Source organism: Salmo salar, chromosome 13 (assembly GCF_965601325.2).
Source record: "Salmo salar chromosome 13, fSalSal1, whole genome shotgun sequence".
Lineage (NCBI taxonomy): Eukaryota > Metazoa > Chordata > Actinopteri > Salmoniformes > Salmonidae > Salmo > Salmo salar.
This window is the reverse complement of record NC_138303.1, coordinates 53251775-53395953: the sequence shown is the minus strand read 5'-3', so window position 1 is coordinate 53395953 and position 144179 is coordinate 53251775. Positions and strand designations below refer to the sequence as shown.

At 41.8% G+C, this 144179-nt stretch overlaps 3 protein-coding genes and 2 long non-coding RNA genes across 7 annotated transcripts; 2 read left to right on the top strand and 3 right to left on the bottom strand.

The window, feature by feature from the left end:
- Positions 1–25520: 25520 nt before the first annotated feature.
- Positions 25521–38592, bottom strand: LOC106567391 (transmembrane protein 51). Its single transcript, XM_014136574.3, has 3 exons — positions 38281–38592; positions 31714–32142; positions 25521–28189 (listed from the first exon to the last, which is right to left on the bottom strand). Exons 2-3 carry the CDS (start codon positions 32100–32102, stop codon positions 27802–27804), a joined length of 777 nt encoding a protein of 258 aa, XP_013992049.1. The 5' UTR covers positions 32103–32142; positions 38281–38592; the 3' UTR covers positions 25521–27801.
- Positions 38593–38658: 66 nt separating this feature from the next.
- Positions 38659–40726, top strand: LOC106567392 (uncharacterized). 2 transcript variants are annotated; one of them, XR_014380104.1, is made up of 4 exons: positions 38659–38857; positions 39815–39882; positions 40082–40153; positions 40341–40726. It is a non-coding gene; the product is annotated as an uncharacterized LOC106567392 (long non-coding RNA). The 2 variants fall into 2 exon arrangements; XR_006758588.2 differs by lacking the exon at positions 39815–39882 and adding an exon at positions 39953–39989 and having other exon boundaries at positions 38663–38857.
- A 522-nt stretch (positions 40727–41248) lies between these two features.
- LOC145850332 (liprin-alpha-like) lies at positions 41249–61595 on the bottom strand. Of its 2 annotated transcripts, none has more exons than XR_014380103.1 (4): positions 61217–61595; positions 60722–60838; positions 53882–55091; positions 41249–47727 (listed from the first exon to the last, which is right to left on the bottom strand). XR_014380103.1 is itself a non-coding variant. In XM_082960194.1 (4 exons), the coding sequence occupies exons 2-4, from the start codon at positions 60817–60819 to the stop codon at positions 47559–47561; spliced, it is 444 nt and encodes a 147-aa protein (XP_082816320.1). In that variant the 5' UTR covers positions 60820–60838; positions 61217–61595; the 3' UTR covers positions 41249–47558. The 2 variants fall into 2 exon arrangements, 1 of the variants encoding a protein (XP_082816320.1); XM_082960194.1 differs by having other exon boundaries at positions 54915–55091.
- Positions 53964–79616, top strand: LOC145860045 (uncharacterized). Its single transcript, XR_014380105.1, has 2 exons — positions 53964–54171; positions 78822–79616. It is a non-coding gene; the product is annotated as an uncharacterized LOC145860045 (long non-coding RNA).
- A 3822-nt stretch (positions 79617–83438) lies between these two features.
- LOC106567389 (kazrin) lies at positions 83439–126814 on the bottom strand. Its single transcript, XM_082960193.1, has 6 exons — positions 126624–126814; positions 94334–94470; positions 91385–91555; positions 86067–86259; positions 85609–85745; positions 83439–85037 (listed from the first exon to the last, which is right to left on the bottom strand). The coding sequence occupies exons 1-6, from the start codon at positions 126757–126759 to the stop codon at positions 84870–84872; spliced, it is 942 nt and encodes a 313-aa protein (XP_082816319.1). The 5' UTR covers positions 126760–126814; the 3' UTR covers positions 83439–84869.
- Positions 126815–144179: the final 17365 nt, after the last annotated feature.

The following is a 144179-nucleotide window of genomic DNA, read 5'->3' as shown; positions in this document are numbered from 1 at the left end:
GGTCCATAACAAATGTAGTTTTGTTCGAAAAAGCTCATAATTTATGTCCAAAAAGCTCCGTGTTGTTAGCCCATGATCTATGCCAGCCGGACTTCTCGTCATGAACGAGGGGGAAAAAAATATTTACGTTCGTTCAAACATGTCAAACGTTGTATAGCATAAATCATTAGTGCCTTTTTTAACCAGAACATGAATAATATTCAAGGCGGACGTTTGCATTCTCTTTTAAAACGTTTTGGAACGAGAGTACCAAACATGAACCCGCGCGCCAGAGTCTAATCGGCCACCACCGTTCCAAGGCTCTTGTTCGTTCAGTTCTCACAGTATAAGACTCAAAACACTTTCTAAAGACTGGTGACATCTAGTGGAAGCCATAGAAAGTGCTCAAAAATTAATAAGCCCCTGTGTGTTTCAATGGCATAGGCTTAAAGGTAATTCAACACATCAGGTATCCACTTCCTGTCAAAATTTGTCTCAGGGTTTTGACTGCCATATGAGTTCTGTTATACTTACAGACACCATTCAAACAGTTTTAGAAAATTCAGAGTGTTTTCTATCCAAACCTGAACAATAATATGCATATTCTAGCTTCTGAGTTGGTGTAGGAGGCAGTTAAAAATGGGCACATATTTTTCAATACTGCCCCCTAGCCACAAGAGGTTGTGATATGCTTCATAGTTGTGTGGTAAAATATTTGTTATTTTGATTGTATGATTGACACTGGGGTTTACGCTACACTGGTATGAACGGACAAACATTGCGTGACTAAGGTCACTTGAGTTCCCTGAACTTGTTTACCGGACTGGACTCTTTTTAGGCCCGAGGTACAGGACATTTCTGGAGGAACCAGAGCTCATTATTTGTTATATTGTTATGTGTGTGATCATTTATGCTAGTAATACAACCCATGCAAAAGAATACAGTTGTTTTGTAAGTTCTTTCCAATGTTTTAAGGGTTTATGAAAAGTGTATTTCCATCCTGACTTTTACATGAGTCCTTTGTATTGGTGTAGACTTGACGGACCAGATGGGACTCATTCCCTCCCAAACCAAAAGGATAAACCAATATTTTCTCTGGTAGGCACAACCTACCTGGCACCCCTATAAATGATAACCTCAAGTCAAAACCGTTACAAATTGCAGACAGAAGTTGACAACAGGAACATAGCGCGCATGTCCCAAGTCATTTTATTAAGCCCGAAGTCGAGCCCTAATGATGTCACTGCATATGTCATTACCTTCTACTCATCAGACTAAGCCCATGCACACACAGCTATACAAACTTGCAAAAGAGATACAATAGTTCCAGTGTTTTCTAAGGGCTAAGCACTAAACTGTCCACTCCCCTAGTTGATTTATAGTGGAATGTCTGACTAGTATCTTATCTCTTACACTCCCCTGCAGAGTTCTGTCTCAGTCACACATTTCTCAGACCATTTCTTTATAAGAGGCAGAGAGACTAGAAAAAACTGTGGAACAATATTAAACCTCTATAATGAATACATATATTGTTAATATGTAGTCTAGAACTCTATACATGTAAGGAGGGAGGGGTCTTATAACCCCTCCCCTTCTATTAATACAAAATAAGCAGAATCAATTATTATAATACATCAAAAACATTTCGTACAGCCCCTATCACGACCCCTAGGTGATCCCCTGACAAATCAGTAATGTGTTGAAAATCCCAAATTGTTTGCATAGTGAACTTACGCACACACTTACCCCACCAGACATTCCACCAGGGGTCTTTTTCACCGTCCCCAAATGCAGAACAAATTGAAGAAAGCGTACAGTATTATATAGAGCCATTATTGCATGGAACTCCCATCTCAAAGAGCTCAAATAAACAGCAAACCTGGTTTAAAAAAAAAGATAAAGCAACACCTCACAGCACAACGCCTCTCCCCTATTTGACCTAGATAGTTTGTGTATGTATTGATATGTAGGCTACATGTGCCTTTACATTTTTTTTTATGTAGCTCTGTCCTTGAGCTGTTCTTGTCTATTAATGTTCTGTATAATGTCATGCTTCAAGTGGAGCCCAGGAAGAGTAGCTGCTGCTTTTGCAACAGCTAATGGGTATCCTAGTAAAAGACCAATACCAATGGTTAGAGGTTAGCATGTCTTGGGGGTATGATATTTGTGCGTCTGTAACTTTCTTACTCATCACTATTCACGATTCATTCAGGATTATTTGTAATCATGGTAGCATCCAAATTAATTTATTCATGTTTAGAAACATTCTATTCTTATTTACAATAAAAGTGACTCCGAAATTAAACACAACATTATTTTGTGCCCAATACAAATTAAAGATAAATAATCTGAAACACAACCAAAAAACAGCAAAAGCATCCAATAAACTTGTTGTAGTCATTGCGTGCTATGAATATGGAACCAAATACTCAACTTTGTATTACTTTAATACACATACATTTGGTGCCCTAAAATAGGGGCACTATATACAAAAAGAGCTGTGAATTCTAAACAGTTCACCCAATATCGATGAAACTACCCTTTAATTAAAGCTGACAGTCTGCACTTTAACCTCATAGTCATTGTTTGATTTCAAATCCAAACGTTTGGAGTATAGAGCCAAAAGAAAATGCAGTCATCTCGGTTTTTCTTTTTATTATTCGCTTGTTTGCAACAATTGCGAAAACATTGACAACTTTGTATTTGTAGTCAACTTTGTGCTGAAGTTATATTGGTGGTCACAGACAAACAGATAAACATCTCTATTCTACTGTAGAGATCTTCTATGCATAATGTGATGTGGAAGGGCAAAAAAGTATCTAATGGTGCACTTAGCTGTTCTACGAGTGGTTTGAGGCAGTCGGTAAATAATGACTGTTTTCAAGTGTAACTTTAGTAACAATGGTTGTGGGAAACATCTCAGAGATTCAACAATGTGCCTCCGAAGTTTCTAATGAAGGACTTAGCATTAAGATGCTTTTGGGAAACAGGGCCCTGAACAATAAATCATGTGAGACAAAACACAAATAATACTTTTGAAAGACATGTTTTGCATGTGGAAATGTTACTGAATGGTGTATAAAAAACATGGAAATTAAACACAAAATCTGTTTTAAGTAGGAAGTAAGCCTTGGTCTGAAGCTGACAAAGAAAGGAAATTCACATTAGCACCACAATGCTTACTGCACACATGCTCTACCAAGGTTTTCCAGCATACAGCTTTGACCTACCACAGTAACTATGTTGGTCTATTGCACTTCAAACAATATATAGACACGTTTCTTAGGATTCAAACCTTCTCAAACAACCTAATTCATACTTGTTAGAGAGATAATCTACTTCATAGTGTCCTGCTTTAAAGAATATGTATTATCTCATTAGGCTGTATGTTTTTAGGTCTTATTGTAAATTTGTTTATTTGTAGTATCCAGGGATGTAGTGGGGAATGAATGCAGTTTCTGCACATTTTCATTTGTGAAATAGCATTTACTCATCTTTCCATTTAGTTAATTATCGTTTCCCAATTTATTGAGTTCTAATCGCACCTGCCTCTTTGTGACGGAGTAGAATTATGATTCAGGTATGCTCGTTATGTTCACCTGTGCCCCCCTGATTTGCCTTGTTAGAAGTAACATTCATTCACAATGGCAAACTCCACCCACTCATGGCACAGGCCGAGACATCAGTCTTACCTCAGCCCAGACAAACGCTGGCAAGTGGCAAGTAGAAACACTGCTGACAGTGGGCATGCGAGATGCCGGACCTAAGGCATCTCGCCGTGTCAACAGACACATTTGTTTTTAAATCTTTCGAAATGAGAGTGGAGTGAGATGCAGAGGAGAGAGGAAAGACTGCAAAGCAGAAGGCAGAGGAGAGACACAGAGAGAAGAAACAAGCTGAGAGAGGGGTTCGTAGTACAGTGGGGTTGGGGACCCATGTGGGGTCCACAGAAATGTAACCCTTGGCTCGTACGAACACATGGGTGTGATCATTCTACAGAGGTCCCTGCAGCTGTCAGGTGTCACTGTGCAGCAGGTAGGACGGAGTCAGGCGCAGGACACAGGACTGAGTTTAAAACGTATTTTACTCGATAAACAACAAAAACGAATTCCACACAGGGAACAATACTCCAGCTCACAGAAATAGCGAACACTTAACCTGTTAGGGCTAGGGGGCAGTATTAGCACGGCTGGATAAAAAAAATGTACCCGATTTAATCTGGTTACTAATCCTACCCAGTAACTAGAATATGCATATACTTATTATATATGGATAGAAAACACTCTAAAGTTTCTAAAACTGTTTGAATGGTGTCTGTGTATAACAGAACTCATTTGGCAGGCAAAACCCTGAGACATTTTCTGACAGGAAGTGGATACCTGATGTGTTGTATTACCTTTAAACCTATGCCATTGAAAAACACAGGGGCTGAGGAATATTTTGGCACTTCCTATTGCTTCCACTAGATGTCACCAGCCTTTACAAAGTGTTTTGAGTCTTCTGGAGGGAGATCTGACCGAACAAGAGCCATGGAACGATGATGGCCCATTAGACACCTGGCGCGCGAGTTCATGTTGGGTACCCTCGTTCCAATACGTTATAAAAGAGAATGCATTCGTCCACCTTGAATATTATTCATGTTCTGGTTAAAAAAGGCCCTAATGATTTATGCTATACAACGTTTGACATGTTTGAACGAACGTAAATATATTTTTTCCCCTCGTTCATGACGAGAAGTCCGGCTGGCTTAGATCATGTGCTAACAAGACGGAGATTTTTGGACATAAATGATGAGCTTTTTTGAAAAAAACTACATTCGTTATGGACCTGTGATACCTGGAAGTGACATCTGATGAAGAGAATCAAAGGTAATGGATTATTTACATAGTATTTTCGATTTTAGATCTCCCCAACTTGACGTCTAGTCTGTATCGCAACGCGTATTTTTCTGGGCGCAGTGCTCAGATTATTGCAAAGTGTGATTTCCCAGTAAGGTTATTTTTAAATCTGGCAAGTTGATTGCGTTCAAGAGATGTAAATCTATAATTCTTTAAATGACAATATAATATTTTACCAATGTTTTCTAATTTAAATTATTTAATTTGTGGTACTGACTTGACTGCCGGTTATTGGAGGGAAACGATTTCCTCAACATCAATGCCATAGTAAAACGCTGTTTTTGGATATAAATATGAACTTGATAGAACTAAAAATGCATGCATTGTCTAACATAATGTCCTAGGAGTGTCATCTGATGGAGATTGTAAAAGGTTAGTGCATCATTTTAGCTGGTTTTATGGTTTTGGTGACCCTGTCTTTGAATTGACAAAACATTACACACAACTCTTGTAAATGTACTGTCCTAACATACTCTAAATTTATGCTTTCGCCGTAAAACCTTTTTGAAATCGTAAAACGTGGTTAGATTAAGGAGATGTTTATCTTTCAAAGGGTGTAAAATAGTTGTATGTTTGAAAAATTTGAATTTTGACATTTATTTGGATTCAAATTTGCCGCTCTTGAAATGCACCTGCTGTTGATGGAGTGCACCACGGGTGGCACGCTAGCGTCCCACCTAGCCCATAGAGGTTAACAACGAACAAACACGGACAAAACGATTTGGGAACCAGAGGGTTAAATAGGGAAATAAATAATAATGTAATGGAAAACAGGTGTGTACAATAGAGACAAAACAAATGGACAATGAAACTTAGATCGGTGGCGGCTAGAAAACCAGTGACGCCGCCCAAACAAGGAGAGGCACCAACTTCGGCGGAAGTCGTGACAGCAGCGTAAGTTCAAACACTTCATTAGAATCAAATCAAAGTTTATTTGTCACGTGCGCTGAATACAATAGGTGTAGACCTTACAGTGAAATGCTTAAACTGAGACTGCTCTTCTCTGTGTCACGGAGGCTCTCCGCACTACTAAAGCTAACTCTCTCTCCTCTGCTCTCATCCTTCTAGACCTATCTGCTGCCTTTGATACTGTGAACCATCAGATCCTCCTCTCCACCCTCTCCGAGTTGGGCATCTCCGGCGCAGCCCACGCTTGGATTGCGTCCTACCTGACACAGGTCACTCCTACCAGGTGGCGTGGCGAGAATCTGTCTCCGCACCATGCGCTCTCACCACTGGTGTCCCCCAGGGCTCTGTTCTAGGCCCTCTCCTATTCTCGCTATACACCAAGTCACTTGGCTCTGTCATATCCTCACATGGTCTCTCCTATCATTGCTATGCAGACGACACACAATTTATCTTCTCCTTTCCCCCTTCTGATAACCAGGCGGCGAATCGCATCTCTGCATGTCTGTCAGACATATCAGTGTGGATGACGGATCACCACCTCAAGCTGAACCTCGGCAAGACGGAGCTGCTCTTCCTCCCGGGGAAGGACTGCCCGTTCCATGATCTCGCCATCACAGTTGACAACTCCCTTGTGTCCTCCTCCCAGAGTGCTAAGAACCTTGGCGTGATCCTGGACAACACCCTGTCGTTCTCCACTAACATCAAGGCGGTGACCCGATCCTGTAGGTTCATGCTCTACAACATTCGCAGAGTACGACCCTGCCTCACACAGGAAGCGGCGCAGGTCCTAATCCAGGCACTTGTCATCTCCCGTCTGGATTACTGCAACTCGCTGTTGGCTGGGCTCCCTGCCTGTGCCATTAAACCCCTACAACTCATCCAGAACGCCGCAGCCCGTCTGGTGTTCAACCTTCCCAAGTTCTCTCACGTCACCCCGCTCCTCCGCTCTCTACACTGGCTTCCAGTTGAAGCTCGCATCCGCTACAAGACCATGGTGATTGCCTACGGAGCTGTGAAGGGAACAGCACCTCCATACCTTCAGGCTCTGATCAGGCCCTACACCCAAACAAGGGCACTGCGTTCATCCACCTCTGGCCTGCTGGCTAACCCCCCCCCCCCCTTAAAAGATTTAGATGCACTATTGTAAAGTGGTTGTTCCACTGGATATCATAAGGTGAATGCACCAATTTGTAAGTCGCTCTGGATAAGAGCGTCTGCTAAATGACTTAAATGTAATGTAATGTAAATGCTTACTTACAGGCTCTAACCAATAGTACAAAAAAGGCATTAGGTGAACAATAGGTAGGTAAAGAAATAAAACAACAGTAAAAAGACAGGCTATATACAGTAGCGAGGCTATAAAAGTAGCGAGGCTACATACAAACACTGGTTAGTCAGGCAGATTGAGGTAGTATGTACATGTAGATATGGTTAAAGTGACTATGCATATATGATGAACAGAGAGTAGCAGTAGCGTAAAAGAGGGGTTGGTTTCACAATGCAGATAGCCCAGTTAAAGGTCTTACTCACGTCGGCTACAGAGAGCGTGATCACACAGTCGTCCAGAACAGCTGATGCTCTCTTGCATGCCTCAGTGTTGCTTGCCTCGAAGCGAGCATAGAAGTGATTTAGCTCATCTGGTTGGCTCGTGTCACTGGGCAGCTCGCGGCTGTGCTTCCCTTTGTAGTCTGGAATAGTTTGCAAGCCCTGCCACATAAGACGAGCGTCGGAGTAGGTGTAGTATGATTCAAACTTAGCCCTGTATTGACGCTTTGCCTGTTTGATGGTTCGTCGCAGGGCATAGCAGGATTTCTTGTATGCTTTCGGGTTAGAGTCCTGCACCTTGAAAGCATCAGCTCTACCCTTTAGCTCAGTGCGAATGTTGCCTGTAATCCATGGCTTCTGGTTGGGTATGTACGTACAGTCACTGTGGGGACGACGTCCTCAATGCACTTATTGATAAAGCCAGTGACTGATGTGGCGTACTCCTCAATGCCATCGGAAGAATCCCAGAACATGTTCCAGTCTGTGATAGCAAAACAGTCCTGTAGTTTAGCATCTGCTTCATCTGACCACTTTTTTTATAGACCGAGTCACTGGTGCTTCCTGTTTACATTTTTGCTTGTAGGCAGGAATCAGGAGGATAGAGTTGTGGTCGGATTTACCAAATGGAGAATGTCTAGTTATGATTGACGCAACAGTCAGCGTTTGAGTTCAACAGTTTTTTCACAGAAACATTTTGCACAAACAAACAGTCTTTACAACGGTATGTCCTCAATGTGAGGAGTTTATTTTTGGATGCAATGGTCAGATACTCACAGAATTAGCAACAGCATATCACAAATCTCATCCAAATTGGAAAATGTAGGCTACATTAGTCCAAGCGCTAAATGAGTAAAGAGTGAGCTAACAGAAGCAGTCATATTTAGCCTCTTGAGGATACCCTAGGATAGGGGGCGCCACAGCGCATTTTGAAAAAAAATCGTTCCCATTTTCAACGGCCTACTAATCAAACTCAGAAGATAGGGCATGCATATACTTATTATATATGGATAGAAAACACTCTAAAGTTTCTAAAACTGTTTGAATGGTGTCTGTGAGTATAACAGAACTCATTTGGCAGGCAAAACCCTGAGACATTTTCTGACAGGAAGTGGATACCTGATGTGTTGTATTGAGTTTAAACCTATCCCATTGAAAAACACAGGGGTTTAGGAATATTTTGGCACTTCCTATTGCTTCCACTAGATGTCGCCAGTCCTTTCACAGTGGTTTGAGCCTTATAGAGTCAAAACTCAGTGAATGACAGGAGTTTGAAATTGGTCACAGGGGATGGGCCATCACCATTATGACGCCGGCGGCCATGTCTGCCCCCACCTTTGGAAACGGTTTTAAAGGCAATGAAATCATCCCCCTCGAATCTTATTGGCTCTCTTGGTGTTAGAGGCCCTGAACATTTATTTTATACAACGTTTGACATGTTTGAACGAACCTACATGCGCGAGGATTGCTTTCAGTATGAAGTGCAGAGCTGCGTTTGGAGAGAGCCATAGGACGCGCTACCAACATCAGGCTAATGGAACGTGAAGTATGGACTTTTTGACCGAAAATACATCTGTTGTGGACCTGGGATGCTTTCTGATGAAGACAACTAAAGGTAGGCGATTATTGACAATATTATTGAAGATGAGATGGTTCATACTGTTGCGTCCAAGATGGCGCCGAGCACTGTATATTAGCTGATTTTCTGAGTATCGCATCTCCTTTTATCGCAAAGTGTGATTACCCAGTAAAGTTAATTTAAAATCTGGTATGACGGGTGTTCTCAAGAGATATTCATCTATAAATGTTAGATTGACAATATACATTTAAAAAATCGTTATAGTATAGCAATTTATTGAAACGTAGCATTGTTTACCGGGACGCTTTTGAGGGGAAATTAGGTAGTCAACGTCAGACAGAGATGTAAAATGCTGTTTTTATATATAAATATGACCTTTATTGAACAAAAGAATGCATGCATTGTATAACATGATGTCCTAGGGGTGCCATCTGATGAAGTTTGTAAAAGGTTAGTGCTACATTTAGCTGTTTATTGATAATATGTGATGGAAGTGGTTGGTCGGAAAATGGCTATGAAGCTGCTTTTTACGATGGACTCATCTAATATAATCTAATGATTTGCTTTTCCTGTAAAACCTTTTTGAAATCGGACGACGTGGGTCGATTCAGGAGAGGTGTATCTATAAAAAAAAAAAAAAAAAAATTTTTATTTTTGTAAAAAATTATGCTAATTTTTTAATGCTAATTGGCGATATGATTTTTCGCTGGATTTTGATCCCGCTAACGGGATCAGATGCTCAAGAGGTTTTAACTAACTCTCAGCTGATAGAAACAATAATATGAATTAACTAATAGCAATTACTATTAAAATTGATCACACCATGGGTGAGCTCACCAGTGATCTAAATAATTGAGTAAAACACTTTCTAAAAGTCTAAAATAATCCGACGGTGGGTAGTTTGTGCGCGCTGTCATGTTTGTTTTTGTGTCAACCAAAGATAAGAAGAGGTGACAAGATGATTTTGGTTTGTTTGCAGTATGCATGTTGAAGGTGAAGTTGGTGTCATCTAACATCATTCACTTCCGGAAATGTACTTGAAAAGACAAGTGATCCATCTCTTCACCTCGTTTTGCATCATCTTTGGTCTAACAGACATTTACGTGACACCCAGAATGCATTGAATGATGACAACAAACATGGCTCCACACATAGCCGGCAAATAGACATTTACATTTACGTCATTTAGCAGGCGCTCTTATCCAGAGCGACTTACAAATTGGTGCATTCACCTTATGATATCCAGTGAAACAACCACTTTACAATAGTACATCTATATCTTTTTTTTTGGGGGGGGGGGGGTAGGGGGGAGGGGGAGTTAGAAGGATTACTTTATCCTATCCCAGGTATTCCTTAAAGAGGTGGGGTTTCAGGTGTCTCCGGAAGGTGGAGATTGACTCCGCTGTCCTGGCGTCATGAGGGAGCTTGTTCCACCATTGGGGTGCCAGAGCAGCGAACAGTTTTGACTGGGCTGAGCGGGAACTGTGCTTCCACAGAGGTAGGGAGGCGAGCAGGCCAGAGGTGGATGAACGCAGTGCCCTTCTTTGGGTGTAGGGACTGATCAGAGCCTGAAGGTACGGAGGTGCCGTTCCTCTCACAGCTCCGTAGGCAAGCACCATGGTCTTGTAGCAGATGCGAGCTTCAACTGGAAACCAGTGGAGTGTGTGGAGGAGCGGGGTGACATGAGAGAACTTGGGAAGGTTGAATACCAGACGGGCTGCGGCGTTCTGGGTGAGTTGAAGGGGTTTAATGGCACAGGCAGGGAGCCCCGCCAGCAGCGAGTTGCAGTAATCCAGACGGGAGATGACAAGTGCCTGGATTAGGACCTGCGCCGCTTCCTGTGTAAGGCAGGGTCGTACTCTGCGAATGTTGTAGAGCATGAACCTACAGGATCAGGTCACCACCTTGATGTTAGTGGATAACAACAGGGTGTTGTCCAGGGTCACGCCAAGGCTCTTAGCACTCTGGGAGGAGGACACAATGGAGTTGTCAACCGTGATGGCGAGATCATGGAACGGGCAGTCCTTCCCCGGGAGGAAGAGCAGCTCCATCTTGCCGAGGTTCAGCTTGAGGTGGTCATCCACACTGATATGTCTGCCAGACATGCAGAGATGCGATTCGCCACCTGAGCTAATAGCTTAGCATTAGCTCATCATTATCAGTACAACCTTCAAAAAAGTATTTTACACATATCATATGTTTCCATTACAATCAATGCAAAAATCGGAATGCATGACTTGCCACCAGTACTTGAAAATGTGAATAAAATAGTAAATAAAGAAATGATGACAACGCAAACCATTTGGCCCATGCCGGTGTTATGATGCCAATGATTTGTTGCCACAGATGGTTTGTTTACGCTTCTACCGTTGTAGCTAGATTGAATAGCTAGGCCCACAACAGTTCTATCTAGTTGTTGATAACTGCAGCAAAGCATAACCCTAACCCTTTTCCTATCCTTAACCTCATTCTCTTAACCTCCTACCTTAATTCACCTAACCTTCTGTGTTTGTTCTCCTAACCTGCCATGTTAATTATCCTAACCTGCTATTTAAACAAACCATCTGTGTAGACAAATCATTAGTATGATGAGTCCCAGTCTGGAGTGCAAAGCCCCTTGCCATCTCCCACTGAGGCAGAGTGCTTCAAACTGCCTCCACATGGTGGAGGAGACCAATTGCTATGCCTTGGAGCTAAAGGAGAAGAGAGAACCACAAGGAAGGTGGACCACCTGATGGGAGAAAACACAGGCTATGGTCATGATAAGGTCAACACAAGCTATACATCTGACGCCGTTAGCATTGTTTTACAGATTAAAAATGAATTAAATAGATTTGTTCTCACCCATTTAAACAAAATACAGCATAATGAAAAAGTGAAAACGTGTTTTTATACATCTTTGCAAATTTCTTAAATGAAATTCCATCCATTTTGAATTCAGGCTATAACACAAAAACATGTGGAATAAGTCAAGGGGTATGAATACTTTCTGAAGTGCGGTGTCCTAAGTAGAAACGACATGATTGCGTAATAAGGCACTTACTTTGACAGGAACGCATACATGTCCAAAGTTATTATTAGTAAGGAAAACAACAATGAAGACAATGTGGAAAATGTGCCAGGGGGAAAAACTTAACCTCCCTGAGCAAGGTGGGACGCTTGCAAAATACAAATACCTCATAAATGCTATAAATTCAATTTCTCAAACACATGACTATTTTACACCATTTTAACCTGTTAGGGCTAGGGGGCAGTATTGACACGGATGGATAAAAAACGTACCCGATTTAATCTGGTTACTACTCCTGCCCAGTAACTAGAATATGCATATAATTATTGGCTTTGGATAGAAAACACCCTAAAGTTTCTAAAACTGTTTGAATCGTGTCTGTGAGTATAACAGAACTCCTATGGCAGGCCAAAACCTGAGAAGATTTCAAGCAGGAAGTGGCCTGTCTGAGAAGTAGTGTTTCATCTTGGCTCTTTTTATTGAAGATCTGTGCAATAACGTGACACTTCCTACGTCTTCCATAGGGTTTCAGAGCCCGGGAAAAAGTTGAACGATATCGAGGCAGGCTCTGGCTGAAACACTTTATCGCTTTTGGCAAGTGGCCACTCAGAGTACTATGGGCTTAGGCGCGTGCCCGCTTCGACCGAATGCTTTGTTTTCCTTTGTCTGTTTATCTAAACGCAGATTCCCGGTCGGAATATTATCGCTTTTTTATGAGAAAAATGGCATAAAAATGTATTTTAAACAGCGGTTGACATGCTTCAAAGTACGGTAATGGAATATTTAGAATTCTTTTGACACGAATTGCGCCATGCTCGTCACCCTTATTTAGCCTTTAGGATAGTGTCTAGAACGCACGAACAAAACGCCGCTGTTTGGATATAACGATGGATTATTTTGGACCAAACCAACATTTGTTATTGAAGTAGAAGTCCTGGGAGTGCATTCTGACGAAGACAACAAAGGTAAGAACATTTTTCTTATAGTAAATCTGACTTTGATGAGTGCTAAACCTGCTGGGTGTCTAAATAGCTAGCCCTGTGATGCCGGGCTATCTACTGAGAATATTGCAAAATGTGCTTTCACCGAAAAGCTATTTTAAAATCGGACATATCGAGTGCATAGAGGAGTTCTGTATCTATAATTCTTAAAATAATTGTTATGCTTTTTTTGAACGTTTATCGTGAGTAATTTAGTAAATTCACCGGCAGTGTTCGGTGGGAATGCTAGTCACATGCTAGTCACATGCTAATGTAAAAAGCTGGTTTTTGATATAAATATGAACTTGATTGAACAAAACATGCATGTATTGTATAACATAATGTCCTAGGGTTGTCATCTGATGAAGATCATCAAAGGTTAGTGCTACATTTAGCATATCTAAGGATTTGAATAACGCGCCACAGGATTCAACTGGCTGTTGAGTAGGTGGGACGCAAGTCCCACCTAGCCCATAGAGGTTAAAGACAAGACTCTCGTTAATCTAACCACATTGTCCGATTTCAAAAAGGGTTTACAGCGAAAGCAAAACATTAGATTATGTCAGGAGAGTACCCTGCCGAAAATAATCACACAGCCATTTTCAAAGCAAGCATATGTCACAAAAACCAAAACCACAGCTAAATGCAGCACTAACCATTGATGATCTTCATCAGATGACACTCCTAGGACATTATGTTATACAATACATGCATGTTTTGTTCAATCAAGTTCATATGTATATCAAAAAACAGCTTTTTACATTAGCATGTGATGTTCAGAACTAGCATACCCACCGCAAACTTCCGGTGAATTTACTAAATTACTCACGATTAACGTTCACAAAATACATAACAATTATTTTAAGAATTATAGATACAGAACTCCTTTATGCAATCACGGTGTCAGATTTTAAAATAGCTTTTCGGCGAAAGCACATTTCGCAATATTCTGAGTACATAGCCCGGCCATCACGGCTAGCTAATTTGACACCCACCAAGTTTGGCCCTCACCAAACTCAGATTTACTATAAGAAAAATTGTATTACCTTTGCTGTTCTTCGTCAGAATGCACTCCCAGGACTTCTACTTCAACAACAAATGTTGTTTTGGTTCCAAATAATTCATAGTTATATCCAAATACCGCCGTTTTGTTCATGCGTTCAGGTAACTATCCGAAGGGTGACGCGCGAGCGCATTTCGTGACCAAAAATGTCAAAATATTACATTACCGTACTTTGAAGCATGTCAAACGCTGTTTAAAATCAAATTTTATGTGATTTTTCTCGTAAAATAGCGATAATATTCCAACCGGGCGACGTTGTATTCATTCAAAGACTGAAAGAAAAAAATGGACAATTCTCATGAACGCGCATCTCCAGTGTCACTGTCCCCAGCCTGACCAGTAACAAACAGAGCTGCTGTACTTCGCCCAGAGACTGCAGACATCTCATTCCACTTTCTGGCGCCTTCTGAGAGCCAATGGAAGCCTTAGAAAATGTCACGTTACAGCAGAGATGCTGTATTTTCGATAGAGATGCAACAGAAGGACAAGAAATGGTCAGACAGGCCACTTCCTGTAAGGAATCTTCTCAGGTTTTGGCCTGCCATATGAGTTATGTTATACTCACAGACACCATTCAAACAGTTTTAGAAACTTTAGAGTGTTTCCTATCCAAATCTACTAATTATATGCATATTCTCGTTTCTGGGCAAGAGTAGCAACCAGTTTAAATTGGGTATGTTTTTTATCCGGCCGTGCAAATACTGCCCCCTATACTTATTTCCCTCATTAAAATGCAAATCAATTCATAATATTTTTGACACACGTTTTTCAGAATTTTTTGTTGTTGTTATTCTGTCTCTCACTGTTCAAATAAACCTACCATTAAAATTATAGACTGATCATTTCTTTGTCAGTGGGCAAACGTACAAAATCAGCAGGGGATCAAATACTTTTTTCCCTCACTGTAGACACTCTGGCTTTACTCAAAGTCAGTGGCATGTCGTTAGTAAAAATTGAAAAAAGCAAGGGGCCTAAACAGCTACCCTGGGGAATTCCTGATTCTAACTGGATTATATTTGAGAGGCTTCCATTAAAGAACACCCTCTTTGTTCTGTTAGACAAGTAACTCTTTATTCACATTATAGTAGGGGGTGTAAAGCCATAACACATACGTTTTTCCAGCAGCAGACTATGATCAATAATGTCAAAAGCTGCACTGAAGTCTAACAAGACAGCCTCCACAATAATTGTATCATCAATGTGTCAGTCATTTGTGTAAGTGCTGTGCTTGTTGAGTGTCCTTCCCTATAAGCATACTGATATTCTGTTTTCAATTTGTTTACTGTGAAATAGCATTGTATCTGGTCAAACACAATTTTTTCCAGAAGTTTACTAAGGGTCGGTAACAGGCTGATTGGTCGGCTATTTGAGCCAGTAAAGGGGGCATTACTATTCTTGGGTAGCGGAATGACTTTTAGCTTCCCTCCAGGCCTGAGGGCACACGCTCTTTAGTAGGCTTTAATTGAAGATGTGGCAAATAGTAGTTGCAATATTGTCTGCTATTATCCTCAGTAATTTTCCATCTAGATTGTCAGACCCTGGTGGTTTGTCATTGTTGAAAGACAACAATATTTTTTTCACCTCTTCCACACTGACTTTACGGAATTCAAATTTTTGTCTTTCATAATTTGGTCTGAAATACTTGGATGTGTAGTGTCAATGTTTGTTGCTGGCATGTCATCCCTAAGTTTGCTTATCTTGCCAATGAAAAAGTAATTAAAGTTGTTTGCAATATCAGTGAGCTTTGTGATGAGCCATCTGATTCAATTAATGAAGGAGATGAGTTGGCTTTTTTCCCCCCAAAATGTCATTTAAGGTGCCCCAAAGCCTTTTACTATCATTCTTTATATAATGTATCTTTGTTTCATAGTGTAGTTTATTTTTCTTTTGTTTAGTCATGTAATTTCTTAATTTGCAGTAAGTTTGCCAATCAGTTGCCATACCTTTTACCTCATCCATCTCAACCATACAATTTTTCAATTCATCATCAATCCAAGGGGATTTAACAGTTTTACAGTCATTTTCTTAATGGGTGCGTGCTTATTAGTAACTGGAATAAGTAGTTTCATAAATGCGCCAAGTGCAGCGTCTGGTTGCTCCTCATTACACACCACAGACCTGCAAATATTTTTACATCATCAACATATGAATCACTGCAAAACTTCTTGTATGACCTCTTATACCCTATATTAGGCCCAGCCTTTGGAACTTTGTTTTTCCTAGATATGGCTATTATATTATGATCACTACATCCTATGGATTTGGATACTGCTTTAAAGCAAATATCTGCAGCATTAGTAAAGATGTGATCAATACATGTTGATGATTTAATTCCTGTGCTGTTTGTAACTACCCTGGTAGGTTGACTGACGTTCTGATCTAGGTTGCAGGCACTGGTTACAGTTAGAATTTTTTTCCTGATTGGGCAGCTTGATGATAGCCAGTCAATATTTAAAATCACCCAGAAAATATACTTCTCTGTTGATATCACATACATTATCAAGCATTTCACACATATTATCCAGATACTGACTTTTAGCACTTGGTGGTCTATAGCAGCTTCCCACAAGAATGGACTTTAGGTGAGGAAGATGAACCTGTAGCCATATTACTTGAACAGTATTTAACATTAGATCGTCTCTAAGCTTTATAGGAATGTGGTTCTGAATATAGATCGCAACACCGCCTCCGTTGGCATATCTGTCTTTTCGGTAGATGTTATAACCATGTATTGCTACCACTGTGTTCAGCGAAATAACAACACAATGTCAAATACAGGTAGCCTAGTCAAATAATTAACATCCAATCACATTAACTGTTACTCTCTCGCGGGAAACCTTCAGTCTTGCGCAGACATTTAGAAATGAAACATGACAATTTGAAAAATAAGCCACGGGAGTTTTTGGAGCGAGAATAAAGTCGACTTTTGAGTAGTAAGACATGTATAAAAGCAACAGATACCATTAATAAGAAGGGGCTAGAAGCGTCTTATATGCATAGCTACCGAGTGGTTAGGACAGGCAAGCCCCATATTATTGTGGAGGACTTAATTCTTCCTGCTACCGCGGATATGGCTGGGAGAATGCTGGGGGAAAAGGCCAAAAAAACTATACAGACAATTCCTTCATCAAACAACACTGTTTCACGACACATCAATGACATGGCAGGAGATGCTTTGAAACAATTACTGCTTTGCATACCTATAACACATGAATAAAAAAAATTGAAATTATTGTTTGTTCATTTATAATCATTAAAAAAAATATTCATGTGCTATTATCATTGTTTGTTCATTTATACTGATAACACACATTCACCGTGAGGTTTACAAACTCGGAGACTTATGGCCTCTGTTCTATGATCACACCATACCTAATTTTATTTCCATCTCTCATCACACAACAAAATGACATTCCAGCTGAATCTGCTATCTTGTTCTGTGTCAGCTAGAACGCTTTTTGTTTCACCACTTTCACCTTTTGGTTCCTAAGTGATAGCATAAGACTTAGAAAGCAACAAAAAGACACACAAACATAACAGTATTAACTTCTCTAGGGTAGGGGGCAGTATTTTGACGTCCGGATGAAAGGCGTGTCCGTAGTAAACTGTCTGCTACTCAGGCTCAGAAAGTAGGATATGCATATTATTAGTAGATTTGGATAGAAACCACTTTGAAGTTTCTAAAACTGTTTGAATGATGTCTGTGAGTATAACAGAACTCATATGGCAGGCAAAAACCTGAGAAAAATCCAACCAGGAAGTGTGGAAATCTGAGTTTTGTAGTTTTTCAAGTGATTGCCTATATAGTGACTTTGGGTTCATTTTGCACTTCCTAAAGCTTCCACTAGATGTCAACAGTCTTTAGAACGTTGTTTCATGCTTCTACTGTGAATGGGGAGAGAATAAGAGCTCCTGGAAATAGATGAGTGAGAAAATGACATGAGCTCAGTGGCGCGCACTCACTTGAGAGTTAGCTGTGTTCTTTTTCAAACATTTACATTTACATTTTAGTCATTTAGCAGATGCTCTTATCCAGAGCAACTTACAGTAGTGAATGCATACATTTTATACATTTTTTTTCTTCCCCGTACTGGTCCCCCGTGGGAAACGAACCCACAACCCTGGCGTTGCAAACACCATGCTCTACCAACTGAGCCACATGGGACCACAAAGGAATCGTCCGGTTGGAATATTATGGAAGATTTATGATAAAAACATCCTAAATATTGATTCTATACATCGTTTGACATGTTTCTACAAACTGTAGTATAACTTCTTTGACTTTTCATCTGGACTTAGTAAGCGCGTGCCTTACATTTGGAATAGTGAACCTAACGCATGAACCAAATGGAGGTATTTGGACATAAAGATGAACTTTATCGAACATTTATTCTGGAACTGGGATTCCTAGGAGTGCATTCTGATGAAGATCATCAAAGGTAAGTGAATATTTATAATGTAATTTTTGTCATTTCTGTTGACTCAAATGGCGGGTATCTGTATGGCTTGTTTTGATATCTGAGCGCTGTACTCAGATTATTGCAAAATTTGCTTTCGCCGTAAAGCTTTTTTGAAATCTGACACAGCGGTTGCATTAAGGAGAAGTGTATCTATAATTCTTTGAATAACTGTTGAATATTTTAACAACATTGATGATGAGTATTTCTGTAAATTGATGTGCTCATTCACCGGAAGTTTTGGGAGGCAAAACATTTCTGAACATTACACGCCAATGTAAAATGGGGTTTTTGGATATAAATATGAACTTTATCGAGCAAAACATACATGTATTGTGTAACATGAAGTCCTATGAGTGCCATCTGATGAAGATCATCAAAGGTTAGTGATTCATTTTAGCTGTACTTCTGGTTTTTGTGACGCCTCTCCTTGCTTTGAAAATGTCTGTGTGGTTTTTCTTGTCTCGGCGCTGTCCTAACATAATCTAATGTTATGCTTTCACCGTAAAGCCTTTTTGAAATCGGACAATGTGGTTGGATTAACGAGAAGTGTATCTTTAAAATGGGATATAATAGTTGTATGTTTGAGAAATTTGAATTATGAGATTTTTATTGTTTTGAATTTGCCGCCCTGCTATTTCACTGGCTGTTGAATAGTGTGTCCCGCTAGCGTCCCACATACCCCAGAGAGGTTAAAGTAGCTCCCAGACCCAACCCATCTGCATGTCTTATAGTGGAATCTAGTCTCTCTCTCTCTCTGCTTCCTCTGTCATGGTGTCTTCAAGCTCACCCATTATGCAGCTGGACCTCACTTCATGTGAGAACTATGCACCCCCCAAGGAGAGACATGACGATCTTTACCGCTGCAGGTTCATTAAGGAGTAGTGTCCCAACACCCCCGCCTGGTATCTCTTGATGTACACTCAATCTCCAGAATTCAGCCCATGCCCTTGGTTATCTCTGCTTTCACCTGAGGATACACACACTGGGTCATTTCTTGACAACATAGACTCTCCTCTTATGGCAAGATCACTAATTTGTGACATTTGAATAACAGCATCCACTGTACTCCCATCGGTCTCCCAGTTACCAATCTATGTGGCACGAGTCTCTCATAAACTGATATCCCAACAATGCTACTAAAGTAACCCCTGCTAGTACTAACATGGCCCATGACCATAGTCTCACAATACCACTCATTTGTCAATATAGCATCCTTTGCTACTGGTACTGCTTCTTCAGTTACTGTCCCTACCGTGACTGCCGTGATAATAACTCCTGCATGTAATCTGTCAAATGTTCGCCGGCTGTTAGAAATTGGGAAAAAGATTAATGCGTTGGGAAGAATATCCAACCTAACAAAACTCTGAGTCACGGGTTTCCTGAAAGTTTACCATAGTGTCTGAAATGCCACCACTATCTCTTATACTCTCACCATGATCTGGGTATGTGTAATGTTCCCCATATTGTGTACAGTTAGCTGTCATTACATCTAACCTATAACATACTAGTCACTATTCCTAATGGATTTCTACAGTTAGAAACATACACATTCTCAAATCAATTAGTCAATATACACCATTCCCTCCTCTGGAACAATGATCACCCTTATGTTCCACGAAACTTAAAAACATATTGACTTGAGAAAAAAAGTACATGTTTAATAACTTAACATTACAATTCTGAGTACATGGTAAAACAAAAGAGAACAAAAAACATTCATGATTGTCCCAAGAATTCATCCAGTGATTCCCCTAACAAACCACCTCCCTTCAGGATGACACTGAGAGATAAGGCTTCTGGAGACTCTCTCGGCCAAATAAATTTTAGCAGCACCCCCTCCCCTCGCTGTTCTGAAGCAACTCTCTCTCGCTGTATCAAAATCATAAATAAAACATTTTATAAATGATCAAACCCAAATTTAGAAAGACAGGCCTTAGTGCTTACTTTGTGTCTAGGACTCGAATTCCAGCTTCTCAATTTAGCACACGTCATCCCTGTTAGAAAATACATTTATAAACAACCTTTTATTACTGGTAATAACTCTTCTCATTACAGCCCCCCTTTGTCCCCGTTTTCCTGTCACGAGTGGACTGGTAATGAAAGATCAGTATCTTAATGTCTTAGTCTAAGCTGTTCCCCCCTCCCCGTCCTTCACCCGGCACTTATCATTCTAGCGTGTCATCTTCAGATATCGTTTACAGTTCATTTTCCCAACGGCACATGTAAAAGTCACTGTCTCTCATTGCACGCCTTTGCTAGGGAGGGTTTTGAGGTTTACACACTGTCTGTGGTCAAATTATTCCTACCATGCATTAAGACACAATCTGACGTCACTTTCCATGATAACCTCAAAAAAGTACAGATCATAACAGTTTAGTTCATTTCATTTCTGTTTCAGGAAATCCAGACAAACATTGATGATATGACGAATTATTACATTAATCTTTTCTTAATAACGTTATCTCTATGACAAATATAAAAAAGAATAACAACATACTGTTGCTGCTACAACCAATTTCAAAATTAGTCCATACTCCCTTACTCTACTGGCGACCTCTCAGAAGAGTTACCAGATCATGAAGTTAGCACCTAACCCCTCGCAGAATCCCACACTCCAGTATCCCAATCTGGTGAAATTCGTATCGAAACAAAAACACAAAATGAAATCAGCAATACATACAGTTGAAGTTGGAAGTTTACATACAATTAGGTTGGAGTCATTAAAACTTGTTTTTAAACAACTCCACAAATTTCTTGTTAACCTGTTATGGCTAGGGGGCAGTATTTTCACAGCTGGATAAAAAACGTACCCGATTTAATCTGGTTACTACTCCTGCCCAGTAACTAGAATATGCATATAATTATTGGCTTCGGATAGAAAACACTCCAAAGTTTCTAAAACTGTTTGAATGGTGTCTGTGAGTATAACAGAACTCAAATGGCAGGTCAAAACCTGAGAGATTCCTTTACAGGAAGTGGCCTGTCTGACCATTTCTTGAAATTCTTTGCCATCTCTATCTTTTACAAAGGATCTCTGCTCTAACGTGACACTTCCTACGTCTTCCATGGGCGCTCAGAGCCCGGGAAAAACCTGAATGTCGTCATCCCAGCCCCAGGCTGAAACACATTATCGCCTTTCTCAAGTGGCCGATCAAGGGACTGTGGGCTTAGGCGCGTGCCCTGGCCGCCCCCGTCTTTGTGATTTTTCCTCTGTTTGCCGAAAAGGAGATTCCCGGTCGGAATATTATCGCTTTTTTACGAGATAAATTGCATAAAAATTGATTTTAAACAGCGGTTGACATGCTTCGAAGTACGGTAATGGAATATTTAGACATTTTTTGTCACGAATTGCGCCATGCGCGCGACCCTGATTTACCATTTCGGATAGTTTCTGGAACGCACGAACAAAACGCCGCTATTCGGATATAACGATGGATTATTTTGGACCAAACCAACATTTGTCATTGAAGTAGCAGTCCTGGGAGTGCATTCTGACGAAGACAACAAAGGTAATAACATTTTTGTTATAGTAAATCTGATTTTGGTGAAGGCTAAACTTGCCGGGTGTCTAAATAGCTAGCCCGTGATGGCTGGGCTATGTACTTAGAATATTGCAAAATGTGCTTTCACCAAAAAGCTATTTTAAAATCGGACATATCGAGTGCATAGAGGAGTTCTGTATCTATAATTCTTAAAATAATTGTTATGCTTTTTGTGAACGTTTATCGTGAGTAATTTAGTAAATTGTTAGTAAATTCCCCGGAAGTTTGCGGGGGGTATGCTAGTTCTGAACGTCACATGCTAATGTAAAAAGCTGTTTTTTGATATAAATATGAACTTGATTGAACAAAACATGCATGTATTGTATAACATAATGTCCTAGGTGTTTCATCTGATGAAGATCATCAAAGGTTAGTGCTGCATTTAGCTGTCTTCTGGGTTTTTGTGACATTATATGCTAGCTTGAAAAATGGGTGTCTGATTATTTCTGGCTGGGTACTCTGCTGACATAATCTAATGTTTTGCTTTCGCTGTAAAGCCTTTTTGAAATCGGACAGTGTGGTTAGATAAAGGAGTCTTGTCTTTAAAATGCTGTGAAATAGTCATATGTTTGAAAAATTGAATTTTTTGTATTTTTGAGGAATTTGTAATTCGCGCCACGCCTATCATTGGATATTGGAGCAGGTGTTCCACTGCACTGTTGGAAGTAGCACTTTGCTACACTCGCAATGACCATGTGTATGTGACCAATAAAATGTGATGTTTCATGCACAGCCCCATGTTGCAAGTATCTGTACACAATTCCTGGAAGTTGAACATTTCACACAGCCATTGAAGAGGAGTGGGACAACGTTCCACAATCAACAGCCTGATCAACTCTATGCGAAGGAGATGTGTCGCACTGCATGAGGCAAATGGTGGTCAAACCAGCTTATGACTGGTTTTCTGATCCACACCCCTACCTTTTTTTTAAGGTATCTGTGACCAATACAGATCGATATCTGTATTCCCATTCATGTGAAATCCATAGATTAGGGCCTAATGAATTTATTTCAATTGACTGCTTTCCTTAAATGAACTGTAACTCGGTAAAATCTTTGAACTTGCTGCATGTTGCATTCATATTTCGTTCAGTGTAGTATGGTCTACAGCTACAGATGCCCATCAATCTTGCAACCTTACGGTTAACTAGTCCAACGCTCTAACCACCTGCTTTACATTGCACTCCACGAGGTTACTCGAATGCAGTAAGAAGCTAAGGTAAGTTGCTAGCTAGCATTAAACTTATCTTATAAATAACAATAAATCAATCATAATCACTAGTTAACTACACATGGTTGATGATATTACTAGTTTATCTAGCCTGTCCTGCGTTGCATATAATCACGTAGGTACACGTTGCTCCAACCATAAACATCAATGCCTTTCTTAAAATCAATACACAAGTATATATTTTTAAACCTGCATATTTAGTTAATATTGCCTGCTAACATGAATTTCTTTTAACTAGGGAAAATGTGTCACTTCTCTTGCAAACAGAGTCAGGTTATATGCAGCAGTTTGGGCCGCCTGGCTCGTTGCGAACTGTGTGAATACTATTTCTTCCTAACAGAGACAGCCGACTTCGCCAAACGGGGATGATTTAACAAAAGCGCATTTGCGAAAAAAGCACAGTTGTTGCACGACTGTACCTAACCATAAACATCAATGCCTTTCTTAAAATCAATACACAGAAGTATATATTTTTAAACCTGCATATTTAGCTAAATGAAATCCAGGTTAGCAGGCAATATTAACCAGGTGAAATTGTGTCATTTTGCGTTCATTGCACGCAGTCAGGGTATATGCAACACTGGGTAATTTGTCAGAATTTTACGTAATTATGACATAACACTGAAGGTTGTGCAATGTAACAGGAATAACGTTTTGTTTTCGAGATGATAGTTTCCGGATTCGACCATATTAATGACCTAAGGCTCGTGTTTCTGTGTGTTATTATGTTATAATTAAGTCTATGATTTGATAGAGCAGTCTGACTGAGCGATGGTAGGCAGCAGCAGGCTCGTAAGCATTCATTCAAAATAGCACTTTTGTGCGTTTTGCCAGCAGCTCTTCGCAATGCTTCAAGCATTGGGCTGTTTATGACTTCAAGCCTATCAACTCCCAAGATTAGGCTGGTGTAACCCATGTGAAATGGCTAGCTAGTTAGCCGGGTACGCGCTAATAGCGTTTCAAACGTCACTTGCTCTGAGACTTGGAGTAGTTTTTTCCCTTCCTCTACATGGGTAACGCTACTTCGAGGGTGGCTGTTGTCGATGTGTTCCTGGTTCGAGCCCAGGTAGGAGCGAGGAGAGGGACGGAAGCTATACTGTTACATTGGCAATACTAAAGTGCCTATAAGAACATCCAATAGTCAAAGGTATATGAAATACAAATCGTATAGAGAAATGGTCCTATAATTCCTATAATAACTACAACCTAAAACATCTTACCTGGGAATATTGAAGACTCATGTTTAAAGGAACCACCAGCTTTCATATGTTCTCATGTTCTGAGCAAGGAACTTAAAGTTAGCTTTTTTACATGGCACATATTGCACTTTTACTTTCTTCTCCAACACTTTGTTTTTACATTATTTAAACCAAATTGAACATGTTTCATTATTTATTTGAGGCTAAATAGATTTTATTGATGTATTATATTAAGTTAAAATAAGTGTTCATTCAGTATTGTTGTAATTGTCATTATTACAAATAAATACATGTAAAAAAAATATATATAAGAAAAAATAATAATTTGTCCGATTAATCGGTATCGGCCTTTTTTGGTCCGCCAATAAATCGGTATCGGCGTTGAAAAATCATAAATCGTCAACCTCTAATGTACACAGTAGTAATGGTTTACATTTCAAGAGCTTAATACATTTTCTAAATGAATGTGTCAAAATGGTAAAAGGATGCCAATAGGGATAGGAGGACACTACCTGATCAGGGAATACTATGGTCACTAGTTATCAAATGTATTGGAAAAGTTACAGTACTCTACCACTAGAGGGAAGCAAGGTCAAAATGTACATGTTCAAGCCAAAACAGAAATCCTTATCAGAGTTAAAGCCTTTCAGACACCAAAGTTGTTCACATAACAGCGTTTAAATACAGTAATGTCTAACGCAGGGTTTTATGGAACTTTTTAAAAGGAAGTGCATTGAAGGTAGATGTATTTTCCTCACAGAAAATGACCTTGAGGCTACAACAAAGATTCAATACTTTAGAGAAAAAGCGCACACTCATGCTATGTTTCCTCTTCATTCAGCTTTACAGTAACCAAGGCGAGGTGAATAGTATAGTGGAAAAGTACAGATATCTCCTAGCCTGGTCCCAGATCTGTTTTACCTGTCTGGCCAACTCCTAATTACCATAGGAGTTGGCAAGACAGCACAAACAGATCTGGGGCCAGGCTAGATATCACCTACATCATCTCAACAATATAGAATTACAGGAAGTGTGGCATTGGAATGATTTAAGCTTTCCTAGAAACACATGTTAGTGTGCTTACTGAAAATGTGTAACAAGTCACAGGAACTATTTGCAACACAACTATTTGCGTGGTCAGAATACAAACATTTACTTTTATTTCTCACAATTTTCAGACTCAGCTCCTTTAGTGTCCACAACAAGAATGCATCATTCTGAACCCCTCTTGAAGTTAACAAAAACACTAGACAGAATTCATCTCTTACAAAAACATACTTTCACGATACATACAAAAGGGTATTAGTTATATAAGCCATCATGTAGTTTCCAGTACAAATAATGGTCTTTGACATTATCATAATAAAAGTCACACACACACACACACACACACACACACCTGGTTGCGAGAAAACTCCATTGAACTAATGAACAGTCTGACCATGTTTATGTTCCACATAAGAATATCCTTAAAGGGACATTACACTCCAAATTCAAAGTTGTGAGGTGTTTTTCTACCTCAAAAGAAGTCTAATGTGAAGATGGATCCATGTCCAACACCATTGATTGTGTAGATACAGATATCGTCCCCAAATGAATGGAAAAGTCCAGATCACAACCCATAATTGTTCATTCATAAATGGATCAACCCATCATCTGTTTATTAATTAAGCTCCATGGTGCTCGTCTTGGTGCTGATCCGTTTATGAATGGAAAAGTTTAGCACCATCGGCACCATTTCCATTCATAAACATCTTGGGTTATCATATTTTCCATTCACTTGAGGTTGTGACATATCCTTGGATCTATGAAACCCATGGTGTGGGACGTAGACTTCTTTCAACATAAGACCACTTTTGAGGTTTGAAAACATCTGACAAACGTTCCTTTTAGAGTGTAGTGTCCCTTAGAGTACAGAAAATGGTAGTAATAAGCGACTGATTCCGGACAGTAAAAAATGGTCCCACATACACAGAGGTACAAAAAGCATTGCATAGGCATGACAACTACAGAGTATCAACAATATTGAAAGAACAGACTGTACTCAGAGCCTTTAGAAAATCTATATAAAACTAAAATGTACATGAGGTGCATGCTATTTTACATTTAGAAACTAGTAATTCAGCATTAAAAGTTTCCTCTTCAAAAAAAAATATTATTCTGTGTGCATAGGTATGCATATGCTAGTTTAGCAACTGTTTACTTATGCCAAGAAGTATACTGTTGTGTACTGTTTGAGTTCCCACCTACAGTAAATGTAGTGAGTAGTTGCTGGACAGGGTCATCAACATAACATCAAATCAGAAAATAGCATCCATATGATAAGATAACATTCTGGAAATTCCGATTATTGCATGGATTTGCTAATTTCCATAGTCTGATAAGCATGAAACAAATAGACTAGAGAGACAAAAGTCACTAACGTCTTCTTGCTTCACTAAACAAAATGGGGTCAAACCTTGGACACCACAACAACTTAATCCTCTGAATACTCCTAATGAAAACAGTGCTGGCAGTCAAGGAGCTGGTATTGCTGTATAGTTCAAGAGTGATGAGTGAGTGAGCAATGGGTGCCATTATCCCAGCTGCTCAGGGAAAGAGCACCTTGTGTCCTCTATTGAGCATAAAACAGCAAATGAAAAGAGCTGGACTACACTACTGCCTTCAGAGCCCAAACCCATTTCACCGTGGCTACAGGGCAAAGGCTTCCAACTATCAATGAGTCTCAGTCTCTTTCTCAATTATCCTGTATTGACAAGCAACACAGGGAGCAACGCACAAACACTGTCTGTGCAAAGCCATTAATTCAGTCGCCAAATAACACCTCTTTCAAAATTCCAAGGAGCAGCTGTCTAAGTAGCTGTACAGAATACAAAAACTTGAACATGAATAATAATACATTTAGCGCACCATGATGGCTGACTTGACTGAGGATGAAGATGGAACTTGAAATTAAATCATTTGGAGTATAAAAAAATATGGTCAGCTGCATACAAATGAGATTTGGAACAGGGCTCATTGTAAAGTAATCAAAAGGCATCTAAGACATTGAGCGAGTATTTTTCCCAATCATATTGATCCTTTGAACCGAGCTTCAATGACCTTGTAAGATTCAATGTCCTTGTAATCACAGTCTGAAATCAGAAGTGTGCTCTCTGTCCAGCAACAGTGTTGTTCCAATCAAATCCCAGTGCCCCACGTTTGGAACTGTGCTCTCTGCTCACTCCCTTGAGTGTCAGGTCTTAAAAAAACCAGGTAAGCATGACAAGTGCCATCAAGATAATTTAGCCACAGATGCATGACAAGGGGCCATCTGATTACATCTATTGTAGCACTGCACATCCAGTCCACCCATAGCGGGCCTCAGAGGATGCAGTACCCTGCTTTGATACCTAGAGGGCACCAAGTCTCAGAGCTGGGGCACTTTAACCTCATACATTGGTGGTGGAGTGAGCGGCTCAATACTTATCCCTCCCGGTGGCTGAGAGTTATCAGTGTTCTTCATATGGATCTTCTCTGATTTAATCCTCTGAATTTTAAGGGGAAGGAGATTGAGGCCCGTTCGCCTAGTGCGGTGGTAAGGCGCAGCAGCAGAGGCGGCAGGGTTAGCGGAAGTGGCTGTCATCTGGGTGACCTCTGACCCTTCGACCTCCACCTGCACACCGTCCACCAGGTCGTCGTAGGAGGGAAGCTGGGAGGAGCTGTGGTGCAGGTGGCTCTGGTGTATGGGGTACTGGCCGCTGCCCACTGCCTCCTCGTAGCTGGGCACGGTGTACCTCTGGGATCGCTCCTCGGCCCTGTCAACATTCATACACGGACATGAATAATTGCGCTTTCAGAATGGATTCTGTTTATCTTTTACATTATTGCTACTGTGTACTGTAGGCTATGCTGTGTGTACTATTAATTACAGTCCTGGTGGTTTTGCAACAGGTGTCCAAATAAATGTATGTTATGTGGAGTTTACGTCAGGGGGCTTTAAATGAAAAGTTACTAAAGAAAGCACTGTAGTAAGACTCAAAGCACTTAAACATGGGTAAGCAATCTTTTTAGCAAATGCCCAGTGTTGGTGCAGGCATCCGCTTCAGCCAAAGCAAAGTAATTCACATGATTGAACAAATCAACTAACTACTTGAATCAGCTGTACACGTGTTAGAGCTTTGGCTGGTGCAAAGTCTGCACACACACACACACACACACAAAGGGAAATTTCACCACTTTTCAACCACATATTCATCATCTCCAGCACCACCCCAAAATCAACATTTGTGAAACGGTGGGTTTCTATGTTTTGTAATAAACAAATATAGAAGATACAGTTGAAGTCGGAAGTTTACACACACCTTAGCCAACTACATTTAAACTCAGTTTTTCAAATTCCTGACATTTAACTAGGTAAAATTCAGTTAGTATCACCACTTTATTTGAAGAATGTGACATGTCAGAATAACAGTAGAGGGAATGATTCATTTCAGCTTTTATTTCTTTCATCACCTTCCCAGTGGGTCAGAAGTTTACATACACTCAATTAGTATTTGGTAGCATTGCCTTTAAAATGTTTAACTTGGGTCAAACATTTTGGATAGTCTTCCACAAGCTTCCCACAATAAGTTGGGTGAATTTTGGCCCATTCCTCCCAACAGAGCTGGTGTAACGGAGTCAGGTTTGTAGGCCTACTTGCTCGCACACGCCTTTTCAGTTTGGCCACAAAGTTTCTGTAGGATTGAGGTCAGGGCTTTGTGATGGCCACTCCAATACCTTGACTTTGTTGTCCTTAAGCCATTTTGATACAACTTTGGAAGTATGCTAGGGGTCATTGTCGATTTGGAAAACCCATTTGCAACCAACCTTTAACTTCCTGACTGATTTCTTGAGATGTTGCTTCAATATATCCACATAATTTTACTTCCTCATGATGCCATCTATTTTGTGAAGTGCACTAGATCCTCCTGCAACAAAGCACCCCCACAACATGATGCTGCCACCCACATGCTTCAAGGTTGGGATGGTGTTCTTCGGCTTGCAAGCATCCCCCTTTTCCCTCGAAACATAACGATGGTCATTATGGCCAAACAGTTCCATTTTTGTTTCATCAGACCAGAAGACATTTCTCCAAAAATTATAATCTTTGTCCCCATGTGCAGTTGCAAACCGTAGTCTGGCTTTTTTTATGGCGGTATTGGAGCAGTGGCTTATTCTTCTTTGCTAAGCGACCTTTCAGGTTATGTCGATATAGGACTCAATTTACTGTGGATATTGATACTTTTGTACTTGTTTCCACCAGCATCTTCACAAGGTCCTTTGCTGTTTTTCTGGGATTGATTTGCACTTTTCGCACCAAAGTACGTTCATCTCTAGGAGACTGAACGCATCTCCTTTCTGAGCGGTACAGTGAGGGAAAAAAGTATTTGATCCCCTGCTGATTTTGTACGTTTGCCCACTGACAAAGAAATGATCAGTCTATAATTTTAATGGTAGGTTTATTTGAACAGTGAGAGACAGAATAACAACAAAAAAATTCAGAAAAACGCATGTCAAAAATGTTATACAATTATTTGCATTTTAATGAGGGAAATAAGTATTTGACCCCTCGGCAAAATATGACCTGGTACTTGGTGTCAAAACCCTTGTTGGCAATCACAGAGGTCAGACATTTCTTGTAGTTGACCACCAGGTTTGCACACATCTCAGGAGGGATTTTGTCCCACTCCTCTTTGCAGATCTTCTCCAAGTCATTAAGGTTTTGAGGCTGACGTTTGGCAACTCGAACCTTCAGCTCCCTCCACAGATTTTCTATGGGATTAAGGTCTGGAGACTGGCTAGGCCACTCCAGGACCTTAATGTACTTCTTCTTGAGCCACTCCTTTGTTGCCTTGACCGTGTGTTTTGGGTGATTGTCATGCTGGAATACCCATCCACGACCCATTTTCAATGCCCTGGCTGAGGGAAGGAGGTTCTCACCCAAGATTTGACGGTACATGGCCCCGTCCATCGTCCCTTTGATGTGGTGAAGTTGTCCTGTCCCCTTAGCAGAAAAACACACCCAAAGCATAATGTTTCCTCCTCCATGTTTGACGGTGGAGATGGTGTTCTTGGGGTCATAGGCAGCATTCCTCCTCCTCCAAACACAGCGAGTTGAGTTGATGCCAAAGAGCTCCCTTTTGGTCTCATCTGACCACAACACTTTCACCCAGTTGTCCTCTGAATCATTCAGATGTTCATTGGCAAACTTCAGACGGGCATGTATATGTGCTTTCTTGAGCAGGGGGCCCTTGCGGGCGCCTCAGGATTTCAGTCCTTCACGGCGTAGTGTGTTACCAATTGTTTTCTTGGTTATTATAGTACCAGCTGCCTTGAGATCATTGACAAGATCCTCACGTGTAGTTCTGGGCTGATTCCTCACTGTTCTCATTATCATTGCAACTCCACGAGGTGAGATCTTGCATGGAGCCCCAGGCCGAGGGAGATTGACAGTTCTTTTGTGTTTCTTCCATTTGCGAATAATCGCACCAACTGTTGTCACCTTCTCACCAAGCTGCTTGGCGATGGTCTTGTAGCCCATTCCAGCATTGTGTAGGTCTACAATCTTGTCCCTGACATCCTTGGAGAGCTCTTTGGTCTTGGCCATGGTGGAGAGTTTGAAATCTGATTTATTGATTGCTTCTGTGGACAGGTGTCTTTTATACAGGTAACAAGCTGAGATTAGGAGCACTCCCTTTAAGAGTGTGCTCCTAATCTCAGCTCGTTACCTGTATAAAAGACACCTGGGAGCCAGAAATCTTTCTGATTGAGAGGGGGTCAAATACTTATTTAGCTCATTAAAATGCAAATCAATTTATAAAATGTTTGACATGCATTTTTCGGGATTTGTTTGTTGTTATTCTGCCTCTCACTGTTGAAATAAACCTACCATTAAAATTATAGACTGATCATTTCTCTGTCAGTGGGCAAACGTACAAAATCAGCAGGGGATCAAATACTTTTTTCCCTCACTGTATGACGGCTGTGTGGTCCCATGGTGTTTATACCTACGTACTATTGTTTGTACAGATGAACATGGTACCTTCAGGCATTTGGAAATTGCTCCCAAGGATGAACCAGACTTGTGGATGTCTACAATACATACAGTGCATGTAAACTTCTGACTTCAACTGTAAGCGTTTTCCGATGACAATATACGGAAACACTGACATCATGTGATGTTAAACATCTAGGAGCAGGCAAAGGTTAGTAAAGTAGTAAAGGGATTGCCCATCCCTGCAAACAAACCTGCTGAGGTCAGTAATTATTTCAGTTATTATTCAGTAACTATAGTACTCACATCTCTCCATCCTCCTCACTGGCAGCTACGTTGTCTGCCCCCAGAGTCTGGGCCTCTTGAAGCGCTTGCTGTTCCCGCTGCTTGTTCCTCATCCCCAGGCACAGGGACAGCATGAGCATGGCCACCCCAGCCCCGACCAGCACAAAGGCCACCAACGAAGCCCTGCCCCTGTTGTCTGGTTTGGGGTTCCCTCCTCCGGTGCCACCACTGTTGTTCCCGGCCGTGTCAGAGGGCACCACACTCCACACAATCATGACGATGCCCAGGGCCACCAGCCCCACCCCCAGGGCACACAAGGCATACTGGGAACCCGAGTTTCCAGGACTGTTGTTGTGGTTTCTGGCTACAGGGGGGTTCGGGGGCACCCCACTTGTGCCTGTACCGCGCATTTCCCCCAAAATGTAGGCCCTCCTGGTGTTCAGTCAAAGACTGAGGAGAAAGACAGTCGATTAGGGCACAGACAGAACACTGATACAGTAGAGAGGTTAATCTGTGGAGTTAACAATAGCCTTCCAATACATATCCAATATAACATGAATAATTGGGAAAACTGATTGCACTCAAACTATGATACAATTTAGATAAATAGAGAATCATTGTTCCAATAACTTCAATATAGGCCAATTAACTTCTATGGGCTACGTGGGACGCTAGCGTCCAACCTGCGGGACACAGCCAGTGAAATATCAGGGCGGCAAATTCAAAAACAACAAAATGTCATAATTCAACTTTCTCAAACATACACTTCTCCTTGATGTAACCACATTGTCCGATTTCAAACAAGCTTTACAGCGAAAGCAAAACATTAGATTATATTAGGAGAGTACATAGACAAAAATAATCACACAGCCATTTTCCAAGCAAGGACGTGTCAATAAAACCCAAAACACAGCTAAATGAAGCACTAACCTTTGACAATCTTCATCAGATGACACTCCTAGGACATTATGTTACACAATACATGTATGTTTTGTTTGATAAAGTTGATATTTATATCCAAAAACAGCATTTTACATTGGCACGTGATGTTCAGAAAATGTATTCCCACCAAAACTCCTGGTGAATGTGCACATCAATTTACAAAAATACTCATCATAAACGTTGACAAAATATATAACAATTATTTAAAGAATTATAGATAGACTACTCCTGGATGCAACCGCTTTGTCAGATTTTAAAATAGCTTTACGGAGAAAGCACATTTTTCAATATTCTGAGTACATAGCTCAGCCATCACAGAGAGCTATACAGACACCCGCCAAGTTCGGGGCAACCTAAACTCAGAATTAGTATTAGAAATATTCTCTTACCTTTGCTGATCTTCGTCAGAATGCACTCCCAGGACTGCTACTTCCACAAGAAATGTTGTTTTTGTTCCAAATAATCCATATTTATGTACAAATACCTCTGTTTTGTTCGTGCGTACAGATCACTTATCCAAAGGCATAACGCGCGAGTGCGGAACCAGAGACGAAAAGTCAAAATGTTCCATTACTGTACTTAGAAGCATGTCAAACGCTGTTTAAAATCAATCTTTATGGCATTTTTAACGTAAAATTGCGATAATTTTACAACCGGACAATAGCATATTCATTCAAGAAGAAAAAGAAGGAACGGCGCGTTCGCGTGTCCGCGCATATCCAATCCCTTTGTTGCCAGGCAGACCACTCAGTAACTGAGCTCCTATTATCTGCCCAGTAACAGGAGAATGCTCAAACCACTTTCTGAAGGCTTTTGACAGCCAATGGAAGCCTTAGGAAGTGCAACGTAACCCCACAGATACTGTAGTTTCGAAAGGGACTAGAAAGAAGAACTACAATTCTCAGATCCTCCACTTCCTGGTTGACTTTTTCTCAGGTTTTTGCCTGCCATATGAGTTCTGTTATACTCACAGACACCATTCAAACAGTTTTAGAAACTTCAGAGTGTTTTCTATCCAAATCTACTAATAATATGCATATTCTAGTTTCTGGGCCAGAGTAGTAACCTGTTTAAATTGGGTACATTTTTCATCCGGCCGTGAAAATACTGTCCCCTAGCCCAGACAGGTTAAAAACATGGAAATATACACACTACCCTAAGGGATGGGGCTGGAGAAATATAACCACTGTCAAATCCATAGACAAAGCTACAGATGCAAGGACTCACCATCCGTGAGATAAAAATGATAATTTTAGGAGTTAGCTAATCTTAACCCTTTAACCTAACATGCTAAGTAGTTGCAAAGTAGGTAAAAAGTAGTAAGTAGTTGCAAAGTTGCTATTGACTTAAAATGCTAAAGTTCTCTGTGATGAGATTTGAACACAACGTTTGGGTTGCTAGACGTTCGAGTTATACGCCGACCCATCCACCCCGACTAACCACCTACTTTCATTTTTTTGCTTAAGACACCTTCTGTCTTACATAACCATACCATACTAATTTGTGTGTGATTTACATTTACCATGTTACGGCTAATCTATAAAACCAGGCTGGGCAAAGAGGGTAATCTGTAAGGCTGAAGTTACACAAAGCAACATTCAAAACAATTTTGGTTGCAGTTGTTAGTGACATCTCTAGTGACAACTTCGCTGTTACATGAAGCAACTCAAACGTAATTAAAATAGCATGCAACAGCCAATCAAGCGCGACCGATCCAGGAGAAGTTGGTGGTGGGAGCCCCGGGGAGAGTTCTCTTTTCTTTGGGAAGGGCAGGGCCCCCCGAAAGAGGAATGGGTTCGCCCCGAGAGAGGGCGTTGCTTTCCGGCGGTGTCCGGTGAACTCTTGCTGGCCCTTGAAAATCCAGGGGAGAGGGTGTAAATCTCGCGCCGGGCCGATCTATTAGTTAGGCGGGCAATAAAAGACATTACAAGAAAGGGAACAAATATATAACCGTAAAAAAAAACAGTTGCCGGACGGAGGGCCACCAAACAAATGCAGATTGGAAGGCCGTCAAGTGAACTAGACGAATGAAGTGCGGGTAAACGCCGCGAGTATCTACGACTCTCTGAAGACGGGGTATACGTCTCCCTTTCCTCTGTGTGGGGTTCTGGGCTGGGAGGGTGGCTTCGGCCTTCACCCGAGCTCAGCTCCCCAAGTCGCCTGGGTTGCACGCGACTGGCTCAAACCCCCCTTTCCCTGTTAGGCACGGCCGCATGGCGTCGGCCACGTCCGAAGGGAATCGGGGGTTGCCGGTGAACCGGATCTTCCCACCTCGGCCTCCAGCATCAAGCGCTTTGGTCTTGCCCAAGACCCTTGTGTGGCTCCGGGTACCAAGTCAACCGCTCTGTGCCCCAGTGAAGGCGGGGGTTCAATGTCTCCCCTCATCGTCGCCGATGAAGCACCAGTATGCTCTCGTTTCAACCTGAAACCTTTTTGTGAACTATGGCCTTTCGCTCTGGAGAAGGGGGGAAAAGGAGGGCAACCTCCCCAAGCCCACCAAGCCACTAGCCTCAGCGAGGCTCTGGGCCAGGAGGGTGACTTTGGTCCTCGCCCGAGCTCAGTTCCCTACATCGCCACGTTGCCTGGGTTGCACCCGACCAGCTCATCTAAACTCACCCCATGTCATCTGTCTGCTGTGTAGGCCGTCATTGTATATAAGAATCTGTTCTTAACTGACTTGCCTAGTTAAATAAAATAAAAAATTACATTGTGGTTTCACAAATTATTTATTTACCCAACCATTTGTGTATTGTAACAGCATGGTTATTTAGTACAATTTAGCTAGCTAGCTGGCACAGGTCATGGTGGACAATTTCAGTTGAAACTGGTCAAGGAAAGGTTCACTTCAAAAATGACATTTACTGACTTCCAAAACATGTACATAAACCATGACTAGCCATGATGTTAATAATTTGTATACATCTCCTGTTGTGCTATTCCGGTATGCTGGCCTTCTAGGCAGAGTTTAAAAAAAAGAGCCATATTTCAGTCTGGCCAATAAAAAGAAAAGATTAAGATGAGCAAAAGAACACAGACACTGGACAGAGGAGCTTTGCCTAGAAGGCCAGCATCCCGGATTCACCCCTTCACTGTTCACGTTGAGACTGGTGTTTTGCGGGTACTATTTAATGAAGCTGCCAGTTGAGGACTTTTGAGGCATCTGTTTCTCAAACTAGACACTCTAAATGCACTTGTTCTCTTGCTCAGTAGTGCACCGGGGCCTCTTACTCCTCTTTATATTCTGGTTAGAGCCAGTTTGCGCTGTTCTGTGAAGGGAGTAGTACACAGCGTTGTACGATATCTTCAGTGTCTTGGCAATTTCTCACATGGAATAGCCATCATTTCTCAGAACAAGAATAGACTGATGAGTTTCAGAAGAAAGTTCTTTGTTTCTGGCCATTTTAAGCCTGTAATCGAACCCACAAATGCTGATGCTCCAGATACTCAACTAGTCTAAAGAAGGCCAGTTTTATTGCTTCTTTAATCAGAACAACAGTTTACAGCTGTGCTAACATAATTGAAAAAGGGTTTTCTAATGATCACTTAGCCTTTTAAAATGATACACTTGGATTAGCTAACACAACGTGCCATTGGAACACAGGAGTGATGGTTGCTGATAATGGGCCTCTGTACACCTATGTAGATATTCCATAAAAAAATCAGCTGTTTCCAGCTACAATAGTCATTTACAACATGAACAAGTCTACACTGTATTTCTGATCAATTTGATGTTATTTTAAATAGACAAAAAAAATGACATTTTCTTTCAAAAACAAGGACATTTCTAAGTGACCCCAAACTTTTGAACGGTAGTGTATGTAAATTTGATATTTAAGTTTTTTATTTTTAATAAATTAGCAAAAAATTCTAAACCAGTTTATGCTTGGTCATTATGGGGTATTGCGTGGAGATTAATGAGAGAAAAACACAATTGAATCAGGTTTAGAATAAGAAAAAGTCAAAGGGTCAGAATTAGATTACTTACCAAGCAAAGTCAGCCTCTGAATGTCAAAGAAACGAAACAATGATATCCCCATATCCATCGGAATCACGTCTTTCCTGGGTATTTTACAGCTTGTTTCTAACATAAAGCATCGTGGACCAAAGCGCTGTAATAGACCTTCATACAATTGGGTCCATTTTATTTTCTTCAAAATCTTAAGCTAACAATAGGTAGGACTGTGCTTTTTCTATTTCCTTAAAATGTAGCACCCTATAGCCTAATTTCATCTGTCAACCAAGTAGGCCTACCTCTTATTTCTTAAATAGGAAGAAATAGGCTCAAACACAAAGCCCTCTTGTTGTTAGTAAAATTAAGACTGAAGACTTTCAGCACCATGAGCTGTCCATATCCGACTGATTGTGCCGCGGCATCTGCTTCAAGTTTCAGCACCATGATGTAAGCTATTCGTATCTGGCTTATTGTAAGGTCAATAACTCAAATACATAATGGGCCAGAAACACATTGTTATTAATAAAATCAATTATAGTAGTAGCAAGCTATCAAAGTTTTTCTCTGGTCCTCCTTATCTTCAAGGTCTCCTTCTCAAACTGTTCAGAACATAGGCTATAGGCAAGTCCGCACGCGCGATATTATTTATTTTTTGGACTAGGCCTAATCAAAAAAAAAAAAATGTAGGGAAGAAACCTTTGACTCTTCTCCTGACCTTCCATCCTAGACCTACACAGCGCAGCACTGGTTAAGCAGCACACAAAAACGTTTTGCTCAGCATGAGCAGAGCAGGGCTCAGGGTTGAAATATCCATTGCAGTTGTAATGCAGCCTAGTTTTATTTACACCATCCCAGTAGCTATTTTAGAAATATAACTTTGCACTGTGCTACTCCAAGCATACACTTCGTAGCCTTTAGGCTATGGATAATTTGATTGAGACCACACTAAATAGCCTATAGGCACAATTGATATTGCGTGTACAGTGGAGAATCAGAGATGAGGGGTGGGATCGGGCACACAGCGATATATAGCCTAATAAGTAACTAATTCTAAAACACTAAGAAATATTTACATTTCATCAATTACAAATTACACGACCCTCCCCTGGACTAGATTAAAAAAAAATACTAAACCTCCCCTTGATTGAAATTGAAAAAGCATGACCCTCCCCCATTTTCCTCCAGGTAACCATTCTGTAATTGTCAATGGCATGCTCCTTAAGAGTACATCTTGGGCTAAGTAAGGCTGTATATTGCAATTTAAGTATACCCCCAATGCAATTATGAAGTCCAATACATCCACAGTGCGATTTGCGATGTTTTACTTTGTGTCAAATATTTTGTTGAATTTATATAACGTTCCAACTTTGTTTAGCATTATCTAGTCCAATTGTGGCATCTTCCATTTGTATCCGTTTTCGCAGTTTCAATGGGGAACATTTATTTTGAAAGCAGCCCGCAGTCTACTATTGTTGCTCACAACACACACGTCTTTGTCCCAGTAGCCCAGTATAAAATCTTACCCGCTCGGAACACAGGGGTGTGTTCGGAAAAACAAAGAAATTAACCCATATTACTCTTGTTCTAATAGACTATAGTTTCGGCTATGTATGAATGTCAAAGTTACTAAACTGATAAAAACCAAAGAGGTTTGTAATAATAACGAAATGGGGTGGTAGTCTACATGGCCTTACCTTACATAGCTGACAGACAAAGATTCGCGCAATGTGATGTTTTCATTTGTAGCCATCCATTCCAAATAGGTCCTTTGTAGTTGATCACCCCCGATCAAATCAATTATGTATGTTAGCTATGTCTTGGAAATCCACTATTCTCACCTATTTTCAAACCAGGAACTTTCTCCGACGGAAGGGCTAAAGAAAAAGTAACAACATATAAGAATATTTATGCTTGATCCGAAAATGTGGACGGAAGCTTCGTATGGAGGGTGTGACGCAATTGCGGAGCCTGGATTCATGCAGAGGGAAAATCAAGCGCTGTACCGCATGGCCATGTGCCGGGTATGTACACTAGCAAGCGGTAAATTGCCGCGTTGCGCTTAGGCAGCCCATTGTGACTCGCTTGTGGGCGTGCTGGCAGTACATGGCAACAAGTTCGAGGGTGCGTCAAGAATTCAGCATAGCAAGTTTGTAAGAATGTCTGGTTATTAAATGTGTAAATAGTTCAATAGTAATACGCTCTAAAACACTCTGGTGACAAACTTTGCTGCCCTGTTTCCAATTGTCCACATGGCTGGGAGAACCTATTCAAGTAAGTAAATACATTTTGAAAATGTAAAAAAAAAAAAAACGATGTATTATTAGCTAACTAGCTACAGTGCAGGCTAACTCAAATGACCTGCTAAATCTAATTGGGCAGCTAGCTTTCTAGCCAACTTTACATACTGTATAGATAACGTTAGTTAGCTAAGTTAATTAAATATCACCCAGGTACCTAACTTCATATTAGCTAGCTATCTTGATGTATTTATCACTGTATAAAACAAACTCCAAATGCATTTGTAGGTAGCTAGCTAACAGCCATGGAGGAGGGTGAAAGGATAGCAGCACCAACTGTCAAAGTGAGTAGGCTATTCTGGATAGGGCAGGTACTTGTGTGTAGTTCTAGTCCCTAGAAGACAGGACAGAGATAATAGTAACATAATATTCATTGCAGTGGAATTTTAGTGCTGTGGAATTTCAGATAAAGAGAGCTATGAAAGCCTGTCCCAATGAAGAGCAGTGGTTCTCAATCCTGGTCCTAGGGACTCAAAGGTGCACCTTTTTGTTTTTGCCTTAGCACTGCATAGCTGATTCAAATGATCAACTCATCATCAAGCATCAAGTGGTATTTCTGTATTAATTTGTGATGCTATCCTTGAAATGATCCTGTTATTGTCACATGCACGTGTTTTTGCACATGCATCTATCAATCTGATGTTATCATGAATTGTTATAAGGGATATTATACTTTAGTAATCCACAATTACATGGTGATGTAAAAGTCTAATAATGACTAATAATGACTATTTTCCATATTACCCCAGATACCATGTAACTGTAGATTCTACTTCTTAGCAGAGGGTGCTGTTTAAGTAAGGGTGTGACGTCTGTACAAAACCAAAACAGGCTATTATAAGTCACCCATATTGAACAAATTTAGAACAATTAGAAACCCTATAACCCACACACTCATGTATTAACCTGATTGATGGATTGTGTTGTGCAGTAAGCAGGCTCTGGTGTATAACTGTGGCTCCTTCAAAGAATAGGCAAGAGGGCCAACCATGGAGAATAGTAAGACACTTCATTATTTCTATAACTATGCTAAATTGTTTGTCCTCGTGTGTCCGTTCATGTTTTTCAGCATAAAGTACTCTGCAGCTACTTAGTGTGGACACCAGGTGAGGCCACACACACAGATTTAACTACCTTATTTTCTCAATAAGTCTCTCTCCTTCACTTCCTCCCTCTCTCTTCTCCCTAAATCCTCTAGGTTATATCAGATGTGTCGGTAAACCCCTCCTGCATCGGAACTGGCTACATAGAGGGCACAGCATGATCAGAGGTGAGAGGTCACTTGGTCAGGTCAACAGGAAGTATTATTAAAAGGATGCTTTACATTGAAATACAGATGGAGATGTAGTAGTCCCAGAGTTAATGATCCAAGGTCAGTTTTGCATTTCACCTCCTGATTATGACTGAGTGTTAGAATAAAAAACAAACAAGGCTTAAGCATGCTCTCTCGTCTGCAGAAATGTTTTGATGTGAAAGAGGATGCCAACCCCCAGTCCCGTCATCGCCACCTCACCCGCTCTTAAGATAACCTTCGGGCCGACTGGGAGTCCGAGGCTGGTTAGGAGACACCACTAGAGACACTTATGTAATTGTGATGAACTGAGAGAATATTAGGGTAGCACTGTGATTCATTAATCATAGGAGCAGGGAAGGCAGCATATGTCCTTACCTCTTTCCCTTTGTCTTTTACACCTCTCTTGCCACCTTTCTTCCTCTGTTTTCATAATACACAACAGATATGCATTGAAGTACAGATTGAACTTGTATTTATAATATTTATAATGCATGTATTTATAACACTTGGATAATTAACTTCTTTCAATAAAGCATTTCACATTCTCTACTGGTTGAAATTAAGTCTCTCATTTGATGAAATACTACACTTGTCCTGTGTTTATCAGATCAATGCAGATGAAGGAAATTAGATATTGAGATGAACCGGTTTGAGTATTTACATGATGCATAGGAAGTGTAGTGTACTGTTTTTTTTTAAATTCTACTTCTGTATATAAATTATATTATAATTGATATTATAATTATAAATCAGCTTTTAACTAGTTAAATCATGTTTGTAGCCTATTGCATAGTTACAATGTGTAACCATAGATGCCCCAGGACCAAGATTGGTAAACACTGTTGAAGTGTATAATACATACATGCAGACATAGCATCATTGAAAGACTTGAATTTGATAAAACTGGAATTGGAAATTAATGAAAAATTCTCAGACATTCATACCTGAACTGCACCATTATTTGCCAAGGTAGAGTACAGGATCAGTGAATATATTAAATGTACAGGCTACAATGTGGGGGATCTCATGCATGGTAATAACTACATGTATGTACGACTTGCATCCTTGGCACAAAGTTATATCAAATTTTATTGGTCACATACACATGTTTAGCAGATGTTAATGCGAGTGTAGTGAAATGCTTGTGCTTCTAGTTCCGACAATGCAGTAATATCTAACAAGTAATCTAACAAATTCACAACTACTACCTTATACACACAAATGTGAAGGGATGAATAAGAATATGTACATATGGATGAGCGATGGCCGTGCGGCATAGGCAAGATGCAGTAGATGGTATAGAATACAGTATATACATATGAGATGAGTAATGTAGGATATGTAAACATTTAAGTGGGGTTATTTAAAGTGACTAGTGATACCATTATTAAGTCAATTTATTAAAGTGGCCAGAGATTTGAGTATGTATATTGGCAGCAGCCTCTCTATGTTAGTGATGGCTGTTTAACAGTCTGATGGCCTTGAGATAGATGCTGTTTTTCAGTCTCAGCTTTCATGCACCTGTACTGACCTCTTCTTCTGGATGATAGCGGGGTGAACAGGCAGTGGCTCAGATGGTTGTTGTCCTTGATGATCTTTATGGCCTTCCTGTGACATCGGGTGTTGTATGTGTCCTGGAGGGCAGGTAGTTTGCCCCCGGTGATGCGTTGTGCAGACCGCACTACCCTCTGGAGAGCCTTGCGGTTGAGGGCGGTGCAGTTGCCGTACCAGGTGGTGATACAGCCCGACAGGATGCTCTCGATTGTGCATCTGTAAAAGTTTGTGTTTTAGGTGACAAGCCAAATTTCTTCAGCCTCCTCAGCTGTAGTCAATGAACAGCATTCTTACATAGGTATTCCTCTTGTCCAGATGGGATAGGGCAGTGTGCAGTGAGATGGCGATTGCATTGTCAGTGGACCTCAGGGGGGTAAGCAAATTGGAGTGGGTCTAGGGTGTCAGGTAGGGTGGAGGTGATATGATCCTTGACTAGTCTCTCAAAGCACTTCATGATGACAAAAGTGAGTGAAATGGGGTGATAGTCATTTAGTTCAGTTACCTTAGTTCAGTTACCAGCAGACTGGGATAGGGATTGATTGAATATGTCCGTAAACACACCAGCCAGCTGGTCTGCGCATGCTCTGAGGACGCGGCTAGGGATGCCGTCTGGGCCGGCAGCCTTGCAAGGGTTAACATGTTTAAATGTTTTACTCACGCTGGTCACGGAGAGGGAGAGCCCACAGGCTTTGGTAGCGGGCCGTGTCAGTGACACTGTATTGTCCTCAAAGCAAGCAAAGAAGTTGTTTAATTTGTCTGGGAGCAAGACGTCGATGTCCGCGACGGGGCTGGTTTTCTTTTTGTAATCTGTGATTGACTGAAAACTGTCACGTCCTGACCAGCAGAGGGAGGTATGGTATCAGTTTTGGGTCAGGATGTGGCAGGTTTTTTGTATGTTAAGGGGTTTGTGTCGGTGATTAGACTCCCAATTGAAGGCAGGTGTGTTGAGTTGCCTTTGATTGGGAGTCTTATATAGTGGTGTGTGTTTTTCTTTGGGGTTGTGGGTAGTTGTTTGTGATCACTGCTTGTTTAGCCTGTCACACTGTTGCCGTCGTGAGTATTGTTTTGTTTGGTTTTCCAGTGGATACTTTACTTGTTTTTTCATCAATAAACATGAGTATCCACATTTTCGCTGGTAGCGCCTGGCGCGAAATACGAAAAACCTTAAAAATGCTATAATTTCAATTTCTCAAACATATGACTATTTTACACCATTTGAAAGATAAGACTCTCCTTTATCTAACCACATTGTCCGATTTCAAAAAGGCATTACAGCTAAAGCAAAACATTAGATTATGTCAGGAGAGTACCCTGACAGAAATAATCACACACCCATTTTTCAAGCTAGCATATAATGTCACAAAAACCAAAACCACAGCTAAATGCAGCACTAACCTTTGATGATCTTCATCAGATGACACTCCTAGGACATTATGTTATACAATACATGCATGTTTTGTTCAATCAAGTTCATATTTATATCAAAAAACAGCTTTTTTATTAGCATGTTTTGTTCAGAACTAGCATACCCACCGCAAACTTCCGGTGAATTTACTAAATTACTCACGATAAACGTTGACAAAAAACATAACAATTATTTTAAGAATTATAGATACAGAACTCCTTTATGCAATCACGGTGTCAGATTTTAAAATAGCTTTTCGGCGAAAGCACATTTCGCAATATTCTGAGTACATAGCCCGGCCATCACGGCTAGCTAATTTGACACCCACCAAGTTTGGCCCTCACCAAACTCAGATTTACTATAAGAAAAATTGGATTACCTTTGCTGTTCTTCGTCAGAATGCACTCCCAGGACTTCTACTTCAACAACAAATGTTGTTTTGGTTCCAAATAATCTATAGTTATATCCAAATAGCTCCGTTTTGTTCGTGCGTTCAAGTCACTATCCGAAGGGTGACGCTCCGGGCGCGTTTTGTGACAAAAAAATGTCAAAATATTCCATTACCGTACTTCGAAGCATGTCAAACGCTGTTTAAAATCAATTTTTATGCGATTTTTCTCGTAAAATAGCGATACTGCCCCCTATCCCAAACAGGTTAAACAGAAGTTGTAGTTCATTTTAATTGTATGCTTTCTAAGCGTTGCCATTCCAATCTGAAAAGTCTGCGAAATGTTTGGCACAAGCTGCACATCTATAACTTATAGATTCTTCCCATGCTCTAAAATGGAGTGAAGTTCACTGGGTTCCTTTAACTTCTTCCAGCTGCTCGTTTTCTTTTTTTTAAAAGATCTTCCGTTTAAGGCAAATCGGAACTCACCAGCCTTTGGAGTAAGCGGTTTCTGTTGCAACAGAACCGTGTGTCATGAATTCACCTCTGTCAAGCATGGGGGGTGTTGGGTTCAATAACATATATTAAACACTGCCTGTACACTACTGTGACTAAAACACACACATCAGAGCTGCCAACTCGTACACATTGTCCGTGAGACACACGCACTTGACCCAAATCTCACGCTCTCATGGCACTCCTCTTATACTGTATCTCACACATTGAAAAGTACTGCTTTTCAATGCGGAAAATCTAATCGGAAAATCTGCGCCTGCAATTTAACATCATGAGCTGAACCTCTATCATTGTCCTGTTTTGCCACAGCACTGTGAACTACAGCACATTGAAGCTGTCTAGTTGTGTAAGGGATAAAGGGGATTGGATGCATGTTTTAAAGAAACACCCCTCAAGATTAGAGTGGGGTTAATGGGGAAAGAGAAGGTTGTGTATAAAACTGTAAAAAGAGCAGCACGGTAGCACTGTTTGCGTACAATGTTACCAACAGAATTAGGTTTCTGTTACTCCCGTCCCTGTTGCAGATTGCAGCCTTTTGACAGCATGTACTAGTCGATTTAATCCACACTTGCATTAGTCTCCTCGTTTGGTGGTTGGCATTTAGGCTGTGACAAGAAAAAGGCAGCAGACAGACCAACAGTATGTTATAGCAGGGAAGTTTGGTAGGGTGACCTGATTTATAGCTATAAAACTAATTTTGTCAGATTGTGAACCCAAAAATGTAAGTTTGATTCAAGAGGAGGGACAATAAATAATTTGGTTAAAGTGTAGGGGAAGATTTATGTCATCTTGTCTTATCTATTTATTCTGATCAGTGTAACAATTATCATTCTTAACAATAGGGTAATTACTGTGCTTGTTTTTGCAACCTGGTCTCAGGACATTTCGTATTATTCTGTACGCATATCAGAGACACTAGAATTTCTAAGGTATGTTACGTTTTGTATGGTATATATTCATTTGTGGATGTCCATCCTCAATTTTCTATTATATGTTACGAACAACAATTTGTATTTTATGTTACGAATTAGCAAAATGTACAAATTGTTAAAAAAAATGATAAACATGCAATATGTTACGAATTCTATCTAGGTGGCTAACATTAGCTAGCTTGCTAACATTAGCTAGGCCTGGGGATAGGGTTAAGTTTAGGATTTAGATTAAAGGGTTAAGGGAAGGGTGAGCTAAAAGGGTTAAGGTTAGGGGAAGAGTTAGCTAAAATGCTAAGTAGTTGACTAGTTGACTAATTAAGTAACCATCTGTCTTATGTAGCCATACCAAACATAACATATCATCCTAAATGGAGTGTCTCTAATTCACCTACAGTGTAACGGGCATCATATGAAGGGGACCAAGGCGCAGCGTGTTGAGTGCTCATCGTAAATTTGAATGAAAATGAACACTGAATACAAATAAACAAAAATGACAGCCAACTTCTGTCAGGTAAATCTAACAAAACAGAAAACAACTACCCACACAAACCAAGGGAAAAAGGCTGCCTAAGTATGGCTTCCAATCAGAGACAATGATAGACAGCTGCCTCTGATTGGAAACCATACCCGGCCAAAACATAGTAAACAAAAACCTAGAATGCCCACCTCCTATCACACCCTGACCTAACTAAACAGAGAAAAACCAGCTCTCCTTGGTCAGAGTGTGACAGTACCCACCCCCCAAAGGTGCGGACTCCCGGCCGCAAACCTGAACCTATAGGGGAGGGTCTGGGTGGGCATCTATAATTGGCGGCGGCTCTGGTTCAGGGCGTAGCACCCCCACCGCCCGCTGATCCCCCCGCTTCTGTGTGTCCAGAGGAACCAAACCGTGGATCATTGCCGGAGGCTTTGGAACGCCAACCGCCGCTGAAGACTCCGGGCTGCGGACCGCCGTTGAAGACTCCGGGCTGCGGACCGCCGTTGGAGGCTCCGGACTGCGGAGCGTCGCTGGAGGCTCCGGACTGAGGAGCGTCGCTTGATTTTTTTCAACATTTTGTTACGTTACAGCCTTTCCGGAATTGATTAAATGTTTTTTTTACTCATCAATCTACACACCATACCCCATAATGACAAAGCAAAAATAGGTTTTTAGACATTTTCGCTAATGTATTTAAAATATAAAACTCAAATATGACATTTAAATAAGTATTCAGACCCTTTACTCAGTACTTTGTTGAAGCACCTTTGGCAGCAAATACAGTCTCGAATGTTCTTGGGTATGACGCTACAAGCTTTGCACATCTGTATTTGGGGAGTTACTCCCATTCTTCTCTGCAGACCCTCTCAAGCTCTGTCAGGTTGGATGGAGAGCATCGCTGCACAGCTATTTTCAGGTCTCTCCAAAGATGTTCGATCGGTTACAAGTCCGGGCTCTGGCTGGGCCACTCAAGGATATTCAGAGACTTGTGTACTTAGGGTCGTTGTTCTGTTGGAAGGTGAACCTTCGCCCCAGTCTGAGCGCTCTGTAGCAGGTTTTCATCAAGGATCTCTCTGTACTTTTCTCCGTTCATCTTTCCCTCGATCCTGACTAGTTTCCCAGTCCCTGCCGCTGAAAAACATCCTCACAGCATGATGATGTCACCACCATGCTTCACCGTAGGGATGGTGCCAGGTTTCCTCCAGATGTGATGCTTGGCATTCAGGCCAAAGAGTTGAATCTTGGTTTCATCAGACCAGAGCATCTTGTTTCTCATAGTCTGAGAGTCTTTAGGTGCCTGTTGGCAAACTCCAAGCAGGCCGTCATGTGCCTTTTACTGAGGAGTGGCTTCCTTCTGGCCACTCTACCATAAAGGCCTGATTGGTGGAGCTGCAGAGATGGTTGTCCTTCAGGAAGGTTCTCCCATCTCCACAGAGGAACTCTAGAGCTCTGTCAGAGTGACCATCGATTTCTTGGTCAACTCCCTGACCAAGGCTCAGTTTGGCTGGGCGGCCAGCTCTAGGAAGAGTCTTGATGGTTCCAAACTTCTTCCATTTAAGAAAGGTGGAGGCCACTGTGTTCTTAGGGACCTTCAATGCTGTAGAAATATTTTGGTACCCTTCCCCAGATCTGAGCCTCGACACAATCCTGTCTCGGAGCTCTACGGACAATTCCTTCGACCTCATGGCTTGGTTTTTGCTCTGACATGTACTGTCAACTGTGGGACCTTATATAGACAGGTGTATGCCTTTCCAAATCATGTCCAATCAATTTAATTTACCACAGGTAGACTCAAATCAAGTTGTAGAAACATCTCAACGATGATCAATGGAAACAGGATGCACCTGAGCTCAATTTCAAGTCTCATAGCAAAGTGTCTGAATACTTATGTAAATACATTTTTTTCTGTTATTTATTTTGAATAAATTAGCAAAACATTCTAAAACCCGGTTTTCGCTTTATCATCATGCAGTATTGTATGTAGATTGATGAGAAATGTAATCCACTTTAGAGTAAGGCTGTAACGTAACAAAATGTAGGAAATGTCAAGGGGTCTGAATGCATTCTAAAAGGCACCGTACCTGAATACAAAATAATGAACATGATTCTCATAGCCTGTTGCCCTCGTCATCCGTGTGTGTGTGGTGGCTGGCGAAGCTGGTGTGCTGGCCCAGAGAGGCATGGCGTAATGGCGTAGGTGGGGAGGCCTTTCGTAGAGGCGTGTGCGGGGTGCTCATAGTCCCCAGCCTATCATGGTCCTGCTGTAGACCACCTGACCTGGAGGGGGGGGGGGGGACATTATTGATTGATTGGTTATTTATAATTATGAGAGGCATTGATTGATAGGCTATACACAAAGTAACTAAACCATTTTAAATAGTGAAATACATGCATTTAATTCTGGTTACATTTTTACAATACATGCCTTTTCTTTTGTCAGCCTTCAACAAAAACCGTGGAAAATGTACAATTTTATGACCCCAACACTGAACAATTTGGGTTGCTCGAGTAAAATCTTTTACTAAGTGTTTTACTAAACATATGATTGTCAGAAGTTTTCATGATATGTTGATGTTATTACTACACTGAGTATACAAAACATTAATAAGGACAACGGCTCTTTCCATGACACTGACTGACCAGGTGAATCTAGATGAAAGCTATGATCCCTTATTGATGTTACTTGTTAAATCCACTTCAATAAGTTTAGATGAAGAGGAGGCGACAAGTTAAAGAAGGATTTCTAAGCCTTGAGACAATTTTTTTTTTCACCTTTATTTAACCAGGTAGGCTAGTTGAGAACAAGTTCTCATTTGCAACTGCGACCTGGCCAAGATAAAGCATAGCATAGCTTTGCAGAACCACTGTCAGATACAATTAATACGTCACGCAAAACCCTAGATATGTTACTTTTCTATCGACACATACAACAACACAGAGTTACACATGGAATAAACAAAACATACAGTCAATAATACAGTAGAACAAAAGAAAACAAAAAGTCTATATACAGTGAGTGCAAATGAGGTAACCTCTTCGCTATAGGAGGCAGTATTTTCACGGCCGGATGAAAAACGTACCCAAATTAAACGGCCTACTACTCGGGCCCAGAGCCAAATATTTGCATATTATTAGTAGATTTGGATAGAAAACACTCTGAAGTTTCTAAAACTGTTTGAATGAGTATAACAGAACTCATATGGCAGGCAAAAACCTGAGAAAAATCCAACCAGGAAGTGGGTAGTCTGAAAATTGTAGTCTTTCAGACCATTTTCTATCGAAACTACAGTGTCTGTGGGGTCAACTTGCACTTCCTAAGGCTTCCACTAGATGTCAACAGTCTTTACAAAGGTGTTTGAGTCTTCTATGGTGAATTTTGACCGAATAACAGCCGGTTCAAGCAGTGTACTGTCTGAGGTCATGTAGTTACTTCATGCGCGTTCACGCATGGATAGCATTTTTTTTTCTTCTGTAATGAATATGCTATTGTACGGTTGGAATATTATCGATTGTTTATGTTAAAAACACCCTAAGGTTTGATTGGAATTAGCGTTTGACATGTTTCTACAAACGGTAATGGAACTTTTGAGCTTTTTGTCTATTGATTTGCGCCCCGGTCTCGTGCCTTTTGGACGCGCCAACAAAACGGAGGTATTTGGACATAAATTATGGACTTTATCAAACAAATGAACATTTCTTGTGGAAGTGGGAGTCCTTCTGAGTGCATTCTGCCGAAGATCAGCAAAGGTAAGAAAATATTTATAACAGTATTTTAGAGTTTTGACGACGCCGTGGCTTGACGGCTAACTGTATAGCTTGCATTGATGGTTGAGCTATGTACTCAGAATATTGAACAATGTGCTTTCCCCGTAAAGTTATTTTGAAATCTGACACAGCGTTAAGAGGTAGTAAATCTATAATTCTTTAAATAATTGTTATATATTTTGTTAATGTTTTTGATGAGTATTTCTGTAAATGAATGTGCACATTGTGGTCATTCACCGGAAGTTTTGGAGGCTAATCATTTTCTGAACATCACGGGCCAATGTAAAATGCTATTTTTGGATATAAATCTGAACTTGATCGAACAAAACATACATGTATTGTGTAACATAATGTCCTAGGAGTGTCATCTGATGAAGATCGTCAAAGGTTAGTGCTTAATTTTAGCTGGATTTTGGGTTTTATTGACACATCTCCTTGCTAGGAAAATGGCTGTGTGGTTTTTCTTGTTTAGGTGGTGTCCTAACATATTCTAATGTTTTGCTTTCGCTGTAAAGCCTTTTTGAAATCGGACAACGTGGTTGGATTCAGGAGAAATGTATCTTTAAAATGGTGTAAAATAGTCATATGTTTGAGAAATTGAAATTATTACATTTTTGATGTTTTGAATTTCGCGCCCTGCTGTTCCATTGGCTGTTGGCTAGGCGTTCCGCTGGCGGAATGGGGTTCCGCTAGCGAAACGCCTAGATGCAAGTTAAGGCAATAAATAGGCCATGGTGGCGAAGTAATTACAATATAGCAATTAAACACTGGAATGGTAGATGTGCAGAAGACGAATGTGCAAGTAGAGATACTGGGGTGCAAAGGAGCAAGATAAATAAATAAATACAGTATGGGGATGAGGTAGGTAGATAGCCCATCTGTAAACAGCCCATCTATGTACAGGTGCAGTGATCTGTGAGCTGCTCTGACAGCTGGTGCTTAACCTCTCTGGGCCAGTGGGACGCTTCCCACCTACTCAACAGCCAGTGGAAACCCGTGGCGCGATATTCAAATACCTTAGAAATGCTATTACTTCAATTTCTCAAACATATGACTATTTTACACCATTTTAAAGACAAGACTCTCGTTAATCTAACCACACTGTCCGATTTAAAAAAGGCTTTACAACGAAAGCAAAACATTAGATTATGTCAGCAGAGTACCCAGCCAGAAATAATCAGACACCCATTTTTCAAGCAAGCATATAATGTCACAAAAACCCAGAAGACAGCTAAATGCAGCACTAACCTTTGATGATCTTCATCAGATGACACTCCTAGGACATTATGTTATACAATACATGCAAGTTTTGTTCAATCAAGTTCATATTTATATCAAAAACCAGCTTTTTACATTAGCATGTGACTAGCATGTGACTAGCATTCCCACCGAACACTTCCGGTGAATTTACTAAATTACTCACGATAAACGTTCACAAAAAACATAACAATTATTTTAAGAATTATAGATACAGAACTCCTCTATGCACTCGCTATGTCCGATTTTAAAATAGCTTTTCGGTGAAAGCACATTTTGCAATATTCTCAGTAGATAGCCCGGCATCACAGGGCTAGCTATTTAGACACCCAGCAAGTTTAGCACTCACCAAAGTCAGATTTACTATAAGAAAAATGTTATTACCTTTGCTGTTCTTCGTCAGAATGCACTCCCAGGACTTCTACTTCAATAACAAATGTTGGTTTGGTCCCAAATAATCTATAGTTATATCCAAATAGCGGCGTTTTGTTCGTGTGTTCAAGACACTATCCGAATGGTAAAGAAGGGTGACGAGCACGACGCATTTCGTGACAAAACATTTCTAAATATTCCATTACCGTACTTCGAAGCATGTCAACCGCTGTTTAAAATCAATTTTTATGCCATTTTTCTTGTAAAAAAGCGATAATATTCCGACCGGGAGTGGTGGTTTTCGTTCAAAGAGAGAGAAAATAAAAACATCTCGTGCCCTCGTGCACGAGCTCCAGTCTGATGGTCCTCTGACAGGCCACTATCCAAACGCGCTAATGTGTTTCAGCCAGGGGCTGCCTCGATATCATTCAGCTTTTTCCCGGGTTCTGAGAGCCTATGGGAGCCGTAGGAAGTGTCACGTTACAGCAAAGATCCTAAATGTTCAATAAACAGAGGCAAGAAGCCCAAGGAATGGTCAGAGAGGGTACTTCCTGTTTGGAATCTTCTCAGGTTTTTGCCTGCCATATGAGTTCTGTTATACTCACAGACACCATTCAAACAGTTTTAGAAACTTTAGCGTGTTTTCTATCCAAAGCTAACAATTATATGCATATTCTAGTTTCTGGGCAGGAGTAGTAACCAGATTAAATTGGGTACGTTTTTTATCCAGCCGTGCAAATACTGCCCCCTATCCCCAACAGGTTAACACCGTGTCCAAAGAAGGGCCAGATGTATACAGAATGGTGTCATCTGCGTTGATGTGGATCAAGGAATCACCCGCAGGAAGAGCGACATCATTGATGTATACAGAGAAAAGAGTTGGCCCGAGAATTGAACCCTGTGGTAACCCCATAGAGACTGCCAGAGGTCCGGACAACAGGCCCTCCGATTTGACACATTCACCTCTATCTGAGAAGTAGTTGGTGAACCAGGCGAGGCAGTCATTTGAGAAACCAAGGCTGTTGAGTCTGCCAATAAGAATGTGGTGATTGACAGAGTCAAAAGCCTCGGCCAGGTCGATGAATACAGCTGCACAATATTGTCTTTTATCGATGGCGGTAATGATATCGTTTAGTACCTTGAGCATGGCTGAGGAGCACCCGTGACCAGCTTGGAAACCGGATTGCACAGCGGAGAAGGTACGGTGGGATTCGAAATGGTCAGTGATCTGTTTGTTAACTTGGCTTTCGAAGACTTTAGAAAGGCATGGCAGGATGGATATAGGTCTGTAACAGTTTGGGTCTAGAGTGTCACCCCTTGGAAGAGGGGGATGACCGCGGCAGCTTTCCAATCTTTAGGAATCTCGGACGATACGAAAGAGAGGTTGAACAAACTATTAATAGGGGTTGCAACAATGGCGGCGGATAGTTTTAGAAAGAGAGGGTCCAGATTGCCTAGCCAAGCTGATTTGTACGGGTCCAGGTTTTGCAGCTCTTTCAAAACATCTGTTATCTGGATTTGGGTGAAGGAGAAGCTGGGGAGGCTTGGGCAAGTAGCTTCGGGGGGTGTGGAGCTGTTGGTCGAGGTTGGGGTAGCCAGGAGGAAAGCATGGCCAGCCTTCGAGAAATTATTCTTGAAATTTTCGATTATCGTGGATTTATCGGTGGTGACAGTGTTTCCTAGCCTCAGTGCAGTGGGCAGCTGGGAGGAGGTGCTCCTGTTCTCCATGGACTTTACAGTGTCCCAGAACTTTTTGGAATTAGAGCTACAGGATGAAAAATTATGTTTGAAAAAGTTAGCCTCTGCTTTCCTAACTGACTGTGTGTATTGGTTCCTGACTTCCCTGAAAACAGCAGAGGTGTATTTGGAGGGCAAGTTGGTCAGGATAATATCTATGTTTAAGGATTTTGAGTTGTACCTGGTAGGTTCATTGATAATTTGTGTGAGATTGAGGGCATCTAGCTTAGATTGTAGGACGGCCGGGGTGTTAAGCATGTCCCAGTTTAGGTCACCTAACTGAACGAACTCTGAAGATAGATGGGGGCAATCAATTCACATATGGTGTCCAGGGCACAGCTGGGAGCTTCTGGAGAGATATATTTTTTAAATTAGAAGCTCGAACTGTTTGGGCATAGACCTGGAAAGTATGACAGAACTCTGCAGGCTATCTTTGCAGTAGATTGCAACACCGCCCCCTTTGGCAGTTCTATCTTGACGGTAAATGTTGTAGTTGGGGATGGAAATCTCAGAATTCTTGGTGGCCTTCTAAAGCCAGGATTCAGACACAGCAAGGACATCAGGGTTGGCGGAGTGTGCTAAAGCAGCGAGTAAAACAAAGTTAGGGAGGAGGCTTCTGATATTAACATGCATGAAACCAAGGCTTTTACGGTTACAGAAGTCAACAAATGAGAGCGCCTGGGGACACACAGGGCCTGGGTTAACCTCTACATCACCCGAGGAACAGAAGGAGGAGCAGGATGAGGGTACGGCTAGAGGCTATCAAAACTGGTCGTCTAGTGCGTTGGGGCAGAGAATAAAAGGAGCAGATTTCTGGCCGTGGTAGAATAGATTCAGGGCATAATGTACAGACAGGGGTATGGTTGGGTGCGGGTACAGCGGAGGTAAACCTAGGCATTGAGTGACGATAAAAGAGGTTGCATCTCTGGAGGCACTAGTTATGCTAGGTGAGGTCACTGGATGTGTGGGAGGTGGGACAAAAGAGGTATCTGAGGCATGTTGAGTGGGGCTAGGGGCTCCGCAGTAAAATAAAACAATGATATCTACCCTAAACAACAGTATACAAGGCATATTGACATTAGAGAGAGACATAAAGCGAGGCATAAAGCAATCACAGGTGTTGATTGGGAGAGCTAGCTAAGACAACAACGGGTAAGACAACAACAGCTAATCAGCTAAGACAACAACAACAACAACAGGTAAAATGGCGGTGAATGGGCAGAGATGGTCAGTTAACTACACACAGGGCCTGAGTTCGAGGATGGGGCTGACAGAAAAACAATAAACAAAAATGGAGTACCGTGATTAATGAACAGTCCAGCAGGCATCAGCTGTCTCGCCAGGTGATCATAGGGTCCAGTGAACAGCGATAGATGAAACAGGGAAGCCGTTAGGCAGTCGTTATTACGGTAGCAAGCGGGGGACACGGCGTTCATAAAGTTAGCAGGCTGGGGCTGGCAGAAGCGTCTTCACCAACGTCCAATAAAGGCCAGTTGAGGGCACATCGGACAGAATTACGTCGGCAGACCAGTCGTGATGGATCGGCAGGGCTCCGTGTCGACAAAGGGTCCAGGCCAATTGGCAAAAGAGGTATTGTAGCTGGAGTAACTTCGTTTGCTAGCCGGGAGATGCACCTAGCTCGAGGCTAACTGGTGCTGGCTTTGGGACAAGGGCGTTAGCCACTATAGCCACTCGGTAGCAGCAAGCTAGCTGCGATGATCCGATGCAAAGGTCCAGAGCTTACGGCAGTAATCCAGTGATGTAGTGTCTTCTAGTCGTGTTAGTGAAGAGTCCGGGAGGCATCAGCTGTGTAGCCGAGTGAACATAGGGTCCACTGAGCAGGCCGGGAGATGGGCCTTGCTCAAGGCTAGCTTTGGGGCTGGGCCACTCAGTAACAGCTAGCTAGCTGCGATGATCTGGAGTAATGGTCCAGAGCTTACAGCAGGAATCTGGTGATGTAGTGGAGAAAAGCAGTCTGATATGCTTAGGGTTGATATCGCGCTGTGCAGACAGGCGGGTATTATCCAGGCTAAAAGCGGCTGGTGTCTGAGCTAAAGGTAAAGGCCGCTAGCAGTGGCTAACAATGACTAAATAGCTAGTAGCTAATTAGCTCGTTAGCATCTGATAGCTTAGCTTCTGATGGAGGTTCTAGCTGTAAGGTCTAAAAATAGCAGATCTGTATCACATTGGGTGAGGCGGGTTAACGGAAGGTATATTTAATTTAAAAAATGCAAAAAGAGATTGAAATATATACAAAAAAGACTAAAAAAACAATGTTTTGCATGACTACCGCCCTCCTTGTCAAAGTTGAGCGTGTGCAGCAGCAGGCTGACCTGGTGGGCCTTCTTGGTGACGTTGAGGGACTCTCCAGATCACGTTGTGTCAGAGAGTAGAGCATGTGCCCGTCCACCAGGTGTGTGTGGAAGGCCTGCGAGTACTGCGGAAGCCCCATGTCGTTCAGCCAGGCCTTGGCCACCCAGTGGTGGTCCATGTCTGCAGCCTTTGACAGCCTGCAGTGTGAAGAGATGAGGAGAGAAGAAGAAGAAAACATGAGAAGAGATGACAGGACATTGGGAGAGATGAGAAGAGATAAGATAGGAGGAGAAGATGAGAAGAAAAGATAGGAGGAGAAGATGGAAACAGATTACAAGCAGATGAAGATGTTTGTTTCTGATCACTAATGATACATCGACAAACGACAGTTTACAATCAGAATACAACTTAACTATGGAAACAAACCAGATTCAGTTACACCAGCTCTGTCAGGAGGAATGGGCCAAAATTCACCCAACTTATTGTGGGAAGCTGGTGGAAGGCTACCGAAAAGTTTGACCCAAGTTAAGCAATTTAAAGGCAATGCTACTAAATACTAATTAAGTGTATGTAAACTTCTGATCCACTGGGAATGTGATGAAAGTCTCTCTCCCTGGCTCTTTCCCTTTCACCACCCTCACTGACTCAGTCTGTCTCCTAGAAAATAATTAAGGTGTTTGCCATACTCCTAACTACCGGTACCCAAAACTACAGAATTAATCACAACAGCAATACCATTGCCTTAAACAAATCTTAGTTCAGTCACCAGTTTAAGTTGAGAGTTGGGGTATCCATGGCATTTTCCAATTATGTCCCTATTTTACAAGTAAAAAAATTGAGAACCTTTCATAATGTTGCCAAACAAAGACTCAACAAACTTACCTGAGACTCCCTGTCTCTGCCAGTCTGTTCCTGCATATCTGTCCCCAACTCCACTGTCTGTGTGCCATCTGTTGCCTGCTCTGCCTAATGACATCATTGTGAAACGTTCCCATTAGCATTTCACTTCTTTCTTATGAACATTTTATCAACTCGTCTTTGAGATATTAGGCTACTAGGGTTCTTACTTTGCGTTTTGGTGTACTGAAAAATACTGCCATTTTTCTACCTGGCTACCTGGCTGGCTGGCTGGCTACACACACACACACACAGTGTGTAGGTTATTTACAGTAGGAGATAGGCTTCTATCATCTTATCTTCTATCATTCTATATGGGCTTCGATGTAAAAGGTAGCTAGCAAATGTGAAACGGATTGCAGTGACGAGTTGACAGCTGTATGAGTTCACCATTTACACAACATATGCTGCAACCTTTTGTCATTTTAATATTGTTTGTTTCATATTGGCTGGCTTCCAACAATAGCTGCATTTGCAAAGCTAGCGAGCACCAATTCCGTTTCTGTGGTGTTTGCTATAATCTTTGCTACCTGGTTAAATAAAGGTAAAATTAAATTTAAAAAAAAGTTCCCTAGCGACAATTTAGCTCTTGCAACGAGACCATTAAATATATTTAAGACAATGGTAGAAGAGAGTGTAGTTCTGTTCAGTTTGGAGTTCAGTTTATCGCTAACCTTATCACAGGGACTTTGAAGCACTACAGCTGCATGCTAATAAATAAAGATTCCATGTTTGGCAACATTATGAAAGGTTCTCAATTTTTTTACTTGTAAAATAGGGACATAATTGGAAAATGCCATGGATACCCCAACTCTCAACTTAAACTGGTGACTGAACTAAGATTTGTTTAAGGCAATGGTATTGCTGTTGTGATTAATTCTGTAGTTTTGGGTACTGGTAGTTAGGAGTATGGCAAACACCTTAATTATTTTCTAGGAGACAGACTGAGTCAGTGAGGGTGGTGAAAGGGAAAGAGCCAGGGAGAGAGACTTCAGAGGACAGTGTCACAGCCACGGCAGGACCAGGTGTCACCCTTGTTGCCAGCAGCACCAGTATAGGGGACAGTGGCACAGCATGGTCCAGTTACCTCAGTGATGGCACAAAACCATATCAGCCATACCCACAATTTATAGAACCGCAAACTCTTGCCAACAGAGTGTTGACGTTTCAAGATAGATGGTTTCGCGATTTCCCCTGGCTACATTATAATCCATCAATAAAAGGAGTGTTGTGTTTTTACTGTATTCAAGGGTTTTCAAGCCAGCCATCTTTTGGCCAAAGAGCAGATGCTGCCTTCATTAGTGCAGGATTTAGGAACTTGTCACGACTTCCACCGAAGTCGGCTCCTCTTCTTGTTCGGGCGGTGTTCAGCGGTCGACGTCACCGGCTTTCTAGCCATCGCTGCTACATTTTTCATGTATCCATTTGTTTTGTCTTGTTCCCTGCACACCTGATTTTCATTGGAGAAAAGCCTTTGAAAAATTCACAGCATATCAAAACTTCCAAACCCATCACCACTTTGTAACTGTAACAGCACACCAGCTAAATCCAATCAGTGTCCAGTTATCCAGCGTGTGGGGTAAACAGCAGGAGGACGCAAGGCATTGCTTGATGAAAATTGTTAGTTCGGTGCGGCATGTAGTAAGACAGGGACAAGCCTTTAGAGGCCACACAGATGACAGTGGGATTTTATACCAGCTTTTGAAACTTAGGGCAGAAGAGGATGATCCCATTTTACTGAAGTGGTTAACAGAGCGTATCACAATGTACACAGGCCCCAAAGCACAGAATGAAATTCTGAACATCATGGCCAATAGTCATTCGAGGCATTGCAGCTGAGATTAGGTCTCTTCCGATTGTACAATTTTCAGTAATTGTTGATGGTACTCAAGATGTCTCTGGTGCTGAACAGGAGAGTGTCTGTCTGCGTTATTGTTAAGAGAATTATGTTCTCAATGTACATAAACTGAACTTCAATTAAAATACTCAGTTTGCAACTCAGAGTTTGTAAGATTCTGGTTGAATGACACAGACAGAGTCCCAGCTTACAATAGCCAAAAATGTTTATTCACGAGGGCGCTCTGAAGTCCATTGTACCAAAACATCTATTATATACCAGGCTCCTTGTTTACGCACACACATACACACAAACATTAAGGAGAGTTAGTTATCTTCTTCCCCAGAACTCTCAACACTGTAGATCATTACCCAGCCGACAGTTTCATTCCTCTGAGATTAGGGAATCCTTGAGTGGTACTCCCTCTCGTATCTTAAACGCTCAGAGTTCAAGCTAGGTCAGGTCAACCACAGTTTAACAGTTCTTGGTGTTTACTTAAACACACACAGTTATCTTCTTCTCTTTCCCAGTCCAACCTCACTAGATTTATGCTTAACAATTTAATTACTCATTATACATGCTACATAAACTATATCACTAATAGTTAGGTTTCAGGGTAGAATTATTTAATCATTATCTTTAAACATAGAAATTCTTCTATCAGTTATGTTGACCATGACCTTGTCCCTCATAAGGAGTTTATTGGGCTATACAGGGTGTCGGAGACAACAGGCAAGGGCATTGCGAAAGTGGCAACTGATGTGTTGTTGAGGCTCAATTTGCCCATGTCTGGCTTACATGGGCAGAGTTACGATGGTGCCTCAAACATGGCAGGAAAATACACAGGTGCACAGGCAATTGTGTGGAGACAGCAGCCATTAGCCCTCTATGTGCATTGTGGAGCACACTGTGTAAATCTGATTACACAGGCTGGCTGCTCAGCCTCCCCACTGATCCGGGATTCCCTTTCTTGGGTCCATCAGTTAGGTGTCCTCTATGGCCAGTCAGGAAAGTTTAAGAGCATGTTTGAATCAATTGCCACGTCCAAAGATAGAAATCTGACCACCCTGAAACCCCTATGTCCAACAAGGTGGACTGTGCGGAATACTGCTATTAGAGCTGTGCTAGGGCAGTATGAGCGGGTACTAAGCAGCCTAGAGGAGATGGCAAAAACTGCATCCAAGACAGCTTCAACTGCCAGTGGCTTATTCGAGCACTTCAGCAAAGGCAAGACTGTGTTGGGCCTCACACTTGCCTCTGCTGTTCTTGGAGAGCTTGAATGTCTAAACATTTCACTGCAGAAGAAATCTCAGACTGTCTCTGGTATGCAGGCTGCAGTCGAGTGTGTGCGGTCATCTCTTAGGGGCAAGAGAAATGACGAAAGCTACCTTGCACTGTATGAGAAAGCAACAACATTGATTGACTCTATTGAATCCATTGAGACGCACTCAAGACGATTTGCTGGCAAAGCAGTGGATCATTATAGGGCAGAATTTTTTTAAGTGTTGGATGGTGTGGAGGTTCAGTTTGGCGATCGTTTTGACCAGGACAGTCTAAACGTCCTGCAAAAGTTGGAAAGAGCGCTTCTCACGGGGGAGTTGGATGAGTCTCTAGATCAGTACCCAGAGCTGAACATAGATTCTCTTTCAGTGCAGATCCCTCTCTTTCACAACAAATGCCCCTGTAGCAGCAGTGGAGAGGCAGCAGAGGTTCTCAGGAGGCTTCCAGTGGAGGTGCGGGGGTTGTTTGGCCAAGTTGAGGTGCTGATCAGAATTTTGTTTGTGGTGCCAATGTCTTCATGTGAGGCTGAGAGGAGTTTCAGTGCACTCCGCAGGTTAAAGACTTGGCTACGGGCTAGCATGGGCCAAGAGAGACTGAACGGCGTAGTTGTCTGTAATGTACATAAAGACAGGCTGGACAGTCTCAAGAGGGAAAATATCTGTCAGCAATTTGTTGGATCCATTGAAACCCGCAGAAATATGTTTGGTTCTTTTGTTCAGTAGTGTGTATAGCAGTGGTTCTCAACATTTTTTGGGGTACTGGAACCCCTGCATATTTTGAGGCAAGGCAGGCAAGGTTTTGATATATTATATGTAAAGTTACTGGAAACCTTGTGGTACTGAATACGTTCATTACACTTTTTTATTTCACAGACCCCTTGCAATTACACCAGGGACTCCTAGGGGTCCATGGACCCCTGTTTGATAACCCCTGGTGTATAGTATGATATTTGTTATTTTGTTTAGTAGTTTTCAGTTTTTAGTACATGACAGTACACTTACTAATTATTTATTTCATGTTATTTTATAAAAAATGTCATACTTTGTGTGACATACTTGTCCATAGCTGCTGTTTGAAGAGTTGAGACACTGACTGAAGGATATTTTGGTTGATTTATTTGGGTTATTCATTGAAGTAGTTATTTTGCTTTAGAACTGTACTTATTTTTAGCTTTTTGTTCTTGTAAAGCTATTGTAGTAGACTCAGGCCAGTGGCACATATTTAATGACTATATAAATGTATCAGAAAAAGTAAAATTAAAAGGTCAATTCAATACGGAGACCAACTTTGTGATGGTTCTCAATGGATTATTTTAGACGAGATCACACCATGTTCATTGTATTTATGAAAACTGCACCCATACAGTGTACAGTACCATTGCCACCTACTGGCCTTTCTTGGTATTGCTGGTTGTAAGTACAAATACCTGCATGCATACTGGACTGATAAAGAGCACTGCTATAACTATTACTAGTAGTAGTATTATAATGATTTAAACATTTGAACAAGTTGGGTCAGCCCTTCAGTTAACTACTGTACCTATCAATTATCCAGTGGTAGTGATTATGGTTCCTCAATATACATTTAACATATTACAACGTAGGCTATGTGTTACACCACTACTTTTGGTGTCCCCCTCAGGAATTGCTCTTGAGAAAATGTCATGTAATTGTCCCCTCCAAAGTTGATATCAGATTTTCGCCCCTCGATCCAGGGTCAGATATTCATGTACCTTTCTAATGGTTAAGGTTATCTGGATCTTAGATCTGTGGTTTTAGTGTGAGAAGGTGTATGAGGAGCGGAGCGTCTCACCCCCTGCCGTTTTCGGCGTCCCTGTAGTCTTTGATGGCCAGCCGAAGCTTCCTGCGGTGCATGGAGCTGGTGACCCAACCCGAGCTCCAGGTCCTCATCTGAAAGAACCAGCAGCACCTGCACAGGGGTCAAAGGTCAAATCACATTCAACCGATTGTTGATAGTGGATTTCAGGATTGCAATTTCATAAGTGCCTTTGATTTGCGCCACAGCATGTACCGGATGGCGGAAACTGACATTTGATTTAAAAACGGATAATCTCTTGATGTGACTCGGTTCAGTTCTGAGAGCAAACCAGGCTGAGCAGTCTCCAGGTGCCAACGCAGTAACCAGACCGTCAATCTCTGTATCAAGTGTCAACTTGCTCTACAGGCAGGACAAGCTGATGTGAAAATGAAATGAATCCACCTCTGAAAGAGCTATTCGGAAAGTCATATGGATTTGATTGACTGAATACTGGTCTAAGTCTTCCTACAGTTTGGTGCCCTCTCTTACCTTGCCACTCTTCACATTCCCCGAATGTACATTGGCATCGCCATGACGACCTCCAGCCAGGCCTGCACGGTGCCTGCCCTCCACAGCGACATGGGTATGCCCCGGGCAAGCTCCACCTTCTGGAGGCGGTCCAGCTGATCCTCCCCATCCGAAAGGCTGAGACTGAGGCGGGTGGGGCTTGAGAGACTGTCTGAGTCTGGATAGGTGGGCGAGGGGGAGTGGGAGGAAAGATATGAGCAGGGGGGGTTGGAAGGTGGGAGAGTGGTAGTAGGGGGGGCAGTGGGTTTTCTATAGAACAAACAAGGACCATAGTAACCAAAAGGAGATAAAAAAACCCTTGCTCTGCTGTTTGGCTGCTGTTTATAAGACCGAGTGTGCTGTTTATAAGAGAGAGTAGTTTCTAATGGAATAACACACTTTGGCTACTTGACAGCTTTTGTGCATAGCCAATCATTTGCCAAGCCTCAGAAAAGCTTGTAAACAAACTATCCACAGTGTCAAACAAATGTATGTACTTACTAAAGTCCTTAAAAGAGAAGCTGTTAAAAACAGTTTGTCTGTGTACGTTAAATTCGCCTCATCTGTCAATATTAGCCTGCAAGTCCAGCTGCTTGATAATAAGAGAGGAGAAAACCTGTACAGTCATAATGGCATAATGCAGCTATAGGCCTATAGGAGTCTAGTAAGGTTTATTAGTTAAACAGGGAGAGTTAATTAACTAATCAACGTGTAGGAGTGCCGTCTCCCTCATAAGTATTATCCCCTTTGTTTTGTTAGGGAATATGCCAGCAGGTGTCAGTCTAAAGCTTCTATGGCATGAACTTCTACTGTATAAACAAATTATATCGTGAAGAAAGGTATTATTGTTAAAAGATGGTCAACATATAAAGTAACTTGAAAATCATCCAGTAGCAATAATCACATAACTCATCACAAATACCAGGGTTATCCTCTCCTTATCATTGAAATAAGGATTCCACGCATGCTTATCGTTTCAATGTTTTTGTCATCAGGCTTATACTGTAGCAGATGTTGTCTGGATACAATGTGAAAACGTTCGACTATTACCTCTTACCTAGCAGATCTACATTACTTTGTTAAATCACACAATGACAATTCCCTAAGCTGTCTTCAGTTCTGCTAGAAAATTGCTCGCATTCGTTCCCGGCACCACATGAATGACTTATAATTACATTAAGAATAAGAGACTAGTCATATCCCAAGGTAAGGATACAGAAGAATGGAGGAATTGTCCTGCTGGCTCCTTGAAAGGGACTCCTCTCTATGGCTGCTTTGTGTTCGCACTTATCTCGGTGGCACAATAAAGATGCAAACACAACCCATAGCCTATACTATCTGCCCAGAACAGGTGTTTTAAATCTCAGTGGGTGTCTGGCAAAACAGAGCAACAGGTATGCATTCTGCTCAGTTTCCTTCCCAACATTTTCTAAACCATTCCTCCAGTCTTTCTTGATTTATGCTTTGTCCTGTTGTGTCTATGGAATCTAACAACAGTCCAGGAGATATAGCAAAGTAAACAGAGTTGAGGGAGAAAAATAACAGTACCTTCAGAGGTGGTACATTCATTGTAATACCTGCTAATAGGTCAGTAAAAGTTATTGTTTGTCATTACCACTGGTTAGCAGACTCTTTCTGTATCCCTCTCCACAATAACATGTAGTGTTGCTCAAATATGATATAGACTGACCAGGTGAATCCAGGTGAAAGCTATGATCCCTTATTAATTGCACTTGTTAAATCCACTTCAATCAGTGTAATGTATTCTCAATATATCCTCTATAATTTCTTATAACCGACAAAAACTTTTGAACATCAGTTTGGCAGTTGCTTACCTCAATTCCGGCTACAACTTCGACTTATCTGCCCTGGGCTCTTTCTGTAATTCCGACCCAATTTTTGGACGCCCAAGAGGAAAAGCAGACGTTACAGAGGCAAGAGAGGGGGGGATCCTGGCAAGATTAATGCGAAGGGAGAACCGGCCACCTCTTCCCTCCATTCTACTGGCCAATGGCCAGTCACTTGATGTTTATTTTTTATTTTTTAAATTTCAACTTTATTTAACCAGGTAGGCCAGTTGAGAACAAGTTCTCATTTACAACTGCGATCTGGCAGAGCGCTCCTTGATAATAAGATAGATGACCTCCGATCGTATATTTGCTACCAACGGGACTCTCGAAAATGCAATATTCTCTGCTTTTCTGAAACATGGCTCTTGAACAAGATACCCCCTATGGCTATCCAACTCGATTGATTCTCCATTCACCATGCTGACAGGACAATGGAGTTGGTGGAAATCGAGTGGGGAGGGGTTTGCTTCGTCACCAACAGCAACTGGTGTGCTGACTCGAGGGCGGTGGAAGTGTCAACCCATTATTCAACCTGTCTTGAAATACATGATGGTCAAATGCCGACCTTTTTACCTCCCGAGGGAGATTTCAGCTGTTATCGGGACTGTTGTATGCATTCCACCTCAGAAGAAAAATAACAAGCTGGCACTTAAAGGAAAGGTTCACCCATTTTGAACATTTTATTGTTTTTGTGCATCTCTGAGTGATGTTCTATCGATTCCCAGGGTCATTTCATGTTTCATGTGTATCTGAGTTATTAGCATTCAATCAGGCAGAAATTCGGCCAGTATGATGTAGCACTGTGATAAAGTCGCTCTCACTACACTGGACGTTAACCTCTTGGGGCTAGGTGGGACGCTAGCGTGCCACCCGTGGTGCACTCCATCAACAGCAGGTGCATTTCAAGAGCGGCAAATTTGAATCCAAATAAATGTCAAAATTCAAATTTTTCAAAAATACAACTATGTTACACCATTTGAAAGATAAACATCTCCTTAATCTAACCACGTTTTACGATTTCAAAAAGGTTTTACGGCGAAAGCATAAATTTAGAGTATGTTAGGACAGTACATTTACAAGAGTTGTGTGTAATGTTTTGTCAAGTCAAAGACAGGGTCACCAAAACCATAAAACCAGCTAAAATGATGCACTAACCTTTTACAATCTCCATCAGATGACACTCCTAGGACATTATGTTAGACAATGCATGCATTTTTAGTTCTATCAAGTTCATATTTATATCCAAAAACAGCGTTTTACTATGGCATTGATGTTGAGGAAATCGTTTCCCTCCAATAACCGGCAGTCAAGTCAGCGTCAGAAATTAAATAATAAAAATTAGAAAACATTGGTAAAATATTATATTGTCATTTAAAGAATTATAGATTTACATCTCTTGAACGCAATCAACTTGCCAGATTTAAAAATAACCTTACTGGGAAATCACACTTTGCAATAATCTGAGCACTGCGCCCAGAAAAATACGCGTTGCGATACAGACTAGACGTCATGTTGGGGAGATCTAAAATCGAAAATACTATGTAAATAATCCATTACCTTTGATTCTCTTCATCAGATGTCACTTCCAGGTATCACAGGTCCATAACGAATGTAGTTTTGTTCAAAAAAGCTCATCATTTATGTCCAAAAATCTCCGTCTCGTTAGCACATGATGTAAGCCAGCCGGACTTCTCGTCATGAACGAGGGGAAAAAATATATTTCCGTTCGTTCAAACATGTCAAACGTTGTATAGCATAAATCATTAGGGCCGTTTTTAACCAGAACATGAATAATATTCAAGGTGGACGAATGCATACTCTTTTATAACGTATTGGAACGAGGGTACCCAAGATGAACTCGCGCGCAAGGTGTCTAATGGGCCATCATCGTTCCATGGCTCTTGTTCGGTCAGATCTCCCTCCAGAAGACTCAAAACACTTTGTAAAGGCTGGTGACATCTAGTGGAAGCAATAGGAAGTGCCAAAATATTCCTAAACCCCTGTGTTTTTCAATGGGATAGGTTTAAAGTCAATACAACACATCAGGTATCCACTTCCTGTCAGAAAATGTCTCAGGGTTTTGCCTGCCAAATGAGTTCTGTTATACTCACAGACACCATTCAAACAGTTTTGGAAACTTTAGAGTGTTTTCTATCCATATATTAGAAGTATATGCATATTCTAGTTACTGGGTAGGATTAGTAACCAGATTAAATCGGGTACATTTTTTTTATCCAGACGTGCAAATGCTGCCCCCTAGACCCAACAGGTTAATAGGAATACGACTTTAAGATTGCAAAAATGTCTTTCATACATGTCAGATTTCAATACGGGCCGATCTCATAACTCAGGAGGATGGCTTCTCTCATACTGCCCCCTCTCATACTGCCCCTGTGTCATCTGATGAAGAACGTCAAAGGTTAGTGCTTAATTTTAGCTGTATTTCTGGTTTTTGTGACGCCTCTCCTGCTTGGAAAATGAGAGAAGCTATTGATCATATTTTTGCAATATTCCTACCTCAAGAAATGTGTAATTTAACGGACGGTCTAGCACATTTTTCCTATTTGTCTGCCTCTTTAGTCAGGGTGCATTGTATGGTGCACCCTGGATATAGAAAGGAGATAGGAATCCAATTAATGAGGGAACGTATTGTATAACGTTATAGGGGGCAGTATTTTCATTTTCGGATGAAAAGCGTGCCCAGAGTAAACTGCCTAATACTCGGGCCCAGAGTCAAATATTTGCATATTATTAGTAGATTTGAATAGAAAACACTCTGAAGTTTCTAAAACTGTTTGAATGATGTCTGTGAGTATAACAGAACTCATATGGCAGGCAAAAACCTGAGAAAAATCCAACCAGGAAGTGGGAAATCTGATGCTTGTAGTCTTTTCAAGTCATTGCCTATCTAACAAACAGTGACTTAGGGTTCATTTTGCACTTCCTAAGGCTTCCACTAGATGTCAACAGTCTTCAGAACCTTGTTTTTGGCTTTTGCAGTGAACAGAGAGCGAACAAGAAGGCCGAGAAGTTGGTGACTCAGAAAATGACATGAGTTCAGTGGCGCGCATTCACGTGATGAGGTAGCTGTGTTCCATAACATTTTTCAAGACATTGGAATCGTCCGGTTGGAATAGTATTGAAGTTTTTTGTTAAAAAGGCCCTAAAGATTGATGCTATACAACGTTTGACATGTTTCTACGAACGTAAATATAACTTTTTTGACTTTTCGTCGTGAAATTTTCGGCGCGCTTCCTACATTTGGAGTAGCTTACTGAACGCGCAAACAACAAGGAGGTATTTGGACATAAATTATGGACTTTATCGAACAAAACAACATTTATTGTGGACCTGGGATTCCTGAGAGTGCATTCTGATGAAGATCATCAAAGGTACGTGAGTATTTATAATGCTATTTATGATTTTAGATGACTCCAAAATGGCGGGTATCTGTATTGCTGGTTTGGTTTTCTGAGCGCTGTACTCAGATTATTGCAAAGTGTGCTTTCCCCGTGAATCTTTTTTGAAATCTGTCACAGCGGTTGCATTAAGGAGATGCTTATCTATAAATCGTTGAATAACAGTTTATTATATCAACGTTTATGATGAGTATTTTCGTAAATTGTTGTGCTCATTCACCGGAAGTTTTGGAGGCAAAATATTTTCTGAACATCACGCACCAATGTAAAATGGGGTTTTTGGATATAAATATGAACTTTATCGAACAAAACATACATGTATTGTGTAACATTGAGTCCTAGGAGTGTCATCTGATGAAGATCGTCAAAGGTTAGTGCTTAATTTTAGCTGTATTTCTGGTTTTTGTGACGCCTCTCCTGCTTGGAAAATGGCTGTGTGGTTTTTCTTGTTGACGCTCTGTCCTAACATAATCTAACTTTATGCTTTTGCCAAAGCCTTTTTGAAATAGGACAATGTGGTTGGATTAAGGAGAAGTGTATTTTTAAAATGGTGTAAAATAGTTTTATGTTTGAGAAATTTGAACTATGAGATTTTGTTATTTTGAATTTGCCGCCCTGATATTTCACTGGCTGTTGATAGTGTGTACCGCGGGTGGGACGCTAGCGTCCCACATAGCCCATAGAAGATAACGCCCCACCCAACAGACTGTTGACCAATCGCGTTCACGTTGTCATGCTGCGTCATGCGGTTGCTAAGCTAATCATCACGCAATCCCTTCTCGAAGTCAGTGTATTTGTGGAGAAATGTCTATTTTCTTCAAGTACATAATGTCACGATTCTATACGATACTACTGATTGCAAGTTAATTATCTCACATCTCGAAAAAGATATGTAATGTACTTCTTGTTGACAAAATTTGTGCTCATGTTGGGTTTTTGAGCTAGCGCCCAATAGACTCCTTGAAGGGAGTCTTGTCCCAGAGCTAGCCCCTTGTCCCAGATTCACCCAGAATGCAATATGCGGCAATTGGTGTAGCATGGGCAACATTTCCCATCTGTTGCACATCGATCCACTGGTTGTAGACTCCTAAATTGGTAGTGCAGTTTGTTTAGGGGATTTGCCAGCTAACTAGCTATGTTACATGCTGATATTGTCTTTGTTATTATTGTGTGTAGCTACATTTGCTAGCTAGCTTACCAGCCAGTCCATAGAGTGAGCATTGTATTGTGAATTTTGTAGTCAAATTGAGCTGCAACAGATTTTCCATGTTGCTACCAACCTTATTATAACGCCAAAATGAAACATTTGTTCACCAAAAATATTAGTGTTATTTAACACTGTAAATTAAGGGAATGGGTGGTTTTGGGTGGAGTTTTCCTTTAACAAACTGTACGAGGTTATAACCAAGCAGGAAAACTTACATTCGGAGGCTGCTTTTCTGGTTGCCAGTGATTTTTATTCCACGTCATTAAGACGTGATGCCCAACTTCCATTAAAACATATTCCTCGCCACTAGGGGCGATAAAGTCCTAGACCACTGTTATTCTACCCACAAGCAAGCATACAATGCCCTCCCTTGTCCACCATTCTGCAAATCAGATCATGACTCTGTACTCCTGCTTCCTGTATACAAGCAGAAACTCAGACAGGGATTACCTATCACTCACTCTGTTGAAAAATGGTCACCAGAATCCGAGATTGAGCTACAGGACTGCTTTTCTAGCGCTGATTGTAATATGTTTCGGGACTCCGCCGATAACGTCGACGAGCTAACCACCTCCGTCACTGGCTTCATTGGGAAATGCATCGCCAATGTTGTCCCCACAGTTAAGGTTTCCTGCTTCCCCAAACAAAAGCCCTGGATTAACACTGAGGTTGGCACTAAACTAAAGGATAGGGCTATCGCAGACAACCCTGAGGCTACGGCTGAGAACAGGAACAAGTACAAGAAGTCCCACTTTGAACTCCGCAAAGTCATCAAACGAGCAAAAGAACAATATAAGAATAAGGTGGACAATCCTGAGGCTACGGCTAAGAACAGGAACAAGTAGAAGAAGTCCCACAGGCTCCGACGCTCGCCGCATGTGCCAGGGGCTACAGTCCATTACGGATTATAAAGGAAGACCCAGCCGTGATGTGCCCAACAATGCCTCTCTCTCAGACAAACTCAATGCATTTGATGCACGTTTTGTCAATAACAACATCTGGCCGGTTGTGAGTGCCTCCATTGACCCAGAAGATTGGATGATCTCGCTCTTTGAGGCCGACGTGATTAACCTCTTATGGCTAGGGGGCAGTATTTTCACGGCTGGATAAAAAACGTACCCGATTTAATCTGGTTACTAATCCTACCCAGTAACTAGAATGTGCATATACTTATTATATATGGATAGAAAACACCCTAAAGTTTCTAAAACTGTTTGAATGGTGTCTGTGAGTATAACAGAACTCAAATGGCAGGTCAAAACCTGAGAGATTCCTTTACAGGAAGTGGCCTGTCTGACCATTTCTTGAACTTCTTTGCCATCTCTATCTTTTACAAAGGATCTCTGCTCTAACGTGACACTTCTTACGTCGTCCATAGGCGCTCAGAGCCCGGGAAAAACCTGAATGTCGTCATCCCAGCCCCAGGCTGAAACACATTATCGCCTTTCTCAAGTGGCCGATCAAGGGACTGTGGGCTTAGGCGCGTGACCTGGCCGCCCCCATCTTTGTGATTTTTTCCTCTGTTTGCTGAAAAGGAGATTCCCGGTCGGAATATTATCGCTTTTCTACGAGAAAAATGGCATAAAAATTGATTTTAAACAGCGGTTGACATGCTTCGAAGTACGGTAATGGAATATTTAGAATTCTTTTGTCACGAATTGCGCCATGCTCGTCACCCTTATTTAGCCTTTAGGATAGTGTCTAGAACGCACGAACAAAACGCCGCTGTTTGGATATAACGATGGATTATTTTGGACCAAACCAACATTTGTTATTGAAGTAGAAGTCCTGGGAGTGCATTCTGACGAAGACAACAAAGGTAATAACATTTTTCTTATAGTAAATCTGACTTTGATGAGTGCTAAACCTGCTGGGTGTCTAAATAGCTAGCCCTGTGATGCCGGGCTATCTACTGAGAATATTGCAAAATGTGCTTTCACCGAAAAGCTATTTTAAAATCGGACATATCGAGTGCATAGAGGAGTTCTGTATCTATAATTCTTAAAATAATTGTTATGCTTTTTGTGAACGTTTATCGTGAGTAATTTAGTAAATTCACCGGCAGTGTTCGGTGGGAATGCTGGTCACATGCTAGTCACATGCTAATGTAAAAAGCTGGTTTTTTATATAAATATGAACTTGATTGAACAAAACATGCATGTATTGTATAACATAATGTCCTAGGGTTGTCATCTGATGAAGATCATCAAAGGTTAGTGCTACATTTAGCTGTGGTTTGGGTTTATGTGACATTATATGCTAGCTTGAAAAATGGGTGTCTGATTATTTCTGGCTGGGTATTCTGCTGACATAATCTAATGTTTTGCTTTCGTTGTAAAGCCTTTTTGAAATCGGACAGTGTGGTTAGATTAACGAGTCTTATCTTTAAAATGGTGTAAAATAGTCATATTTTTTAAAAATTGAAGTAATAGCATATCTAAGGATTTGAATAACGCGCCACAGGATTCAACTGGCTGTTGAGTAGGTGGGACGCAAGGTTAAAGAAATGGGTGGTGCTAAAGCTTAAGAGGGTGTGAACGATGTTTAATGGGTGTAGACAAAGAAGAGCTCTCCAGTAGGTGTACCAAAATATTCAAGGACCATTTTCTCAAAAGTGAGGTTACAAGTTTATACATTTTCAAAGCTGAATTAATTTCCCATTGATCCCCAACTGTAGTGTATGACATACCATTTTCTAGCTATGAGTTTCTACTTTTATCCAATGTAAAAAACACAATTTCAAATTTTGCTAAACAAGACCGAATCGAGACGGTCGGTCACATATACAGTACCAGTCAAAAATTTGGGCACCTACTCATTCAAGGGTTTTTCTTGATTTTTTACTATTTTCTGCATTGTAGAATAATAGTGAAGATATCAAAACTATGAAATAACACATATGGAATCATGTAGTAACCAAAAACGTTTTAAACAAATCAAAATATATTTGAGATTCTTCAAAGTAGCCACCCTTTGCCTTGATAATAGCTTTGCACACTCTTGGCATTCTCTCAACCAACTTCATGAGGTAGTCATTTGGAATGCATTTCAATTTTAACAGGTGTGCCTTGTTAATTTGTGTAATTTCAAATCCTTCTTAATGCTTTGGAGCCAATCCGTTGTGTTGTGACACGGTATGGGTGGTATACAGAAGATGGACCTATTTGGTAAAAGCCCTATTTTGTCCATATTATGGCAAGAACAGCTCAAATAAGCAAAGAGAAATGACAGTTCATCATTACTTTTAGACATGAAGGTCAGTCAATCCGGAAAATGTTAAGAGTTCAGTTGTAAAAACCATCAAGCACTATGATGAAAAGGAAAGGAAGACCCAGAGTTACATTTGCTGCAGAGGATACATTCATTAGAGTTAACTGCACCTCAGATTGCAGCCCACATGACACAGAGTTCAAGTAACAGACACATCTCAAAATGAACTGTTCAGAGGAGACTGCGTAAATCAGGCCTTCATGGTCGAATTGCTGCAAAGAAACCACTACTAAATGACAGCGATAAGAAGAAGATACTTGTTTGGGGAAAGAAACTCAAGCAATGGACATTAGACCAGTGGAAATCTGTCCTTTGGTCTGATGAGCCCAAATTCTACATTTTTGGTTCCAACAGCCATGTCTTTGTGAGACGCAGATTAGGTGAACGGATGATCTCCGCACTGTCAGTGATTTATTTAAAATTCAAGGCACACTTAACTAGCATGGCTACCACAGAATTCTGCAGCGATACACCATCCCATTTGGTTTGGGCTTAGGGGGACTATCATTTGTTTTTCAAAAGGACAATGACCCAACACACCTCCAGGCTGTGTAAGTGCTATTTGACCAAGAAGGAGAGTGATGGAGTACTGCATCAGATGACCTTGTCTCCACAATCACCTGACCTCAACCCAATTGAGATGGTTTGGGATGAGTTGGACCGCAGAGTGAAGGAAAAGCAGCCAACAAGTGCTCAGCATATGTGGGAACTCCTTCAAGACTGTTGGGAAAACCATTTTTTATGAAGCTTGTTGAGAGAATGCCAAGAGTGTGCAAAGCTGTCATCAAGGCAAAGGTTGGCTACATTGAAGAATCTGAAATATAAATATATTTCGATTTTTGTAACAATTCTTTGGTTACTACGTGTTATTTCATAGTTTTGATGTCTTTACTATTATTCTACAATGTAGAAAATAGTAAAAATACAGAAATACTCTTGAATGAGTAGGTGTGTCCAAACTTTTGACTGGAACTGTATGTAAACTCATCCAGAAGTATACACAGTAGGTCTACTGTGTAGTCTACTTCACAGGAAAAAGTGATTATATTATATTCCAAAACTGGTCAACTTGAAGCAGTGCTGGATTCAAAACGAGCATGTTTCCTACATCCAGAGTCCACACACAGTCTGCAACCCAGTTTGATAGAACTTGATTGTGTTCATTAGCGCACACAACTAAAATTGGTTTCGCAAACTAAAATAAAAATCGGCATCTCCTATTTGACAAGTCCAGGCAGGCCCTCCCTGTTCCAATCCATTTTCATCATTTGGTGCCTAATGAACACAACCCTGATTGTAGGGGGCTAAATGTGCTATGGCGAATCAATTGGAATTAGCATTGGGTGTGAGGTGCACACACGGCTGCTTCCTGGGTTACGAGACTGGGGAGGTCAGAGGTCAGACAGGGTGGCAGTAGTATTAGAGAGGTTAAAGGTTATTGGGAGAATGTTACTGACACCGTTTGCTAACATACTCTATGGGCTGTATTCCAACCATCTCAAATGTCATCCTTTACTCTTCTCTGATCTTCTTGAAAAACTATCTCATATTTGAAAAAATATGAGAATACTATTTTTTTTTTTATTTTTTTTCACCTTTATTTAACCAGGTAGGCTAGTTGAGAACAAGTTCTCATTTGCAACTACGACCTGGCCAAGATAAAGCAAAGCAGTTTGACACATACAACAACACAGAGTTACACATGGAATAAACAAACATACAATCAATAATACAGTAGGAAAATCTATATAGAGCATGTGCAAATGAAGTAGGATAAGAGAGGTAAGGCAATAGATAGGCCATGGTGGCAAAGTAATTACAATATAGCAATTAAACACTGGAATGGTAGATGTGCAGAGGATGAATGTGCAAGTTGAGATACTGGGGTGCAAAGTAGCAAGATAAATAAATAAATACAGTATGGAGATAAGGTAGATTGGATGGGCTATTTACAGATGAGCTATGTACAGGTGCAGTGATCTGTGAGCTGCTCTGACAGCTGGTGCTTAAAGCTAGTGAGGGAGGTAAGAGTCTCCAGCTTCAGAGATTTTTGCAGTTCGTTCCAGTCATTGGCAGCAGAGAACTGGAAGGAGAGGCGGCCAAAGGAATAATTGGCTTTGAGGGTGACCAAAGCTGGAGCGCGTGCTACGGGTGAGTGCTGCTATGGTGACCAGTGAGCTGAGATAAGGCGGGGCTTTACCTAGCAGAGACTTGTAGATGACCTGGAACCAGTGGGTTTAACAACGAGTATGAAGCGAGGGCCAGCCAACGAGAGCATACAGGTCGCAGTGGTGGGTAGTATATGGGGCTCTGGTGACAAAACGGATGGCACTGTGATAGACTGCATCCAATTTGTTGATTAGAGTGTTGGAGGCTATTTTGTAAATGACATCGCCGAAGTCGAGGATCGGTAGGATGGTCAGTTTAACGAGGGTATGCTTTGTTGTGAAATAGGAAGCCGATTCTAGATTTAATTGGATTGGAGATGTTTAATGTGAGTCTGGAAGGAGAGTTTACAGTCTAACCAGACACCTAGGTATTTGTAGTTGTCCACATATTCTAAGTCAGAACCGTCCAGTGTAGTGATGCTGGACGGGCGGGCAGGTGCGGGCAGTGATCGGTTGAAGAGCATGCATTTAGTTTACCTTGCATTTAAGAGTAGTAGGAGGCCACGGAAGGAGAGTTATATGGCATTGAAGCTCATCTGGAGGTTAGTTAACACAGTGTCCAACGAAGGGCCAGAGGTATACAGAATGGTGTCTTCTGCGTAGAGATGGATCAAAGAATCACCAGCAGCAAGAGCGACATCATTGATGTATACAGAGAAGAGAGTCAGCACGAGAATTGAACCCTGTGGCACCCCCATAGAGACTGCCAGAGGTCCGGACAACAGACCCTCCGATTTGACATACTGAACTCTATCGAAGAAGTAGTTGGTGAACCAAGCGAGGCAATCATTTGAGAAACCAAGGCTGTTGAGTCTGCCAATAAGAATGTGGTGATTGACAGAGTCAAAAGCCTTAGCCAGGTCGATGAATACGGCTGCACAGTAATGTCTCTATTTCAGCCCAGGTCATGTCTAAGTGGCCATGAGGTGAAGAAGAGGAAAGGCAGCCATTTGGGAGAATTGGGATGAAGCCCTGTCACAGATGGACTCTGCCGGCTGGGGGAAGCTGCCACTCCTGTGACAGTAGATGGCAGCCCTCCCAGCATGACGGGGGAATAGGATTAAAGCCATACCACAAACAAACAAACACAGGGAAGAGAGGAAATTCTGTGTTATTTATTTTATGAAAAAATTATTATCCTCATTTAATTTCTTCACATTTTTGTTGCCATGCCATTAAAAGTTATTTACTACCCCCTCAAGTGCTAAACATCTTCTAGTCCTCATGGCTTGAGCCTCAGTTGAGACCAATTATTTTACTTTAAATAAAACTCTTTAATAGCAATTTCAATAATGTTTCCTCATTTATAAAAAATGTAAATATTCAACCAAGAAATGAAAGAGAATTATGTTGAAGCATAAAATTAAATAATGTTAATTTGATAGGGTGTTCCAGCAGGAGAAGATGCTTTAATATTCCGATATATATTCCTGTTTTAGGGATATTCCATTTAAGGACCCTAAATAATAATTTCAATAAATGGACCCTTGATAACACCATCAAGATGTAGACAGCCAACCACATGACATAGGGTATGCAACCTGTAGTTGTTGACATAAGCGTCTGTGAGTGAGATGCCTATGAATGAGATAGAATTTGTATAGGGTCCCATACACCAGCGATTCTCAACTGGTTTTGCCAAGGGACCCAAATTGTCTGTTACGACCCAATTTTAGCAATATTAGCATAGCATTTTTTTTGTTGTTGCCAAAATGCCACCTGGAAAGCAATTTCTTATTATAATTCCTTCTGTCACACCCTGACCATAGAGAGCCCTTGTTTCTCTATGGTGTAGTAGGTCAGGGCGTGATGAGGGGGTGTTCTAGTTTAAAATTTCTATGTTGGTGTTTTGATTTGGTTCCCAATTAGAGGCAGCTGGTAATCGTTGCCTCTAATTGGGGATCATATTTAAGTAGCTATTTTTCCCACCTGTGTTTGTGGGAAATTGTTTTGTGTTTGTGCATGTGCACCACGTAGTCACGTTTCGTTGTTCTGCTGCCTGCAACATCCTCCAGCATGACCGGTTTGGCGGTGGGTCAGTCATGGTGTGGGGTGGCATTTCTTTGGGGTGCCGCACAGCCCTCCATGTGCTCGCCAGAGGTAGCCTGACTGCTATTAGGTACCGAGATGAGATCCTCAGACCCCTTGTGAGACCATATGCTGGTGCGGTTGGCCCTGGGTTCCTCCTAATGCCATACAATGCTAGACCTCATGTGGCTGGAGTGTGTCAGCAGTTCCTGCAAGAGGAAGGCATTGATGCTATGGACTGGCCCGCCCATTCCCCAGACCTGAATCCAATTGAGCACATCTGGGACATCATGTCTCACTCCGTCCACCAACGCCACGTTGCACCACAGACTGTCCAGGAGTTGGCGGATGCTTTAGTCCAGGTCTGGGAGGAGATCCCTCAGGAGACCATCCGCCACCTCATCAGGAGCATGCCCAGGCGTTGTAGGGAGGTCATACAGGCACGTGGAGGCCACACACACTACTGAGCCTCATTTTGACTTGTTTTAAGGACATTACATCAAAGTTGGATCAGCCTGTAGTGTGGTTTTCCACTTTAATTTTGAGTGTGACTCCAAATCCAGACCTCCATGGGTTGATAAATTGGATTTCCATTGATTATTTTTGTGTGATTTTGTTGTCAGCACATTCAACTATGTAAAGAAAAAAGTATTTAATAAGATTATTTCTTTCATTCAGATCTAGGATGTGTTGTTTAAGTGTTCACTTTATTTTTTTGAGCAGTATATATTCCATCTACTTGAGAAGGGCATCAATTAATTCTGCAGTTTTGAGGATAAGGGTAATTTAGAATAAAATCTGCATTCATTATTTTGGATTTCCCTCTTAACAATGTGATAATCCTCATAATTAAAATAGGATTAAAAAACTCTAGAGCTGCTTTGCTCTCTGAAAGCTGTTGAAATGTTGGACTTAATACCGTTGACTAGGGTTGCAAAGGGTAGGAAACTTTCCATGGGAAGTTAAGCCCTGGAACTTGGGGGATTTTGCTTAAATTCATCAAAAAAGTTAGCTTATAACAGTGAACCTTTTTTTGTGGGATACACATAAGGCAATTCTAGGTCTTGTGGCATATTTTGGTTAAACTATCCCCAATTCAATGGAATTGCAACCCTCTGCATGCACAGTGCATTCTTCCATCACATGTACAGCTGATTCTCAAGGTCTTGCACACTAATGAGATGCTATTGAGCCCACATTACTACACTGTCTGAGCGAAGGACTACATGCTTTCTGCTTTAGCAGTATGCTTAGGGTCATTGTCCTGCTGGAAGGTGAACCTCCGTACCAGTCTCAAATCTCTGGAAGACTGAAACAGGCTTCCCCCAAGAATTTTCCTGTATTTAGCACCATCCATCATTCCTTCAATTCTGACCAGTTTCCCAGTCCCTGCCGATGAAAAACATCCCCACAGCATGATGCTGCCGCCACCATGCTTCACTGTGGGGTTGGTTTTCTCGGGATGATGAGAGATGTTGGGTTTGTACTTCTCCACAACTTTGTCCCTGACCTGTATGGAGAGCTCCTTGTTCTTCATGGTGCTGCTTGTTTGGTGGTGCCCCTTGCTTAGTGGTGTTGCAGACTCTGGGGCCTTTCAGAACAGGTGTATATATACTGAGATCATGTGACAGATCTTGTGACACTTAGATTGCACACAGGTGGATTTTATTTAACTAATTATGTGACTTCTGAAGGTAATTGGTTGCACCAGATCTTATTTAGGGGCTTCATAGCAAAGGGGGTGAATACATATGTACGCACAACTTTTACATTTTAAATTTCTTTTTTGTTGTTCTGGATAAGAGCATCTGCTAAATGACTAAAAATGTTTAGAAAAAGTACAAAAAAATGTAATTACACTTTGGATGGAGTGTCAATACAGTCACTACAAAGTTACAGGCGTCCTTCCTAACTCAGTTGCCGGAGAGGAAGGAAACAAACACTTTGTTATGGCAAGCATAAATACGTTTTCCCCCAGAGAAAAAAAAATCTGAAAGCTGAGGAAATCGACCAAAAAAGCTGCTGTCACTGATTCAAGCATGTAAATGTCCATGCATAGAACTCCCCGTTTCCTAAAAGCATGGCGACTGATAAAATATCTGAAGGTTAGAAACTGTTGGCAGGACCTCTCTCATTTTTCTGACTATCAGTCAAAAGGAGTTAGGGAGGGAGCTAGTTCTAAAATATGAGTTTTACGACTTTCATAGATAGCTTAAATAGGCATGGATAGTACATTTCAATGAAACATGGTGAAGCCCCAAAATTGCCCTCGCTAGAAGCCTGTGTTTCAGACATAAAGAAGTGGATGGCTGCAAACTTTCTACTTTTAAACTCGGACAAAACAGAGATGCTTGTTCTAGGTCCCAAGAAACAAAGAGATCTTCTGTTGAATCTGACAATTAATCTGGATGGTTGTACAGTCGTCTCAAATAAAACTGTGAAGGACCTCGGCGTTACTCTGGACCCTGATCTCTCTTTTTAAGAACATATCAAGACTGTTTCAAGGACAGCTTTTTTCCATCTACGTAACATTGCAAAAATCAGAAATGTTCTGTCCAAAAATGACGCAGAAAAATTAATCCATGCTTTTGTTACTTCTAGGCTGGACCACTGCAATGCTCTACTTTCCGGCTACCCGGATAAAGCACTAAATAAACTTCAGTTAGTGCTAAATACGGCTGCTAGAATCCTGACTAGAACCAAAAAATTTGATCATATTACTCCAGTGCTAGCCTCCCTACACTGGCTTCCTGTTAAGGCAAGGGCTGATTTCAAGGTTTTACTGCTAACCTACAAAGCATTACATGGGCTTGCTCCTACCTATCTTTCTGATTTGGTCCTGCCGTACATACCTACACGTACGCTACGGTCACAAGACGCAGGCCTCCTAATTGTCCCTAGAATTTCTAAGCAAACGGCTGGAGGTAGGGCTTTCTCCTATAGAGCTCAATTTTTATGGAATGGTCTGCCTACCAATGTGAGAGACGCAGACTCAGTCTCAACCTTTAAGTCTTTACTGAAGACTTATCTCTTCAGTAGGTCCTATGATTAAGTATAGTCTGGCCCAGGAGTGTGAAGGTGAACGGAAAGGCTGGAGCAACGAACCGCCCTTGCAGTCTCTGCCTTGCCGGTTCCCCTCTTTCCACTGGGATTCTCTGCCTCTAACCCTTTTACAGGGGCTGAGTCACTGGCCTACTGGTGTTCTTCCATGCCGTCCATGGGAGGGGTGCGTCACTTGAGTGGGTTGAGTCACTGACGTGGTCTTCCTGTCTGGATTGGCGCCCCCCCCTTGGGTTGTGCCATGGCGGAGATCGTTATGGGCTATACTCGGCCTTGTCTTAGGACGGTAAGTTGGTGGTTGGAGACATCCCTCTAGTGGTGTGGGGGCTGTGCTTTGGCAAAGTGGGTGGGGTTATATTCTGCCTGTTTGGCCCTGTCCGGGGGTATCATCGGATGGGGCCACAGTGTCTTCTGATCCCTCCTGTCTCAGCCTCCAGTATTTATGCTGCAGTAGTTTATGTGTCGGGGGGCTAGGGTCAGTCTGTTACATCTGGAGTATTTCTCTTGTCTTATCCGGTGTCCTGTGTGTATTTAAATATGCTCTCTCTAATTCTCTCTTTCTCTCTTTCTGTCTTTCTCTCGGAGGACCTGAGCCCTAGGACCATGCCTCAGGACTACCTGGTATGATGACTCCTTGCTGTCCCCAGTCCACCTGGCCGTGCTGCTGCTCCAGTTTCAACTGTTCTGCCTGCGGCTATGGAACCCTGACCTGTTCACCGGACGTGCTTGTTGCACCCTCGACAACTACTATGATTATTATTATTTGACCATGCTGGTCATTTATGAACATTTTAACATTTTAACATCTTGACCATGTTCTGTTATAATATCCACCCTGCACAGCCAGAAGAGGACTGGCCACCCCTCATAGCCTGGTTCCTCTCTAGGTTTCTTCCTAGGTTTTTGGCCTTTCTAGGGAGTTTTTCCTAGGGAGTTTTTCCTAGCCACCATGCTTCTTTCACATGCTTTGCTTGCTGTTTGGGGTTTTAGGCTGGGTTTCTGTACAGCACTTTGAGAATATCAGCTGATGTACGAAGGGCTATATAAAAATAAATTTGATTTTGATTTTGATAACAATGTGTTTGAATAATTAATAACTTTCCCATGCTGAAAGGTATATTCAATATCAGCTTTTTTTCATATACCAATAGGTGGCCTTCTTTGCGAGGCATTGGAAAACTTCCCTGGTCTTCGTGGTTGAATCTGTTTGAAATTCGCTGCTCAATTGAGGGACCTTACAAATAATTGTATGTGTGTGGTATAGAAACATTTTACTCCTAAACGTATTTATGCTTGCCATAACAATGTGTTTGAATACTTATTGAGTCAAGACATTTCAGCTTAAAATTGTTAATTAATAATAAAACAAATCTAATTCCACATTATGGGGCATTGTGATACAAAATCTCAATTTAAAGTTAAGAGGTGTTTCTTTTTTTTACCCTTTTTTCATGGTATCCAATTGGTAGTAGTTACTATCTTGTCTCATCGCTGCAACTCCCGTACAGACTCGGGAGAGGCGAAGGTCAACAGCCATGCGTCCTCCGAAACACAACCCAATCCAACCAAGCCGCACTGCTTCTTGACACATCCAACAGCACCAATATATCAGAGGAAACACCATACACCTAGCCACCTGGTCAGCGTGCACTGCACCCAGCCTGCCACAGGAGTCACTAGTGTGCGATGAGACAAGGGTATCCCTGCCGGCCAAACCCTCCCTAACCTGGACGACGCTGAGACAATTGTGCTTCACCCCATGAGCCTCCCGGTCGCGGCTGGCTGAGGCAGAGCCTGGGCTTGAACCCAGTCTCTGGTGGCACAAATATCCAAGTGATGCAGCGCTTTAGACCACTGCGCCACCCAGGAGGCCTGAGAGGTGTTTCTGAAGGCACTGTGTTATAGGGAAATAATGCACGCTCTAGAATGGACTTCAAGCCAATCAGAAACGTATTCAACAATGCCATGGTATAACTCAACATTATAGTTTTAACCATGTTTTGAGCCTATACAATATTTGTTTACAATTACATTGTTCACAAAATAAGCTCATATTTTGGGTTCTGATGGGGTACAACAGTTGAACTAAGCTCATGAGGCATCTAAGTTATATTCTCATTAGTTCTTGAAGAATATATAATTAATTTAAGTAAACAAATGTACAGTGAGGGAAAAAAGTACTTGATCCCCTGCTGATTTTGTACGTTTGCCCACTGACAAAGAAATGATCAGTCTATAATTTTAATGGTAGGTTTATTTGAACAGTGAGAGACAGAATAACAACAAAAAAATCCAGAAAAACGCATGTCAAAAATTTTATTAAATGATTTGTATTTTAATGAGGGAAATAAGTATTTGACCCCTCTGCAAAACATGACTTAGTACTTGGTGGCAAAACCCTTGTTGGCAATCACAGAGGTCAGATGTTTCTTGTAGGTTTGCACACAAGTCAGGAGGGTTTTTGTCCCACTCCTCTTTGCAGATCTTCTCCAAGTCATTAAGGTTTCGAGGCTGACATTTGGCAACTCAAACCTTCAGCTCCCTCCACAGATTTTCTATGGGATTAAGGTCTGGAGACTGGCTAGGCCACTCCAGGACCTTAATGTGCTTCTTCTTGAGCCACTCCTTTGTTGCCTTGGCTGTGTGTTTTGGGTCATTGTCATGCTGTAAAACCCATTCACGACCCATTTTCAATGCCCTGGCTGAGGGAAGGAGGTTCTCACCCAAGATTTGACGGTACATGGCCCCGTCCATCGTCCCTTTGATGCGGTGAAGTTATCCTGTCCCCTTAGCAGAAAGACCCCCCCAAAGCATATTGTTTCCACCTCCATGTTTGACGGTGGGGATGGTATTCTTGGGGTCATAGGCAGCATTCCTCCTCCTCCAAACACGGCGAGTTGAGTTGATGCCAAAGAGCTCCATTTTGGTCTCATCTGACCACAACACTTTCACCCAGTTGTCCTCTGAATCATTCAGATGTTCATTGGCAAACTTCAGATGGGTATGTATATGTGCTTTCTTGAGCAGGGGGACCTTGCGGGCGCTGCAGGATTTCAGTCCTTAACGGCATAGTGTGTTACCAATTGTTTTCTTGGTTATTATAGTCCCAGCTGCCTTGAGATCATTGACAAGATCCTCCCCTGTAGTTCTGGGCTGATTCCTCACCGTTCTCATTATCATTGCAACACTCCCTTTAAGAGTGTGCTCCTAATCTCAGCTCGTTACCTGTATAAAAGACACCTGGGAGCCAGAAATATTTCTGATTGAGAGGGGGTCAAATACTTATTTCCCTCATTAAAATGCAAATCAATTTATAGCATTTTTGACATGAGTTTTTCTGGATTTTTTTGTTGTTATTCTGCCTCTCACTGTTCAAATAAACCTACCATAAAAATTATAGACTGATCATTTCTTTGTCAGTGGGCAAACGTACAAAATCAGCAGGGGATCAAATACTTTTTTCCCTCACTGTATGTAGCAATTACAGATTGCCCCCTTTAAAAATGGGATTTGAATGACAGTCAATGTTTTTGAACTTTCTTGGTGGTAAGGAAAATTCTGACTATTTGTGGGTATTTAGTGAGTTTTTGACATCACATCATAGTTTGACGAGAGGCTAGTTGAGGAGTTTGCACATTGCCTACAGGAAACCTTCCTCAAAATGGTCGCGTGGAGGGATTGGACCAAGCATGACAATTAATGGGGAGTATAAATTAAACAAGAAGCAGGGAGGAGGTCAAAAATTATATTAAAAAAAAGTAATTCCAGGGAAAAAAGACAAGCACAAAGTACATAATGAGTGTTATTTACACATACAGCAGTCCTTCAAGTTTGTAGTTATCGAAAACAAAAGTTCCAAATAATAAAGACAATTAAGAGAATCAAATACACTTTTTGCTTGGCAGATATAGTAAACATATCCACACAAAGGGGAAAGTGGTGTAAGTCGAGCTAGAGGGATTGTTGCGCCACTCATTGTTTCTAGGAAACTAAATACAAAATTAATAATGTGACCAAATATGTAGGAAGAGGTCATAATTTCATGGAATCTGTGAAGGAAGTTACATGGAAAAAGTGGTCATCAAGTTAGGCCCCAAAAGTGTTTACAAATTCAAATTAATTTATTGTGTTATAGGTTTAATGTTGCATGAATCTAAACCAGTGGTGTGAAACATATGGAAGGTGTCCAATCCGGCCTGCGGGTTGTTTGAGTAAAAAAATGTATATTCAGAAAAACTAATATATACTGCTCAAAAAAATAAAGGGAACACTAAAATAACACATCCTAGATCTGAATGAATTAAATAATCTTATTAAATACTTTTTTCTTTACATAGTTGAATGTGCTGACAACAAAATCACACAAAAATAATAAATGGAAATCCAATTTATCAACCCATGGAGGTCTGGATTTGGAGTCACACTCAAAATTAAAGTGGAAAACCACACTACAGGCTGATCCAACTTTGATGTAATGTCCTTAAAACAAGTCAAAATGAGGCTCAGTAGTGTGTGTGGCCTCCATGTGCCTGTATGACCTCCCTACAATGCCTGGGCATGCTCCTGATGAGGTGGCGGATGGTCTCCTGAGGGATCTCCTCCCAGACCTGGACTAAAGCATCCGCCAACTCCTGGACAGTCTGTGGTGCAACGTGGTGTTGGTGGATGGAGCGAGACATGATGTCCCAGATGTGCTCAATTGGATTCTGGTCTGGGGAACGGGCAGGCCAGTTCATAGCATCAATGCCTTCCTCTTGCAGGAACTGCTGACACACTCCAGCCACATGAGGTCTAGCATGGTCTTGCATTAGGAGGAACCCAGGGCCAACCGCACCAGTATATGGTCTCACAAGGGGTCTGAGGATCTCATCTCGGTACCTAATGGCAGTCAGGCTACCTCTGGCGAGCACATGGAGGGCTGTGCGGCCCCCCAAAGAAATGCCACCCCACACCATGACTGACCCACCGCCAAACCGGTCATGCTGGAGGATGTTGCAGGCAGCAGAACGTTCTCCACGGCGTCTCCAGACTGTCACATGTGCTCAGTGTGAACCTGCTTTCATCTGTGAAGAGCACAGGGCGCCAGTGGCGAATTTGCCAATCTTGGTGTTCTCTGGCAAATGCCAAACGTCCTGCACGGTGTTGGGCTGTAAGCACAACCCCCACCTGTGGACGTCGGGCCCTCATACCACCCTCATGGAGTCTGTTTCTGACCGTTTGAGCAGACACATGCACATTTGTGGCCTGCTGGAGGTCATTTTGCAGGGCTCTGGCAGTGCTCCTCCTGCTCCTCCTTGCACAAAGGCGGAGGTAGCGGTCCTGCTGCTGGGTTGTTGCCCTCCTATGGCCTCCTCCACGTCTCCTGATGTACTGGCCTGTCTCCTGGTAGCACCTCCTTGCTCTGGAAATTGCTCCCAAGGATGAACAAGACTTGTGGAGGTCTACAATGGTTTTTTCTGGCTGATTTCTTTTGATTTTCCCATGATGTCAAGCAAAGAGGCACTGAGTTTGAAGGCAGGCCTTGAAATACATCCACAGATACACCTCCAATTGACTCAAATTATGTCAATTAGCCTATCAGAAGCTTCTAAATTCATTACATAATTTTCAGGAATTTTCCAAGCTGTTTAAAGGCACAGTCAACTTAGTGCATTTAAACTTCTTACCCACTGGAATTGTTATAAGTGATATAATCTGTCTGTAAACAATTTTTGGAAAAATGACTTGTGTCATGCACAAAGTAGATGTCCTAACCGACTTGCCAAAACTATAGTTTGTTAACAAGAAATTTGTGGAGTGGTTGAAAAACAAGATTTAATGACTCCAACCTATGTGTATGTAAACGTCTGACTTCAAATGTAGTCAAAATAGTTGCTTGGGGTAAATTTAGTCATTTGGGCAAGGGCAGGTTGAGCCAATGTCAAGTTGAAGTGCTTTCTTCCCAGGCGTGAAGGAAATATCGCTGGGATATGCATTAACTGGGCCTGGCCTATGTTAAAAGTGTTTTAAAAAAAAGTTAGGTGTTAAACCTGCATTAAAAGATGCTCAAAATGATTAAGACAGTGATTGTTATTGTGTTGAATTGTGTTTGGGAAATAAAGATAGACTGTGGTGCTCAATTTACCCCATATCTGGAATAAGTTGTGCCAAGAGACCACTTTTTTTGGACAGGCTATGTTACGTTTACATTAATTCTGATTCTTTCCAGGGATACACAACATCCTGAAATGTAGATATCTTTGTTAGACAGAATATGATTTCCCTTGACGTAGTGATGCTGAATGTAAAAAAAATTCTCAACATACCCCACTCTCCCCTAAGGGTGGTTACACTGCCCACTCTATTTACAATACTGTACATACAGATACAATTTGCTTGTTATGTTTTACACTTCAGTGAAGCATGATCCGCCTCAGGCTTCTCAGATGGCCTCCAACCATGGACACTGCACAAACGTACACACACACCCACACATACGGCCAAACACACACACACACACACACACACACACACACACACACACACACACACACACACACACACACACACACACACACACACACACACACACTGACAGAAAACATTCTTACGCATCACCACTCAGGGAAACAGGTGGGACTCTCTGCCACCTTTTCACCAGTCTGCATCTTCCTCTATGTAATAATTGGGAGTTGTACCATCAAACAGACCCGGTTCCATTGACTTGCGCTGCTTTCCACGGGCGAAGACACGTGACAGAGAGCCCAGGCCCATCTTCTCTTTCTTCTTCTTACGCTTCTGGTCCTCCAGATCCTCTAGTGACTGCAGGGAGAGAGTGCCAGAGAGATCAGAGATAATGAGACAGCTACAGTGGGTGAGGAAAAGCGATAGAGAGAGAGAATGACGGAGAAGGACGAGGTGATACTGAGTGAACTAGCCAGGCACGTGTCTGTTTTCTAATAGGCAGCACATTCAAAGAAATTAACACATTAAGAGATAGTGGGAAAACCGCAGTTGAAGTGGCTTGTATAATGTCAACATAATAGTTTCACAGGAAATGATCTAACACTAACCAGAAACCAACAATATTGAATTCCTCTCATTTGTAATGCAACTCTATGTAGGCATATTAGGCAGCTATCCCAAAGAAAACCCACTTTTTGTTGAAGTCTAAGTCTGGCTGTTCTGGTGAAATTCCCTAAACTACAGCACAGGGGACAGGCTTTCAGAGAAAGGGAGGTGGAGTAGAGTGGCCTGGTCCCATATCTGTTTATGCTGTCTTGTCAATGAGCATGGGAGTTATTTACAGATGTTGGCAGAGATTAGGAGTAGAGTAGAGTTGCAAAGGAGTTGATTACTTGGAGCGATGCGGCGGTGGGTGGGCAGCTCTTACATTGCAGAGGGAGTGTGTCCTGTGGCGAGGGGAATTTATGTCACTGGGGGTGGATGAGCGATCACACTCCATGGCCGAGGCATCTGAGATAATTAAGGGCTGGCGGGAGTGACACGGGCTCACCCTGACCGCAGCCACTGGACGAAAGAAGAAGGGGGAGGATAAATGTTGGAAACAGGTTTAAAACAGGTAAATGGGTTGTTAAAGGTCAATAAAACATTTTTTTAAATCATTAATCTCCAACACCACCCCAGCATCAGCCGGAAATACTTTTGACAATCTGGTGAGCATCATATGATTTTAACCTACTATGAGCAGGCAACAGTTTGTAAAGTCAGACGAATATATACAGATACGTTTAAACAGATACACTGCAATGCATGGGTAACAGCATCACCAGTGTCACCCTGTGTGACTGTGAATGAATGTGTGTGTGTGTGTGCGCGTGTGTGTCTTACCTTGTCTGTCGGTGGGGTGGCATGTGTGGACGTGGTAGAGGGTCTGCTGACTCTGACGGATGGCTGCGGTGAGGGGCAGGTCCGCGTGCATCACCCACTCCTGGTTGTTGCCGTTGACAACCGCCTCAGTGGGCATGGCCAGAGAGTGCCGCTTAGGCACATCCTTGGTCAGGGTCACTAAGGACTGTTTTGCCTAGGAGGGAAGACATACACACACACACACCCAAACACATCAGCCCCATGCAGCATTAACCACTGCTTATTTTTAACCACTGCCGGAAACATCTTCTGGCGCCGACAGAGATGGCCGCCTCGCTTCGAGTTCTTAGGAAACTATGCAGTATTTTGTTTTCTTGTTAGATATTCCTGCATGGCCGGAACTAGAAGCACAAGCATTTCGCTACACTCGCATTAACATCTGCTAACCATGTGTATGTGACCAATAAAATGTGATTTGATTTGATTTTGTGACCTTTTCCTACAGAAAGATGGCTATTCATGACTCTTCACAAGTTAGAATTTAATAGAGACGGCCTGTCTATGAGAGGGAACTTCCCCAATGAAATCGCAGGATTTCAAAGCATAAATTATCACACAGAGTAAATAGACTGGACTGGGGTGCTCAAATGTGCGTCCGTTCAGTCAGAACTCCTGGGTCTGCTCTAGTCTCCCTCCCAATGAGTCTCTCGCGCCAGACAGTTTACTGCAGCACGTGAGACTAGATCTGCTCTATCAGGTACAGATGGCGCTAAAGCAAAAGTCAAATCGTAATGAAATTGTAAATAAAAAAATACAAAATCATAAGTCATGGGAGCCTGGGACCTGATATACCGGACAGCTACATCCAACAAGACAAGAAGGACTGAGGGACATGCTAGTTAGAACCTTCTCATCACTGATCTGGCAGAATAAAAAAGCCTGGCCAATTTATTATTTCCCCCAATGTTGTTCATCAGGTTCTACTGTAGGTAACAGGGGTGATATGTTGTGTGGACTAAAACAGTATAAAACCGGGTGTATCACAAAGCAGGATCAAATTAGTCAGCTACAGTAATTTTGTGAAACATTGAGAAATAGTTTGTGTGCTGCCATCCTGTTAGAAGGTAACAGATAATGTTATTACAATGGTTAAGATGGATTTTCATTGTGTTCCATGGTGTTATTCGAACCCTAGTGGAGCATTCTGGTACTTAAAGACTGTATGCAAACAGGAAGTAGAGATTTCGTTCTGCACGCATAGATGCAGCTAAAAACAACGCTACGGTGCAGGTCATTCAGTGTAGCTATTTCTTGTCACGCTTCAGCCTCGGAAAATATTTGTTTGTAAGTTCGATTCAAACATTTAGCTAGTGATGATAATCTTGTTATTGATAGAGTTGCTTACATATCAATGTTGGTTGGTTGTATTTACTCACACAAATTGCAATGCTTTTCATGTATGCCGTCAGCTGTATTACTTTGCTCGTGCGTCATGCAAACGAATTGTAAAACATACAATACTGAAGTTTGTTACTGTTTCTAGTGTAATATGCTTTGTTATTCTACAGAGATGGTTATACATTATTAGAGTAATGAAAGAAGTTAGCCAATTACCATATGATTAACAATTAGCTATATGGTTTGGCGTCATGCCAGATGCATGGTACCCTCGGCACGTGTTTTGTATTTTCATGCAACTTCGACTTGAAATGTATAATGTACAGCTACAGTATGTCGATTTGAATTGAATACTAAAGTATATTATTTTCTGTATTTTGCAGTTTCACAACATACACGTTTCAATATATTCATTCAAGAAAAGTCACGCCTTGGGAGTTTTATTGAAGACTTAGTTGTTAGCTATCTGTCTAGTTTTGCATGGGAACGTAATTTAAGGGCAGAATAGTTTGGTCAATTTCATTTAAATTTTTTTGCTAAGTAGTTAGCTCCCTTTCAATTTGAAGACTTTCGAAACTAATATCAGACTAACTCGGAAATATGAAGACACACTTATTGCATCTGCATGCTTGTTGCGTTCTCCCTGGTGCACTCGTTCGTGTGTGACGTGAGCTGGCTGCTCATCTAAATAGTATAATCTAATCTGTTTGACACAGTAGCAGCATGTGCAGCAGAGGTAATTTTGGTTTTGATATGCAAAGGTGAGCAGCTCATTTTATGGACACAAGATACTACACCGCAGACCAATCTGAAACTCATCTCTCGGCACGTCCAACCCACTCATTATCTCAGCCAATCATGGCTAGTGGGAAGGTTCCTGACCTTTTTCTTTGGCTAAACCAACTTGGCTCGTAATTTAACAACTTTATTTGTATTTACAGATGGCATAAAAGTTTGTTATTAAGGCACATGAATGTTCATATGTTTGAGAAGGCATTTCTGCCCCCCCCCAAAAAACACATTTTGATAAAAAATAAAAAATGTACGTTCAAATGGCTCTCCTGTCAAGTCGTGACTTGCGACATATGCCTAGTTTCCTGAATCGGGTCACATATGTGTATCCATGCTGTTGTTGAAATGCACAAATCGCTTTATATATCTTCTCAAAGAAAATACCGGAAGTTCAAAAACTTGGCATCATATTTCTGTTAGGCTGCTTTGTTGATACCTCGCGCCCCAGCTATTCAGCCAATCAGTGGCCGCCACTGGAATTTAAGTGTGTGAACATTCATATTGTATGTGTGTGTGGTAACATATTAAAACCTGTTGGGGATAGGGGGCAGTATTGAGAATTTTGAAAAAAATGTGCCCATTTTTAACTGCCTCCTACACCAACTCAGAAGCTAGGATATGCATATTATTAACAGATTTGGATAGAAAACACTCTGAATTTTCTAAAACTGTTTGAATGGTGTCTGTAAGTATAACAGAACTCATATGGCAGTCAAAACCCTGAGACAAATTCTGACAGGAAGTGGATACCTGATGTGTTGAATTACCTTTAAGCCTATGCCATTGAAACACACAGGGGCTTATTAATCATTGAGCACTTCCTATGGCTTCCACTAGATGTCACCAGTCTTTACAAAGTGGTTTGAGTCTTCTACTGTGAAAACTGACCGAACAAGAGACTTGGAACGTTGGTCATAAGCGGATGGCCGATACGACTCTGGCGCGCGAGTTCATGTTTGGGTACTCTCGTTCCAATACGTTTTAAGAGAATGCAATCGTCCGCCTTGAATATTATTGAAGTTCTGGTTGAAAAAGGCCCTAATGATTTATGCTATACAACGTTTGACATGTTTGAACGAACGTAAATATTTTTTTCCCCCTCTTTCATGAAGACAAGTCCGGCGGGCGTCGTTCATGTTTTTGAGTAGCCTACAGGACGCGCTAACAACACGGAGCTTTTTGGAGATAAATTATGAGCTTTTTCGAACAAAACTACATTTGTTATGGACCTGGGATTCCTGGAAGTGCCTTCTGATGAAGATAATCAAAGGTAAGGGATTATTTACATAGTATTTTTGATTTTAGATCTCTCCAACATGGCGCTTAGTCTGTATCGCAAAGCCTATTTTTCTGGGCGCAGTGCTCAGATTATTACAAAGTGTGATTTCCCAGTAAAGTTATTTTTAAATCTGGCAATGCGGTTGCGTTCAAGAGATGTTAACCTATAATTGTTTGAATGACAATATAATATTTTACCAATGTTTTCGAATAGTAAATATTTAACCTCTCTGGGCTAGGCGGGACGAATTCGTCCCACCTACGTAACAGCCAGTTGAATCCTGTGGCGCGATTTTCAAAACCTTTGAAATGCTATTACTTCAATTTCTCAAACATATGACTATTTTACAGCTATTTAAAGACAAGACTCTCGTTAATCTAACCACACTGTCCGATTTCAAAAAGGCTTTACAACGAAAGCAAAACATTAGATTATGTCAGCAGAGTACCCAGCCAGAAATAATCAGACAACCATTTTTCAAGCTAGCATATAATGTCACAAAAACCCAGAAGACAGCTAAATGCAGCACTAACCTTTGATGATCTTCATCAGATGACAACCCTAGGACATTATGTTATACAATACATGCATGTTTAGTTCATATTTATATCAAAAACCAGCTTTTTACATTAGCATGTGACGTTCAGAACTAGCAAATTCCCCGCAAACTTCCGGGGAATTCGCTAACAATTTACTAAATTACTCACGATAAACGTTCACAAAAAGCATAACAATTATTTTAAGAATTATAGATACAGAACTCCTCTATGCACTCGATATGTCTGGTTACAGTACTGTGAGACTCAGGCTCGTGCCCGCGTCGACCGAAAGCTTTGTTTACTTTCCTCTGTTTAGCTAAATGGACATTCCCGGTCGGAATATTATCGCTTTTTTACGAGAAAAATTGCATAAAAATGGATTTTAAACAGCGGTTGACATGCTTCGAAGTACGGTAATGGAATATTTAGATTTTTTTTGTCACGAATTTGTCACGACCCTTATTTACCCTTCAGATAGTGTCTTGAACGCACGAACAAAACGCCGTTATTTGGATATAACTATGGATTATTTGGGACCAAACCAACATTTGTTATTGAAGTAGAAGTCCTGGGAGTGCATTCTGACGAAAAACACCAAAGGTAATCAAACTTTTCTAATAGTAAATCGGAGTTTGGTGAGTGCCAAACTTGGTTGGTGTCAAAATAGCTAGCCTGTGATGGCTGGGCTATCTACTTAGAATATTGCAAAATGTGCTTTCACCGAAAAGCTATTTTAAAATCGGACATAGCGAGTGCATAGAGGAGTTCTGTATCTATAATTCGTAAAATAATTGTTATGTTTTTTGTGAACGTTTATCGTGAGTAGTTTAGTAAATTCACCGGAAGTGTTCTGTGGGAATGCTAGTCACATGCTAATGTAAATAGCTGTTTTTTGATATAAATATGAACTTGATTGAACAAAACATGCATGTATTGTATAACATAATGTCCTAGGGTTGTCATCTGATGAAGATCATCAAAGGTTAGTGCTGCATTTAGCTGTGGTTTTGTTTTTTGTGACATTATATGCTAGCTTGAAAAATGGGTAGTCTGATTATTTCTGGCTGGGTACTCTGCTGACATAATCTAATGTTTTGCTTTCGCTGTAAAGCCTTTTTGAAATCGGACAGTGTGGTTAGATTAACGAAAGTCTTGTCTTTAAAATGCTGTAAAATAGTCATATGTTTGAAAAATGGAAGTTTTCGGATTTTAGAGGAATTTGTATTTCTTGCCACGCCCATCATTGGATATTGGAGCAGGTGTTCCGCTAGCGGAACATCTAGATGTAAGAGGTTAAAGGAAGAACCACTGTAGGTGTGTGTGTGTCTCACCATGGCCAACTCTGCTTCCAGCTCCTTGATCCTGTTCTCCTTCAGGTCCAGTTGGGAGCGCAGGGTGCCAGCATGCTCTATGGATTCCTTGGTCTGCCGCCGTAGGTCCCACTTCTCCCTTTCCAACAGGTCCTTCTCCTTAGCCAGCGCCTTCACTGCATCCTCACTCTCCTGTCAGAGAGACAAGGGAAGAGAGGGAGAGAAGAAAGTAAGAGGAGAGGGGCAGAGAGAGGGAGGGGGAGAAAGAGGTGCAGAGAGAGGCGAGAGACAGATAAGAGAAAGGGAGAGAGCAATAGACCAGAGGAATAGTGTTAGATCGAGTAAGGAATCATCACACATTCATTCATCTGTTGTCATGCCTTGACCAGGTGAACTCGGGTATTTTGGGTCAGGGTGTGTCATGTTGGGTATTTTTTCCTTGGTTTGTTGTCTATGTTAGCGTTATAGCCTTGTGTTAGATCTATGTGGGTTATTTCTATGTTGGGTTCTGTCGATTCCCAATCAGAGACAGCTGTCGCTAGTTGTCTCTGATTGGGATCACATTTAAGTACCTCTTTCCCCCACGCTGTTTGTGGGGTGTTGTCTCTTTGATTTTGAGCAGCTAACGTATCGGCATTTTCTTGATTTTCTGTACGTGTTTATTTCAGTGTAAAAGAATAAACATGTGTTCGCTCCCAGCTGCGTTTTGGTCCGCTTCCTCGTCACCCGACGACGATCGTTACAGAACACCCCACCAAACCAGGACCAAGCAGCGGGAGGATAAGGAGCGCGAGAGATGGGCTCGCGAGGGGAAGGAGTTCTGGACCTGGGAGGAGATCATGTCGGGGAAGGACCCTGGTGAAAGGATTCCCAGGTCGAGGAGGTAATGCCAGCCGGTGGACGGAGTCGCAGGCGGCGGTCGAGGAGGCCCGGAAGACACCCCCAATAATGTTTTTTGGGGGGGCTAATGGGGTGGTCCGGAAGGGCAGAGGAAGAGCCCAGACCACTGCTCTCGTGGGGGATCACGGCAGAGGAGGAGACGGAGATGAGGCGGTTGATTGAGGACCTGCTGAGGGAAGATCTGGCGGAGGAGCCATGGTATGCGGAGTTGCGCGCTGTGTCGCCAGCACGCCCGCACAGCCCGGTGCGTCCGGTGGACATGCCCAGCACATGCCGTGCTAGGATGGGCATCCAGCCAGGACGAGTGGCTAAACCGGCTCCACGCTTCAGTTCACCAGTGCGTGTTCACAGTCCTGTCTGGCCCGTTCCTGTTCCCCGCACCAAGCCATGGGAAGCGGAGTCGCGCGCTGTGTCGCCAGTGCGCCCGCACAGCCCGGTGCGTCCGGTGGACATGCCCAGCACATGCCGTGCTAGGATGGGCATCCAGACAGGACGAGTGGCTAAACCGGCTCCACGCTTCAGTTCACCAGTGCGTGTTCACAGTCCTGTCTGGCCCATCCCTGCTCCCCGCACCAAGTCAGTGGTGCGTGTCCCCAGTCCGGCCCGGCCGTTCCTGCTCCCCGCACCAAGTCAGTGGTGCGTGTCCCCAGTCCGGCCCGGCCTGTTCCTGCTACCCGCACCAAGCCAGTGGTGCGTGTTCCCAGTCCGGCCCGGCCCGTCCCTGCTCCCCACACCAAGTCAGTGGTGCGTGTCCCCAGTCTGGCTCAGCCCGTCCCTGCTCCCCGCACCAAGTCAGCGGTGCGTGTCCCCAGTCCGGCCCGGCCCGTTCCTGCTCCCCGCACCAAGCCAGTGGTGCGTGTTCCCAGTCCGGCCCGGCCCGTCCCTGCTCCCCGCACCAGGTCAGTGGTGCGTGTCCCCAGTCCTGTCCGGCCCATCCCTGTTCCCCGCACCAAGCCCACGGTGCGTGTCCACAGTCCTGTCCGGCCCGTTCCTGTTCCCCGCACCAAGCCCACGGTGCGTGTCCATAGTCCTGTCCGGCCTGTTCCTGTTCCTCGCATTAAGCCCACGGTGCGTGTCCACAGTCCGGCCCGGCCCGTTCCTGTTCCCCGCACCAAGCCCACGGTGCGTGTCCACAGTCCTGTCCGGCCCGTCCCTGCTCCCCGCACCAAGCCCACGGTGCGTGTCCACAGTCCTGTCCGGCCCGTCCCTGTTCCCCGCACCAAGTCAGTGGTGCGTGTCCCCAGTCCGGCCCGGCCTGTTCCTGCTCCCCGCACCAAGCCAGTGGTGCGTGTTCCCAGTCCGGCCCGGCCCGTGTCCGGTCCACCGGTGCCCAATCCTGTTCCGGTCGACGGCTCCGCTCCAGAGCCTGAGCATGCCGCTCCACAGTGGTCCAGTCCGGGCCAGAGGGGTAGGGCTAAGGTGGAGGCGGGGGAAAGAACACGCCCGGGGCCAGAGCCTCCACCGAGGGTGAGGCGCCCACCCGGGTCCCCCCCTTTGGTGCGCCGGGAATACGCACCGTTGGGGGGGGGTTACTGTCACGCCCTGACCAGGTGAACTCGGGTATTTTGGGTCAGGGTGTGTCATGTTGGGTATTTTTTCCTTGGTTTGTTGTCTATGTTAGCGTTATAGCCTTGTGTTAGATCTATGTGGGTTATTTCTATGTTGGGTTCTGTCGATTCCCAATCAGAGACAGCTGTCGCTAGTTGTCTCTGATTGGGATCACATTTAAGTTCCTCTTTCCCCCACGCTGTTTGTGGGGTGTTGTCTCTGATTTTGAGCAGCTAACGTATCGGCATTTTCTTGATTTTGTGTACGTGTTTATTTCAGTGTAAAAGAATAAACATGTGTTCGCTCCCAGCTGCGTTTTGGTCCGCTTCCTCGTCACCCGACGACGATCGTTACATCTGTTCAATCACTTATCCCAATAACATAACAAGTTCATGACAATCATTACACAACTTCTATGAAGTGTGCGATTGATGTGTACTTGTATATTAATTACAGCTAACTACTCAGGCCTTTTGCTGCATGCCTAGCATTGTATGTCTGTGTGTGTGAGACGTGTCATACTTTTCTGTGCTGTTCGTAGTTGCGGATGAAGTCCCTTAACTGCTCCTCTCGGCTCTCCAGCGTGGCATAGAGCTGCTGCATCTGGTTGACAAGATCTGCTTTCTCCGCCTTCAAATGCTTCCGGTCCGCCTTCATCGCTACGGAGATAATAAGAGAGACCCGGTTAGCATAGCTTCTATCCACCTCATTTTCAATCATTGCTATGGGCACAGCCAAACAATTTAAGTGATGGATTCAACTTCTGCTTTACTTCCCTACTGCAGCGCGCCTGTGGCAAACTAAATTATTTGAAGGAGTCAATTCATAGAATATAAAAAAGTAAAGTAAACAAGTGTATAAATGTAATGTAATATTTATTTCATTGAAGTTCGCTAACGTTAGTTAGACCTACTAGTAGGCTGGTTCTGTTGTGATAATAACGTTAGTTGTGTTGTGTCAAAGTTAAGGGCCATCCAACAAGCCAAAAACTAAAACGTTGTTGAGCATCCACACTAGAGAACACTGACAGTTTATCGTTCTGCAGCCCTACACCTGTCAATCAACTAATCAATGCATATTGCTTGCTGCCTATTAATAAGTTGGTAATACAAGACCATTCATGAAGTCTCTAATGCACAGATACTGGTTCAGACCATTCAATGCTTTCAGGGTGTGTTCATTACCATAGTGACAACTGCAAATAACACTTCAATGTAGGCTAGATGTAGTCTTAATGAAAATAATATAGTAACTTGTATTTAAAAGTAGCGATTCAACAACAAACACTGCACATCTATTACAGCATGTCATTGCCTCATTGCTCAAGTGGTTTGCAAGTGATTTCCATTTTTCTAATGGTTGACAATTCCTTTGGGTCTTCTTTTTCACTGTGCTCATCTCTCTTTCTGTCCTGTGCAACTATTTGCAATGCATCAGCGCAACAATGTTATCATAATTGGCCAAAAGTGATCATACCAATGCACTTTCTCTCCTCAACATTCCCCAACATGCATTTTCTATGCTGTAGGCCTGTTTTACATTCAGCAATTAGCAAGAGCAAGCCTGCTTCTTTCCATGAATAGGCTATTAAGCCTAGTGTACATATTAAAAATAAATAAATGTCCTATAGCTTTTCCTGGGATTTCCCGAGAAGAGGAATGGCCTATTGCAGAGAGGCTTGCATAGCCTATAGCCCAGGGGTAGCAAACCATGTTACTGGAGTGTTGCAGGTACTGCAGGACTATGTTCCAATGAGGCACCACACCTGACCAACTGAGCTAATTGATCAGTTCAATGGTTGCCTAAATTCAACACACCTGGTATTCCAGGTTGGTTAAATCAAAAACATAAAGTGCCTGCAGCACTCCAGGACCAGGGTTGACTACCCCTGCTATAGCCTGTACACGGGAACAGCTGGAAGAGATGTGTAGCCGAAGTAAGAAGCTAAATATTAGGCCATTCATTAGCTAAATAGTATGGCTATAGGCTAAATATTTACCTTTCAAAGTGCAAGAAAAAAGGTTTACAGATTATGAAATGGTAGATATGTAGTGCTTTCCTCCAGGCTGCGCTCTGTGGTTCCTGGGCACGCAAAGCTCCACTTTTGGTTAGGCCTAGGCCTACCTTTTAGACAAGAAAATCATTATACTTGGGCTACAACAACACACTGCAATGAGGAATTTAATATTGTTATTAAGTGAGGACACAATTATTGTCCATATGCTGTAAACTGCAGTGATGTAGGCTAATTTGAATAACCTCTCAAACGTGCTATTTTGTTTCATGCTGAAATAACTGCATATGCCTACAGCCTAGGCCTGATTATGCAACCATTTGGATAAGTTTGGGTCTATTCTCGACCATTCAGAAGGTCCAGAAAGGTACAGTACTGTACATGAGCAGGCAACTCGTATGATGTATTTTGTCAGGATGTATTAGCCCAGTGTTAAGGTTGGCCTACTATAGGAAAATATGGGTTTCTCCTTTCTAACTCCCCTCCTGTTCATATTGCTGTAGCCTATTTTACATTCAGCAAGCAAGAGCAAGCATAGGCAATTTAGTAGGCTAAAGAAAATAAGTTGACATAAGTATCCAACAAGCTTTTGTAGACTGGCTTTTCCTAGGACTCCATAAGGTTTAAGACGAATAGCTGTGGCAACGGAGAGGTCAGGTGCGTAATTGCGCAACAGAACATAGACAGACAGGCTCGAGATGTAGCCTACAGCTGTCAACAGTTGGTGTAGCTGGTGCATGGATGTCAGGCGCAGGCGAGCAGAGATGAGAGGACAAAGCACTTTACTTACAGTGAGAGAAAAAATAATTTGATCCCCTGCTGATTTTGTACATTTGCCCACTGACAAAGAAATTATCAGTCTATAATTTTAATGCATAAACGCATGTCAAAAATGTTATAAATTGATTTGCATTTTAATGAGGGAAATAAGTATTTGACCCCCTCTCAATCAGAACGATTTCTGGCTCCCAGGTGTCTTTTATACAGGTAACAAGCTGAGATTAGGAGCACACTCTTAAAGGGAGTGTTGCAATGATAATGAGAACGGTGAGGAATCAGCCCAGAACTACAGGGGAGGATCTTGTCAATGATCTCAAGGCAGCTGGGACTATAATAACCAAGAAAACAATTGGTAACACACTATGCCGTTAAGGACTGAAATCCTGCAGCGCCCGCAAGGTCCCCCTGCTCAAGAAAGCACATATACATACCCATCTGAAGTTTGCCAATGAACATCTGAATGATTCAGAGGACAACTGGGTGAAAGTGTTGTGGTCAGATGAGACCAAAATGGAGCTCTTTGGCATCAACTCAACTCGCCGTGTTTGGAGGAGGAGGAATGCTGCCTATGACCCCAAGAATACCATCCCCACCGTCAAACATGGAGGTGGAAACAATATGCTTTGGGGGGGTCTTTCTGCTAAGGGGACAGGATAACTTCACCGCATCAAAGGGACGATGGACGGGGCCATGTACCGTCAAATCTTGGGTGAGAACCTCCTTCCCTCAGCCAGGGCATTGAAAATGGGTCGTGAATGGGTTTTACAGCATGACAATGACCCAAAACACACAGCCAAGGCAACAAAGGAGTGGCTCAAGAAGAAGCACATTAAGGTCCTGGAGTGGCCTAGCCAGTCTCCAGACCTTAATCCCATAGAAAATCTGTGGAGGGAGCTGAAGGTTTGAGTTGCCAAATGTCAGCCTCGAAACCTTAATGACTTGGAGAAGATCTGCAAAGAGGAGTGGGACAAAAACCCTCCTGACTTGTGTGCAAACCTACAAGAAACATCTGACCTCTGTGATTGCCAACAAGGGTTTTGCCACCAAGTACTAAGTCATGTTTTGCAGAGGGGTCAAATACTTATTTCCCTCATTAAAATACAAATCATTTAATAAAATTTTTGACATGCGTTTTTCTGGATTTTTTTGTTGTTATTCTGTCTCTCACTGTTCAAATAAACCTACCATTAAAATTATAGACTGATCATTTCTTTGTCAGTGGGCAAACGTACAAAATCAGCAGGGGATCAAGTACTTTTTTCCCTCACTGTACATTTGTTTACTTAAATTAATTATATATTCTTCAAGAACTAATGAGAATATAACTTAGATGCCTCATGAGCTTAGTTCAACTGTTGTACCCCATCAGAACCCAAAATATGAGCTTATTTTGTGAACAATGTAATTGTAAACAAATATTGTATAGGCTCAAAACATGGTTAAAACTATAATGTTGAGTTATACCATGGCATTGTTGAATACGTTTCTGATTGGCTTGAAGTCCATTCTAGAGCGTGCATTATTTCCCTATAACACAGTGCCTTCAGAAACACCTCTCAGGCCTCCTGGGTGGCGCAGTGGTCTAAAGCGCTGCATCACTTGGATATTTGTGCCACCAGAGACTGGGTTCAAGCCCAGGCTCTGCCTCAGCCAGCCGCGACCGGGAGGCTCATGGGGTGAAGCACAATTGTCTCAGCGTCGTCCAGGTTAGGGAGGGTTTGGCCGGCAGGGATACCCTTGTCTCATCGCACACTAGTGACTCCTGTGGCAGGCTGGGTGCAGTGCACGCTGACCAGGTGGCTAGGTGTATGGTGTTTCCTCTGATATATTGGTGCTGTTGGATGTGTCAAGAAGCAGTGCGGCTTGGTTGGATTGGGTTGTGTTTCGGAGGACGCATGGCTGTTGACCTTCGCCTCTCCCGAGTCTGTACGGGAGTTGCAGCGATGAGACAAGATAGTAACTACTACCAATTGGATACCATGAAAAAAGGGTAAAAAAAAGAAACACCTCTTAACTTTAAATTGAGATTTTGTATCACTGATCACAATGCCCCATAATGTGGAATTAGATTTGTTTTATTATTAATTAACAATTTTAAGCTGAAATGTCTTGACTCAATAAGTATTCAAACACATTGTTATGGCAAGCATAAATACGTTTAGGAGTAAAATGTTTCTATACCACACACATACAATTATTTGTAAGGTCCCTCAATTGAGCAGCGAATTTCAAACAGATTCAACCACGAAGACCAGGGAAGTTTTCCAATGCCTCGCAAAGAAGGCCACCTATTGGTATATGAAAAAAAGCTGATATTGAATATACCTTTCAGCATGGGAAAGTTATTAATTATTCAAACACATTGTTATCAAAATCAAAATCAAATTTATTTTTATATAGCCCTTCGTACATCAGCTGATATTCTCAAAGTGCTGTACAGAAACCCAGCCTAAAACCCCAAACAGCAAGCAAAGCATGTGAAAGAAGCATGGTGGCTAGGAAAAACTCCCTAGGAAAAACTCCCTAGAAAGGCCAAAAACCTAGGAAGAAACCTAGAGAGGAACCAGGCTCTTAACCTGTTATGGCTAGGGGACAGTATTTTCACAGCCGGATAGAAAACGTACCCGATTTAATCTGATTATTACTCCTGCCCAGAAACTAGAATATGCATATAATTATTAGCTTTGGATAGAAAACACTCCAAAGTTTCTAAAACTGTTTGAATGGTGTCTGTGAGTATAACAGAACTCATATGGCAGGCAAAAACCTGAGAAGATTTCATGCAGGAAGTGGACAGTCTGACAAGGTGTCGTTCTTCTTGCCTCTGTTTATTGAAGACTGAGGATCTCTGCTATAACGTGACACTTCCTACGGCTCCCATAGGCTCTCAGAAGGCGGCAAAAAGCTGAATCGTGGCTTTGCAGGCTCTGGCTGAAAAAAAGTAGCGCGTTTGGGTAGTGGCTGGTTTCAGTACTGTGAGACTCAGGCGCGTGCCCGCGTCGACCAAATGCTTTGTTTTCTTTCCTCTGTTTACCTAAACGCAGATTCAGAATATTATCGCTTTTTACGAGAAAAATGGCATAAAAATGGATTTTAAACAGCGGTTGACATGCTTCGAAGTACGGTAATGGAATATTTAGACATTTTTTGTCACGAATTGCGCCATGCTCGTGACCCTTATTTACACTTCGGATAGTGTCTTGGAACGCACGAACAAAACGCCGCTATTTGGATATAACAATGGATTATTTTGGACCAAACCAACATTTGTTATTGAAGTAGCAGTCCTGGGAGTGCATTCTGACGAAGACAACAAAGGTAATCAAACTTTTGTAATAGTAAATCGAAGTTTGGTCAGGGCTAAACTTGGTCGGTGTCTAAATGGCTAGCCGTGATGGCTGGGCTATCTACTGAGAAAATTGCAAAATGTGCTTTCACCGAAAAGCTATTTTAAAATCAGACATATCGAGTGCATAGAGGAGTTCTGTATCTATAATTCTTAAAATAATTGTTATGTTTTTTGTGAACGTTTATCGTGAGTAATTTAGTAAATTCACCGGATGTTTGCGGGGGGTATGCTAGTTCTGAACGTCACATGCTAATGTAAAAAAGCTGGTTTTTGATATAAATATGAACTTGATTGAACAAAACATGCATGCATTGTATAACATAATGTCCTAGGGTTGTCATCTGATGAAGATCATCAAAGGTTAGTGCTGCATTTAGCTGTCTTCTGGGTTTTTGTGACATTATATGCTAGCTTGAAAAATGGGTGTCTGATTATTTCTGGCTGGGTACGCTGCTGACATAATCTAATGTTTTGCTTTCGTTGTAAAGCCTTTTTGAAATCGGACAGTGTGGTTAGATTAACGAGAGTCTTGTCTTTAAAATGCTGTAAAATAATCTTATGTTTGAGAAATTGAAGTAATAGCATTTCTAAGGTATTTGAAAATCGCGCCACGGGATTCAACTGGCTGTTGCGTAGGTGGGACGAATTCGTCCCGCCTAGCCCAGAGAGGTTAAATGGCCCCACAAACCGTGGTCCCAGCTTCCGGCAGGGCAGGCGGAGGGGCAGGTTTCGGGTCGAGAGCCAGACCCGGTCCCCCGGTGCGAACACCGGGGCCTCACTGCGGTGACGGTCTGCGCTGGCTTTCTGGCGCAGCACGGCCCGCTGGAAGTGAACATGCCTGAACCAGTCGTCCACCGCAGGAGCCTCAGTCTGACTCTGATGCCAAGGTGCCAGAACCGGCTGATACCCCAGTATGCACTGGAAGGGGGAGAGGTTAGTGGAGGAGTGGCGAAGTGAGTTCTCAGCCATCTCGGCTCAGGGCACGAATGCTGCCCACTATCCCGGCCGGTCCTGGCAATAAGACCTCAGAAACCTACCCACATCCTGGTTCACTCTCTCCACCTGCCCATTACTCTCGGGGTGAAAACCCGAGGTAAGGCTGATCGAGACCCCCAGACGCTCCATGAACGCCCTCCAGACCCTTGAAGTGAACTGGGAACCCCTATCAGACACAATATCCTCAGACACCCCGTAGTGCCGGAAGACATGCGTAAACAAGGCCTCCGCAGTCTGTAGGGCCGTAGGGAGACCGGGCAGAGGAAGGAGACGGCAGGACTTAGAGAAACGATCCACAACAACCAGGATCGTGGTGTTTCCCTGTGACGGGGGAGATCGGTAAGGAAATCGATTGATAGGTGCGACCATGGCCGTTGTGGAACGGGTTAGGGGTGTAGCTTACCTCTGGGCAGGTTCCTAGGAGCCTTACACTGGGCGCACACCGAGCAGGAGGAAACATAAACCCTCACGTCCTTAGCCAAAGTGGGCCACCAGTACTTCCCACTCAAACAGTGCACCGTCCGACCGATGCCTGGATGACCAGAGGAGGGTGACGTGTGGGCCCAATAGATCAGCCGGTCACGGACAGTAGATGGAACGTACAGACACCCAATGGGACACTGGAGGGGAGCGGGCTCCGCACGTAACGCCTGCTCAATGTCCGCGTCCAGCTCCCACACTACCGGCGCCACCAGGAAGGAGGCCGGGAGTATGGGGGTGGGATCCATGGGCCGCTCCTCTGTGTCATACAGCCGGGACAGTGCGTCTGCCTTCACGTTCTGGGAACCTGGTCTGTAAGAAAGGGTGAAAACAAAACGGGTGAAAAACATGGCCAACCTTGCCTGGCAAGGGTTCAGTCTCCTCGCCGCCCGGATGTACTCCAGATTGCAGTGGTCAGTCCAGATGAGAAAAGGGTGTTTAGCCCCTTCAAGCCAATGTCTCCATGCCTTCAAAGCCTTGACGACAGCCAACAGCTCCCGGTCCCCCACGTCATAGTTTCGCTCTGCCGGACTGAACTTCCTCGAGAAGAAGGCACGGGGCAGAGGTTCGGTGGCGTACCTGAGCGCTGCGAGAACACGGCTCCTATCCCAGCCTCGGACGCGTCCACCTCCACTATGAATACCAAAGAGGGATCCGGATGGGCCAGTACGGGAGCCGAGGTAAACAGAGCCCTCAGGTGACCAAAAGCCGTGTCCGCCTCAGCCGACCACTGCAAATGTACCGGGCCCCCCTTCAGCAGTAAGGTAATGGGAGCGGCTACCTGACCAAAACCCCGGATAAATCTCCAGTAGTAATTGGCAAACCCTAGAAACCGCTGCACCTCCTTTACTGTGGTGGGAGTCGGACAATTTTGCACGGCAGAAATGCGGTCACTCTCCATCTCCACCCCTGAGGTGGAAATGCGGTACCCTAGGAAGGAGACGGACTGCTGGAAGAACAGGCATTTTTCAGCCTTGACGTACAGGTCATGCTCCAACAGTCGACCAAGCACACTGCACACCAGGGACACATGCTCGGCGCATGCAGCGGAGTATATCAGAATGTCATCAATATACACCACTACACTATGCCCGTGCAGGTCCCTGAAAATCTCATCTACAAAGGCATGGAAGACTGATGGAGCATTCATCAACCCGTACGGGATGACGAGGTACTCATAATGCCCTGAGGTAGTACTGAACACCGTCTTCCACTCGTCTCCCTCCCGGATATGCACCAGGTTGTAAAGCCTTTTTGAAATCTGACACCAGGGTTGGATTAACAATAAGTTAATCTTTAAACCCATGTATAACAATTGTATGTTTTATGAATTTTTATGAGTATTTTTGTTTTAGAATTTGGTGCTCTGCAATTTCACTGGATGTTGGCCAGGTGGGACGCTACCGTCCCACAACCCCTAGAGAGGTTAAACAGCTTGGAAAATTCCATAAAATTATGTCATGGCTTTAGAAGCTTCTGATAGGCTAATTGACATCATTTGAGTCAATTGGAGGTGTACCTGTGGATGTATTTCAAGGCCTACCATCAAACTCAGTGCCTTTGCTTGACATCATGGGAAAATCAAAACAAATCAGCCAAGACCTCAGAAAATTTTTTTAGTTTTTAGTAGTTGTATTTTTTTATTTAACATTTAATTAACTTGGCAAGTCAGTTAAGAACAAATTCTTATTTACAATGTCAGCCTAGGAACAGTGGGTTAACTGCCTTGTTAAGGGGCAGAACAACAGATGTTTACCTTGTCAGCTCGGGGGTGGTTGTTGTCCTTGATGATATTTTTGGCCTTCCTGTGAAATTGGTGCTCTAGGTGTCATGGAGGGCAGGTAGTTTGCCCCCGGTGATGCGTTGTGCAGACCGCACCACCCTCTGGAGAGCCCTGCGGTTGAGGGCGGTGCCGTTGCCATACCAGGCTGTGATACAGTCCGACAGGATGCTCTCGATTGTGCATCTGTAAAGGTTTGTCAGGGTTTTGGGTGACAAGCCAAATTTCTTCAGCCTCCTGATGTTGAAGAGGCACTGTTGCACCTTCTTCACCACACTGTCTGTGTGGGTGGACAATTTCAGTTTGTCTGCCGAGGAACTTAAAAAACTTTCCACCTTCTCCACTGCTGTCCCTTCGATGTAGATAGGGGGGTGCTCCCTCTGCTGTTTCTTGAAGTCCACGATCATCTCCTTTGTTTTGTTGACTTTGAGTGAGAGGTTATTTTCCTGACACCACACTCCGAGTACCCTCACCTCTTCCCTGTAGGCTGTCTCGTCGTTGTTGGTGATCAAGCCCACTACTGTTGTGTCGTCTGCAAACTTGATGATTGCGTTGGAGGCGTGCATGGCCACGCAGTCGTCGGTGAACAGGGATTACAGGAGAGGGCTGAGCACGCACCGTTGTGGGGCCCCAGTGTTGAAAGTTGGGGAAGTAGAGATGTTTCCAACCTTCACCACCTAGGGGCGGCCCATCTGAAAGTCCAGGACCCAATTGCACAGGGCGGGGTTGAGACCCAGGGCCTCCAGCTTGATGATGAGCTTGAGTGCTGTGGTGGTGTTGAATACTGAGCTGTAGTCAATGAACAGCATTCTTACATAGGTATTGTTTTTGTCCAGATGGGATAAGGCAGTGTGCAGTGTGATAGCGATTGCGTCATCTATGGACCGGTAAGGATGGCCAGTAAGGTGGAGGTGATATGATCCTTGACTAGCCTCTCAAAGCACTTCATGATGACAGAAGTGAGTGATACGGGGCGGTAGTCATTTAGTTAATTTATCTTTACCTTCTTGGGTACAGGAACAATAGTAGCCATCTTGAAGCATGTGGGGGCAGAGGACTGGGATAGGGAGCGATTGAATATGCCTGTAAATACACCAGCCAGCTGGTCTGCGCATGCTCTGAGGACGTGGCTAGGGATGCCATCTGGGCCAGCAGCCTTGCGAGGGTTAACACGTTTAAATGTTTTATTCACGTCGGCCACGGAGAAGTAAAGAGGGGGGGGGCGCAGTCTTTGTTAGCGAGCTGCAACGGTGGTACTGTATTATCCTCAAAGCGGGCAAAGAAGGTGTTTAGTTTCTCTGGAAGCGGGATGTCGGTGTTCGTGACGTGGCTGTTTTTATTTTTGTGGTCTGTGATTTCCTGTAGACCCTGCCACATATGTCTTGTGTCTGAGCCATTGAATCACGGTAACATCACGATAACAGCTGAATACTCCCTCAGGAGGTAGAAGGGTCGGCATTTGAACATCAGGTATTCCAAGACGGGTGAACAATGGATTGAGACCTTCACTGCGCTAAAGTCATCACACCATTTGTTGTTGATGAAGATATAAACCCCTCCACCTCGCAATTTCCCTGACTCCAGTGTTTTTATCCCCTCTGTTCACCCACGGTCTCCAGGAGAAAAATCACCATGCCAACGTGATGTATGACTGAGCCACCAGGCCGGACCGCAAGGACCCCCTCATTGGTCAGGCCGACAAGAAGCTCCGCTCCCCTCTGCACATTTCTTTTCTTATTTTGTATATATTTCACCTTTATTTAACCAGGTAGGCTAGTTGAGAACAAGTTCTCATTTACAACTGCGACCTGGCCAAGATAAAGCAAAGCAGTTCGACACATACAACAACACAAAGTTACACATGGAATAAACAAACATATAGTCAATAATACAGTAGAAAAAGTCTATATACAGTGTGTGCAAATGAGGTAAGAAGGAAGGTAAGGCAATAAATAGGCCATGGTGGCAGAGTAATTATAATATATCAATTAAACACTGGAGTGAATAGATGTGCAGAAGATGAATGTGCAAGTAGAGATACTGGAGTGCAAAGGAGCGAGATAAATAAATAAATAAATACAGTATGGGGATGAGGTAGTTGGATGGGCTATTTACAGATGGGCTATGTACAGGTGCAGTGATCTGTGAGCTGCTCTGACAGCTGGTGCTTAAAGCTAGTGAGGGAGATATGAGTCTTCAGCTTCAGTGATTTTTGCACATGCTGCTGGAAATGATATCAAAGCTCCCTTTGCATCGGCAACAAAAACTCTCTACAACCCGGCAAAGCCTTGTTCATTGTCACAGTGCATGGATGGGTGGGGTGCATTCATAAACAACGAGAATTGGGGTTGTCTCAGTTCATTCAGAGAGCCAGAGGTTCTGTGCTAAACCGGACAGGTGAGACAGGAAATCGCCAGGGTGCCTCATTTGCTGACTACCTTATTAATTGCTTCCATTCTCAGAAGCACGGGGGGCTTGTCCAAGATTCTGGCCCTCCAAAAGTCATAATATGAGACAGGGCAAACCACAAAGGAACCGGGCAAATAGACCTGGAGCTAATGTTGTGTGTAGGTGTTGAGTTTGAGGACAAGGCAGTGTAAAAATAAATGTTGAATTGATGTCTTTTCAAACACTGTCTCTGTGATGAAACCAGCACCTGTGTATGTGTGGATGTCCGCATGTGTGTGTATGTATGTTTGTGAATTAATGCATGTGTATTAACATACAGTATGTGTGTGCATGCATGCGTGCGTGCATGCATTCATGCACGCGTGTATTCATCAGCTCAAGGGCACTCCAGGTAACAGTGGGATTGAGAGAACAAACCACACTGGTAAAGCAAATGCATTGCCAGCAGCAGGACACAGACCAATCTACCCCATCTACCCACGGTTCCCCAAACACATCACAGACCAAAACCATACCCCATTTCTTCAACCCTATCTCATCATTGTCTGTGAGACACTGGCAAAAGTGGTTTGTGACCACACAAAGTACACTTTCTTTTGACAATAGCAGCTGGGGTTCTTTCATACTGTGGCTGTGTCCGAAACGGCACACTATTCCCATGTGGTTAGTCCCGTGTGGCTCAGTTGGTAGAGCATGGTGTTTGCAACGCCAGGGTTGTGGGTTTGATTCCCACGGGGGACCAGTATGGGAAAAACCAAAAAAATGTATGAAATGTATGCATTCACTACTGTAAGTCGCTCTGGATAAGAGTGTCTGCTAAATGACTAAAATGTAAAATGTATATAGTGTACTGCTTTTGAACAGAGACTGGTGTGTAGGAGATGATGTGAAGGATTTTTGGGGGAGTGTTATATAATGATCCTCATGCATCTTTTTTGTCACAGAAAAAAAGTGACTCCTGCTACAAAAACACTACCAGGCACAATGTTTGTAGTATCAATGGAAAGAAATCTAAATGCATCTCTCCAGGATTCAGCCTTATGTAGGAATTATGTCTTTAATGGCACCCTATTCCTTATGTAGTGCACTACAAAGGGAATAGGGTGCCATTCCAACTTGGTCTACTATTTTGGTGATTACAGTGTGAATCTGACCAGACATCTTCAGAGATGTTTGAGACAGTTTTGGTCCTCTAATTCCGGTCCCAGAGGTCCACTTCAGCTCAGGCCCAGCACTCAAGAGAAGAGAGCCTCTCGAGTCATCAAAATCTCCATTACGGATAATGACGTTCTTCACATTAATGACTGAAGCCAATCTACGTTGCCCCTTCAAATTTCAGAGAAGGGCCAGGCTTTTAACATGCCATCAGCTCCTAGCACAATTGGGAGTGAACATAAAAAGAGCCCTTGGACTATATGATGGGGATTCATTGTCTATTTAAGTCTGGACCGTTACATGAGTGATCTTCATGTGATGGAAGAATTCTGGCAAGTCTGAAATGGGATCATATTCCCTATATAGTGCACTACATTCCCTATATTGAATATTCCCTGAAGGATCTGGCCAATAGTAATGCACTATATAGGCAAAAGGGTTATTTTCAGGACTTGGCCTTGGTTATGTCCGACTACTCAGTATTTCTATACTGTCATGTTAAAAAATGTTAACCTGCACTGTACTACAATGAGGGGTCACTGTAAAACCTACCTATACCCAACAGCTCTGTCATAACCTGAAATGTACCATTTACCCACAAGCCTCCAGACTGACCTATGACCCTCACTGCTGTAGAGATCCTGTAGTTTACAAGCGACCCAGGGAAACCAGGGGAGAAACCATTAATAATGGATCAAACATTCCTCATTAACTGGTAGTCCAGGGAGCCTCAGATATGAGTGTGTGTGAAGACCAGTATTACAGGGGAAGAGAAACAGCAGATACTTTGATACAAAGATAGAAGATGAAAATAACTCAAATTAAATTGAGCTGACAGATTTATTACCTTGCGCTGAATTTGAGAAACCCACTCAACTTGATTATCTGATTCAGTCATTACTGTGACTGACCCACAACTTGGCACTGCAGTGTTGCTCTTACAGCGTTGGTGAATTTGAACGCACTCTCCATTTCTTGACCGTATTTGAGGTTTTTATTTAATCCTCTCACTTTTGACACAATCTGTATCTATTCAGCATCAAAGACTAGCGACTATATTTTAACAAATCTAACGCAATGGTCAATCTATGCACTGGGCAGTAATGCTACACATTCGTGGGGGTGTCAGAAATATTTGAGCTATTTTTACAAGTACAATTATTGGCGCAGTTTCTGGCAGTAGCATGAAAGGGCTGGGTTTTGATGAATAAACAAGTTGTGGATGTGTCAATGGCTTGGCCCCTCATTGGCCTATCCGAACGTCCTCCATGGCTAAATATGTGGTTGCTTCAAGTTGTGAATTTACGGTCTTTTATGTATTGCCATGGAATAAACTCAAATTCCAATGTTAGTCTGCTAAACAGCTTACAGAAACAAAATAACAAAATGTAGACCTATTCCATCTTTGCTAAATATGTTAACTTGAACCTGTTTGCAGTCCACATTGTTCTAAATAATTGCATAGCTTCAATGTTGAAATACCTACATAGCTGTAAGGTTCCCGTGTTTATTTTCTTAGTCAACCTTGTGTTCTGTTTCGTTGTGTTCTTGTCTTTCATTTTTGTTCATTGATTTCACCTGTGTTAGTTACTCACCTGGTCTCATCAGCTCCTTATTTAGTTCAGTTCATTCTGCTTGTGCCTTTGTGAGGTATTGTTCGTTTTGACTATACTAATCCTTTTCCTAGCGCGTTTGTGAGAACCAGTTATAGCCTTCAGTACATTTACATCATTTTTTTACATTTACATAGTACTAGTTTTGATTCACCTGCCTGTTTGCCTACCTGTGTATGACCATTGCCTGCCTGTGACCACGATTCCTGCCTTCTGGGAAGGCAAGATAAACACCTGCCGGGCTCTGCGTGTGTCTCTACACCTTTTTCTCCCTGAGTATTCATTACAATAGCATTCACACTGATATAGGGGCTAGGCCTACTGTACATTGCATTATGGCTGAGCATGGACATGCCAAATGTTGTCAATAAGCCAGATTAAATGAACTGAAAAGAGTGAATAATTTGACTCAAATTCTAAACAAAACAACTTGTTTTAAATAGGCTATATACACTTACAGGCACCATAATTGCAGTGGGAAAATAATATTAAAACAACGCAGACCATGGAGGGTTTTACGCACATCTAAACTTTTCAGTCGCTGGACAAAGATCTAATATAAAGAGAAAGGGAGAATGTCCACTCCCCCTTATACTGCTCCCAAATATAATGTTTTATATACATATTGGAACCATCTTACAAATCGCATTCACACTTCTCCAGAAGTTGTATTGCAATGCACACCACGGACGTTCTCACCATAAAACCATGACAGTTTAGTTTTAATAAAACAAATACATTTTTTTTTTCAACAACAAATAAATACAAGATATCATAAAATTACCAAGATAAAAAAAACTGTGCATTGCTGTTGAACCAGCCTTCGTTATAGTAGTCCTATGGTAAGCCTAGGGAGGGCTTGGGTTTTAAAAACATGAAACGGAAAACAAACAATTATTACAGTAAAATAACTTCTAAATACGAGGTTTGCCAGTATTCAGAGGTTCTCATCTCTTGTTTCATGATGTGCATGGATACATGTAGCCTACATCATGGAGGGGTTTTACACATGTCCAAAGCATGGCTAAAATAATGTTGGCCTGCCTATAACACATAGATAAAAAGGGAATGTCAGCTCACTGTTTTGCTTCTCTCAAACTTGATCTTTTAATAAAGCTTTGGTGATTTAAGATTTATTTCCAAGCCTTCTCACGAGCCAAACACTTTATCAAAGGTCTTGACAAGCCTACTTGATTCAATTGGGCAGAACAAAAAGAAAAACAGCCTTCATTAAGCGGTGAAGCTATGCTGGGTTTTTAATCAAATAACAAAAAAAAAGGGAAAAAACATGACTGTTTTATGTTTCTAAATCCAAAGTATACAGGCACCAAAAGCACATCTTGTTCCATGTGCATATGGGCAGTATTCCTCACAGCTGAATAGGCGGCGTTTCCACTGTCAAAATTCATGCCATGACCAATTGCATTATCGCTAAAACTAGCTTTGGGTTGGTCTTATATATCCCTATCAGCGCAGCCTGAAATTAGTACTTTGAATCATGCTTTTAAGGACACGCCTCAAATATTTACACCCCTCCTATCTGAGCGCAAACATGCTGATGTTAGACAGGTAAATTGATGAACCTGGTGTTAGGTGTGGAAAATGCCACTGTGCCAGTTTTTACATCACAAACTTGAAAACTAATGTGTTTTGACACTAGCGCCACCCGAAAATAGAGCCCTATTGGCGGTTATTCATAGAAATATGTCCATACTTTTGAAGACAATGAGCAGTAGCTATGAAAACCACCCCTCACAGATTCTAGCATTTTAGTGCTCTCTATAACCCTTATTTCATAACATTATCAAGCAAATTAAGAAAATGTCAACGTAACTTGTAGCAATGTAAGAAGCAAAATTTGGTTTTCAATCAAAATAATGATTATTGCGAGCTAACGTGACGTAATAAATGAATTTGCATGTCTCAAGAGGAAAGATAATTTTCCCTGATTAAACTTACCAGATAATTTCCATCAATGGATGTCGATTTAACTTGTTTGGCTGCTATCGATTGTAAATAAATCCCTTTTTCGCATGTGCATAACTATGGATAAATCCGACAGGCGAGTTTGAGTGATGAAAGTTGGACAGAGGATCTTGAAATCTCTAGGCAAGAAACACTTGGACAAACGTAAAAACAAATATTATTTTCTGTCAATTGTGCCTTATTCTGTGCCAGATGTTGAGTACAAACCGTTGGGTTTAAAAAATGGATAATGCAAATAGCTAAGCCTAGGCTACTGAATAAAATCTGGGTTTATGATTGTAGTTAAACTTTGTCATGGTTTTCTTATCTAGATGTAGGCCTATGATAGGCCTACATCTAATTTCAGACAGTTTACAGTAGCCTAGGAAAAATGTAAACTGAACAATTTAGCAGCTTGCTTAGTTCAAATTGATTTATTCAACATAGCGAGACGATTTCGGGGTAAAAAAGTGCTTGTGTTGCCCAATAGATATAGGCTAATGCTGGAATAGGCTACTGAGAATGGGGGTCATTTCAATCACTGTATCAAATATTCATAATATGGATATGAACTGAATATGCTTGTTAACAGCCATTAAAAAAATAAAAATCTTACCTGTAGCATAATCTGTTACCATCAATCTGATGCATTTCAACAACAGCTGATCGGCAATTGCGATAGATCTGTGACCATGATCACAATTGATAACTTCCAATTTAATTAACTAAATATGCCCATTAATAATTGCATAATAACAGAAGGTCACAACAGCAATAAACTGAAGTTATAGGCTATTTATTAAATCCGTTTGCCAGCTCCAGGTAGGCTATACAAGTGGCCAAATGGATTTGCAATGACTCCAATGGCAAAGAAATTAATATGCTGCTTGATGGCCAACAGACGCAACTGTATCATTCTCCACATTTAATGTCAACTTCATGGTGGACTTTTCCCCCTAACAGAAGCACACAAGGGAGTTCCATTTAAAGTGTCCACTCACGCAGCGCTCAAGACCCAACAATTCGTAAAACCCTTAACTCGCTTGATAAGGTTTTCCATAAGCAAAGTCGACATTAGAATGGAGTTCAAACCATCTCTTCCGAGTGAATTTATATAATGTGCTCTAGTTCGCTTAATGTCTATTCAAACGGTTTTCCAGTGTGTTTGTCACCGTTATTTCGTATAGAGCATTAGTTCTAGTGTGTTAATATTTTTAGGGAAAAAGGGTTTATGTCTGTCTCATTACTCTGTGTAATGTCTGTCTTTTTATGCAGCGAACATGAGGCTCGGTAATGGTGAGGCGAGCGACCAATCACAATTCATTATACCGTGGTGCAATTCATGAGGTGCAATTCAATTCATGAGTTATTTAAAGAAGACCATCTAAAGTTTATCTATGGAATTTGGCCTGCTGATTGGTTAATGTCTTGTTTGGGGATTGGTGGACAATGGTACTGTACAACTCCTCGGAGACAAATGGACAGTGAAGATTGAACTGTGAAGGAGTGAAAACCCTTTGATTATTTCTCAAGATGAAAAATCTCCAATCAAAAAAATAAAAAAGCTTGGAAGTTTGGAGCACATGAGCCTGGCTGAATTCATGTGTTTCACTTTTTTTCTATCGGAGTTGTTTTGAAAGGAGCCTTGATTTGTTAAAACCTCAAACTGTAATTAATTGAATGTGATCAGGTTAACCATTTTACACTGAACCCTTTACACTTGTATGAATTGGCCTGTGTGGGTAGGGCTAAATTTAAATTTTTCTTACAGAAGAAATATGAAAAGCATATGCATAACCATGGTAGCAATTGAATATTATGGGGAAATTATTAGACCAAAGGTGAGGACACAACAGTTCATCTAACACAAGATATTACACTGTTGATTTTATATGCATTTTACATTTACTGTACTTTTCGCTGCATTTGTTGATAACGGAATCTGAAAATACTCTGGATACATTCAGTAACATGATAAGAATATTCCTGGAAAATGTGGGGAAGGTGCAACATAAGACAAAATAATTACAAGTGTTTGAGTGAGAGGACTAACTGATGACTCCAAGTGTGCACCTATGTAATTTCAAGTGTGCACCTAAGTAATTTCAATGCACTTTTATGACTCAAGTAAGTGTCTTCAACTATAAGGTGCTTTTTTGAGCTCTCCTATCTGTGCCGTTGAGGAACTAGAGAAACACACTTGTAGTTGTTTTGATTCGAACACAACCTTGCATCCTCACCACCACACAATTACTGTAGTTGTTTACATAATTTATAAATCACAATCTGGGTCAGGTGGGCATCATTTGAAAGCTTGTTCTATTGCCAACATTACTAGGTAAGTTATAAGATACCAGTTCCGTAAAGTGTTAGGCTTTCACAATGTAATTCAAGTTAACATATCATAATTTTGGTGTGCATAGAAAGGAGTCATGAGTGCATTCACGTGCATGTGCTGCGGCCAATTTTCTTCACAATAGACAAACATAGGCTCCTTCTGTTCAGAACAACCCAGGGTATGACGCCATGTCATCTTGTAACTGTACATCAAACAGTGTTCATAAACGTTGACACTGTATATGAAATGGGTATTATGCTATGCAGATGTGAAGTGCATATTTGGACTCACAGATGTTTGGCTTGCTTGTATGGCATCAAAGCTGTATTTATTGTAATCCTCAATGTCTCATCTTTTAAAATGCATAGAGTAGCCTTAATGTACAGCCTTTGCCTCACTCAGACAACAAAACATTAGCAAAAATTACCCAATTAGCAGGAGGGGTGGGGCCAACTTCTTGTCGTGTGAAGTGCTCAAATTAAGCGCAAAGCCAGAGCTCTGACATCATGTATAGCATGTTACTATATTCCAATTTACGCATTTATCGGTGCCCAAATCTGCCATTTTCAACCCATATACGGGTACTAGTGTAAAGGGCTACGTCAAATATTTGTACAACTAAACCAAGATAGACCACAGCCTATCGTTTCAAATGGGAACAAATGTGCCATAGTGGGCAGAACAAGCAAGGTGGGCAGTGCTAAGCACGAGTTAGCGAGATGCTATTGGCGCATTCATTTGCATATTTCCGTTGGGGAACGCCTACTTTGTGAAGTGCTCAATTCGCCTTTGCACTCCTAAACAACGCCATTTGTGGAGACTTTGGCAAAGGGTGAAGTCTACAAAACTTAGCAATTCTGTTTGAAAACTCTATTGATATCAAATGTTTCACTGATGAGTAAATTATCAGAAGGTCGGCCAAAATCCATCTCATTCCATCTTCTCTCACTGCTGGCCACTGGAATTCCTTTTACTACCATATTTGGTAGTGAGTGGAAACACCAACCGGATGCTTCACATTTATACATCTGGTGAAATATCTGTCTCATTGTTCTACCTGTGGCTACATGGTCCAATGAGAGTATAAGAATATTCTGAAGATAAATACACAACGCAGAGGATGAGAGGACAAGAGTACTAGAATTAACGATCAATAGGGAATTGTCAATGTAAATAGTTGGTTTTCAGTTCAACATCTGTTAGAATCTGTGGAATGTTAACACTGGACTCAGAGCTACGTGCGCCACGTTTTCATTAGTCTGTACATTGAGTCTGGAGCAGGATTCATGTTATTTGGCCATTGGCCCAGTTGTACTGCAAGGACTTCTGATTGGTTAAACCCAGGCTTGGGTGGAGGGTTATAAATTACATCCTGTTCCTTTGTTCTGTGGAGAAAAGCTGAGGACAGGGGAGACTGAACATCTACCTCCCAGCATAACATCTATGATTTGTCCTTCTCAAATACATCTATTTTTCTCCCCCTGATTTGCTTTGTAGTTTGTGTTATTGAAGAATAACCAACTGCTAACAAGAGTGTGGTGACTCTATGGGTAGCTTTGGGGTGTGTGTGCATATTCTGAGGAAGGGGTCCAGAGTGTGGGGCTGTGTGGCTTTCTCGAGCACGTCGTAGCGTGAAACATCACTAAATGCACTCGTCAGACTGAACTTTGATAATACATTGCCATCTGAGGCTTTCATTTCTGGCAGTATTGACTGGGAATACCTGAGATAGCCATTCTACAGTGCTAAATTACTAATTAAAACTGGCAGTGTGGACAAACTACACTTTGACTAATTGATGCATATTAAATATCCAACTTGTTTGCAGAGAAATTGTGCCACCCGAAAGGGACTCGGATAAACACTATGGAATGAGAACAGTCCAGCTGCAGTAGCTGGACTGGGCATTTCAATTCTATAGATCTAAAAGGGGCCCTTCTTTTGGCAAAGGTAGGTTAGGCTATGTCTAAGATGCTTCCATTCCTCGTTTCTTTCAGCTGTAATGTTCTGTTTAGCCATGTTCTCTCCATGTCCTGCACTGTTTAGATAATTTGGATATGTTTTTTACACTGTTCTTCTGCTGCCCACTCCTGCTAGCTCTAGTGTCCATTGGCATCACAACAAACCTACAATTGTGAGCGGGTGGCAATTACCCACCAACACAATTACAGCGTTCTAAGCCAAATAAAGGGCATGTATTGGGCTAAGCACAGGGCTTCACATGGAGATGGGGCTGTGCTAGAGTCATACAAAATGAGAGGAAAAGACAAGACCGGGAAAGAGAGAGGGAGGGATGGAGAGAAATAAATACAAATAACTGATAAGAGTGCTTAGTGCATCTGGGATTGAGAGGAGAGGGGTAGGTGGATTGGAGGTGCCCTTGTTACATTTTACTGCTGTGCTCTCTAGTGGCAGGCAACAGCAGAAGAGGCATGGTGCCGTCCACATCTCTGTCACTCATCTATAGCACTCCAGCCTCCTTTTTCATCCCAACAGATAAACACAAAACCGCAGATGTCCTGCATCACATCAATCTTTGGGAGCGGCAATCAAAGTCCCTGTGAGAGCTTGTAATCTCAAAACTGGGCTCAAGCGAGGATTTCATTTGGGGATCTGGCTGGCTGTTTACAATATGGCTGCCTCACAAACAGCGGGTTAAATCAAACAGAAATGACACTCTGCCTCAGTTTAATTTGCGGCAGTTGAGCATCATTTCATTTGACAAGATACTCTCTAGAACACTTCTGTTTCCCACCAAAAGGTACTTCAAACCAAAGGTCCCTCAGCCTGAACTAATGAGTTCTCTAGTGGGCCTACACTACTCTGCTAACTTGGGTAACAGTGAGGAAGGAACATGATCTGTGTGAACAAGAGGCTGAATTGAAAAGTCCACTGTTCTTTTAACTGCTGCCAGTATTATAGGGTTGTCATGGTTGCATTACTACTTTGGCCCCACAGGTTTGCTCTCCTGGATTTAGCTAATCTCTTTCAAAACAAACCCACAAACTGTAATTATCCCTGCTACTGCTCGTTAGTATGACGAGAGAGAGAGAGACTTTCTTTAATGAAACATTCTCATTTCATTAACACCTCACCACCCCCCCCCTTAAAAATAAAACACCTAACTATATCCTGTACTGCATACATGTACCATACTCACCTTTCCCTCTACCACACGATACAAAACATCACAATAACCAGAAAACCTCACCACTTCTACAACCGTATATCTAAAACATCTCCCCCAGCTATACAGACAGCCCCCATCACACCATATCTCCTGAAACATCACACTTTTTATCATTCTATAGAACTCAAATTCAACCAAGGCGCGCAGAGACCATCCCATTAAATAATAGTAAAGGTTCTGTTATCCCCCAACCTTTGACCCTGTTCCTCCTTGTTAGCCAAATAGCCAACTTCACCGGAGCAAACAGAAAATTCAACAAAACACATTTGACCTTCTCCTTATTCGAATACCTGTACCCCATTATAAACATCCAAACAGTAAAAACCACCCCAACCTCTCACACAGACATTCCAACAGAGACATTAATGGCATTTTAACCTGGCGCACACAGAAAACACATGAATCACAGTTTCTTTCATAACACAGAAAGGACACCCCTGCCCTGTTCAACCCGTGCCAACCAGCTGTTAGTGAGTCAACGGAGCACTGAGCGTACCGCAAGCTTTTTATTTTCAAAGCCTTTTACATTTTATTCAGCTCGTGTCATGACTTTTTTGCTTTTTGCAACCTGTGGAAACAACTTTGAAGATTACCACCACAACATCTAAAATCTTCAAAGTTGCTGTGAGAAAGATGCACAGCTCTTTCAACAGAGATCGGTGCTTATTATCGGATGTATTAGGTTACGAAATCCGACTTTTTGGATATACTGTTAATTAAAATGTTAGAGAAAGACCCACTGAACGATTCAGAACATCATTACATTAAACTATTTGTGTTGGTAAAATTTATTTCTTAACATAAGGAAGTGAAATTTCACCCACTTTGGGCAGAGTGGGTGGACACCCTGCGTAGTGCACATAAAAGCACTTTTGCATAAAAAAACTGAAATGTAACGTTACCTAATTCACATTGGATTTGCAGTAGGTTGCCTGAAAAAACTTTTGGCCAATGTTTATATAGTCCCCTTTCAAACAGCCCCATATTTACCACATTCTTGTCTGCATTCACCATTATATCGCCATTGCTTGCCCTAACTGAGCAACAGACATCACAACTTTAAGTGTTGTGATCGTTGTCAATGTAACTGGATGTGCGAGCAAGCTCTAAAGCCGACAGAAATGCACTGCTTTCATTTCCTCACATTTACAACAAACAATAAGTTAGCAGTTTACCTACGGCTCCTACGGCGCCAGTGGCGTATTTGTGTTCTCTGGCAAATGCCAAACGTCCTGCACGGTGTTGGGCTGTAAGCACAACCCCCACCTGTGGACGTCGGGCCCTCATACCACCCTCATGGAGTCTGTTTCTGACCGTTTGAGCAGACACTTGCACATTTGTGGCCTGCTGGAGGTCATTTTGCAGGGCTCTGGCAGTGATCCTCCTTGCACAAAGGCGGAGGTAGCGGTCCTGCTGCTGGGTTGTTGCCCTCCTACGGCCTCCTCCACGTCTCATGATGTACTGGCCTGTCTCCTGGTAGCTCCTCCATGCTCTGGACACTACGCTGACAGACACAGCAAACCTTCTTGCCACAGCTCGCATTGATGTGCCATACTGGATGAGCTGCACTACCTGAGCCACTTGTGTGGGTTGTAGACTCCGTCTCATGCTACCACTACAGTGAAAGCACCGCCAGCATTCAACGTGACTATAAGCCTTATGGAAACTTGTACAATGTCGACAAAGGTGGGATATTTTTTGGGGTCTGTGAAATAGATTATGCGACAATTGCGGTGGAAATGCTGTTATGCACAAATATTGATAGAAAAACCATCATGGACGCAGTAAACTTTGAGTCACGCTATGATGTTGTAGCCTACTAGCACCACAACATGGAACATAGAAAAGCAGAGTTTATAAGCAGATGTAATAACTTATGTAACTTATTTAATAACTTCATAACGAGATGAGGTTCATGCAAATTTCCATTAAATATCGAGTGTAGGCTACCATTTGAATGATCCTGGTGACATGATGATAGATGCTTGACTGTCCATTTTTTTATCTTGCTTTTATTCGTCTCTCATTATATAACGTACCCTGTCCACTTCATCAGGTAACTGTTTTTTATAGAGCATGCACTAAAACCAGATTGGGTAAGTATGCTATCTATCGCAACAGTTTTTGTGACAAAACCGTCCGCAGAGTTGAAAATTAGATGGATACACAATAACCTTTCAAACCAACACATTTGTCCACCAACTTTAGCATTCCACCAAGTTTTTGCAAACATTTCTTTATACCTAAATGTAACGTTTGTCGGCAACAAAGCCTGTACTTTTATTTCCTGCAACTGACTTGATTGCTGTTATGTATTTAAAAGTCCCTCAAATCCCACAGTGTAAACATCACCTTACCGTCTTTGTGCGCATTAAATCATGAACATTTTATTGTTGTTGTCAGACATCACTTGTCCTGGTCATTATGAAAAGCTATATAAACACAAAAACGGCAGTTTGCATGAAATTGCAGCAGCCTTGTCCAAACAGCAATGTTACCTACTCTATTTTAATACAAAAAAACCCCCATCTGTTTAAAAATGTATTTAAGACGTGTCAATATAGAGCGCCAGGCAAATAAAAGCAACTTTCTCCAGACAATATTGTGGTTTGTTGCAGGGGTTGGAACTAGTTCAGGTAACAGAACCGAAAACCATAAAAGAGCAGAATCAGGAACAGAATCAGAATGAAAGTGATCTATACTGTTCCGGAGCAGAACCATCATTTTTTTATGTTCCGGGCATTTTTTGTCAGTCCCTCAAAAAAATCTACAAAGTGCTAATACAAAGCCCTCACTCTGTCACTGAGAAACTTACTCATGCCAGCTGGAAATCTTTGCCAGTGTATTTGAGCGTGTGTAGGCTACCTGCCCCTTCCCCTCCGAAGCATACGTTACTATAGCCTACTGACAATATTACAAACATGATTCAGAAATTAGTGAAAGATAAATTATAAAATAATGAATAAACTTTTTCAATGCTAGTTAAGCATTGAAGTAAGCATTGATGCATTATTTTGTGTATGAGCTTTTTGACAACAGTCTTAATCCAGTAAACTAGACCTCAGGAAAAGAAAACCGAGGTTGGGAACACAAGATGAAAGCAAAAAAAAAAAAATCTAGTTCAGAGAGAGCACACTTTCCTGTTTTATGTCTTGTGTTATATTTTTATGCAATTGTTACTCTTGTACTCTAAGCATTCTGTATCACTGTCACTTCTCTCAAAACACTTGAAGGCATTGTTATGAATTGTATTTTTATGCAATTCGGGAGCTTCATGAAATGGGTCTCCATGGCCGAGCAGCCGCACACACACAAGCCTAAGATCACCATGTGCAATGCCAAGTGTTGTCTGGAGTGGTTTAAAGTTTGCTGACATTGGACTCTGGAAACACGTTCTCTAGAGTCTTTTTTTATTTTATAAAAAGGTAAGACATGTTTTTAATTCTGGTGCCATTCTGCACACAAAAGCTTTATAGCTAACTAGCTAGCTAACGTTAGCGATGGTCCAACGTTAAGCAAACTCTCGGCAGCTCAAAGACATTCAAAGTTCCTCCATAGATGCAGTTCCTTTGTAGGTATAATTCTGTGAGCCTAATTCAGATAACGTATCATAACAAGATGCCTAGTACTTCAAGCCAAGCTTCCTCAACCACCCTCTCTCGCTCTCTCCCCACCCACAAAATTTCTGTCACATCTCGCACCCTACACTTGTCCTTCCATCACATATAAACAACTATAGCTTGCCCGCTCCATAGTAAGCTGCTCTATCTGCACTGATTGGTGAAGTAATTTAATGTCGAACGTAATGTAAAAAAAATTATATTTCAGAGGTAAAAAAAAGGAACAGAAAGGATCAATATAAACCGTTACTTTTTTGGGTTCGAACGGTACAGAACTTTATTTTGCTGGTCAGAACAATGAAACGCAAAGAAAATAATAGCTCTGTTCAGAACGAAATAATTTTGGTTCCAATCTCTGGTTTGTTGCTAAGGTTAGCTTGATATCTCTCTAGCTGGCTAGCCCGCTCATGTAATTACCAGAACAATGTTTTGAGTTTAACAGTAGCCAAGTTTTTATTCACCATAACAGGAAAAATATTTACAAGTACAGTGGCTTGCAAATGTATTCACCCCCCTGGCATTTTTCCTATTTTGTTGCCTTACAACCTGGAATTAAAATAGATTTTTTGGAGGTTTGTATAATTTTATTTACATAACACTTTGAAGATATTTTTTATTGTGAAAATATTTTTTATTGTGAAACAAACAAGAAATAAGACAAAAAAAAACAGAACACTTGAGTGTGCATAACTATTCACCCCCCAAAGTCAATACTTTGTAGAGCCACCTTTTGTAGCAATTACAGCTGCAAGTCTCTTGGGGTTTGTCTCTATAAGCTTGGCACATCTAGCCCTTGGATTGTTGCCCATTCTTCAAGGCGAATCTGCTCCAGCGCCTTCAAGTTGGATGGGTTCCGCTGTTGTACAGCAATCTATAAGTCCTACCACAGATTCTCAATTGGATTGAGGTCTAGGCTTTGGCTAGGCATTTCCAAATGTTTCCCCTTAAACCACTCAAGTGTTGCTTTAGCAGTATGCTTAGGGTCATTGTCCTGCTGGAAAGTGAACCTCCGTCCCAGTCGGAGACTGAAAAATGAATTTCCCTGTATTTAGTGCCATCCATCATTCCTTCAATTCTGACCAGTTTCCCAGTCCATGCCAGTGAAAACATCCCCACAGCATGATGCTGCCACTACCATGCTTCACTGTGGGGATGGTGTTCTCCGGGTGATGGGAGATGTTGGGTTTCTTTGATGGCCAAAAAGCTCTATTTTAGTCTCATCTCAGAATACTTTTTTCCATATGTTTGGGGAGTCTCCCACATGCCTTTTGGCGAACACCAAAAATGTTTGCTTATTTTTTTCTTCTAACCTGTTTAGGATAGGGGGCAGTATTTTCACGGCCGGATAAAAAACATACCCGATTTAATCTGGTTATTACCCCTGCCCAGAAACTAGAATATGCATATAATTGTTTGATTTGGATAGAAAACACCCTAAAGTTTCTAAAACTGTTTGAATGGTGTCTGTGAGTATAACAGAACTCATATGGCAGGCCAAAACCTGAGAAAATTCTATACAGGAAGTGCCCTCTCTGACCATTTCTTGGCCTTCTATAGCCTCTTTATCGAAAACAGAGGATCTCTGCTGTAACGTGACATTTTCTAAGGCTCCCATAGGCTCTCAGAAGGCGCCAGAACGGGGAATGATGACTCTGCAGTTGGAAAACAGTAGCGCATTTGGATAGTGGTCGATCTGAGAACAATGAAACGGGTTCGCGCGTGCACGTGAACAGTCCATTTTACATTTTCAGACTTTGAACAAAAACTCTCCTGGTCAGAATATTAACGCTATTTTACGAGAAAAATCGCATAAAAATTTATTTTAAACAGCGTTTGACATGCTTCAAAGTACGGTAATGGAATATTTTGAAATTTTTTGTCACGATATGCGCCGGCGCGTCACCCTTCGGATAGTGTCTTGAACGCAAGAACAAAACGGCGCTATTTGGATATAACTATGGATTATTTGGAACCAAAACAACATTGGGTGTAAAGTAGAAGTCCTGGGAGTGCATTCTGACGAAGAACAGCAAAGGTAATCCAAATTTTCTTATCGTAAATCTGAGTTTGGTGAGTGCCAAACTTGGTGGGTGTCAAATTAGCAAGCCATGATGGCCGGGCTATCTACTCAGAATATTGCAAAATGTGCTTTCACCGAAAAGCTATTTTAAAATTGGACACCGCGATTGCATAAAGGAGTTCTGTATCTATAATTCTTAAAATAATTGTTATGTTTTTTGTCAACGTTTATCATGAGTAATTTAGTAAATTCACCGGAAGTTTTCGGTGGGTATGCTAGTTCTGAACAAAACATGCTAATGTAAAAAGCTGGTTTTTGATATAAATATGAACTTGATTGAACAAAACATGCATGTATTGTATAACATAATGTCCTAGGAGTGTCATCTGATGAAGATCATCAAAGGTTAGTGCTGCATTTAGCTGTGGTTTTGGTTTTTGTGACATTATATGCTAGCTTGAAAAACGTGTGTGTGATTATTTCTGGCTGGGTACTCTCCTGACATAATCTAATGTTTTGCTTTCGTTGTAAAGCCTTTTTGAAATCGGACAATGTGGTTAGATAAAGGAGAGTCTTGTCTTTAAAATGGTGTAAAATAGTCATATGTTTGAAAAATTGAAGTTTTTGGATTTTTGAGGAGTTTGTAATTCGCGCCATGACCTATCATTGGACATTGGAGCGGTGTTCCGCTAGCGGAACATCTAGATGTAAGAGGTTAATAACCTCTGGGGCTAGGGGGCAGTATTGAGAATTTTGAAAAAAATGTGCCCATTTTTTAACTGCCTCCTACACCAACTCAGAAGCTAGGATATGCATATTATTAACCTCTATGGGCTAGGCGAGACGAATTCGTCCCACCTACGTAACAGCCACTTGCAGCCTGTGGCGCGATTTTCAAAACCTTAAAAATCCTATTACTTCAATTTCTCAAACATATGACTATTTTACAGCTATTTAAAGACAAGACTCTCGTTAATCTAACCACACTGTCCGATTTCAAAAAGGCTTTACAACGAAAGCAAAACATTAGATTATGTCAGCAGAGTACCAAGCCAGAAATAATCAGACACCCATTTTTCAAGCTAGCACATAATGTCACAAAAACCCAGAAGACAGCTAAATGCAGCACTCACCTTTGATGATCTTCATCAGATGACAACCCTAGGACATTATGTTATACAATACATGCATGTTTTGTTCAATCAAGTTCATATTTATATCAAAAAACAGCTTTTTACATTAGCATGTGACGTTCAGAACTAGCATACCCCCCGCAAACTTCCGGGGAATTCGCTAACATTTTACTAAATTACTCACGATAAACGTTCACAATTATTTTAAGAATTATAGATACAGAACTCCTCTATGCACTCGATATGTCCGATTTTAAAATAGCTTTTTGGTGAAAGCACATTTTGCAATATTCTAAGTACATAGCCCAGGCATCACGGGCTAGCTATTTAGACACCCGGCAAGTTTAGCACTCACCAATATCAGCTTTACTATTATAAAAGTTTGATTACCTTTTGTTGTCTTCGTCAGAATGCACTCCCAGGACTGCTACTTCAATAACAAATGTTGGTTTGGTCCAAAATAATCCATCGTTATATCCGAATAGCGGCGTTTTGTTCGTGCGTCCCAGACACTATCTGAAATGGTAAATCAGGGTCGTGCGCATGGCGCAATTCGTGACAAAAAAAATCTAAATATTCCATTACCGTACTTCGAAGCATGTCAACCGCTGTTTAAAATCCATTTTTATGCCATTTTTCTCGTAGAAAAGCGATAATATTCCGACCGGGAATGTCCATTTAGCTAAACTGAGGAAAGTAAACAAAGCTTTCGGTCGACGCGGGCACGCGCCTGAGTCTCACAGTACTGTAACCAGCCACTACCCAAACGCGCTACTTTTTTTCAGCCAGAGCCTGCAAAGCCACGATTCAGCTTTTTGCCGCCTTCTGAGACCCTATGGCAGCCGTAGGAAGTGTCACGGGACAGCTAAGATCCTCACTCTTCAAGAAGAACGACACCTTGTCAGACAGGCCACTTCCTGCCTGAAACCTTGTCAGGTCTTTGCCTGCCAAATGAGTTCTGTTATACTCACAGACACCATTCAAACAGTTTTAGAAACTTTAGGGTGTTTTCTATCCATGTGTAATAAGTATATGCATATTCTAGTTACTGGGTAGGAGTGGTAACCAGATTAAATCGGGTACGTTTTTTATCCAGCCGTGTCAATACTGCCCCCTATCCTAAACAGGTTAACAGATTTGGATAGAAAAACACTCAGAATTTTCTAAAACTGTTTGAATGGTGTCTGTAGGTATAACAGAACTCATATGGCAGTCAAAACCCTGAGACAAATTCTGACAGGAAGTGTATATCTGATGTGTTGAATTACTTTTAAGCCTATGCTATTGAAACACACAGGGATTTAATCATTGAGCACTTCCTACGCCATCCACTAGATGTCACCAGTCTTTACAAAGTGGTTTGAGTCTTCTACTGTGAAAACTGACCGAACAAGAGACTTGGAACGTTGGTCATAAGAGGATGGCCAATACTACTCTGGCGCGCGAGTGCATGTTTGGGTACTCTCATTCCAATACATTTACATTTTAATCATTCAGCAGACGCCCTTATCCAGAGCGACTTACAGTAGTGAATGCATACATTTCATTCATTATTTTTCTGTGCTGGCCCCCCATGGGAATCGAACTCACAACCCTGGTGTTGCAAACACCATGCTCTACCAACTGAGCTACAGGGAAGGCCAAGACGTTTTAAAAAAGAGAATGCAATCGTCCGCCTTGAATATTATTTAAGTTCTGATTGAAAAAGGCCCTAATGATTTATGCTATACAACGTTTGACATGTTTGAACGAACGTAAATATTTTTTTTCCCCCTCTTTGGTGAATGCCAAATCCGGCGGCCGTCGCTCATGTTTTTGAGTAGCCTATAGGACGCGCTAACAACACGGAGCTTTTTGGACATAAATGATGAGCTTTTTCGAACAAAACTACATTTGTTATGGACCTGGGATTCCTGGAAGTGCCTTCTGATGAAGATAAACAAAGGTAAGGGAATATTTACATAGTATTTTTGATTTTAGATCTCTCCAACATGGCGACTAGTCTGTATCGCCAAGCCTATTTTTCAGAGCGCAGTACTCAGATTATTGCAAAGTGTGATTTCCCAGTAAAGTTATTTTTAAATCTGGCAATGCGGTTGCGTTCAAGAGATGTTAATCTATAATTCTTTGAATGACAATATAATATTTTACCAATGTTTTCGAATAGTAATTATTTAATTTGTTGTGCTGATTGACTGGCGGTATTGGAGGGAAAATATTTCCTCAACATCAACGCCATTGTAAAACGCTGTTTTTGGATATAAATATGAACTTGATAGAACAAAATATGCATGTATTGTCTAACATAATGTCCTAGGAGTGTCATCTGATGAAGATTGTCAAAGGTTAGTGCATAATTTTAGCTGGTTTTCTGTTTTTGGTGATGCCCGTCTTTGCATTGGCAAAACATTACACACAGCTATTTTCAATGTACTGTCCTAACATATTCTAACTTTATGCTTTCGCCGTAAAGCCTTTTTGAAATCGGACAACGTGGTTAGATTAAGGAGATGTTTATCTTTCAAAGGGTGTAAGATAGTTGTATGTTTGAGAAATTTGAATTATGACATTTAATTGTTTTCAAATTTGGCGCCCTTGATATTTCACCTGCTGTTGATAGGGTGTACCAGGGGTGGGACATTACATCAAAGTTGGATCAGCCTGTAGTGTGGTTTTCCACTTTAATTTTGAGTGTGACTCCAAATCCAGACCTCCATGGGTTGATAAATTGGATTTCCATTGATTATTTTTGTGTGATTTTGTCGTCAGCACATTCAACTATGTAAATAAAAAAGTATTTAATAAGATTATTTAATTCATTCAGATCTAGGATGTGTTATTTTAGTGTTCCCTTTATTTTTTTGAGCAGTGTACTTTGATGAGTAACTGCACCAAAAAGGCTATAGTTTTAATCTACAGTAGCCAACAAAGTATTCGCACATCAATGACTATCAGTGCTTGAAGCTATTCCAGAGCAATGAAAACAAACTGATATTAATTAAGAGAATACAACAAGCAATTATCTTTGTCCTCCCACGCAGCTGAGCTTGATCATAGCGCAGAGCGGTCCTGCTCAACTTCTCTAGGCTCTGTAAGCTGACTGAAGCCACTCTTAATAAAGCTTTCATTACTTGTGATTGCTGTTAGCGCCTGCAGGTGTAAGGGGTGCGTTCTGGCGGCAGAGAAGTCAGACGCAGGAGAGAAACTGTTTCCAACGGCTCAGTTTATTAATAAAAACCCACCAGAAAACAGAACAATCAATAAATGGGTACATAACCCGACGCACACCAGACATAACGTGCACAAGTACTTACAAACAATACCAGACAAGGACATGGGGGGAACAGAGGGTTAAATACACAACATGTAATTGATGGAATTGAAACCAGGTATGTGGGAAGACAAGACAAAACAAATGGAAAATGAAAGGTGGATCGGCGATGGCTAGAAGATCAGTGACATCGACCGCCGAACGTCGCCCGAACAATGAGAGGGACCGACTTCGGAGGAAGTCGTGACAGCAGGCATATGTTGGCTTTGGCCTTCATTGCAGACCATCATAAAATATTAAAGTCCGGATGCTAGCAACATTAAGGTCACAAGGGTAATATTGTATACTATGCCATTATATTCTATGCTATTATATTACTTTCTGTGTAACAGCATAGGCTGCTGACGACAAACAGTTGTAGACAAAATCCCATGATGTGTTTATTTTGATATTGAACAAGATCATTATTTTCTTTGATTGTAATCCTAATAAAATTATCCATAGAGCTGATTAAAGTTAAATGGGGCTTTGTGACCTCAACACCCCTGGAGTTACTGTCTGCACACTATTTTGGGATGTGTGTTTGAGCCTTTGCACTCTTGCTTACAGCAGGGCTAGGCATTTTTATTGAATCTCTCTGTCTGTTTATTCCACTTCGGCCTTCCACTGTTTAGCCCCTGCGTCGGCCCGCTTACTCACCCTGCAGTACCTCCTTAGCATGGTCCAGCTCCTGCTCCTTCTGGGCCAGCTGCACGCAGAGTCCGGTGGCCGAGAGCACATCAGCAGAGCAGCATCCTTGGCCTTCCTCCAGGTCCTTATTTAACATATCCTTCATCTGCCTGAGCAGGTGCACCTCCTCCTGGAGCTGGGCCACCTCCCCCTGAAGCAACACTATGGAGGTAGAGAAGGAAAAAGAGAGAGAGGTTAGGAATCAATTTGTTATGAAATGGTGGTACTCTATACTGTACTGTTAAGTAGGCAGGGAGTGAGGGAAGAAGAGAGAGGGCGAGAGTTTAGGACCCTAAACTGTACTGTAAACTGTGCTGTAACAGAGGACAAGAGGGAGGAAAGGAGGGAGGGACAGAGAGATACTGGGAAGTTCTGGTATCTCAGACTGTTGTAATCAAATCAAATTGTATTTGTCAAATGCTTTGTAAACAACAGGTGTAGACTAAGAGTGAAATGCTTACCTACGGGCCCCTCTGAACAATGCAGAAATAAAACATTGAAAAATAATCGAAAAATAAGAAAACAAATGAATAAATACACAATGAGTAAGGATAACTTGCTTAATACACTAGGGCTGTGGTGATACCAGTATCACAATATTTTTTCCATGGCAAAAATGAAAACACGATGCAGAACAATCTCTTTGGTCCTTTAAAACCCTGCTGTATGTACAATAGTGTGCTATAGCTTGGAAAATAAATAAATGTGACTCTGGATGACAACATAATGATATCTGTTTCAAACATTAGGTCTGTTTTCCTAAAGAAGTTAAATCCGCTTTCTGTTTTGTTTCTTTGCCAGAATACTAACGAGTATCATAATACTGGTATTCTCCCTAACCCTAATATACACACGGGTGATGTGTAATGGTACAAGGTAATTGAGGTAGATGTCACGTCCTGATCAGTAAAAGGGGTTATTTGTTATTGTAGTTTGGTCAGGGCGTGGCAGGGGTTGTTTGTTTTGTGTGTTTCGGAGTTTTTGGTGTATGTTTTCTATTTCTCTGTGGGTTTTCAAGTTTTTCTATTTCTATGTTAGTTTTGGGAACGACCTCCAATTAGAAGCAGCTGGTTGTCGTTGCTTCTAATTGGAGGCCATATTTAAGTGGGTTTATTTTCTCTTGTGTTTGTGGGTAGTTGTTTTTCGTATAGTCCTTGTGTCCTTATGGAACTGTTAGTTGACGTTGATTTATTTTGTTTAAGTGTCCACCTACATAAATAAAAGAAGATGAGCCCGATACCCACTGCGCCTTGGTCCACTTTCTACGACGCACCTGACAGAACTACCCACCAAACCAGGACCAAGCAGCGGGGATTGGAGCACCGGAAAAAAGCATGGACGTGGGAGGATGAACGACGATTCTGGGAGGACAAACTAAGGGAGCTAGAGGAGACCGAGAGGCATCACGGGGAGTTGGGTAGAGTCAGGATAGAGACCTGAGCCAACTCCACGTGCTTATTACGGGGAGCGACGGATCAAGAAAGCACCGAGCTATGCGGAAATGCGCACTGTATTGCCCAGACGCATTCAAAGGCCGGTGCGATCAGTAAAAGCTCCTCAATATGGCCAGGCTATGTTGAGCACTCAGCCAGGAAGGGTTGTGCAGGCTGTATGCGCCAGACCTCCAGTGCGTCTCCAGGGTCCAGTTTACCCTGTTCCTGCTCCTCGCACTAGCCCTGAGGTGCGTGTTACTAGGCTGGCGCCTTCCAAAGCCAGCCCCACGCATCAGGCTTCTAGTGCGCCTGCCCAGTCCAGTACGTCCTGTTCCTCGCACTAGCCCTGAGGTGCGTGTCACTAGTCTGACGCCTCCAAAGCCAGCCCCACGCATCAGGCCTCTAGTGCGCCAGCCCAGTCCAGTACGTCCTGTTCCTGCTACCCGCACTCACCCTCCAGTGCGCCTCCATAACCCGGTACAGCCAGTGCCTGCAGTGAGCACTCGCCCGCCAGTCCGGCACAGCCAGAGTCGCCCGCCAGTCCGGCGCAGCCAGAGTCGCCCGCCAGTCCGGCGCAGCCAGAGTCGCCCGCCAGTCCGGCGCAGCCAGAGTCGCTCCTCAGCCCAGAGTCTTCAGCAGTGGGCTACAGCCCTGAGCCTTCAGCGGGGGTGGACAGGTTTGAATGGGGACTAAGGCCGGAGCCAGAGCCACCTTCGATAGTCTGGGTATCTATAACTATTTAGCAGTCTTATGGCTAGGGGGTAGAAGCTGTTCAGGGTCCTGTTGGTTCCAGATTTGGTGCATCGGTACCGCTTGTTGTGCAGTAGCAGAGAGAACAGTCTATGATTTGGGTGGCTGGAGTCTGACAAATTTTAGGGCCTTCCTCTGACACCGAAGTCCTGGATGGTGGGGAGCTCGTTCCCACTAATGTACTGGGCCGCACGCACTACCCTCTGTAGCTCCTTGCGGTCAGATGCCAAGCAGTTGCCATACCAAGCGGCGATGCAGCCAGTCAAGATTATCTCAATGGTAAGGTTTCCTGAAGTCCACGATCAGCTCCTTTGTCTTGCTAACGTTGAGGGAGAATTTGTTGTCCCGACACCACACTGCCAGGTCACTGACCTCCTTATAGGCCGTCTCATCATCGTCGGTGATCAGGCCTACCACAGTCATGTAGTCAAATGATGGTGTTTGAGACGTGCGCAGCCACAGTCGTGGGTGAACAGGGAGCACAGGAGAGGACTAAGCACACACCCCTGAGGGGCCCCGTCAGAAAGTCCAGGATGCAGTTGGAGGGAGGTGTTTAGTCCCAGGGCGCTGAGCTTAGTGTTGAGCTTGGAGGGCACTATGGGGTTGAACACTGAGCTCGAGTCAATGCACAACATTCCCACATAGGTGTTCCAGGTGGAGAGGGCAGTGTCGAGTGCAATAGGGATTACGTCAAGTGGATTTGTTGGGGAGTTATGCAAATTAAGTGGGTCCAGGGTGTCTGGGATGATGGTGTTGATGTGAGCCATGAGCAGCCTTTCAAAGCATTTCATGGCTACAGATGTGAGTGCTATTTGGCGATAGTCATTTAGACCGGTTACCTTGGCGTTCTTGGGCACAGGGACTATGACGGTCTGCTTGAAACATGTAGGTATTACAGACTGGGTCAGGGAGAGGTTGAATATGTAAGTTAAGACACTTGCCAGTTGGTCAACGCATGGTCTGAGTACGCGTCCTGGTAATTCGTCTGGCTCCGCGGCCTTGTGAATGTTAACCTGTTAGGGCTAGGGGGCAGTATTGACACGGCCGGATAAAATACGTACCCGATTTAATCTGGTTACTACTCCTGCCCAGTAACTAGAATATGCATATAATTATTGGCTTTGGATAGAAAACACCCTAAAGTTTCTAAAACTGTTTGAATGGTGTCTGTGAGTATAACAGAACTCATATGGCAGGCCAAAACCTGAGAAGATTCCATGCAGGAAGTGGCCTGTCTGACAAGTTGTGTTTCATTTTGGCTCTTTTTATTGAAGACTGAGGATCTTTGCTCTAACGTGACACTTCCTACGGCTCCCATAGGCTCTCAGAGCCCGGGAAAAAGCTGAACGATATCGAGGCAGCCTCTGGCTGAAACACTTTATCGCGTTTGGCAAGTGGCCGATCAGAGTACTATGGGCTTAGGCGCGTGCCCAAGTCGACCCCATGCTTTATTTTCTTTCGTCTGTTTACCTAAACGCAGATTCCCGGTCGGAATATTATCGCTTTTTTTATGAGAAAAATTGCATAAAAATTGATTTTAAACAGCGGTTGACATGCTTCGAAGTACGGTAATGGAATATTTAGAATTTTTTTGTCACGAATTGCGCCATGCTCGTCACCCTTATTTACCCTTTCGGATAGTGTCTTGAACGCACGAACAAAACGCCGCTATTTGGATATAACTATGGATTATTTTGAACCAAACCAACATTTGTTATTGAAGTAGAAGTCCTGGGAGTGCATTCTGACGAAGACAGCAAAGGTAATAACATTTTTCTTATAGTAAATCTGACTTTGGTGAGTGCTAAACTTGCTGGGTGTCTAAATAGCTAGCCCTGTGATGCCGGGCTATCTACTGAGAATATTGCAAAATGTGCTTTCACCGAAAAGCTATTTTAAAATCGGACATATCGAGTGCATAGAGGAGTTCTGTATCTATAATTCTTAAAATAATTGTTATGCTTTTTGTGAACGTTTATCGTGAGTAATTTAGTAAATTCACCGGCAGTGTTCGGTGGGAATGCTAGTCACATGCTAGTCACATGCTAATGTAAAAAGCTGGTTTTTGATATAAATATGAACTTGATTGAACAAAACATGCATGTATTGTATAACATAATGTCCTAGGGTTGTCATCTGATGAAGATCATCAAAGGTTAGTGGTACATTTAGCTGTGGTTTGGGTTTATGTGACATTATATGCTAGCTTGAAAAATGGGTGTCTGATTATTTCTGGCTGGGTACTCTGCTGACATAATCTAATGTTTTGCTTTCGTTGTAAAGCCTTTTTGAAATCGGACAGTGTGGTTAGATTAACGAGAGTCTTGTCTTTAAAATGGTGTAAAATAGTCATATGTTTGAAAAATTGAAGTAATAGTATTTCTAAGGTATTTGAATAACGCGCCACAGGATTCCACTGGCTGTTACGTAGGTGGGACGATTTGGTGCCACCTACCCTAGAGAGGTTAACATGTTTAACCTTTTCACGTGTGACTTCCAAATATCTCTTACGGTCAAGTTGCACAACGGGATAGTTAACCCATGCTGCCCTCAAACCAAGGCACGCTGCCTGCCCAATGATCTACAGTTGAAGTTGGAAGTTTACATACACTTAGGTTGGAGTCATTCATATTCTTTTTTCAACCACTCCACAAATGTCTTGTTAACAAACTATAGTTTTGGCAAGTTGGATAGGACATCTACTTTGTGCATGACACAAGTCATTTTTCCAACAATTGTTTACAGACAGATTATTCAATTTGTATCTAAAGTGTTTTTTTATTGGAAGCATTTAAACATTTGCAATTATCTCTACTTAGGATAAGGTAACATTTTTCTGTTTCTGTCTCCATATGATATGGTAAATATATCCAATGCAAAAAACATCTACATTTAAATGGTATTAATATTAATTTGCATATATTTCCGTTAATTCCTATATATTCACGTTAATTCCCATATATTCCTGTTAATTCCCGCGGAAGGTTTCCACCTCTGAATATTCCCCAAAATGTGCAACCCTAATGGTAACACAGAGGGGGAGTGGGGGAGGGACAGAGAGAGTTTATAATTTGTTGCAAATATTACTGTAAACTTCTGCCCTTTGTTAGTAGTTGAGCAACACATTTAATCTCATGCCAATGAGGGTCATAGCAAGAAAGGCCACCACTGAAATCAATATGCACACTGACACTTCAGAAGAGCATAAGTAAAACTGTCATGATGTGTACAGTATGTTTTTAGATAGATGCTTCTACAGCCAAATTAACTGAGAACAAGACAGTTCTTCAGAAACTAAGGTAAAACTCTGACTAAATGCAGCTAAAACATAAAATGATTTTCATACAGAGAAAAAAAGTCCTAGTTGGATTAAAAATAAGGCTAGGGGGCAGTATCCTGAATTTCCAGAAGACTGACGTGTACAAAGTAAACTGCCTGTTACTCAGGACCAGAAGCTAGGATATGCATATAAATGGTAGCATTGAAAACACTCTGTAGTTTCTGAAACTGTTAAAATAATGTCTGAGTATAACAGAACTGATATGGCAGGCGAAAACCCAAGGAAAATCCATCCAGATTTTCTTTTGATTGGAGGTCACAAGCCTTTTCAATGTAAGCCTATGGGATATACAAAAAAATAGCTCCCAGATTGCAGTTCCTATGGCTTCCATTAGATGTCAACAGTCTTTATACAGGGTTTCAGGCTTGTTTCTTGAAAAACGAATAAGTAGTTGTAGTTTATCCAAGGTGTTCTCATCAGCGAAGGTAGGCTTTTGGCAAATGTGAATGAACACCAATCTTTCTGTCTGAAATATTATCATTTATTTACATATTAGGGTACCTGAGGACTGATTGGATGAAGTTTACCAGTAGCTTTTTGGATTCCTTTTTATGCATGTTGAAGGAGTGTATTACTGAAATCAATGGCGCCAACTAAACATATTTTTGGGGGATATAAAGAAGGACTTTATCGAACAAAACGAACATTCATTGTGTAGCTGGGACCCTTGGGATTGCAAACAGAGGAAGATCTTCAAAGGTAAGTGATTTATTTTATCCCTTTTGGCGCGCTCAATTTTGATCCTGCTAGCGGGAACCGATCCCTAAGCGGTTTTTAACAGACTAATTTATGTAAGTATGAGTTCAGTTATTCTTCGAAATTCCATACTTCATCAGGCCCAGGAGAAGCTGGAGAAAACAGCTTATCCCCATTTCATCTGCCTCAGCTGCCAACTGCCAAACATCAAGCAGACAATTCTCATATCCTAGCTCCAATATTCCAGTCTGAGGCAGTAATGAATGGGGAAAGTAAGCACCTGCCAGAATATTTAGAGAGGAACTGACAAATTAGCCAAGGAGCGAGGATAGTACTTAACGCCTTGATAAAGAGCAGAACAATCGTTTTCATTGGAGTGCCAAGGTTGAAGTTGTGGCTCCACTAAAAAAATGCTTTTGTGGTTCATTGCAGAGAGGCTACTGATATTCAGCTACCTCCAAGGTCATAACCTTATCCCTTACATGATGAGCAAACAGAAATGTCTGGATGTAATAATCTTCATTCTCTTTCGCGAAGCTGTCCCGTCTACAGCTTATAAAGGGTTGCTTTATGAGTTCCACAAACTACACATAATATGCCCATACCAGACTCAAAATGTATACAGGGATGACACCCTCATCCATAACTAAATGTCCTTATTAACCTTCACGGTGGCCAATGAAATCAGAACAGTTGGGTTGTAGTTGTTGGCTTGATCATCCTCTCTTTGACACGTGAAAAACTACTACAGTAAACTGTAGTATAGTGTAAGATACTATACCACAGTATTTCATTTGCATATACCCAACTCATCCCCATATCTTAATTTGTGCCACCAATGAGTGAGAAACCTACATGCCAAGTACAGACCATATATTGTGTTCGCTACAGGTTATCGAAAAGAGCAGAAGCTCTGAACTATCTGTTCAGACTCCAGTCCTACCTAGCTACAGGTTATGGAAAATTTGATATTTTAGTATTTGTCCAATAGGTTTCCTCAAGAAACAACCCCCCACTACCATGTCAAAGATAATAACCGAACAAAAACACTATAGTAAATACTACAGTAATGTCTGCAAAAACACTACAGTAATTACTATAGTATATACTATAGTAATACTAGTGTTATACAGTAGTATACTACACTGTAAATACTATTATACAGTATTATACTAAACTGTAAATTCCCGTGGAGGGTCCATCTTAATTTGTTAATTTGTGCCCAGTGGGCACGCCGCCCGCAACTATGCCAGCATTCTCCAATCAGCACCACGCCACTGAGACCACTCTCATGTGTTTCCTGTTTCAACTGAGTCATGTTCATTAGGCACAAAATGGAGGAAAACGGAATACCTTCACTTTCGTTTTCCGTTGCAAAATGTTGCGTGCCCAAATGAACATGACCAAGCATTTGCAAACATACGGCAGCATTGGATTTACCTCCTCTCTCAGAATGGAGCTTTTCACTCATCACTTTGGAAGAGTCTGCCTCTTCACAGAAGCTATAACAAAGCTTTCAGATTATTTAAATGCTTTTGGAGAACCTGCATTAGGCAGTAGTTCAGAACGTTCTGTACTTTCTATTTGTGTTCACTGACTGAAATGTAAGTGGCTCTGGATAGAAGACTGTCTTCTAAATAACTAAAATGAAATATAAAAGTTATTATGAGAGGGGTCGAACGAAATCATCGGCGTGGTGAGTGTGTTTCATTATGCTGAGGTGTAGTTAATGGAGCTGATAATAGAACCACATTTTTTACGGAGCAACCCAAGCAGTAATACCTCATTGGGAGACCGAGTCCACAGGCCATTTCAGAAACACCAATTCACTCTTACGAATGTTTAAGAATTCTATTATAGTCCTGCCCTCAATTCAATTACGGATTTGTTAAGTAAGCATCTATTGATTGTGCTACTGCAGCACAATAGATGAGTCATAAGTAAGGTAGCACAGAAAATTGGGTTTTATCTCGTCCAAACACACCACGAGTCCACACACCAAACAAACTGTGCAAAAAAATTACAGGGCTGGCTGAGGCAACGCTCATTTGCATAGGAGGTCGGAGACAGAACAGCCCGGTGGTCAGGAACTTGGGCCATATCCAATCAAAACTGATAACCGCACGTTCACGGGGGAAGGAAAAGCAACAATCCTGAACTGTGCACTGTAAGAGTAGTGGGTTCAAAGTGTTTTTGTTTCACAACGGCCTGCTAATGTATCTGTAATTACCTGGTGAACCAGATATGCTTTGGTTAAATGTTATGTCTACCACCACACAACTCTGGATTTCAGGTTTTAATTGAATAGCACTCTTTAGTCTAAAATCCAATTAAAATGAAAAGCGTTTTTTTAAAGCGATCGAACGAGCGTGCTCACGCTGGAAGTAGAGTGTATATGAGTGAACAAGAGAAAAAAAGACAGGCCTGGCCGCGAGCGTCAAATTAGAAAGCAAGTCAATTTTTCTAACGTCTACGCGGAGCAATGCTGGTAAAATAAGCGGATTACTTGAGTGGGTCGTTTGTAGAAAATGAATTAGAGGAATTGTTATAATTTTCCCTATGCCAATTAGACTAAAGATGTAATTTAAAATGTATTGGGCTGTAAGCTAAGGTTTATCAGTCAAATAAGCTACATATTTTAAAAAAATTGCAGCCTACCTGTGTTGATTTCAATTAACCTGTTAGGGCTAGGGGGCAGCATTTGCACGTCTGGATAAAAAAAATGTACCCGATTTAATCTGGTTACTAATCCTACCCAGTAACTAGAATACGCATATACTTATTATATATGGATAGAAAACACTCTAAAGTTTCTAAAACTGTTTGAATGGTGTCTGTGAGTATAACAGAACTCATTTGGCAGGCAAAACCCTGAGACATTTTCTGACAGGAAGTGGATACCTGATGTGTTGTATTGACTTTAAACCTATCCCATTGAAAAACACAGGGGCTGAGGAATATTTTGGCACTTCCTATTGCTTCCACTAGATGTCACCAGCCTTTACAAAGTGTTTTGAGTTTTTGGCGGGAGATCTGACCGAACAAGAGCCATGGAACGATGATGTCCCATTAGACACCTGGCGCGCGAGTTCATGTTGGGTACCCTCGTTCCAATACGTTATAAAAGAGTATGCATTCGTCCACCTTGAATATTATTCATGTTCTGGTTAAAAAAGGCCCTAATGATTTATGCTATACAACGTTTGACATGTTTGAACGAACGTAAATATATTTTTTCCCCTCGTTCATGACGAGAAGTCCGGCTGGCTTAGATCATGTGCTAACAAGACGGAGATTTTTGGACATAAATGATGAGCTTTTTTGAACAAAACTACATTCGTTATGGACCTGTGATACCTGGAAGTGACATCTGATGAAGAGAATCAAAGGTAATGGATTATTTACATAGTATTTTCGATTTTAGATCTCCCCAACATGACGTCTAGTCTGTATCGCAACGCGTATTTTTCTGGGCGCAGTGCTCAGATTATTGCAAAGTGTGATTTCCCAGTAAGGTTATTTTTAAATCTGGCAAGTTGATTGCGTTCAAGAGATGTAAATCTATAATTCTTTAAATGACAATATAATATTTTACCAATGTTTTCTAATTTTAATTATTTAATTTGTGACGCTGACTTGACTGCCGGTTATTGGAGGGAAACGATTTCCTCAACATCAATGCCATAGTAAAACGCTGTTTTTGGATATAAATATGAACTTGATAGAACTAAAAATGCATGCATTGTCTAACATAATGTCCTAGGAGTGTCATCTGATGGAGATTGTAAAAGGTTAGTGCATCATTTTAGCTGGTTTTATGGTTTTGGTGACCCTGTCTTTGACTTGACAAAACATTACACACAACTCTTGTAAATGTACTGTCCTAACATACTCTAAATTTATGCTTTCGCCGTAAAACCTTTTTGAAATCGTAAAACGTGGTTAGATTAAGGAGATGTTTATCTTTCAAATGGTGTAAAATAGTTGTATTTTTGAAAAATTTGAATTTTGACATTTATTTGGATTCAAATTTGCCGCTCTTGAAATGCACCTGCTGTTGATGGAGTGCACCACGGGTGGCACGCTAGCGTCCCACCTAGCCCATAGAGGTTAAAAGGCACATAGCCTAGGCAGGCTGGAAAACCTAGGCACAGCTGGAAAACTCGAGGTCTCCGATTTCAAGAGAGAATACTGTTTGTAGAAGAACAAGACTGGGTTGTTGATTAACAACTCTGGTTTATTATCTACAACATCATTGTGAGCTAGCCGAGCAACGACACTTCAGCATAGGTACGGTGGCTCCCTTAGGACATCTAAGGTGACTCAAAAGGAACTCGCAAAAGTAATTCCCAGGGGCTACATACCGAACAAATGGATTTTCAAGACAACGCAGCGTATGTGAATTGATTCTGGCTACTCTCGCACGCAATGCAAATTTCATGCCGTTGACGGGCATCTCTCAATGTGATTTCGGCTTAACCTCTTGGCGTTCCCCTAGGATAGGGGGCGCTAAAGCGATTTTTGAAAAAAAATCGTGCCCATTTTAAACGGCCTCCTACTCAAACTCAGAAGCTAGGATATGCATATAATTAATACTTGTGGATAGAAAACACCCTAAAGTTTCTAAAACTGTTTGAATGGTGTCTGTGAGTATAATAGAATTCATATGGCAGTCAAAACCCCGAGACAGATCGAAACAGGAAGTGGAATTCTGAATTGCGAACTCAACTTCATCACGTTGCCTATTAATCACACCGTGAGCTATGGTTCATTGAGCACTTCCTATTGCTTCCACTAGATGTCCCCAGTCTTTACAAAGTGATTTGAGACTCCTACTGTGAAAACTGAATGAATGAGACGCTGTGGAACGTGGTCACACAGAGAGGGCCATCACCATTATGACGCCGGCGCCCCTGGTTACCCTCCCCTTTCGAAACGTTTTGAAACACAATGCAATCATCCCCCTCGATTCTTATTGGCTCTCTTGTTGAAAAACGCCCTGAAGATTTATGTTATACAACGTTTGACATGTTTGAACGAACCTAAATGGGAAAAAAATGCTTTTTGTCGACATGGCTGTCCCGTGGCCGACGGAGGATTTGGATCAGCCTTCAGACGCGCTAACAAGAACAAGCTAATGGAACATAATGGATGAACTTTTTTGAACAAAAATACATTTGTTGTGGACCTGGGATGCCTGGAAGTGCTTTCTGATGAAGACAACCAAAGGTAAGGGATTATTGACAATAGTATACAAGACTAGATGTGATATGCGATTGTTCCAAGATGGCGCTGACCTGTAACGTTAGCCTATTTTTCAGAGTATCGCATCCCCTTTCATCGCAAAGTATGATTACCCAGTAAAGTTAATTTTAAATCTGGCATTACAGGTGGTTTCAAGAGATATTCATCTATAAATCTTAGAATGACAATATTACATTTTCACCTCTTAGGGCTAGGGGGCAGTATTTACACCGCCGGATAAAAAACGTACCCGATTTAATCTGGTTACTACTCCTACCCAGTAACTAGAATATGCATATACTTATTAGATATGGATAGAAAACACCCTAAAGTTTCTAAAACTGTTTGAATGGTGTCTGTGAGTATAACAGATCTCATATGGCAGGCAAAAACCTGAGAGATTCCTTTACAGGAAGTGGCCTGTCTGACCATTTATTGGCTTTCTTTGACATCTCTTTCCAAAACAAAGGATTTCTGCGGTAACGTGACACTTCCCACGGCTCCCATAGGCTCTCAGAGCCCGGGAAAAAGATGAATGTCGTCATTCCAGCCCCAGGCTGAAACACATTATCGCCTTTGTCAAGTGGCCGATCAGGGGACAGTGGGCTTAGGCGCGTGCACTGGTCGCCCCCGTCTTTCTTTTTTTCCCTCTATTTACCGAAACGCAGATTCCCGGTCGGAATATTATCACTTTTTTACGAGATAAATTGCATAAAAATTGATTTTAAATAGCGGTTGACATGCTTCGAAGTACGGTAATGGAATATTTAGCCATTTTTTGTCACGAAATGCACCATGCTCGTAACCCTGATTTACCATTTCGGATAGTGTCTAGAACGCACGAACAAAACGCCGCTGTTTGGATATAACGATGGATTATTTGGGACCAAACCAACATTTGTTATTGAAGTAGAAGTCCTGGGAGTGCATTCTGACGAAGAACAGCAAAGGTAATAACATTTTTGTTATAGTAAATCTGATTTTGGTGAAGGCTAAACTTGCTGGGTGTCTAAATAGCTAGCCCGTGATGGCTGGGCTATGTACTGAGAATATTGCAAAATGTGCTTTCACCAAAAAGCTATTTTAAAATCGGACATAGAGTGCATAGAGGAGTTCTGTATCTATAATTCTTAAAATAATTGTTATGCTTTTTGTGAACGTTTATCGTGAGTAATTTAGTAAATTGTTAGTAAATTCCCCGGAAGTTTGCGGGGGGTATGCTAGTTCTGAACGTCACATGCTAATGTAAAAAGCTGTTTTTTCATATAAATATGAACTTGATTGAACAAAACATGCATGTATTGTATAACATAATGTCCTAGGGTTGTCATCTGATGAAGATCATCAGAGGTTAGTGCTGCATTTAGCTGTGGTTTGGGTTTATGTGACATTATATGCTAGCTTGAAAAATGGGTGTCTGATTATTTCTGGCTTGGTACTCTGCTGACATAATCTAATGTTTTGCTTTCGTTGTAAAGCCTTTTTGAAATCGGACAGTGTGGTTAGATAAAGGAGAGTCTTGTCTTTAAAATGGTGTAAAATAGTTATATGTTTGAGAAATTGAAGTAATAGCATTTTTAAGGTATTTGAATATCGCGCCATGGGATTAGACTGGCTGTTGCGTAGGTGGGACGATTTGGTGCCACCTAGCCTAGAGAGGTTAAAAATGTTTTCGAATAGTAATTTAGTCAATTGTAGCTCTGTTTCATCGGATGCATTTGAGGGAAAATAGTCAACGTTACGCACCGATGTAAAATGCTGTTTTTATATATAAATATGAACTTTATCGAACAAAAGAATGCATGTATTGTGTAACATGATGTCCTAGGTGTGTCATCTGATGAAGATTGTCAAAGGTTAGTGCTGCATTTAGCTGTTTTTTGGTTATTTGTGATGCATGTGGTTGGTCGGAAAATGGCTATGTGGCTACTTTTACGATATACTCCTCTAACATAATCTAATGTTTTGCTTTTGCTGTAAAGCCTTTTTGAAATCGGACAACGTGGTTCGATTCAGGAGAGGTGTATCTATAAAACGATATAATTAGATTTTTTTATTTTTTATTTTTTATTATTACATTTTGTTATGCTAATGGCGATATGATTTTTCGCTGGATGAGGCCGCACAGGGGTTAATGAGAACAAACTGTTACATGAAAGACATAAGTTAACACAACTTTGTCAGAAGGGGGTGATAACTACATTCATACACACATCCCTTTGAAAGAGATCTCCGGCAAGTACCAGAGCAATCTATGATGAGTCTGTCTGCGAATACGAACTGTATTGTTGGATTTGCGGTAAACTTTGAACATTGTTATTAGCATAAGCATAGTATATAAGGAGTGGAAGAGACTGTTTTTTATGTCAGAAGTTAATGGTTCTCTGTAGAAAGACAGAGTGGCTGTGGAATGTGCTGGGTGGAGTCACGGGAGTGCGATAGGTGATACGGCTGGACATCTGTGGATTAGGCGAAGGAGGGGTTGAGGTCAGGTCAGATCCCCTGAAGGGAGAAAGAATGGTTTATTATCCTGTTACCCTCTTCCTGTTGAACCATAAGATGTAAGGATTGGAGAGAAGGAGGGGTGTCTAAAGTGGAGTATATATACTTGTGATGGTGGGAACATGTCTGTCTGAATACAGCTGTGTCGACCCTTTGGGGAGAATTAAACTTGGTTAAGCTTCTCTAGCGTCCGTGAGTTATTTACTCTGAAAAATTAGAACCCAACAGTATTTATTGGTCAAATATTTGGGGAAGCCTGGCTTCCCTTGGCATCCATGATTACACGCCACTGGCTACATTAAAGTTAGCGTGAGAGCAAGTCGCAAGGACAGTGGCACAACGGGAAATATGCTATTCCTCCTCTACCTCTCTGTAGGCGAGCGAAGCACTGAAACATTCAAGATAAGAGAGTGAGAGGAAGATGGTGGCCCATTTGTCAGCGTCTATGCATCTTTCCAGCTAGGGACGAGGCGAGCGAGCACCACAGCTATGCATTAAAAATGACACCTAGTGTGAGTTTCCTGATAAGTGCAATCTCTCGTGTTCTCCTTCCTATCTTCCTCAGGACTATTTGGTTATTTACCATCATTGTGCCTGCCTGTGTATTGTGTACTGAGAGACTGGGTGTGCACCTTGTAACTAGTGCTCTTTTTATTGAAGCATAGGGACACCCTCATGGCTATGACCCTGACTGAGACAATAACAAAGTGTGAAGGCATACATCGTATGTGGATGGATGTGAGGTCATGAAACAAAAAGTCACACCTGTGAGCTCAATAAACAACTCCTAGTGCAGTGTAGAGTTAATTAATAAGATGCAAAATGCCTTTGACTGAGCAAAATAAAACGTTGATCTCTGATAATCTATGCAGCCACTCAGGTTGTACAGCAATTAGTATCCAGTCACTCCGGCACCACACACGAATGTGCCACAAAAGAACAAGGGCACCATTGCGTCACTGACTTGCTGTTAGTTCCCTGAGTGAATAGACAAGTTTATACCTTGAAAAGCAAATCACACACAATCCCTTATAACAGGCTTCCTCATTGATTGCAACTGCTATTAGCATCATCCAAAAACGGTTTACAATTCACAGGAAGAACAATAGCCTAGTCTATTTGGCATCAATTCTTCACATGGACATCAATAATATACTACAAAGGAGGTTTTTGACAGTCAGAAGTGTGAGCAATAGGCTAACCCTATTTGTTGATGTAACGGGTACCAAACTAGTTACACATTTGGACACTATGTTCATCTGGGAAGAAAGTTATTCACATTACAAAATACAAAACTTTGGGACTGACCAAAAAGTAGCCTATCTGAACACTGAGTTTAAGGTATGCTATGGCTATGGGTGCACCCTCAAAAACTCACTAGGAATACACCAATCATAGCACATACAAATGTACAAGGCTAAACACACAAAACAATTAGCTTACACTTTTTAACCTGTTAGGGCTAGGGGGCAGTATTTGCACGGCTGGATAAAAAAAATGTACCGGATTTAATCTGGTTACTAATCCTACCCAGTAACTAGAATATGCATATACTTATTATATATGGATAGAAAACACTCTAAAGTTTCTAAAACTGTTTGAATGGTGTCTGTGAGTATAACAGAACTCATTGGGCAGGCAAAACCCTGAGACATTTTCTGACAGGAAGTGGATACCTGATGTGTTGTATTACCTTTAAACCTATGCCATTGAAAAACACAGGGGCTGAGGAATATTTTGGCACTTCCTATTGCTTCCACTAGATGTCACCAGCCTTTACAAAGTGTTTTGAGTCTTCTGGAGGGAGATCTGACCGAACAAGAGCCATGGAACGATGATGGCCCATTAGACACCTGGCGCGCGAGTTCATGTTGGGTACCCTCGTTCCAATACGTTATAAAAGAGTATGCATTCGTCCACCTTGAATATTATTCATGTTCTGGTTAAAAAAGGCCCTAATGATTTATGCTATACAACGTTTGACATGTTTGAACGAACGTAAATATATTTTTTCCCCTCGTTCATGAAGTGAAGTCCGGCTGGCTTAGATCATGTGCTAACAAGACAGAGATTTTTGGACATAAATGATGAGCTTTTTTGAACAAAACTACATTCGTTATGGACCTGTGATACCTGGAAGTGACATCTGATGAAGAGAATCAAAGGTAATGGATTATTTACATATTATTTTCGATTTTAGATCTCCCCAACATGACGACTAGTCTGTATCGCAACGCGTATTTTTCTGGGCGCAGTGCTCAGATTATTGCAAAGTGTGATTTCCCAGTAAGGTTATTTTTAAATCTGGCAAGTTGATTGCGTTCAAGAGATGTAAATCTATAATTCTTTAAATGACAATATAATATTTTACCAATGTTTTCTAATTTTAATTATTTAATTTGTGATGCTGACTTGACTGCCGGTTATTGGAGGGAAACGATTTCCTCAACATCAATGCCATAGTAAAACGCTGTTTTTGGATATAAATATGATCTTGATAGAACTAAAAATGCATGCATTGTCTAACATAATGTCCTAGGAGTGTCATCTGATGGAGATTGTAAAAGGTTAGTGCATCATTTTAGCTGGTTTTATGGTTTTGGTGACCCTGTCTTTGAATTGACAAAACATTACACACAACTCTTGTAAATGTACTGTCCTAACATACTCTAAATTTATGCTTTCGCCGTAAAACCTTTTTGAAATCGTAAAACGTGGTTAGATTAAGGAGATGTTTATCTTTCAAAGGGTGTAAAATAGTTGTATGTTTGAAAAATTCGAATTTTGACATTTATTTGGATTCAAATTTGCCGCTCTTGAAATGCACCTGCTGTTGATGGAGTGCACCACGGGGGGGGGGGACGCCTGCGTCCCACCTAGCCCATAGAGGTTAAAAAGAGAATGAGATATACAGAGTTGGCTCAAATGTTCAAATGATTATCTTTATATTCAAGCATCAAGCATATCAAAAGTATCAAAAAACTTTACACACACAGTCACGAAACTTGAACAAAAGCTACAACAATGTAAGTAAGTATAATACAGAAGTCGAAAAAGCACTCCTCTACAAAAAATGTAGATTACAATGTTCCCTCACTGGTGTCCATAAAGCCAACAGCACACAATAAACACATCTATACGTGGAGTTCCAGGTCTCCGGCAGCCTCTGGAACTGCCGATCTGCGGCCAACAAGGCAGAGTTCATCTCAGCCTATGCTACCCTCCAGTCATTCGACTTCTTGGCGCTGACGGAAACATGGATTACCACACAAAACACTGCTACTACTGCTCTCTCCTCGTCTGACCACGTGTTCTCGCACACCCCGTTAGCATCTGGTCAGCGGGGTGGTGGCACTGGAATCCTCATCTCTCCCAAGTGGACATTCACTCTTTCTCCCCTGACTCATCTGTCTATCGCCTCCTTTGAAATCCATGCTGTCACAATCACTAGCACATTCAAGATTAACATCCTTACCATTTATTGCCCTCCAGGTTCCCTTGGAGAGTTCATCAATGAGCTTGACGCCTTGATAAGTTCCTTTCCTGAGGATGGCTCACCCC

Bases quoted from the DNA above. Each gene is read 5' to 3' on its own strand.
- LOC106567389 (XM_082960193.1), bottom strand. From the start codon at position 126,759: ATGAAGGATATGTTAAATAAGGACCTGGAGGAAGGCCAAGGATGCTGC. The intron at 94,471-126,623 runs GTGAGTAAGCGG...TTATCTCCGTAG, and splicing joins TGCTAAGGAGGTACTGCAGG to CGATGAAGGCGGACCGGAAG. The intron at 86,260-91,384 runs GTGAGACACACA...CTTCCCTCCTAG, and splicing joins TGGAAGCAGAGTTGGCCATG to GCAAAACAGTCCTTAGTGAC.
- LOC106567391 (XM_014136574.3), bottom strand. From the start codon at position 32,102: ATGCGCGGTACAGGCACAAGTGGGGTGCCCCCGAACCCCCCTGTAGCC. The intron at 28,190-31,713 runs GTGAGTACTATA...GAATGTTGACAG, and splicing joins AGTGAGGAGGATGGAGAGAT to GGCCGAGGAGCGATCCCAGA.
- LOC145850332 (XM_082960194.1), bottom strand. From the start codon at position 60,819: ATGAGGACCTGGAGCTCGGGTTGGGTCACCAGCTCCATGCACCGCAGG. The intron at 55,092-60,721 runs GTGAGACGCTCC...TTCACACTGCAG, and splicing joins GACGCCGAAAACGGCAGGGG to GCTGTCAAAGGCTGCAGACA. The intron at 47,728-54,914 runs GTCAGCCTGCTG...CCCCCCCTCCAG, and splicing joins TCACCAAGAAGGCCCACCAG to GTCAGGTGGTCTACAGCAGG.